This window comes from Pan paniscus, chromosome 2, assembly GCF_029289425.2.
Source record: "Pan paniscus chromosome 2, NHGRI_mPanPan1-v2.0_pri, whole genome shotgun sequence".
Taxonomy (NCBI): Eukaryota; Metazoa; Chordata; class Mammalia; order Primates; family Hominidae; genus Pan; species Pan paniscus.
The window spans coordinates 176,270,515-176,387,127 of record NC_085926.1 but is presented as its reverse complement, the minus strand read 5'-3'; the positions used below and the strand labels follow the sequence as shown (position 1 = coordinate 176,387,127).

At 37.8% G+C, this 116,613-nt stretch overlaps 1 long non-coding RNA gene across 1 annotated transcript; it reads right to left on the bottom strand.

Annotated features, from left to right (window-relative positions):
• Positions 1–45,503: 45,503 nt before the first annotated feature.
• LOC130541387 (uncharacterized) lies at positions 45,504–83,609 on the bottom strand. Its single transcript, XR_008955433.1, has 3 exons — positions 83,289–83,609; positions 46,037–46,197; positions 45,504–45,715 (listed from the first exon to the last, which is right to left on the bottom strand). It is a non-coding gene; the product is annotated as an uncharacterized LOC130541387 (long non-coding RNA).
• Positions 83,610–116,613: the final 33,004 nt, after the last annotated feature.

Genomic DNA, 116,613 nt, shown 5'->3' with positions numbered 1-116,613 from the left:
TGCTTTTACTTTAAAAAATCATTGTTTTTCACACCTGTAATCCCAGCACTTTGGGAGGGTGAGGTGGGCAGATCACAAGATCAGGACTTCAAGACCAGCCTGACCAACATGGTGAAATGCTGTCTCTACTATAAATACAAAAATTAGCTGGGCATGGTGGCACGCACCTGTAATCCCAGCTACTCAGGAGGCTGAGGCAGGAGAATTGCTTGAACCTGGGAGGCGGAGGTTGTAGTGAGCCAACATTGCACCAGTGCACTCCAGCCTGGGCGACAGAGCGAGGATCCATCAAAAAAAAAAAAAAAAAATCATTCTTTTGATTCTTTACAACAAACATGTTGACGTCAGTTAGTATTTGTTGGAATGGTCCCCTTACTCATGATGCTAAGCACTGAAGAAAGAGACTGCTTGGATATAGGCTCTGCCTTCATGTTGTTTACTGTCTAGTAGGAAAGGTAAACATAAATAAATCAGAGGAATGAATGTTATAGATACACTGATGACACTGATTAGGAAACAGGGAGAGTATAAAGGCAAGAGTAGTTCATCCCAAACTCTGCAGTATGAGAGTTAAGGATTTTTGTGATCTTGCACCAGCCTAATTTTTCAGCCTCATCCTTTACCACTTTTCCTAATCTTATATCCACTCCCCACAAATACACGTATGTATTCTATATTGTATTAAATTGTATTAATTGCCACTCTGTATTAAATTATATTTTTCTGTATGTCCATGCACAGTCGTATTACTTTAATATTCGGATGGCTTGGTAGGAAGCCTAAACCTTGGCTAAGATTTAAATTTAATCATCAGAGGGGTGAAAAATAAACATCTCCTAGGCAATAGATTACTTCCTCACTGAGAATTTTGGAAGTCACATTTCTAAAGTGACTGCCTGATCAATACATGGTTTCTTGAGCATGGCACCTGAGGGAGGAACCTAATGAACACCATTTTGTTTCCCAATCCACAGAGCTGGCAAATGTTTTCCCAGAGAGCTTTCTAAAAGTGAGGATCGAAAGTCTCCGTCGTGATGAGCATGAGCACGCTCATTCTTTTCTTTTTCTTTTCTTTTGAGACGGAATCTTGCTCTGTTCCATACTCATTCCTAAGATAACATTTTCTCATACAGGACAATGGTGTGGATTGGCCTAAAAACAATATAGAAGTAGTTATCACCACACTTTTGACTCTTGCATCTGATGTGAACATGGCTGAGAAGTTAATGGCAACAATTTTACATCCTGGTCTCAAGGGACATGTTTTGCAGAAATATAGTCCCAGAGTAACGCGTTTATAACACTAGGCTTAAACGTACCGTCTGTGACAGAAGAATTCAAGCCTGTCAAGTCTCCTTTCTACTCTTATTTCATTCATTTCTACAAGCGATTTGTGATCACTTGTGTTAGGTAGCATGGAGAAATAACCCAAGAAATCTTCCATCACCTATGTTTTAGGTAATGTGTAAAGAAGTAACCCAAGCTGCTTGCATTGACGTGGATAGCTATTAAGCTGATTTCAGCCTTTACTTACTGGGATAAGGTGGTGAAAGCCATGGTCAGGTTCTTTTTTTTTGAGACGGAGTCTGGCTCTGTCGCCCAGACTGGAGTGCAGGGGCACGATCTCGGCTCACTGCAAGCTCCACCTCCCGGGCTCACGGCATTCTCCTACCTCAGCCTTCTGAGTAGCTGAGACTACAGGCGCCCGCCACCACGCCCAGCTAATTTTTTTTGTGTGTGTGTATTTTTAGTAGAGACGGGGTTTCACCAAGTTAGGCAGGATGATCTGGATCTCCTGACCTCGTGATCCGCTCGCCTCGGCCTCCCAAAGTGCTGGGATTACAGGCCCGTGAGCCACTGCACCCAGCCAAGCCGTGGTCAGGTTTTGGTAGTCAAGACCACAGCTGCTGTATTAGGAGTGATGCATACACTACAGTTCTGGCCATTTTTCTTGAGTGAGACAAACACTTTCGCATCATTCCAGGAGGGTTTCTTTTAGACTATTATTGAATATGGTTCTGATATGAGATTTGTCAAAGGAAGCCAGCCTGGCTAAAATTTTCCATTATCTAAATCACTTCCTCTGAACATAGTTTACAAGAAACCAAAAAGTATTTTGACTCACTTTTAATGATGACCATGATAGAGTACCAAACTTTACAAGGGTTAGTAAAGATATCTCTTAAGTTGTGAAATAAAGAAAAATAGGTCAATAAATATTTGCATTTTAGTTTGACTACATCCCGAGTTTGGAAGAAGTGGGGGACAAAGAGAAGGGTAAGATTGATGGCTGATGCCAGAAATGGCTAGGAGGTTTTCTGAGGTCTGTTAGTCCCATATTTATAGGGAATATTTAAGTCAGGGACAATTACTTAAATATTAATTTTTTTAAATAAAAGCAAAATGATTTAACGAGAACTAAAGCAATATAGCCATACCACCCCCAACAGCTTGGAAGACTGCATCTTTGAGCCACACCTGGGCAGGCTAGAATATATTTCTATGTTCTTCACATACAAAAGGGGTCTGATGAGGTGGGTATAGAGGAGGAAGAAGAAGTTTCATGGCCTTCAAAGTGGGCACAACCCTAGAATGTAGGGAACATGCCAGGAAAGAGCAGTATCTAGATGAAAGCTTGTACATTGAGACAATGGAAAAGGTTAGCTTTCTGAAAAGTGAAGTATGTTAAGGTTGGACTGGTTCGTAAATTTCTCTGATATATTCAAAGGATTTAAAAAGCAAGAAAAGTGGGCTCTAGGCTCTTTGTTATTCACACGACCTTCAGCAAGTCATTTAACCTTTGTAGAGCTCAATTTCCTCATCTATAAAATAACAGGATTGAATTAAATAATCTTTAAGGTCCCTTGAAGTGCTGACATCTATGAGATTAGAAGCATTAATACTTAAAAGGATTAAAAATATTATCTATCCATTCCCCTTCTCTCCACCAAAAACAAAGCAAATGAACAAAAGTGGACTATATCTCAATAGAAACTCCTCATTTGGGTAGTGAGATTGATAAATACTTTATTCTCCTTGTCATTAGAACAAAAAGAAATCTCAATAGGGTTAAATCCCTTGAGGTATGTCTTGGATTGGATTATCGAACCAACTCAGCACTGCCTCTTTCCTGCCTCATGCCTCTGATCCCCTACCCTAATGAAAGACCTGAGGTTCTCCCACAGCATGACCTTCTCCCTTACCTGCATGCCTCGGTGAACCAACCTTCTGCCTGCCCACTCCTTGTACACACTTCAGGACTCAGCATAACAAAAGATTCACCAGAAAGTCTGACCTTCCAGACATCTTATCCCTCCCACAAAAAAAGCAAAGTCTTATTCAGCGGGCCATTTCTGACTACATCATTGTAATTTTAACTGTTTATCACCCTTCTCCCCTACTAGTCTGGAAAGCAAGGATCTTCTTATCTATCTTGGAATTTCAGAGATGAGCACTTTGCCTAGTACTAGGAGGTGCTCAATCAATGATGTTAATTAAATTAATGAACACACAATTAAACACTATTCAGGGGAAAAAATGCAGAGACAAAACAATGTCTTTAAAAGACAAGCCAGAGTCATGTCTGCTTTTTCTAATAGTCTATTTCAAAACTGCTCTGTCACCTTCCCATTGGGAAGAGTCTAATGGCAGAGATAATACTAATCACTTCCCATTTGCATGCAATTGCCAATTTTCCCGGGCTGCATTTGGCTGGTAGCAACGGAGTCTAATCTGGTCCCATCCATTGGAGAGCATTCCATTGTAATAGCTGTCTTAACAAGTTGGGAATGTGTCACACACAAGCTACTTATTTCTGCATCATAAACTTCTAATGTTTCTTTGGGCTGATAGGGTTTTGTGTTTCCTGAATTTGGGAGATTAGCCAAATATTCTTTTCTTCTTGTCAATGTTTTAGATTGCCCCCTCACCTTGTGTCACCCTCCTGTCCCAGTGCTCACTGGAAGTCTGGGATTGTTGGAGTTAGCAGACTTTTTTCCAAGATACTGTTCCCTCCTTAAAACCAACTATAAGTTACTAGATGTTGACTGAAGATAAGAGGTCAGCCATCCATGGAGTTTATGCCACAGGTCTCAATTTTGGGGCATGCTTAGATCGATCCATACTATCACTCCCCACTTCAAAACCTGCCAATACTTCTCCCTCTAATTCTCTAGGGGCAGAGGGTGTAAGCACATGATGTGGCAGGAGGTGGAGAGTAGCCCTCAGCACTGAGCTGCAGATGGCTATGTATTGAAATGGGCCTGGGAACACAGAAATGAATACGACATGATGCTGAACCCCATGGAATCCAGCATCTAATAAGGATACAGATAATTAAATTACAATACAGTGTGATAACTGCTAACATAGGGGCAAGCATATACTCTTTCATGCCATTTCTTATTCCCCTGGCACCTAAGTAGAGTGGACTGCAGTGTGTAAAATGTATTCCCCTGCTCCCTTCGAATATCTACTAATTATTTGTTCCTTCAGAAGGCTGGGACCACACTGTTCTTTCATATTCATTGGTTATAGTTATCAATAAAGGTCAGACAGAGAGGAGAAAAGAGCTATGACCCGGCTCTGGATTCATCACTAAGGAATTCACTCTCTACCTATGTAAAGGAAGACACTCTCATGTCCTTGCCCTCAAAGGGCTCTTGGTCTGCTGGGGGAGAGAGAAATGTGACATGTTTGCCCTCAAAGCTTTCTAGATCCAGTAGGGCATAGTGAGGACAAGGTGAGGTCTGCATTAAAGTGCAATGTGTGTGTGTGCATGCACGTGCATGCGTGTGTGCATGTATGTGTTGGAGGGGTAGGAGGAGGGCAGAGGTTTCTTGAGCTATGAGTTGGGCAGTGTATTAGTCCATTCTTACACTGCTATAATGAACTACCTGAGACTGGGTAGTTTATGAAGAAAAGAGATTTGACTCACAGTTCTGAAGGCTTTACAGGAAGCATGGCTGGGGAGGCCTCAGGAAACTTACAATCATTGTGGAAGGTGAAAAAGAAGTAGGCATGTCTTCACATGGCAGAGCAGGAGAGACAAAGAGTGAAGTGGGAGTTGCAACACACTTTTAGGCGACCAGATCTCATGAGAACTCATTCACCATCATGAAAACAGCAAGGGAGATGTCTGCCCCCATGATCCAGTCACCTGCCATCAGATCCCTCCTCCAACACTGAGGATTACAATTCAACTTGAGATTTGGGTAGGGATACAGAGCCAAACCATATCATTTGTCCCTGCCAAAAACTTATGTCCTTCTCACATTTCAAAACACAATCATGTATTTCCAACAGTCCTCCAAAGTCTTAACTTATTCCAGCATTAACTCAGAAGTCCAAGTTCAAAGTCTCATCTGAGACAAGACAATTTCCTTTTGCCTATGAGCCTGTACAATAAACAACAAATTAGTTACTTCCAAGATACAATAGGGGAATAGGCATTGGATAAATGCTCTCATTTCAAAAGGGAGAAATTGGCTAAATCAAAGGGGCTACAGCATCCATGCAAGTCCAAAACCCAGCAGGGCAGTCATTAAATCTTAAGGCTCCAAAATAGTCTCCTTTGACTCCATGTCTCACATCTAGACCACACTGATGCAAGGAGTATGCTACCAAGGCCTTGGGCAGATTCATCTCTGTGGTGCTGCAGGGTACAGCCCTTGTGGCTATTTTCACAGGCTGGCATTGAATGCCTGTGGCTTTTCCATGCACACAGTGAAAGCTTCAAGCTGTCGGTGGATCTACCATTCTGGAATCTGGAGGATGATGGCCCTCTTCTCACAGCTCCACTAGGCAGTGCCCCAGTGAGGACTCTGTGTTGGGGTTCCAACCCCACATTTCCCTTCTGTACTCCCTTAGTAGAGGTTCTACATGAGGGCTCTGCCCCTGCAGCAGACCTCTGCCTGGACATTCAGGCATTTCCATACATCCTCTGAAATCTAGGCAGAGGCTCCCAAGTCTCAACTCTTACCCTCTGTGTATGCACAGGCTTAACACCATGTGGAAGCTGCCAAGATTTATGGTTTGCACCCTCTGGAGCAGTGGCCTGAGATGTATCTGGGGCCATGGCTGGAGCTGGAGTGGCTGGGGCACATGTAGCAGTGTCCCAAGGTTGTGCACGGCAGTGGGGCCCTGGCCCCAGCACACAAAACCATTTTTCCCTCCTAGGCCTCTGGGCCTGTGATGGGAATGGCTACTGTGAAGTTCTCTGAAATGCCTTCCTGGCATTTTCCCCATCATTTTGTCTATTAACCTTTGGCTCCTCTTTACTTTTGTAAATTTCTGCAGCCGGCTTTAATTTCTCCCCTGAAAATTGATTTTTCTTTTCTACTGCATGGTCAGGTTGCAATTTTTCCAAACTTTTATATTCTGCTTCACTTTTAAATATAAGTTCCAGTTTCAGATAATCTCTTTGTTCATGAATATAAGCATATGCTGTTAGAAGAAGCAAAGCTACATCTTGAATGCTTTGTTGGTTATAGATTTCTTCAACCTAAATCAACTGAGACTGGGTAGTTTATGAAGAAAAGAGATTTGACTCACAGTTAAAAATTCCACAGATCTTTAGGGCAGGGGCACAGTGCCTCCATCCTTTTTGCTAATGCACAACAAAAGTGACTGTTGCTCCAGTTCCCAAAGTTCTTCATCCCTATCTGAGACTACCTCAGCCTCGATTTCATTGTCCATATCACTATCATCATTTTGATCACAACAATTTAACAATACTCTAGGAAGTTCCAAGCTTTCCCTCAACTTGCCTTCTTCTTCTGAGCCCTCCAAACTGTTGCAACCTCTGCCTGCTACCCAGTTCCAAAGCTGCTTCCACATTTTCACATATCTTTATATCAAGGCCCCACTTCCTGGTACCAATTTTCTGTATTAATCTGTTCTTGCATTGCTCTAAAGAACTACCTGGATGGGGTAATTTATAAAGAAAAGAGGTTTAGTTGACTCAGAGTTCTGCAGACTGTAAGGAAGCATGGCTGAGGAGGCCTCAGGAAACTTACAATTATGGCAGAAGGTGAAGTGGAAGCAAGCACGTCTTCACATGGTGGATCAGGAGAGAGAGAGAGTAAAGAAGGAGGTGCCACAAACTTTTAAACAACCAAATCTCATGAGAACTCACTCGCTATCATGAGAACAGCAAGGGGGAAGTCTGCCCCCATGATCCAATCACTTCTCATCAAGCCCCTCCTCTAACATTGAGGATTACATTTCGACAAGATTTGGGTAGGGACAAAGAGCCAAACCATATTAGGAGGTGAATAAATGTTTACCAGGTTAACCAATAGGCAAAAAAAAAAAAAAAGATATTCTAGGAAGGATGGATCTGGAGGTCTAGGCCTGATGGCTCTAGCTGTTTATAGTAGTGGAGATGAAGCCAAGTGGGCTAGTATTTCTTCAGAAAACACAAAATACGTAATCACAGCAAATATATATGATAGGCATTAACACTCCAAAGGTCAGGGTCCTGAGGTGGTCAAAGCACAGAGGTGGTGAATCCAGGCAGTCTTCACCTAAGAGATGGCTTCACCTAAGAGAAGCGCAAGGCCTTAGACACCAAAAAAGCCTGTAGAGTAAACATCTTACCTCTGCAGGGGTGGATGGTGACAAGGCAATGTAGAGGCTTTAGGAAGCATAGCTCCTGGGCACCTGGAGGATGGAGGGCCACACAGGAGCCTAGGGGTTATCAGCAGATATTCACGCCTTTTGGCAGGTTAGGGAAAGATTTGAAGAGTCAGTGTTGGAATACTGAGAATGTGAAGGAAAATATTGCTGAGATCCATCAATAGGGCTAAAGGGACAGTTGCTCAAAATGCTGAAGCTCCCTGTGGCCTGCTTTGGCCAGGACTGGCTCAGGAACTGCAGGAAAGCACTGGGGGACACACATGTGGAGACATGGGGTGGCTGAGGGAGAATGGACCTCTCTTCTTGAGTCACCACCTCCATTGTGTTATTCTTTTTCAAAGACTTAGAATGAGTTCCTGATGCCTCGCCCTTTAAGCTCAAACTCCCCTGAGCGGCCAGCTGGGACCTTCAAATTAGACCCATGTTTCCTTTACAGTCTTATTTCTCACTTTTAAAATAACATTTGAGAAATGTTCCCAGACCACAGCAGGCTCATTTCTATCTAGGATTTTGGTTTTCCCTTCGTTTTCACTTTAAATGGCTGGAATGACTTGCTCACTACTTATGTAAATGATATTCATCATTAAACAGCCAGTCAAGCCCTACGTGTTTTCCACTCTTACCTTCAGTTATTTTCTCTCAATGATTTCCAAACCAATTTAGCCCATGTGTACACATACTTCTCTTATACGATGACACACTATTTAACATCTAATTATTCCCAGATTGTTTAGAAGATGTTAGCTTTATCTCCTTAGATAGATAATAAGCTACTATAATAACAAGGAAACAAAATAATAGTAAGGAAACAAAAGTTTCCTTTTCTCCCCATATTCTCAGTCATTACTTAGTACTTAGCACAACACTGCAGAACCATATGGGGCTAGATACAGGCATATAAATTGGCTAGATAACTGAAGTAATTTAGAGACATAGATCTGAGTTCCACTGGACACTTAATAACTTATATATGGCTGAAAAATGTGTAGATCCTTCTTTTCATTCTAACCACTCATATGAGTTCTCATGGTTTATCATGAAGTGTTTTTTTTTTTTAAATCCACCATGATCATTTTTCACATTTCCTATTATATTTCATGTGAGTTTTGGGCTGTCTACCACTACCATCCACAAATTTGGAGTAGAGTAAGGCCAGAAACAGTGATGGGTAATAAACATAAAGTTTTTTTCGTCTTTGTAGTTCAAAGCATTTGCTCTATTGTGTTATGCAACTTGGACCTCAAAAGCCATTTGGGAGGCTGAGCATTCTGAAATCATTCTCGGCTGTTTTGCAGACACCACCAACACTGGTAGCCCCATACTGTCAGCCATGATCTACCCCACCGTGTTCTTCCACATCACCATCAATAGCAAGCACGTGGGCCGTGTCTCCTTAGAACTGTTTGCAGACAAGTTTCTGAAACAGCAGAAAACTTTTATGCTTTGAGCACTGGATAAAAAGGATTTGGTTATAAGGGTTCCTGCTTTCACATAATTATTCCAGGGTTTATGTGTCAGGGTGGTGACTTCAAACACCATAATGGCACTGGTGGCAAGTCCATCTATGGGGAGAAATTTGATGATGAGAAATTCATCCTGAAGAATACAGGTCCTGGCATCTTGTCCATGGCAATGCTAGACCCAACACAAATGGTTCTCAGTTTTTCATCTGCACTGCCAAGACTGAGTGGTTGGATGGCAAGCATGTGGTCTTGGCAAGGTGAAAGAAGGCATGAATATTGTGGACGCCATGGAGTGCTTTGGGTCCAGGAATGTCAAGACCAGCAAGAAGATCACCATTGCTGACTGTGGACAATTCCAGTAAGTTTGACTTGTGTTTTACCTTAACCACCAGATCATTCCTTCTGTAGTTCAGGAGAGCACCCCTCCACCCCATTTGCTTGCAGTATTCTATAATCTTTGTGCTCTCATTCCCTTTGGGTTCCATGTTTTCCTTACTCCCTTCCAGTTCCATGTTTTCCTTATTCTCTTCCAGTTCCATGTTTTCCTTATTCCCTTCCATGCCTAACTGTATTGAAGACTTAAGTTTATGATTATGAAAAAAAACTACATAATAACAACAACAACAACAAAAATCATTCTCATTTTTGGTCTGAGTGCTGAGGCTGTCTGTAAATGAGTGAGAGAAAAAATTTGCTTTATGCTAATTCCAAGTAGAAATGAAAAGTCTATCAATAACCATAATGGTTTTTGGAAGGCTTAGGTCATGATGTTCGGGTGATCATAGTCACTCTGCTCAGCTCTTTAATTTCACCAAAGCCTTGATACATATGTTACTACTACTTCTGTTTTATAGAAGAAGTCTAAAGTGCCTCAGAATTGCCTGTGACATGGGGAACAAAAAACAAAAGGTGGCACTTTGGCAGAGGTTACAGCTGCGGCATATCAGTCACATTCACCAAATGTCATCATGGGTTGGAGCTGTCGGTTCACAGTCCTTTTGAGGTAGTGTGAGAAGTAGAGGTCTGGGATGGGCAGGCCTCCTGTAGATTCCACCCACAGTTTCCTGGGCTTTGTAACTGAGAGCAAATCACTTAACCTTTCTGTCAGTTTATTCATCAGTACAATGCAAGGTGCTAATAACACCCACTTTGCAAGATAATTTATATTTGTATATGGCCTAACACAACATCAGGCGCTGGTAGACACCCAGTAGCTGTGGCTATAATTATTAATTCAAAGAATGTAGTTCATAGAGCTAAGATGAAAGAAACATAATATTGAGGAAAGAACAAAGACTTTGGAGCAAAATCTGGTTTTCAATTCTAGTTCTGCTTATTATCAGCAAAGGTTGGTAAATTACACATCAACTCTAGGCTTCAGTTTCCTCATATGTGAAATGAGGGTAGTTAAGAGTACCTACCTTAAAGGATTATCATGCAGATTTAAGGAGCAAAACATGTAAAATCCCGTAAATAGTTCCTGGCATATTGGTAAAGCATATAATGAATAGTAACTGTTGTTAATTCACATTCAGATCTTAAAGAAAAAATAGTATTTCTAAGCCCATCTCTCTATGATGGATCCAGGGAATCAAAGGTGAATGTTGTTCTTACAGAGGAGGGTGAGAATTTTATCAGCGATATACTAACAAATGTTTAAAAATTAGCTAACTATACCCACCTCCTCACTAGTTAAGTCCTAATCTGTAGTGTTTGCTGATTTCCATGGTATAAACACTACCAATGTGATGTCAGTGAACACAGAGCTGGCAGGAGATGCTAACAAGCTGCCACTGGATTTTTTTCATCTTCCTGAACCCACATAATACACAAGAGCTACAAAATCACATTATCTAGGTTGCCCCATGTGATATACTGATAATATATATTTATATAAACTCTATGACTGAGAATTCTGACTGTGGTGAAGCAGTCACAGGACTGGGAATCAACGACTTGGGTTCTAGTCCTAAATTTTTAGGGATGCTATGACCTTGGCAAAGTCACTTAACCCCTTTAAGACTCAACGAAGTCTGAAGCCCAGAGAGTTTCTAAGACCCTTTCCAACTCTAAAAGCCAATAATCAATAATTCTAGAGATACAGCTTTCCATTGCTTATTCCTAGGTCACACATCTTTTTTATCTAGAGACAAAATGGACAGAATGGATTTTAACAAGCTCTGTAGGAAAAAATAAGTCTTTTATCTTTATAGATCCTGGTGAATATTTGTTCTCTGTGAAAGGGATTTTATTGACCATTACAAAAGTACATTCTGAAAAGAGCCTCACCAGTGATTAGAAATTTGAATTAAGTGGGTCTTACCTTCTTTTCATGCTTGTCATATGATTTAATGAAATAATACAACTCAGGGAAAGAGTTTAAAGAGCATAAAGTGCTACCCACTGTTAAGGTGTTAACTTAAACAGGTCTTTTCTACATTGCAAAAATGTCACTATGCTAAAATAAAAGTAAGTTTAATTATCTTTTAAACGTGTACTTCAAGCTGCACTGTGAGCTGTTCGCAGTATCTGGCCACAAAATAAATAAATTCATGCAATATCTGGCCACAAAATAAATGATTTCAAAAGAAATGATGCCATATTTTAAATAATTAATGATCGACACTTTAAGTAATATACAAATCTGATGCTTTGCAAGAAATGTTTGTTAAAAAAAAACTTACTATAAGTCAATTTTATTTTGTTTTGCATAAGAATCATGCTATCAGACATTTCAGTGCCCTTGGCACTGAGGTATTTAGAATACAACAGAACAGACAGAAAATGTTAATTGAAACATATAAAAAATTGTCTTTGATGTAAACATTATTATTAAGTAGTTTATCTAGCTTAGACATTTAATTATACCAGAAATCCATCAATGATTTTTCTTTCCTTTTTGCAACAGATATGCTCAAAAGCATTATTTTGGAAACACCAAAATAATCCACTGATTTTGTTATTTCGAGTAACAGTTTGTTCATTCAGTGAACTATCTATCAACAGTTAGGATTGAACTAACTAGATTATTTTACTTGCTATCCATCCATTCCACAAATATCTGTTGAGCACCCACCTATGTAAAACACTTTTAGACACTGGGGATATAGAAATGGATCAGATTGCATCCTGTAATGAGTTCAATGGTGGCCTCTGCAAAAGATATGTGCAGGTCCTAATTCCCAAAGCCTTATTTGGAAAAAGTTCCTTACACATATAATTAAGAATCTTAAGATGAAGAAATACTTCTGGATTATCAAGATAAGACTAATTCCAAGAACAAATGAGGCAACATAGCTACAGAGGCAGAGATTGGAGTGATGCGGCCATAAATCAAGAAATACCTGCAGCTACCAGAAACTAGAAGAGAAAGGGAATTAATTTTACCCTAGAATTTCTACAGGGAATGCAGCTCTACCAACATCTTGATTTTGGACTTCTGTCCTCCAGAACTATGACAATAAATTTCTGTTTCTTAAGCCACCAAATGTGTGGTAATATGTTATGGCAGCCTCAGGAAACTAATGGAGATCCAGTCTCCAAGGAAGATAACATATTTCTTTCTATATTATATTGTTTTTAAATGCAATAAGATTGGTTACAATAGGAATTTGGAGAAAGAAGAGATTTCTTTCTACTGGGGGGTATCAGGACATAGTTACTAAAGGAGGAAGGATTTGAGAATCCTCTTAAAATGAACAGAATTGTGATTTAGAAAGATTGAGCTTATGATGATGGTGCTGGAGGTTGGTGAGCCTGGGATTGTTGAGTAGATGTATTTTGGGTATGGGTGGATGTGGGCAGTGAATTCCAGGCAGAAGGAAACTTACAATTAAAGGTCCATAGGCTGTCAGGTGGGAGACCTATCCAGAGAGGAGGGCAGAGTTCAATTAATTTGCAAATGGAAGAGCCACAAATAAGACACATAAGAAATGGCCTTATGTGTCCAGTTAGAGTGTGGATTGCATTTTATAATCTAGAAAATAGGGTGGTTTTTAGGCAGGAGAATGACAAGGTAAGATCTGTGTTCAGGAAGAATCTCTGGCTGTGGTATAATTTAGAGAAGAAAAGTACTGAAGGTAGGGAGAGACTGGTTAGGAGGAGATAACACTATATTGCAAGAAACTAGGATGTTATGGGCTAAACTGTGTCTCCTCAAAATTCATATGTTGAAGTCCTAACCCCAGTATGTATGTGAGAATGTGACTATTGAGAGACAGCATCTTTTAAGAGATAATTAAGGTAAAATGATGTCATATGAATGGGCTGTAATTCAATATGACTGATATCTTTTATAAAAAAGAAGAGATTAGGAAACAGACAACACACAGACCAAGGGGTGACCATGTGAGGACATGGAGAGTAGGCTGGCATCTGCAAGCCAAGAAGAGAGGCCTCAAAGAAACCAAATCCACTTACAACTTGATCTTGAACTTCTAGCCTCCAGAGCTGTGGGAAAATAAAGGTATGTTGTTTAAACCACCCAGACTGTGATATTTTGTTATGGCATCCCTGGCAAACTAATACAAAGGATTTCCCATGGGTGTTTTGCAACAAAGCACACCATTCAACATGGAGATTTTTGGTGTGTGTTATTATTTGCTCTCTTAGATAGAGTTGTGTCTGACCTTAATATAAGGACACTCAGTTTAGTTTCATTACCTCCCAAAAGGAAGTATACCATTGCCATGTTCCAACTCCAAAAGTGTGGTGCATCAAAAGGCACAACAATAATACCAATTTTATAGTTGCTATAATATCGCTTCTTTTCAGAATATGTAACAGAATCTCTTTTGCTTCACAAACTCCATGCATTTTGTTCCTACCTTTCTCATAAATAATGATACTGAACAGATGCTACCTTCAGATATTTGTTGACTGAGTTATGAAATATTCCCATTGCCTCAGCTTCTGGGCATCCAGATACAGTAATCTATCTTAATTTTCCCTTTCCTAATCTGTCCAAAATGTACTCATTAGTGAGGTCTGATTAAATGTGTGGGCTTTGCCCTGAAGATGTACAGCAGATGGGAAGTGAATGAGAAAGATATGGACTACCCCTGTAGTTCATATTGCAGGTTTCTAACTGAGAAGACAATATTGTCCATGCATCAGGATGAGCAGTATAAAATGATTCAGTCAAAAAAGTGGCTTATCTGTTAGAATTGAAGGCAAGAGCCCTTATGGATGCCCATTCAGATTTCCCAACAGAAGTTAGTGTGATGTTCTTTAGCGTTCTGCAATGGGGAAGCTACAACTTGTGGAAAGCAAAGGAGATCAGAAAACTCAGGCCAGTCTTGACTTTTTTCCCATTTACACTTTTTTTTTTTTTTTTTTTTAAGTCTCATGGAAAACATAGCTTCTGACTGTTTAACCCTGTTCTTTTTGTTATGGTCAGCCATAAGGCTGATTGTGAATCCATTGAGCGTCCAGAACCATGCTAGATGTTCTAGAAAAGAAGGAAGAATCCGGGCTCTTAGGAAGCTGGTGATCAATCTGGAAGGCAGGCCAAATACTTACCACCTTATCAATTATTGTAAATTAGTATGGAACAGAATGAGCTAAATATGACTGGCTGGCTGTGGGGTACTTGACAGCAGATTTGGGTTGATTTGGTTACATTCAACACGTGCATCTCATTATTTCCTAATGCACACTCAACTATAAGCCAAGTGATATGGGAGTTACACAAAGGTTGTAAGACCTTTCTCTGTCCCAAAGGACGCTTAGGTCACCTGAGTGACTAAGACTTAGGTGACGCAAGCAGGCAAAAAGTAACATTGTCCAAATGAATGATGTCACTGTGTGCTAGAGAATTTAGAATTCAAAAAATTAAGAGGACAGTATAAGCCAGTTTAGCTCTAGGAGGCATAGAAAATAAGGCTTGGTATACACATTAATTTATTATATGTTACGTTAATTATAGATAATTTTTATATATTTATTATAATTTATTTATTATGCATTTATTATTCATATATTTTTCATTCACACAGCAAACATTATATGTCATGTACAATATTCCATGTTCTGATAAAATGGTGAAGAAAACTGAAATGGTCTCTATCCTTATGGTGTTTATAGTTTAAGGGGAGAGACAAACATTAGTCAACTAAATGAACAGATATTAAATTATACAGTGTGTTAAGTGCCTTGAAAGAAAATTATTAGGGGAAATGGTCTGGAGCAGAGTGGTCAGACCAATGTTTAATCAAACATCCAAAGGATGAGTAAGAGATAGTTAGGCAGTGGAGGTGGGGAGTATTCTAGGTATACGACATGGCACGTACAGAGAGAGACATAAGGTGGAGAAGGAAGGCAACTGCCCATCTGCAGGAAGGCAATAAGCCAGTGCAATTAGAGGACTGAGATGGGGAGAATTTTCATTCCTGATGTTTCTGGACTCACAGGTATATTTAAGATCTGTTGAAAGCTATGCATCCTCTCTCCAAAGTGTGCTCTACATTCAAAATTCAGGAGCTTCACAGATTTGCAGAAGCTTGTCTTCAAACTCCAGAATAAGAGCTCCTGCTTTAAGGACAGGATGCAACTGGGCCTGGCTCTCAGGAGAAGAAAGTGTTTTCTCAGCAAGAGGAGTGTTTGGAATGAGCAGTGTTTGCATGATTGTCAGGGTCAAGGGTTCCTGCTAGGCAGGATTTTTATCAGTCTTACTCCAGTTCCACTGGATGCTCTCAATTCACAAAAAAACAAGGTGAATAATAAGGGAAGAGCTATCTCTATGCTTGTATGCATCTTTGAATTTGCTAGCAATGCTAATGGTGGCATTTGGCCTTTAAATAATGATTTCCCTCCTCCCCTTGGCTTGGCTCTTTCCTCCCAGTGCATTACCCATCAGCACCAGGGAGCTGGTACAGTGTGCAGGATATGGCAGAGAAATAGACTCTATGGCATTGATTTTCTGCCTCAGTGGGCTTCAAAAACATCAGCAAGAATATTAGCAAAGCTGTTGAATACAAACCATTTCCTAATGCATTTTTAATTAGTATTTGGTCAGTTAAGTTAATCAATTTGTAAAATATGTGGAAGGAAAGGCCTATTAAAATAGAATTCATGTTTGTTGTGGTAAATCTTTCCATAAACTTACAACTACAAACTAGATATTTCTTCTGAATGGGAAATGTGGGCAGGCAGATACACAGATCCCCTGCGGAGACTATTTTCAGTATTAATTACCTTACTGTGCCTTAAAAGGTTATCGTTTAGGTGTTAAGAGGTTTTTGGAGATTAGATTATTTAAATGGCAAAAATCAATTTTCCTGAACTTGGACAGTCTTTTGCAGTGTAAAAAGCCAAAGGGAGTAGAGAAAGAGGGGAATTTTGTGCATCTCATTTGTTCTTTTCCAAATGTGAAAACAAACTGAATTGTTAAAACGAAGAAAAGGAGGGTCTACATTGGAGAAAAAGAAGTGGATTTCAAATGCTTTTGTCTTTCTTAGACTGCGTGGTAAGAGGAAGCCAGCACCCATGGCCATGGTTAGAAATCAATTCATGGACTGTGCTCCGTTAGCTTAGAAGTTTCTTAGTTCAGGAGCCAGGAGGGCTCAGGCAGAAAAAATGAGGTAAACATGTGCATGGGATGCTCAGAAGAGGAGCTGAAATGTGCCCTGAGGAAAGGCAGTATTGTCTATCATACTGCAAATGTCTTCCTCTTCTCCAGGGCCAACATGTAGTTTAAGCAAAATTTGGTTTTAACTCAGCAGATGAGTAAGCCTGTAGTCTGCAGAAGGCATGTGCTTGGCTCTGAGCCTTACCGCTCCACAAGGAGCTTCCCGTTGGGCAGTTACACTGATGCACAGCTGGCAATGTTACACAGGGGGCATGATCAAGAGGTCTAATATATATTAGTTTCCTGACACAAGTTTGCTAAATGTATTAGCCTGCTCCAGCTGCCCTAACAAAATATCAAACATTGAGTGGGTTAAACAACAGGAATTTATTTTCTCACAGTTCCTGGGGCTGGAAGTCTAAGATCAAGGTGCCAGCAGGTTTGGTTTCTCTGAAAGCCTCTCTCCTTGGCTTGCAAACAGCCACTTTCTTCCTGTATCCTTACATGGTTCTTTATCTGTGTGCTTGGAGTTGGGGGAAGAAAAGAGAGAGAGAGGTCTCTAGTATCTTTTCTCCTTATTATAAGGACATCAGTTCTATTGTATTAGGGCCACATCCTTATGATCTAGTTTAGCCTTAATCACCTCCTGAAATATAGTCATGTTGGGAGTAAGCACTTTCATGTAGGAATTGTGGGGGGAATGGAATTCAGTATGCATCAGTGAGTGAATGAAAGAGGAAATACAAATATAGTCCATAGTGCTATAAACATCAATGGAATAAAAGATTAATTTTGATTTGAAGTGGGGACATATCTTAGAGGATTTGTGATTTGAGCTAGATCACAAATAATAGCAAGAACATTGTTAGAACTGTATGTGAGAGAAAGGAAGCTCAATTGTGCAGACAACAGTTTGAGGAAAGTTCGGAGGGCTGAAAGATCAGGGGAACCATGTGGGGAACAGTGACTGGATCATGGGTCTTTTGGAGGGGGTAGACTATGCAGGTAAAGCTAGAGAAGGTTGTGGGGTAATTCATGGGGACGCTTTATTATACTGAGGGCATTGAAGAGACAGTGGGCTCTAAGTGAGAAGGTGCCATGATTCATGGAGATTTGTGGAAGATGGGTGGGATGGCTTGACATGGGGAAAGAATAAAAGGCAGGGGGCTCAGGCAATCAGTATGGGTATCCCTACTCCCTTTCTTCACAAGGCAAGTTAACATCATTTTCCTATTGCCCTCTGGCTATCCAGATAAACTTCTATCGTTCCATGCCTCCTCTGGGCTGAACATCCGACTTTAGTTTAAGACTGGGGATCTTGATTTATACTAAAATTCTACAACAATAATTCACAACCAGGTGTAGTAAGCAGTAGGGGTTATTTTGGAGCACTGGGATTCCCTAGCAAGCAGATTCAAACTCCAACAGCCACATGATTGTGCCCCTGCTCTCCTGCCACACCCCTCAGCCTCCATCCCAGGAATCCTGAGGCCTCCATCTTGAGGAGTCTGTACCCCCACCATACTTTCTCAAGGGGGATGCCTGCCATAACCAGCTGCATGAATGATGGGAGTGTGACATTCTTATGTGATTGGATGAGGGAGAAAGTTGAGAATCAGTCTGCTAGAAAGTGGGGTGATGTTCTGCTCCCTGTTTTTGAGGCCAAGAGAATAATTTATTCCAGATGGGCTGCTGTTCCTCTATAATTCAGAACAGAGCCTTTTAAGATCTAGGGAAGACAATTGAAGAACTGTTATCACAGGTTAACCAACAATACTATTAAGAGAGGTATTAATCCTCATTGCCTTGCCATTCAATAGCTCATGCAAACAATACAGGAGCTACAAGAATAATTCACAAAACTAATTTCCTGCTTTGATGAACACTCCATTTGTAATCTATTCAATTCTTCTTCTGCTTCTTCTCCGTCACCCTCTGTTTCTTCATTTTAGTCTTTGGGTATTGATCTCTTCATCACATCTTCTTTTCCCCATCATTACTTTTCACAGTTACTTCTCTATGCCTCTTCATCCAATTTACTAATAATTGTTTTAAGATTAAAATGATATATGGAATTTTTCTTTATATGAAACTGTCATGTAAAAATATAACTCAAACTGAAAGACTCTGGGACACTCTGTTTGTCTGGATAGAGACAAATTGGATGTGTTTTCATACTCTCAAAAGGAATGAAAGGAATGAATGGTTGAGTAAGAAATGAGCTTAATGTTTGCCTCCCTTCACGATTCCACAGCTGGCAGAATGCGAGGGAATAGAAGGATCTAATCTCTTTTCTTCCTAAATACATTTCCTCCTTCTTTCCTCGCTGTGTGCCTGTCTGTATGTTTCACTATCTTTTAAAATTTCCCATTTTTTTCAATTTCCATGATACGGGACTAAAAATGTTATTTCAGCAATTCTGATACATGATGGAGTTTTATGTTTAATTTGCCATCTTTCTCCTAAATAAATGGAGAACATTATACTAAGAGTTATAGGTGATAATTTTAAAAAGTTTAGAAATAATCCTGGCCTTCAAGGAGCCTAACATCTAGTGAAATGTATCATGTAAGAACTCTTTGAACAGAGAAAGTGGTCAAAGTGGAGGTCCTCTAATAATTTCTATGGCTAGGGGCAAAACCTGAAGTTGGTCCCTTTACCATTTTTCTCTTAAAATGAGGTAAAAACCGGACCAAAGCAAAAACAGAACAAAGAACTAAAAGGCAATGGGAAACCTATCTCTTCCGATTGGCTGTACAGGAATAGGGAGGGTCTCTGACTGATTTGGTTTTGGCTATGGTCGCAGGCTCAGGGGCTGGCTGTATACTTACAAGCCTCAGGAAATATTCAGCTCCAACTAGTGCCATCTCTTTTCCTGGCAGCCTCCTTGTACATTGCTTAACCACCGATCTCTCATATCATGGGGATGTTGATCACAGTTGCCATATCCAGGAATGCACTTCCGAATGGCACTGACACAGCTGGCTGGTTCGCTCACTGGAGGGAAACCTAGAAGATTGGAGTCTGGGTAGAGGAAGCATTAGAAGCAGGCACTTGCAAGAGAAATTTCCCAAGTGATTTTTAAAAGCATTATTCTTTGAAACAATAGATATTTAGGTGGATTAAAAAGTTTTCTCTCTTTCTCTCCATTTTCTTAAGATACAGATGCTGGCTTTTTCCTAGTGGGGCTATTTCCATTAGGGCTGCATTTTAGTGAGGTCACCGCTTTCACCAGTGGGTTAGAGCCATTAGTGCTCTGAGTTTTAGCTATCGTGACCTCTCGTTACCCATGCTGTTTGGCCTCACAGTCACATAAAACACACAATAATAGGACCACTGGCATTTTAGATTTCATTACAATTCATATTTTGTTTAGCGCTTTCCCCCTGTACACTTTAATTTCTGTGCATAGCTGAACTGCCTCATTTCCACAGAAACGAAGTTAGACCCAAAGCCTACACTCATGGTTCTAGAGGTGGTGATTCACTTCTGAGCTTTTGTGTCTTTTACCCCATGTGGGAGAAGCATACACACATACGCACACAGAGTAATTTATCTTTTCCCGACTTTGCTGTTTTCATGATCTCTTCTAAGAGTAGATATGGAAACAGATCTTTGCTCTGCTTAATTATTTTTAATACCAAGGGCCATTAGAAGTCACAAAACAACATATCTGAGTGCTTTCTGAGTGGCTGTAATAATCGAAAGATTATTTTATCAATATTTCCTACTTTTGTTTGAGTACATACACACATACACAATCTCAACCATTTTAGACTGAATTGGCTGTTTCTTAACGGACCACTTAATTGATTGGTATATGCTTGCTGAATGAAGTGACCAGTTCCCCCCACACCCCTTGACTCCAATTGATCTATCAATAAAATCCATCACAAAGGTTTGGCAGTATGGACAAAACTTTAGCTGCATGTTGAAGCTATCTTTGCCTTTCTCATTATCTGTATGATTGAGTCAAAAGCCCTGACAAAATCCGAACATAATCTTTCTGAGTGAAGTCAAGTAATAACATCATATGCTGCTTCTATGAGAAATAGTTTTTTCATTTGAGTAGCTTGAGGATTACAGAACTTCCTGCTGCTACCACATTTGGAGTCACATCACAGGTAAAGGCTCTAACTTTTTTTCTTTTTTGAGATAGCCTCTTGCTCTCTTGCCCAGGCTAGAGTGCAGTTGCATGATCTCGGCTCACTGCAACCTCCCCCTCCGGATTCAAGCAATTCGCCTGCCTCAGCCTCCTGAGTAGCTGGGATTACAGGAGCACACCACCACACCCGGCTGATTTTTGTATTTTTAGTAGAGACAAGGTTTCACCATGTTGACCAGGCTGGTCTCAAATTCTTGACTTTGCAATCCGCCCACCTTGGCCTCCCAAAGGGCAAGGCTCTAACTTTTAACATCAATTAGCAAGGATCACTCATCCTTAGAAGAACCATAAAAAGGACTGAAGCTGAGCTGCCTCTATTTTAACACTAGGCTCAGATTTTTGTTTTTCCTACTTCATGCTGCTGTCTCAGCTAACTCCTGGATTTGAGGCCTTTTGACTACTTTGTCTTCAATTTTGTCTACTTCTTCAGATTTGATCTATTTCCTCTTAGATTTTCATTTGATTTCCTTCCCAACTCTGTTTATCTTGCAAATTTCCTTAGCTCTTGGTCTTTTTGGACCTCAAATATCTTCCCTAACCCCAAATAATGCCTAAGTTCTACTAAAAATACAAATTCCACTAAAATACAAATTGAGTAAACTATGAGGACATTTTAAAATCTGCTGGAGCAGACTGCAAAATACTTGATGAGGAGGAGGTTGGAAGGATGGGTTAAGGCGTCTATTCAGTGGCCCATCTAAGAAGCTTGCATTTTATTCTGGAGACAATGGAAAAACTTGGACACTTAAACACCAACATCTGGAAATAAATGCTTCACATATGTATACATAGTTGAGGAAGGTTGAGCTTTCAGTGCAATGTGGGATGCATCGGAATAGAGATGCTGGAGGTGAGCAGTTCAGGCTGGGGTCTAGCAAGGTTCCAAGCAAGAGCACCCAGTCAAGATGATAGAAGTCAGAAAGTGAAATGCAGGGTGGTGTGAGAGGTAGAACTCATGGAACTCGATGGAGTGTGGTGGGTGGAGGTCAGAATAGAAGCAGAAGTGAAAGCTGCCCCCAAGGTTCTGAATCAGTGACTGGTGGTATAGATGATGCTATTAGCAGGGACAGGAAAGGCAACCGAAAAGGAGAAGAACAGCTTTGAGAAGGGGATGCTTTGCTTAGGGAATTTAAGGTGCTGACTCCTGAGTTCAAATTAGTTAGGGATTATAGGGGCAGCTAAAAAGACATTGACAGGCTGAGAGATTTGTTTGAAAGAGGACGCTAATCCCCAAAAAAAGGAAGAAAGCAGACATACACTTTTACTTGCCTTAAAGAAAGAGTGCTGTGCTATTTAATAAGGTGATCTAGTAGGGAAAAGCCTCCTCTATAAACTTATTCACAATCCCAATTCCAACCCACATGGCTTTCTCCAGGTGCTAGCCCTTCCCAAGAAGCACCCCTGCATGACCCTCCCTTTCAGCCCAGCAAATGCTACTGTGCTGGTTGTGTGGGTGATAAAGAGCACTGCCCCCAGGCACCCAGGCTGGGCTTGGTGCATAGTGGGGTGGGGAAGAGGGTGTGAAGTGGATGTGAGGGAACTGATGCCTCTCTCTGTATCGAAAGGCCGAGTATAATAGATGGGGGCGTACCCCTTCCCTGACACCTCACAGACCCTGCCTCTCAGAAACGGTTCTTTAAATGGTATGACCTGCCACCTTTCTGAAAACTGTCTTAAAACACTTGAGATTGAAAGTTAAAATTCACAAACAAAAGCTTTCTTGTTCCCATAGCAAGTGATCATCATTAGTCAAGCTATTCGGAGGAAATTGAATACCCTTTCTTGCTTGCAGGTGCCTTGGCTGGACTCCCACCCATCTTCCAGGTCCCTCATCCTCGCCTGGTTTCTTTCCCTGGTGACCAGGACTCCTAGAGCAGGGAGCAAATGCTTTTATGGATGCCGATCAGGCCAGGCTGTCTCACTGCGGGCCACCTCCCATGCCACCATCGTGGCTGTTGAGGGCCCAGTACTCACAGGCCCAAGGCTGCTCCAGGGCACAGTAGGCAGGGATTGCTGGGGAGGCAAGCCTGGCAACCCTGCTTCTGACAAAGGAGGCAGTTGGGGTGGGGGTAGGTGGCACACCTGGGCCTTTTGTTTTCTGCTATAACTGACATGGACTGTGCTGCATTTCTTTGGCTTCATTTGCAAAGGGCTTTGGGATTAAAGATCCTATATAAATGGAAATTATTTCATCATTGAAAGGAAAAAGTACAAGTATGCATGAGATGATGAGAAACTAAGCTTCATATTATTGCATATGACCTTTTTCACTGGATGTGTATGACACGTGACAAATACCAGCATTGGCAGGAGCTGGCTTCCAAATACTGACACTGTCCTGGATCCATGCCTTCACTCCTGGATTATTGCCATAGTTCCCTAACTGGCCGTTCAACCTCTAATCTCTCTTCACTGTCACTGTCTTCAAAATAAACTGCAGGATACTACCATATGCCCTGATAAAGGCAAAAATGGAAAAGATAATAGTACCAAGGTTGGTGAGGATGTGGAGGAACTGGTACTTCATAGACTGCTGGGGGGAGTGTGAATTGCATGTTTTAGAGAAATGTTTAGCAGTATCTACTAAAGTTGAATATCAGCATACCCTTTGATCCAGCAAATCTACTCCTACTACATATACTCAGCAGGAGTAAGCACACATATTTATCAAAAGTCTTGTATGAAGTGTTCATGGTAACAGTGTTTGTTAATCGTCCAAATCTGAAAATAAGCCAGATGCCTACCTCAACATTAGAACTGATAAATTATGGTATATTCGTATAATGGGATACTATACATCAATGGGAATGAATGAATTCAATCTACATCACAATGTAGATAAAATCTTACAAACATTAATATTGAGCCAAAAAAGCCAAACACTAAAGTACATATACCATATTGTTCCATTCATATGAAGTTCAAAATCAGCAAATCTAAGCAACAGTATTAGAAATCAGGGTAATTGTTCCCTTGTTGGGGTGGGAGGTTATGACAGGAGAGGAGCATGCGGTGGGGAGTGGTCTTTTGGGAAGTTGGCAATGTTATGTTTCTTGACCCAATTACTGGTTATCTGGCTGACCAGAGGCCTGAGATGGACATATGTTCACTTTGTAAAATTCAATAAGTTGAACACTTATTTTGTGTCCCTATTATACTTTGACAAAATTTATTAAACAAACAAAATAGAACTACCACAGCTTTCATGTTGCTTTCCTGCATAGAAACCTGAAATGGTTCTCCGCAGCTTTCAGGCTAAAGCCTAAACTCCTTAGCTTCAGATATGAGCTTTTACAATCTGTCCCCATCTATTTCTCCAGCCCCATCACCTACCCATTCCTACTAAGTACACTATGCTCTAGCTCTGTGGGATTTTTCAAATCATTACTTCAGTCTTCCATGCATTTGTATGTCTTCAGCACTTTGCTCATGTTGTTCTTTCTGCCTGGAATACTCTTCCACATGTGTTAACTTGATGACCCAACTCAAATGAAAGGTCGTCTCCTTTACAAAACCTTCCCTGACTTACCTGGCCAGATGTATTTGTGTCTCATGTGCTCATATTGCTATTAAAACACAACTTACCTAGTTCAGAATAAACTCTCATATGTATTTGTTAAATTAATGATTTCTTTGAGAGCCGAGCTACCTGAGATAATAGGATTCATATTTCAAAGAACCTTCTGATGCAGATAGATGCAGAGACTGTCACCAGGAATTATTGGCTTGACTGTTTCTCATTCTGTTTACTTAGCATTGCTGCCCCTACCTTGAGAAAGAAGAACTTGTTTGTTGGCTTCAAAGCTTTTTATGTAGCTACATTATTTACTGGTGTTATCTCTTGATGGTTTTGGTAGTAGCTGGAGACTAAAGATAATTTTATTTTGCTGTTATCTTTTGCGGGGAAAGGGGAAAATAAAAAAGATGTGTGTATTTGTTTATTTCAAGTTAAAATAAAATTTTAATCTACAGAGTGAAGCAAAAAATAAAATAGGGTCAAATTCTGCCATATGCTTCTTGGGCCATGTTTTATTCTTCTAGCTGCATCTAGAGAGAAGTTTCTAGATAACATGATTTCCTTTTTGCAGGATTTAGGTCTCTGCATATTAAACTGATCACAGTGTGTGACTAAGAACTAATCTCCTAATGTTCTAGCTAGTTATTGGGTTAGCAGTATATACATACTAGGAGATGAATGTTGTTTGTGAGACTTCACCATTATATCAAAATGCATTAACACATGTATGGAGAAAAAGAGAAAAGCAGTAGACTAAAAGAAAACTTGTTTATAAGCCTGTATGATTGTAATAGTGAATCAGAAGCAAGTGCATAAAAACTCACACTAAATTAACTGGGTACATTTTGGGTTGTTTTTTCCCCTTTTCATTTTATATACGCCAATTTAAAGCCTCACGTTTCTCCAGCCTCTGCAATTATAGCCGCCTAATTCTGTGTCTACCGTGGAGATACAAATGAGCTAAAAAGAGACTTTCTAATCAACTCTTATAATTATGCAGTCAGATGGAAAATACTGATAACTAAGTCTTATTCCTAGTTAAGAGCTTTGCATATTTCAAGAAGACGGGTGGGCTGCAACACAGAGCATAGCCTATGCCTAGATTACACAAGTGACCCTTTGGAACAGTATTTTAACAAGCCTTGGTTTTCACAGTCTTAAAATATGAAAAGAAAAAAAATAATACATTAGGGTTTATATAGTGCATTTTGTATTGTTCATATTTATTTTAAGGTGTCATCAGATCATTCCCATGTGGCTAAGACTGGTGTGTAACCTGAGGCATAACGTAGAGAAACTGCTTCTTAAGTGGCAACACAGGGATAAAGAGCCAGCTCAGAGCTGGTTGGCATCAGAGCAGAGTCTGACTTAAACCCAGGTCATTGACTGCTGGATTAGGCTGCTCTCATTGACTCACTCTTACTCTTTTCACTAAATCCTACTGTCCCATGAAACTCAAAAACATTAAATAAAATGCCCTCCCTGTGAACCTAGACTACTGATGAAGCTGTTGGAAGCCTCAGTCTCCCAGGTACCAATACGAAGTAAACACCCTTCCACTCTCCTTCTCCTCTAGCCCTTGGTAAAATCTGGCTGCTATGATGATGGCACAGATGCTCCCTCCCTAGAGTGACTCCAAGTCTCTAAGCACACTCTCTATGGGGCTCCAGAATTAACCCATTAATTGCTACAATCAAATCATGAGAGGTTCCTCTCCCTCCCCAAACTACCAATTGTCGTTCACCTATTTCAAGGGGAGTAGCTTGGGGAAGTGAAGAAAGCGTGGACTCTGAAGCCTCAGAGCTCTGTGTACCAGTTTTCCTTCTGCTATTTTGTAGTTTTGAACCTATGCAAGCAACTGAATTATCTGAAGCTCAGGCATCCCTTGATGCCTTTTAATTGGGTTATTTGGAAATTTAATGATAGTGCATACAATTACCTGGTACATAGTAAAAATTCAAAACTACTTTGAACTGAAAAGTGGCTGCTAAACCTGAAGATTTCAGATCCCACATAGTTTAAAGACCTTCACATTGTTAGAAATATAAAATTTTCAGTGAAACTAAACTCGTCTTCTATCTTCATCTCACTTGGCATCATCACAATGCCTGGCAGTTCCAGTTAGACATTTTGTCAGATGTATCTAGTTATGTGTCAGATTTTTCCCTACCTAGAAAAACTTTTTTTTTAAACTTACTTTCAAATCTATGATCGTATTCATTTAAAAATGTATTGGGAAAGGTTTGTGGGCTCCAGGAAGGTTGGGCCAAGCCTGTTTTTGCCCTTTGTATTTTTATTATGTAATGCTGAGCTAGTGGCTAAATGAATGAATAAACGGCTGGGTTGGAGTGCTGATGATTCTATAGAGCTTCCTTAGCTCAAGAAAATGTACCATGTCCTGTGTCAGCAGGCCCACAGCATCATCCTTACATTTAAAGGGCAAGGGCAACACAGAGATAAAGAGCCGTTTTGGACTGTCAGAGTTCTGAGTTCATGTTTTGCGTCTGCTGCTGACTCACAGTATGACTCTGGTCAATTAAACTTATTTGCTTTGAAATTGAGGGGAGGGTTACTTGATATTTCTCATGGAGGCATCAAGTAATGCCTATGACATACTGTTTCATAGAAGCAAGGGGGTAATGCATAGTCATTAAACACACTGTGTTGACCAGCTGGCTCCAACCCTTGGCATAGCTCCTATCCCACTGCTGTGGCTCCAGGAGCCCACCCAACCCTATAGGGGCCTTGAAACAGTTCTGATCTTGGTTAACAGAATATTAGGAGCCTTTATTTGATAACTCTTGTGAATCAGTATCAAGTTATCTTGGCTGCCACGCCTATTCTGAGCTTTTGTGGCCCAAATATGGTAAGTGGGTTTCCATCAAATTCATGTAATTAAGTTCATTTGTTATATCTATTCATCCTCTACACAATTTACAATCTATGTTAGGGTCTGGGTATTTAAAGATGGATCTGCCTTTAAAGAGTTCCCAGTCTAGTGGGAGAGATGTATAGACACATCATTGTATAAGAACAGAGCTTGGTAAAGTGTTTTAAGAGTGCCTTACGATCAGCATGAAACTCATTTAGCCCTTGTTGGGTGTTGTTCTGCTCCTCTAGGCCCAAGTTCTTCTTATCTTGGGATCCTGTCAGCTCATAGCAGGCCCTCTGGCACTGACTGCTGGCCGGGTCTTTACCTACTAGCTGCACTGACCAGGCAGGATTCCCTCCATTAGCTTGACTTTGTAATGCTGTCATCTCACCACATATTGGGGTCCTCCTGTTCCTGGGAATCTGCATCCTGTTCCTCTTTGTGGTTCTATCTGATGCCCAGGTATTGACCTACATTAGTTTTTATGGGTGTTTTTGATGTATGTTTTCATCTGGTTTTAGCTGTATAGATGTGGAGTGGCCCACATAATGTGTATTACTCCACGCTGCCTCCCAACAATGTTAATGATAAATTGTAAACAAAGTGTGTGTCTTCAACCCTACTCGCATATCATGCCAAAGAAACACATAAAAATCAACTATGAGCGCCAGTTACTGATCCCACTGTTTATCCAGGCTGTCCTCCCTCTTTTCTGTTCAAGTGTCCTTTCCTGCTCTTGTATTTGTTACTCCTTCTGCACTCTCCTGGTTTTGTTCCCCAGCTTGCAACAAGACGTATCAGAATTCCACTTCCTCGCGGTGTACAGATCAAATCTGAGATAAGAACTCCTTAGATAGAAGGCAGTGCTGTGTACTGGAAAGAACACAGTCTTGGAATCTGATAAACGAGTTTAAACCAGGCTATGTCTCTAGCTGTGTGAGCTTTGTTAATTTAAAATAACTCAGCTAATCTGATCTAGAGATGTCTTCTGTTAAGTGTAGATAATAACATCTCATAGAGTTATGAGGTCAGAATGAGATAACATATGCAGAGCTCTTAGGACTTAGCAGAACCTCAATAAATGCTTATCCCTTCTCTTTTCTGCATATTGACACAAAAACCCCCTCTATAACTTAAATTTGTGATTGCTTATCTGACCCTAAACCTGGGAACAAAAACAGTGTATTCGTGTAGTAGTTCTGACTTGACCAATAACTGCTGTTATGAGCCCTGGAAAGTCTTTTGTTATGTTGTCTTAAAAATATTATTGAAAACATATTTACCATTGGTCTAGGACAGGCTGTGGAATACTAAGAGTGGATAGTCACTTGGAAGAGGTTAAGGTCAAGAGGAAATCAATGAAGAACATTTTCCCCTTCTTTATCAGTCCTCAGCTCACAATGTGCAACGTTTTCTCTGAATCAGCAGAGAATGAATGCATCCATATACTTGCATCAATAACATAATGATTGGAAGTCACAGTTGCAGAACTAGACAGCTTGGGTTCAAATATCAGATCCATCTCCAACTAGGTGTATAATTTTGGACCATAGTTTCTTTATTAGTAAAATATTTGAATGGCTCTAAAAATAGTAATACCTAATTTAAGGGATTTTTCTGATAATTTCATGAATTAATTCGTATAAAGCACTTAGAAAAGACTATGGCTCCTAGTAAACACTGCATCAGGCTTTGCTATGATTATTCTACCCTTATCAACATTATTATCATTGAGGAAAAATCTGTGCTATTTTACAAGTAAATATATCTTACGTCAATTGAATCAATATAATCATGAAAAGAGATTTTTTCATTTGTTTATCATTTGCATTATTTCTTGATTTGTTTACCACTTGTGTTACTTTCTTAAAGTTATTATTTATATTCCCTATCCATTTTTCATTCTTTACCGTTAATAATTTCAAAGAACTCTTTTTGTGTTGGTGATTATATTCCACCATCCACCTTTGCTTTGTTTTTTTCTTAAGCATATATATTTTCAATCCAGATTAAATTTGCTTCAAGGTAAAAGTAGACAAAGTTTGCTTAAAAGCCTGTAAGCAAAATTTTGAAATTAAATATTTTTAGCCTTTTAACCACTTGTCTTATATTTTATAATATATAAGGTAATACAATGAGCTGATACAATTGGTAATAAGTATTTAAATTGAAGCTGGTATTTCAGCCTCACGATCAATATCTAATTATGTATTATATGAAGGACATAATTCCAGGGGCCTTAATCCTATCTTTAAGCTATATGGCCAATGTGCCAATCCAATTGTTTTTACGTAAGTATATTTTCAGTCTTGAATTAATAGGCTTCAAAATTATACTAAGATTTTTGGTTGAGAACATTGCAGGGTGATGGAGTGAATAATACATATGCACTATTTTTTTCCCTATGCCTTTTTTTTGCTGACCTTACATAACACAATATATTTATATTTATTTTGTATTTTCAATTATTTTCTCACTAAAGACTTTTTCTTACTGTTTTCCACACTAGCGTAACCATTTAACTTTTAATAAGATGAAATATAATAATAATGACACTTATTGAATGTTTACTGCACACCAGGGACTGTTTTGTGCTTGTTATACAAATTTATTTAGTTCTCCCCAATAACATGCATTTGGTAGTATAACCCTCAGATGAGAAAACTGAGGCAGAGGAAGGCTAAGTTGCCCAAGAATACCCAGCTAATAAGTGAATTACAGAAGGATGTGAATTTAAGTAGAATAATTTTAGGGCATTGTCTGGCAAACTTTTTTTATGGTCAAGGGTCAGATATTAAGTATTTTTGGCTTTGAGGGCCATCTGATCTCTATTGCAACTACTCAGCTCTGTGGTTATAGCACAAAAACAGCCATAGATAATATGTAAACGAATGGGTGTGGCTGTGTTCCAATAATACTTTATGGTCACTGAAATTTGAATTTTATAGAATTGTCACCTGTCACAAAATATTTTATTTTGATTTTTAAAAAATGGTTTACAAACTATGATAAACATTTTGGCTCATTGGCTGTAGATTGCCAACTTCTGTTCTAGAGGGTAAGATCTTAGCCACTGTGTTCCTACTTAACTTGCACATATCAAAAAGTGAAAAATCCAAAGTGTGTCTAATACTAATGGTGTTACCTAGTAACGATAACTCCTTCTTCAAAGATACTACTTATTAGAACTATATTATTTTGGTTTGGAAGTTAAAAGTTTATCAGTTGAATTCTTAAAGTTCTCCTGAGTGTTTGCATTTTTTTCACCCTTAATTGTGAGTACAACCCTCTTCAGGCTGAGCCCATATAGTAGTAAAAGCAAGGCCAATTTGTAATTACTGGATTGGCTTCACTAAAGTGCAAACAATGGAGTAAATCAGAGTGAGAAAACATAATGTCACGTTCTGAGTTATGCTGTTTTACTGTCTACATTTATAAATTAACCTGGTTCGTCTTCAGAACAGCATTTTGCTCTGTTTTGTGTGGATAGATTCTAATTCGCAGCACCAGCATCCAGCATGGTTTCTTTATTATGGAAAATAAATTCCCAATAAGCCACCCAGCAGCATGATTAAATTTTGAAATAACATTGGCTTTGTGGCCACATCATTTTAATTGTCCTCCCTGCCAGCCTAGTTTATCTTCATGACAACCACCTCATTCATTATCACCTATTACCAATCCAGAAGGCTCTCAGTACACCATCTCCAAGGCAGTTCCAAACAATAAAGCCAGTCATACATCTAGACATGTCATATTGACACATAATTTGACCAGGGCTCCCAAGCCGTTGCATAGGCACCAACAACTTTGATTCGTCAGTGACTGACTCCAAGATTCTGCTTGACAAGGGGAAGGCTAGGGCCTGGAGAGCTTGTGGAGCAAGAAGGGAAGTAGTCAACATTGCTGTGGAGACAAGTTTCTCAACCTCATAAAACTCTACACTATCTCCACACCAGATGATATTAGAATGGCATTGACTAACCTTACCAAGAAGGATAGAGAGATTATGCTGAGAAAATGAAGAAATATAAGAGATTTCAAGTAAAAACGTTTTAGATTATTGCATGGTGATAGGTTAGCCAGAAAACTTGAACAGATCTTTGCCATAATAAGCATTGTGGTTGTAAATTCTAGATTCACTTGTATTACAGCCTTTAATCACTGTCATAATCATGCATGTTTTTTCACATACGATCATTTTTGGACTTTAATGTGTAACTCACTCATGCAGAATAGATATTACTCTCCTCCTTCATAGCTGGGGGAAGCAAGGCACAGACAGGATTCACTGATCACCTCAAGTGATTAGGAGAGCAGGTTAGCGCTGTGACTGGAGTGTTGCTCCAAACTCCTGGCCATTACTCTTTCTGCCGTGGTATACTACATATAATTCCTAGGAATGGTGAAATACTGCTGAAGCAACCAGCCATTTATACAGGGGAAGGAAACAAAACACAAATTTTTTAATGCATTAATAAAACCAAATTCTTAAAAGTCTGCAGAGGGCCTTGATTTAGGAGACATGGATTCAAATCACCAAGTTCATAGATTACTAGGAACATAAACCTGAGCTTGTCAGTTATAATCTTGAAGTCTTACTTTCCTCTTCTGTAAAATGTGAATAATAATATGCTACACAAGTTCTCGTGAGAATAGAATGAGACAAAGCCATCAGGAAGCATCTAGCAACTGGCTTAGCACTTGATTAACACCAGTTCTTTTCCTCCTTGAAATTGTGCATTATCTGAAGCCAGATACACATGGGTAAAAACATTAGAGGTATTTTCAATTATCTGTGCAATCTCTAAAGAACTTTAACTTGAAAAAACTTTTGCAGGTGCCACTATAATTTAAACTTTCTCTTTTATTTACTTATTTAGTGAGACCTGTTGTCCAGGCTGAAGTGCAGTGCTCTGATCATAGCTCACTACAACTCTTTTTTATTTTTAATATTTCCTCTTACCCCTAGTGAATTGAAATTAGCAAATGAACAATAACAACAACAGCAAAACCCCCCCAACCCCAGGATTATTTAGAAGTGGGAGATCATTAAAAGCTGATTGGTCCATGCCTATGTCCTGAATGGTATTGCCTAGGTTTTCTCTCGGGTTTTTATGGTTTTAGGTTTTACATGTAAGTCTTTAATCCATCTTGAGTTAATTTTTGTATAAGGTGTAAGGAAGGGATCCAGTTTCCATCTTCTGCATATGGCTAGACAGTTTTCCCAGCATGGGCAAAGTCTTCATGACTAAAACCCTAAAAGCAATTGCAACAAAAGCCAAAATTGACAAATGGTATCTAATTAAACTAAGGAGCTTCTGCACAGCAAAACAAACTATCATCAGAGTGAACAGGCAACCTAGAGAATGAGAGAAAATTTTTGCAATCTATCCATCTGACCAAGGTCTAATATCCAGAATCTACAAGGAAATTAAACAAATTTACAAGAGAAGAAAAAAAAACATCAAAAATTGGGCAAGGGATATGAACAGACATTTCTCAAAGGAAGACATATATGTGGCCAAACAAACACATGCAAAAAAGCTTATCATCACTGATCATTAGAGAAATGTAAATAAATACCACAATGAGATACCATCTCATGTCAGTTAGACTGGCAAGCATTAAAAAGTCAGGAAACAACAGATGCTGGTGAGGATGTCGAGAAATAGGAGCAGTTTTACACTTTTGGGAGTGTAAATTAGTTCAACCATTGTGGAAGAGTGTGGCTATTCCTCAAGGATCTAGAACCAGAAATACCATTTGACCCAGAAATCCTATTATTGAGTATATACCCAAAAGATTATAAGTCATTCTACTATAAAGATAGATGCACATGTATATTTATTGCAGCACTATTTAAAATAGCAAAGATGGAACAAACCCAAATGCCCATCAGTAATAGGCTGGATAAAGAAAATGTGGCACATGTACACCATGGGATACTATGCAGTCATAAAAAAGAATGAGTTCATGTCCTTTGCAGGGACATGGATGAAGCTGGAAACCATCATTCTCAGCAAAGTAACACAGGAACAGAAGACCAAACACCGCATGTTCTCACTGATAAGTGGGAGTTGAACAATGAGAACACATGGACACAGGGAGGGGGACATTACACACCAGGGCCTGTCAGGGAGTCGGGGGAAAGGGGAGGGAGAGCATTAGGACAAATACCTAATGCATGTGGGGTTTAAAATCTGCATGATGGGTTGATAGGTGCAGCAAACCACCATGGCATATGTACACTTATGTAACAAACCTGCATGTTCTGCACATGTATCCCAGGACTTAAGGTAAAAAATTAATAATAATAATATAATAAAAGAAATCTAGGTGGGGGGATCGTGAGGTCAAGAGATCGAGACCATCCTGGTCAACATGGTGAAACCCTGTTTCTACTAAAAATACAAAAAGTAGGCGATGGTGGCACGTGCCTGTAGTTCCAGCTGCTCAGGAGGCTGAGGCAGAAGAATTGCTTGAACCCGGGAGGCGGAGGTTGCAGTGAGCCAAGGTCACGCCACTGCACTCTAGCCTGGCGACAGAGCGAGACTCCGTCTCAAAAAAAAAAAAGGTTGATTTGCAAATTTTTAAGTTACAGTTTTTAACTATGGTACTATATGCATAACATAAAATTTACCATCTTGTTTCTAAGTTTACAGTTCCATGACATTAAGTACATTCATATTGATGTGCCACAATCACCACTATTTGTCTCCATTTCATCATTCAAACTGAAATTATGTGCCCATTAAACAATTATTCCTCATTCCCCCTCCCCCAACCCCTGACAATCACCATTCTAGTTTTTGTTTCTAAGAATTTGACTGTTCTAGGTACTTCATATGAATTGCTTTGCATATTTAACTCTCCATTCTCGAAGGGATCTGGAAACTTATATTTTTGTTGCAGTTATTTTATAAATTCAGTCTAATGTTATTCGATTAACTTTAATCTCAGTGGAGGCTCCAACACTTAAAGTTACATGTTTATTTAATCAAAAACTAATCTTTCAATATAAAGTGACATTTGAACTGAAAAGATTTACAAAGTTGTTAAAAATTATCCATGAGCAAACACCTCATCAATAATAATTATTCCCAGGATGGAATATGTACATACATGAACACATTAGGTGGGGGTGTAAAAGAAAGAAGTTAATGCTGCATTAATCATCCAAATGAAGTAATACTATTACTTTTATGTCATCCAATATCTTGTATTTGAATATATTAAAACCAGACCATAAAGTATAAATTATTAAACAGAATTACATTGCCATTTTACACTTAAATCTCTTTCTTTACATTTTACTGTAAACAAACACATTTTAAATGTTTGTTTATTTAGCATGCATCAATATTTCCAGAGACCTTTTAAAACTGCTTTCAAAATTAAACCAGTAATAATTACTAAATGATGCTTTAAATGGCCAATAAATTCCACCTTGGAAACTCATCTCCCTGCACTTCAAGTAATACTGGGTTGACATACATTATCTAAATTTTCAGCAACCCTGTGAAGAGAGATTACTTCCACTTTACAGAGGAGACAGGAAGATCCAGACATGTTGAGTGACTTGCCCAAGTCATGCATGTCCAGTTTGGGACTCAAACTCAAGTCTTCTAGCTCAAAGTCCTGGACCTGCTACTCTCAAGGCCCCTGCACTGCACAATTCCAGGGACATCACATTCTCTACACACCTGCCCCCTTTCTCTTTTCCATGTCGTCATTTCTTTATGGCACCACTTCCTTCCGGTTATAGTATAGTGGCTTACCAATGTGTCTACTATATTCTACCAGACTTTCATCTCTCTGGAGTCTGAAGTATTCTCAGTTATCTCAGTGTTTTCCATCACTCACAAAGTGCTTTTGGAATTGAGGCAGGGATGTTGCAGTTGCAGAGTGTGTCATGTGAGGCTATCTTCCTGGTGCCAAAATGTTAGAGCAAAAAATGTGAAAATTTTAGTCAATTATCTGGATGCTTTTCTCATAAACTTCTATTTGGCAGTAGACACATGGATGCATCTTTCATCTTTGAACAGTAAGATTAATGATGCGTGGTAGCATCTTTACTGTTATCAAAGTTGTCTTCATTGCTATGTAGACTAGGATGTCTTCATGATGTCCAATTAATTGTTTAAGAATGCCTATTGAACAATTTCAGGGAGATGACTTGAAGTTGACTTGGGATAAATTCCATTTTCTCCTTAGTAATGGAGTTGATCCCCCTTCATGGACCCATCCTGATATAATTGCTGATTTCTGTAATTTAGCAATAAAAGATAGTCTATGAAACAGGTTATCAATAGTGTGCCCAAATGGCAAAGTCATTATGAATTTAAGTTATAAATTAAATCCTGGACATTTCAAGGTACTTAGGTCTAAAAATTGTTTTATATTTAGGACTCTCTTGAATATATATATTGATATATATATCTCATATATATATATGAAACTCTGAGAGTCTACATACTCTTAGAAGCCAAGAGCAAACTAAACCTACTCAAGAGTTCCTCCTCATATATATATATATATATATATATATATATTCAAGAGAGTCCTAAATATAAATATATAAATATATATTTATTTATATATCTCAGATATATGTATCTCATATATATGAGACATATATATCATATGTAATATGATAAAACTGAATAGTATATATACATATCATATATAACTGAATACTATATATATAGTATATATATACTATATATATACTAACTGAATATTATATATATAGTATTCAGTTATATTATACAACTGAAATTTCAGATTCATCTTTCCTGCAGAATGCAAAGCAATGTGAGGGCATCAGCATAATGTGTTGCATAGATGGCCCATCTGCCAAGTATTTCTCTTTTTGGCACCTCAAGAACAGAAAATTCACTGGAGATTAATTGAAAATCTGTGTGTCTTGTGTCTGCTATATATTATTTGAGCCTATATGTTCATTTAATTAAAATTTCATAAAGCCTAAGATTATTCTCTCTCCCTAGACTATGAAAAACATACTATCTGCTGAATTCAATGTCACTACAATTGTATCTCCTCTGCCAATAATAATGCTTTATATTCTTTGGGTTTTAGACAAGCATTACTGTGAACTTTCTCCCCAGATATTTTTACAGTACCATATAACACAATTAACAAGATAAATTTTACAGCAGACTTAAAAGAATGTAGGAACTGCTAGACACAAGGGAAAGTGATGTTTCTGGATGAGATCAGATGGAAGACCAGGAGTCAATGCAATGTCTGTGACTCCAATATCTGCAGATCTCAGTACCAGCTCCAACTGGTATTGACCTGGTAAAGGTACAACCTCCTAAAATCCTAAATGGCCTTTGGAGAAGAGAAAGTTGTTAGCAACTCTCTAATCTGCAGAAATGGAATTCTAATTGCTTGAAACTAATTGGGACTGAGGAACTGAGCATTTCTCTGGAGTTCTTTGGTTGAAACTGGATAGCTAAGAAGCTACATTTGTTTGGGTTCTTTGTATATAACCCTACAAGATGGATGCCTCAGATGAGCATTGCCCATTAAACTGTCCTGGTTATGGTGTGCTGAACATGATGGCTGCAGGTGAGGAGGAGCTCTTGAGTAGGTTCAGTTCACTCTTGGCTTCTAAGAATATGTAGACTCTCAGAGTTTCATCATACATCTTATTCCTGGTTTCATTCACTTTTCTTCTCTTCTCCTCTTCCTACCTTTGTCAAACTTTCATTCTATATGGTCCCTTGAGGTACAGAGTAACATATAGGAAGGAAATATGCTTAGCATGACAAAGGTCAGGTTGAGTATAGATGGGTAAAAGGGAACTATTTTGTTTTTGTTTTGTATTCCACCCTGAGTCATGCAAATGTCTAAGAGAGCCTTCTGAACACAGGCTTCTGAACACATTTCCTTCAGGCAGAAAACTCTCCCAGATAATAGAGGCAGAGCATGGGAGTCTGAAAGGAATAAGCCATATGAAGAAATGTACACTTGACAATCTTGGGTCTATCTCAAGAAGGAGAACATATATCAATGCTTACTAAGTGTTAGGTGCTACACTAAGCCCCTCATGGGCATTATATCATGCATCTCTCACAGCAACGTTCTCAAAGGAAGTGTTATTTTTATCCTCATTATACAGATGAGGAAACATAATTAGAAAGGTTAAGCTATGCAGCCATGTTGCTCTGAACTTGCTGCCTAAGTTCTTAACCTCTCTGCTATACTGGCTGGTTGTAGGTCCCTTTGACTTTGTTTTTAGTGACCTGGCACTCATCCCCAGGTTCTCCCATTTAGTGGTTTCCCAACACTACTGAAATTCTGGCACAGTGTTTTATTTACCATGCTATCTCTACTGCTCAGATCTAGCTTCATGGCAACCAGCTCCTTCAGGGCTGCAGTGGATATCTGGGGGCTTGCAGACCAAGCAGCTATTCCCCTTCACTTTCCAATGCAAGTGAAGGGAATCACTTCTTCTCCAACGAGTATAGGCTAGTGGGATGATTAATAAAGCAACTCTTTTTTTCCTTTAGCTGAAACGTGGGAAAAAGACCCAACTAGGCACACAAGCCCTCTCTCCTTGGAATTAGCACACAAAGCAGAAAACATAACACCCAAAAATGATGGAGTCCCAATGACAGCGATTTATCCCTACCATGTAGATTTCAGGAGATCTTTGGGTTTTGCCTGTTTCAAAGACTGGTTCTTCAGTTTTCCACTCTGTACTGTGAGTTACCCCATATCATACCTTTATACTTTTTTTAAGGTAGTTGACTCAATATTCACTGTTTAAAGGAAAAGAACCTCAAGTGAAACAGGTTCAGCAGTAAAAGCCCTGGAAAATTCAGTCATACTATATGAGTAGTTTTAAAATTTCAACAAGGTAAGCCAAGCCATTCATGTGTGTCTTCTTCTCCTGCAGGGTTCATATTGAGGCTGAGCAAGGTAAGCTAGGAAAAAAGCTTTTTCACTAATCAGTTCTCTCTGGGGAATGGGCAAACTGAAGGTAAAACACACAGGAAAGGCATTCAAGATGCCAAGATAGAAGATACGAGAAAAATCACAACTGAGAGAAAATGAAGTTCTAGAGAAAGAATCAAAGGTGAGAAATCCATATTTAGGTGCATATGTCTTCCATTAAACAGTTTCTCTGGTACAGTCATCACTGATATGTATGCCCTGTTCAGTGACATTACTAATGCTGTGCTGTGTGACACTTATAATCTTCTGCAAGTTGACTGGCCTAAGCCATCAGAAATGACACATCAAAAATGGACCCATCAGCTTGAGTAATTGAAACAGAAGCAGTTCTTTGAAATTTCATTTTTAAATGAGCTTTGAGAATGTTAATAAACTTGATTACCAACATTTAAATAAAATTTCTTCTTAAAATATTGCTCTTTTCTGTCTCTATTGAAAGCCTGGTACTCAGCAAACCAAACATTCAGAGTCAGTGATAAAGTCCCAGACAGACTGGTTGCTTCTTTGTTCAGTCTCATGGAATTCACATGCCTTAGATCACACTCTTCCAAGAAATTATCTTAATTTCATATTTTGAAATTTTGATATTTAACACATTCATCTAGCTCTTTTCTTCTCCCAGCCACTCCCCTTTTGGAGAAGAGAATTACCAGGATAGGCATGAAGCTGTTCTCCCTGAACAATTTTTCCTTCTTTTAAGTCCATTGTGCAACACCTGTAACAGTTACACTCCTTTCAGTGTCCTCCCTGACTTTTTGCTACAATGCAGTTAACTGTTGTCTGTGCTCTGTTTGAGCTGCAAAGTCAACGTGGGTATAATGGTTATGCCTGCATTTTGTCTCCTCAAGCCTAGCTCAACTGAGATCGTTGCAGGTATAGCTTTGTATAACTCTGGGACCATTCTAGGGTAAGGCAGACAGTACATGGAAGTAGAAGGAAGCTGGGTTTAATTTTGGCTGCATGGCCACTGATGGGAGCTCTGGACATGTGCAAGCATATCGTGCCATGGTGTTTTCTTGACCCAGCCATGTGAGTGCATCCTGACTAGCTGCTCCTCTGCCTCAGTACTGTATATATTTTTAAGTTGGATATCTAAGTTCCTGCTGTAACCACAAAGCTGTCCTCACAGCCTCAGCCCACTTGGCTGAGACTTGGCCTTCTGTCTTGTCTCTCTTTTCAGAGATGACTTTTTTAAATCCCTAGTCACCAGATTTGGAGCAGGACTGGTTCTGCTCTGAATAGCTCAGTCTACGCACAGTCTTTGCACCCTCTGCTGCCTGATTTTAAGGCTCATGCATTGTCTGCACCTCTGCGGTTGTGCCCTGCCAACTGAATTGGACTTTTTAATGCTGATAGCAGAACCCTCAGATTGACCAAAACTGGATGCCGACCCTCAGAGGGCAGCTCCACGTTCCAATGCAATATATTAGCTCCAGACTCATCAATATGCAGTCTCTCCCCACATTTTCCCACAGCACAAACATTTTAAACAATTTTAACATACCTGTATTAGTCCGTTTGCATATTGCTGATAAAGACATTCCCAAGACTGGGAAGAAAAGAGGTTTAATTGAACTTACAGTTCCACATGGTTGGGGAGGCCTCAGAATCATGGTTGGAGGCAAAAGACACTGCTTACATGGCAGTGGCAAGAGAAAATGTGAGAGAAACAAAAACAGAAGCCCCTTATGAACCCATCAGATCTCGTGAGACTTATTCACTATCACAAGAATAGCACAGGAAAGACTGGCCCCCATGATTCAGTTACCTCCCCCTGGGTCCCTCCCACAACATGTGGGAATTCTGGGGATACAATTCAAGTTGAGATTTGGGTGGGGACACAGCCAAACCATATCATTCCACCTCTGGCCCCTCCAAATCTCATGTCGTCACATTTCAAAACCAAGCAGGCCTTCCCAACAGTCCCCCAAGTCGTAACTCATTTCAACATTAATCCCAAAAGTCCATAGTCCAAAGTCTCATCTGAGAAAAGGCAAGTCCCTTTCACCTATGAGCCTGTAAAATCAAAAACAAGCTCGTTATTTCCTAGACATAATGGGGGTGCAGGTATTGGGTAAATACAGCTGTTTCAAATGGGAGAAATTGGCCGAAACAAAGGAGTTACAGGGCCCATGCAAGTCCAAAATCCAGTGGGGCAGTCAAATTTAAAAGCTTCAAAATGATATCTTTTGACTCCAGGTCTCACATCCAGGTCACACTGACGCATGAGGTGGGTTCCCATGGTTTTGGGCAGCTCCGCCCCTGTGGCTTTGCAAGGTACAGCCTCCCTCCTGGCTGCTTTCACAGGCTGGCATTGAGTGTCTGTGGCTTTTCCAGGTACATGGTGTAAGCTGTCAGTGGATCTACCATTCTGGGGTCTGAAGGATGGTGGCCCTCTTCTCACAGCTCCACAAGGCAGTGCCCCAGTAGGTGTTCTGTGTGGGGGCTCTGACCCCACATTTCCCTTCTGCATTGCCCTAGCAGATGTTCTCCATGAGGGCCCCACTCCTGCAGCAAAGTTTTACCTGGGCATCCAGGCATTTCCATACATCTTCTGAAATCTAGGTGGAGGTTCCCAAACCTCAATTCTTGACTTCTGTGCACTCTCAGGCTCAACACCACATGGAAGCTGCCAAGGTTTGGGGCTTCCACCCTCTAAAGCCACAGCCTGAGCTGTACATTGGCCCCTTTCAGCCATGGTTAGAGCTGTTGGGACACAGGGCACCAAGTCCCTAGGCTGCACACAGCATGGGGACCCAGGGCCCAGTCCATGAAACCACTTTTTCCTCCTGTGACTCTGGGTCTGTGATGGGAGGGGCTACTGTGAAGGTCTCTGACATGACCTGGAGACAATCCCCATGGTCTTGGAGATTAACATCAGGCTCCTTGCTACTTATGCAAATTTCTGCAGCTGGCTTGAATTTCTCCCCGGAAAATGGGTTTTCCTTTTCTATCGCATAGTCAGGCTGCAAATTTTCCAAACATGTATCCTTTGCTTCCCTTATAAAACTGAATGTCTTTAACAGCACCCAAGTCACCTCTTGAACGCTTTGCTGCTTAGAAACTTTTTTCCACCAGATACCCTAAATAATCTCTTTCAAGTTCAAAGTTCCACAAATCTCTAGGGCAGGGGCAAAATGCTGCCAGTCTCTTTGCTAAACATAACAAGAGTCACCTTTGTTCCAGTTCCCAACAAGTTCCTCATCTGTGACCACCTCAGCATGGACCTTATTGTTCCTATCACTATCAGCATTTTTGTCAAAGCCATTCAACAAGTCTCTAGGAAGTTCCAAACTTTCCCACATTTTCCTGTCTTCTTCTGAGACCTCCAAACTGTTCCAACCACTGCCTGTTACCCAAAGTCACTTCCATATTTTTGGGTATTTTTTCAGCAATGCCCCACTCTACTGGTACCAATTTACTGTATTAGTCCTTTTTCATGCTACTGATAGAGACATACCAGAGACTGGTAAGAAAAAGAGGTTTAGTTGGATTTACAGTTCCACATGGTTGGGGAGGCCTCAGAATCAAGGTTAGCAGGTGAAAGGCACTTCTTATATGTCAGTGGCAAGAGAAAATGAGAGAGAAACAAAAGCAAGAACCCCTTATAAACCCATCAGATCTCGTGAGACTTATTCACTAACACAAGGATAGCATGGGAAAGACCGGCCCCTATGATTCAATTACATCCTCCTGGGTCCGTCCCACAACACGTGGAAATTTTGGGAGATACATTTCAAGTTGAGATTTGGGTGGGGACACAGTCAAACCATATCAATACCTTATAGCCAAGCCCCACCCTGAGTTATGTTGGGTTCTTGTGCATCAGATCATGCATCAGAGAGAATCATGCATTTCATGAGTGTTCCAGAAAAGTTGTTCAGAGTATCTGTACAGAAAATTCCAGATTACAATGATCAAAAGCACCCTAAAAACAGAAAAGCACAAATCTTGTAAAATAAGTGTTATAAATTACATTTTACAGGTGAGAAAAATGAGGCTCTCTGGAGTTACACAGCTGTTACTCAAATATATTTATGTGTTGTGGATTTGAACACAGGGTCTCTGATTCCAAATCTCCAAATTCTTCTGCACTATGTTGCCTCTTCGTGAAGTGGCATTGGTATAGGAGTTAAGAAGCAATCACTTAGGCAGATAGTAAGAGTATGGGAGTCCTCGGTAAGGCTTTTCTTTTTAATGAAAAGCAGCCCCAGATAATTTTCTAACAAAGAACAGCCTGTAAAGTCGACCTGCAGATGTATACAAGCAAGCCAGGGGCTTGCACGAATGAATGCCACCAGCAACTAGGGACTAGACATCCTCAAGATGGCGGCTCCATCTTCCCTTCTCTGTCAGCCACTTGCACAGTAAGGAGCGGACAAGATGGTGCAGGTCAAACAGAGAGTTCATTTGCATAATAAGATTAGGGTGGGTTGACCAACCTTCCTCACACACTATGTAAATGTCACACCTGATCAAACCAATCTGTGGACTCTATGTAAATCAGACACCATCATCTCAAGCTGGACTATAAAATCCGGCACATCTACTGCCAGCCAGTCTTTGCACTCGGGCGACCCCTCTATAGATAGAGAGCTGTTTTTCTTTCTCTTTTCTTCTGCCTATTAAACCTCTGCTCCTAAATTCCTTGTGTGCGTCTGTGTCCTAAATTTTCCTGGTGCCAGACTACCAACCCCTGGTATATACCCCAGACAGCATAGCCACTTCAGCATCTTAGGCTGCAGCATTCTGTGAGTTACTTCCATCTTTCAGACATGCCCCATGATCCAGAATTATCCTGCTACAAGTCTCAACATCTTCATTCAAAGAACCATCACTTTATAAATTAAGGAACAAACATTAGTGCTCCTGCAGTTAAACCCTCTCATTTTATTGATGAAAACACCACCACCACCACCAACAAGCTGAACCTCTAAGAGGTGCAGTGATTTCTCTATGAAAATGAGCTAATTCATAGCAGGATCAGGACTGAAGCCTATTTCCTGATTTCTAGTTCAGAGCTTTTTCTATTGATCCCAACATTTTTCTGTCCAATTATAAGGATCACTTAGGAAAATTTGTCACATGTTAATGTGATATATAAACCAAAAGAGAACTGCTGATGATTTCTGTTTGACAGACACTCACAGGAATATCTGCAGTTGAGACAAGTCTTAGGAAAGACTGACAGGAGCCACTGGACTCAGAACTTTATCTTTTTCCTATCCTTCATTCCACTAAAGCAATAGTAAAAAAAAAATTGAAAGCATAAACCCATGAGGACAAATAAAACAAAAGAGGAAACAATAGTGGACATGAGATTTTAATAAGTTTAGAAGATGGAAAGCAGACAGCTGGAAGAATTGCAAAAACGGAGTACTTTCGGAATTGGATATCCATGACAAGCACAGTCATTCATCGAAAAGCATCATAATGATTCAGGAATAGAGGCACTAGTGACCATAGAGCACTAGAGTAAGGGATGAGACATTTGATTAAAAGGCTCTAGGGGTAGTTAGACCCCCCGCTCCCCACCTCTACACTATGAAACCAGGTGAATGCCATCTTCCCAGCAGGGGATGATGGGCTTACTTATACTCTGGGGATATTTGACCAGAGATCTTTTTAACTTAGAGAACAGGCGGGCATAATGACCCAGTCTGAAAACAGAGGAATTAGTTAAAAGTCTGAATGTTGAAAAGTGAAATCCCAAGCTCACTTCCCTTGACAGCCTTCCAGAATATCTGTGAAAAGCTTCCACCTCACCAATTCTCTCAGGCAGAGGCAGATTGTTTTCTGCAAAAACTGGGGACTTTCAGGGAAAAGACTTATAGATAATAATATGTTGTGGTCCCTCAAGGAAGAATCAGTTTTCCATCAGACCTCTCAATGAAGTCCGCTGTTTGGCAAGTCCCATCTCTGCACCCAGTTTTAAATCTGTATTTAAATGCTTCACTTTTAAATAAGACCAGTCAAGTGGGAACAGGTCTTACTGGAAATATGCAACATGGAAGACAGAAGAAAACAAATAGGAAAAAAAAAAAACCTGACCTGCAAAAGATATACGGAAGACTAAGTACAGATATCTCTATGAAAAGCTTCTACAAACAAATATGAAAAGATAAAGCATTGTGTTTTGGAGCTCAGCCTCGTGGAGGAGCCAAGAACATGATATGGATTGGCAATTTGTAGAACACACATGTGAAAATGGCCAGCAAATGAAAGAATGTTCAATTTTAGTAGTGATTGGGAAATGTTATTGAAGACACTAAAAATGCTTCTTAAAGCTGAGATGGGAGGATTGTTTGAGTCCAGGAGTTCAAGATTGCAGTGAACACTTGCACACCTGCCACTGCACTCCATCCAGAGCAACAGAATGAGACCCCATCTCTTACATCAAAAACAAAATAAACTTCTTAACTGATGCATTTAAAAAAGATTTAGACTGGCAAAAATTTAATAGGATTGGTCATCTCCAATACTGACAGGGGTATGAGGAATTGCGATCCCAAATACACAAGGATATAAATACAAGGGTGCTCATGGATAACTAACTTGCTGTAATGGGGAACAGTTGGAAAAAAACTTAATATTCATTGATAGGGGAAATAAGGTAGGTTAATTTTGTATAACATTATATAGCTGTTAAAAGAATAAAAAAAGATATGTATGATTCATGGAGGAATGTCCACAATACATTACTGAATTAAAAAGTTATGTCAAAGAACTGTATTTATCGCATTATGACATTTTTTCAAAAGCAAAAACACTATTAAACAGTTTATATTTAAACACACACACACACACACACACACACACATTGTACACAGAGAGAAAAATGACTGGAGAATTAACAGATTACTAATAGTAGGATGGGAATGGTGGTCATGGGAAAGGCATTTGCTTTTCATTTTGTCCTCGAGTATTTTTTAACTTATTTTTTACAAGCATGTATTAATCATTTACTTTTAAACAATTCTTTTAAGTTTAATCCATGTGCACAACTATCAAATAGTGTTAGTGTATAGGTTAGAACAGTGCCTAGCTCAAAGTAGCAATCAATAGTTACTATCTGAACAAATGATTTCTGAAAATCATTACTGTCTGTAAATAATTCAAACTTCTGCTCAAAAAGCCATTGTTTTTGAACCTTTTACTAAGACATTTTCTTATAAAAATTGCTAGCTTAATCTGGTTTTCTTGTGGCTTGTAAAAGCACTTTAATTCAGAGTTTGGTAATACACACTTAACTGTGTTAGCAGCATCTTTAAAACCAAGAGACTAATAGGAGTGCGATAGCAAAAAAGCTTTAATTACTGCAGAACCAGTGGCAGGAGAAGGAAACTGTCAGTTTTCACACCTCAGTGAAGGCTGTGCAAGGGTCTTGCAGGTTCAGATGTACGTGGTCAAGTGATAAATGGCAGGCTCTGGATTCGGTTGTGGTCTGAGCTCAGCATGGGGGCAGGAAACAAACAGTGCCTTCAGCACTTGTCTGACACCATCCCTGGCAGGAAACAAGTCCAGAAAGAGCTATGCACAGTCAATGATTTTCCTTTTCAGCCCTGTCTATCCTACAGCAGCTGGAGTAGCTGCTCTAGGAGGCTGTAATTGATAGCTTTGATTTACCGAAGAAAAATAACTGTGGGCAGTTATCTAGTCCAGGGACAAGCCCTTCTGAATGTGAAAACGGTGCCCTCTCAGTAACAAGGGACTGTTATTGATCTTTACACTGTCATTTCTGCTGTGAACCAACCTCGACCAAGTATGGGCTTCCCTCTGTGTATTCCTGTCCCTGATTTAGTCCCAGAACACTTTGGAAACTTACCAGGTCTGCATATCAGCTTAATATGTCCACCACATGCACTCTCTCTTTCATGGCCTCCCTTATGGACTGTGATTCCATTTGTGTTGTATGATTTTGTAATTGTGATTTGTTGTTTTGTATTGTTTTCAAGTTGTGTTAAGCATGCACATGTAGTTTCCCACCTTAGGAACAACTTGACAGAGGAAAGAAAGAAACTGTATTAAAGCCAAGCAAAACGTTTCCTTTCTAAAACTCTTTTCACTGAATAACTCTGCCACTTCTCAGGAGTGTGAGTTTTGTTTTCATTTGTGTTTGTGAAGTAGAGAAAATATATTTGAAGGCACAGGCAAAGGAACTTGCCACGACCTTCAATTTTTTGAAAATCGTATAATTTACATTAAATTTCTTAAAATTTTGCATTCTTTTCTGTTATCTGTGTTTTTATTTGAATACAAAATTAATAATTAAAATTATTTAATGCAGAACTAAATAGATCCTCCAGGAAGAGGGAGATTTCTCTTCTGTGGCTTCTGATTTTATGCCCAGGCAGTATTGAGACAGCCAGGTGGGAGGGGGTCCTCAGAGAAACTCCAGCCAGCTTGCCCACTGAGGTGGAGCCTTATGAAGTTTACGATGTTTGTAGCAGGGAGGAGTCTGGCTCCTCCTCTTCCTGTGTGGAGCCTGGGATTCGAACAGTGGGCGTGAAGTGCTCTAGAAGGGACTCTGACCTAGCAAGAGTCCCTGTTTCCCCCTTTTCTTCCTCTTCACCCAATAAAACCCTGTCTCACTCATCATTCAAATTGTCTGTGAGCCTGAATTTTCATGGCCGTGGGACAAAGCACCCCATCTTTAGCTGAATTAAGGAAAAGTCCTGCAACAGTGTGACCTAGAATGTGCACAATCCTGGAGATCTGGAGAAGCCAACAACATCCCTAATATGAAAGCATTAACATGTTCATTTTAGTAACAAACAGAACCCCAGGAGTATTTTTCCGAGTTCATGGACTAACACCTAACTCCAGATACAGCCATTGCCACAAGACCATGCTATGGAAATTCTCTTCTATTAATTTTGTTTCTTCTCTTTCATCCCTCTTAGCTTTACACTAAATAGAGTGTTTTCTTATATTAAGTATAACATGTGTTTAAAAATTATTAAATGGTAAGTTCTCTGGTAACTTATTTATTTTTTAAGAGCAGAGAAAGGGGTAGGATAAAGCAAAGGCTTTATCAAAAACCCTATACAAAATTTTGGGAAGTGTGTAGTTACAGACCCCATACTGGGGCTGCATTCTTTCTCGCTGACATTTTTGGCAGAGTGACTGAGTGGCAAATCACCAGATCCAAGTTCTAACTTGTAATGCTACCAAATAATTTCCTGTGCATGGGGGAGTCATAAACTCTCTTATACCCTTCTATCACGCATATTATTGAGGAAGTGAGGGCTGAAATCAGTGATCTTTGAGGTCTCCACACTGTTGTTTTACTCCAGTGGAAGATTCAATTGAGGACGGAGAAAATCCACACCCCCTAGCCTGGCCTTTTCATAATATTGCTTGGGCTGATTCAAGGGACAGTGCACTTTTTTTCAGCTAATGTTTTTACTTCACAGTAACACTATGATATGTATTCCATATTTTATTTTCTTCTTTCAGTTTGTCTTGATGTCTACTGTTCTACTATAACTGTTTAAATGGAGAACAAGATTAGTTCATCTTTCATGAAGCTTCCAAATGCTGGCGGGCCCATGTCTACTCTTTGGCTCCAGCTTCCCTCGACTGTCAGCTGCTCTGGCCATGCAGCAATCTTCATTCCCAGCTGCAGCAAGAGACCCAGTGGAGTGCTGGCCTGGCTCAGATGCAACCTACAGTGTTATTTTTATAATCTGGAAGTCCTAGGCAAAGAAAGCAACTCTTCTTCCATCAGCTATTAGCTATCCCCTACTGTCCAAGATCCTGTGGTTCTTCAATGACTCAGAAGGCAGCAAAGTCTAATCTCTTGACCTTGCTATTCAGCTTCCTTCACTGTAGGGAAGGTGATTACAAAGGACCAACCATTTAATTAGCTTCTGGGGCCTACAGCTTGCAGTTTTACATTTCTCTTTCTCGTGATTGAATATTTTATTTAGTACTCTTTGGTAGAGCAAACACTGAGCCACTGCTAGCATTTCCTGGTGAATGATATGGGATTGGCTTTCAAGACTTATTTATTTTAGAAGAAGGAGGTAAAAACTAATTGAAGTTTATCTGTTTTTACAAATGCAGAAAATTTCTAGGAAGCATTATTAAGCTATCCAGTTCTATGCATTTTAGGTTTGGGTGCAAACTATTGAATTGTAATAATTAGTTAGGCTCAGGAACAGCCATCTTTGGTTATGCTTTCTAAATCCTTTGGCTAAACTCTCTTAATCAATATTCACTTAAAAGTGTGGTGTGCTCCTCGACTCCATCCTTTCCCTTTCCCTAGCAATGTCCAATTATTTCAGGTGGAGGTAACTTTGTTTAAGTTTGCTTATGAATTCATCAGATATTTATTTAACAGTTACGGCAAGATATTTGAACATCTTATCAAAAAAGATCAATCAAATATAAATAAGAATATGAAAAGATGTTTAACATGACTAGTCTTCAGGGAAATGCAGACTAAAACCATAATGAGGTACTGCTGGATACCTATTATGCAAACTAAAACCATAATGAGGTACTACTGGATACCTATTGGAATAACTTTAAAAAATGACAATCTCAAGTACATGAAAGGATGCAGAGTAACTTAAACTCTAATACATTGCTTTTGGAAAACAGTTTCCAGTAACTTATTAACTTATTAAGTTAATCATATGCTGATAATTGACTTATTAAGTTAATCATATGCTGATAATATGACCCAGTGCTTCTATTCTTAGGTATTTGCCCAAATGAAATAAAAATTATTTTGGAACAAACACATGGATGATTTATTTTCCATCAAACTAGAAACAACTCTAATATCTTTCCACTGGGGCCTGGATAAATGCTGGTATATTTGTACCATGGAATATTACTAAGGAAAAAACAGAAATGTACCACAGTACTGATACAACCACAATAAGGATGAACTTCAAACACACTATGATAAATGAAAGAAGCCAGACTCGAAAGGTTACATACTGTGTGTATGTGGTTGCCAGGGGCTGGAGTTGTGAGATTGACTATGAAAGGGCAACATGAAGAAATTTAGGGGGTGATGGAACTGTTCTATATCTTGATGGTGGTAGTGGTTACATTATGATACACAATTTTCAAAATTCACAAGCAAGGTGAATGTTATTGTATGTAAATTACTCTTTAACAATAAAAGCAAAAATTATTGAACACCTGCTATGTGCTGTTGTTCCAGAAGTGAAAAGACAGACCAGGTTCTTGCTTCCTAGATCTTATATCCTTGTTCTGTGTTCACTCTTCTGTGTCCACAGTCAGCACTAAAGTCTATGTTCTTTTCGTCTTTTGCCTGCTCTAACCTTCTAAATTGATCCCCTTGTCTCCCAACTCTCCTCTTCTCCAATCCATTTTCAATAATGCTACCAAATGAATCTTTTTATGATGTCAATTTGATTATGCATCTTCCATGTGGCAGTGGATAGTTTCTATGATTTGTAGCCTTTTAGCTTCTTTGAAATACCTTTTCTGTGCTTGGAATTTCTCACATCATGGTTTCCTAGCTAGAAGCCAGAAATTCACTTTCCAGTCTCCCTTGCAGCTACGGTGCTGGCATAAGACCTGGGCCAATCAGAAGAATATAAGCATGACTTTGATTAGAAAAAAAGCAATGGGAGGAAGGAGGTGCTGTGTGGAATTCATTTCTGTTGCGGGTGACAGGAATGGCTTTCTTAGAGCACTGGTGGAGGTTGTGCTGACTAGTGCCCAGGGTCTTGATGTGACCGCTAGAGTATGTGCTCAGTGGTCTTTGCTGGAGTCTCTAAGTCTGGACTCACAGTCTCGGCCAGAGTGTCTCTGAACTACTTAATATTCTTTAATAAATTCTTCTTTTTCTCCTTAAGCTAGAGTGGTTACTGTTTTTCACTTACTTTGCCTCTGAATCTCAATGGATACACCTATGTATAAGCCTTCAAAGACTTCCCATCACCTTAGGAAAAAAATCAGTACTTTTAACTATGGCATCTAAGGCCTTCAACATAGAGTTCATACATACTTCCCAGTTTAAACTGTTCTCAATGTGCTCTATGTTTTAGTCACCCTAAACTTGCTGTTTGCCCAACACTTCATTCTCATTTATACCTTCATGCCTTTGCAGATGATGTTCCCTTTGTTTAGTATAAGTTTTCTTCTTTTCTCACCACTTTGTAACCCTCTCTTCATGTTGCCCTTATTTACCCTTCAATTCCATTCAAAATCTATCTCAAATACCACGAGCTCAAATGCGCTTTGTGAAGCCTTCCTTGATATCCTTACCATGGTCCCAGCGCCCAAGAGCTGTTTGCTTCCTCCTGTATCTGAGAACTTCTTGTATTGTATTATGATGTTTTGTTCATTTAGTCATTCATTCAATAATAATTATTGAGCAAATACCATGTGCCAGGCACAGAGCTAAAATCTGAATGATAAGTAGGAGTTAATTAGGTAAAAATGGAGTAGAGTGTGTTCCCACAGAGATCAGCATGGAAAGTGGGCAGGCAGCTCGTGGAGAGTGTGAGCCTCCAAGTGAGGGCAAGTGTAGTGGCCAGGGCTGAGGAGCAGGTGTGCCCCCTTCAGTCTTCTTCAAGTCCTTTGAGGCAGGAGCCCAGTTTTACTCACCTTTGTGCCTCTAGTGAAGCCAATCAGGCATGGAGTTGACATTCAATGAAGGGTTATTGAATTAATAAATAAATCACCAGATCATGTCTCTCCCTAAAACATTTATCTGATGCTTGAACCAGAGGAGATAATTTAGGCTTAATTTCCTGTGCATCAAATCATTGTCAGGACATAAGTATTACCTTTAATTAGCAAGCAAAGTCTCCCACTTCCTCACACTAATAATCCAGTGTTGCATTGATGTAATAGTGGCAGATCAACTTCAAAAGTGTTTTCTTGGATAACTGTTTGGGTGTCATCGGTTTACTTATCTTTAAAAGCCTATTAACACAGCAGATACCTCCAATCTGCTTTTTCATGTGATTCTGTCATCATAGCAACCTCACAAATCAACTCTCTGATGTGTCTTAACATTATAGCTTGGGCAAAAAGAAGGAAAATAATTTTCTGATCATTACACAGAAAATCAGTGTCACAATAAGAGCCATTTCTTCCCAGACCTTTCTTTCATGGCCAAGGGTCATCTTTTAATAAAAGAGGTATTAAGTGAGGCAAGAGCTGCATGTTTAAATCAATCTGTGTGCAGTAAGTGTCGATACCTCCTTTAGCCCTATATCCATAGGATACAGAACAGCCGCTTCCTGGCGAGGATGAAACTGGAGGCACCAAGCTTCAATGTCATCCACAGGGTTTGGAATGTAAATGCATGTCATTGCTGCTTTGGATAGTTTTGAAACCCTCCCCTACCATCAGATAGCAATGTCTTTCCTTTGATTTGGTACCAAAATTAAGCTGAATTTTAATCACCTCCTTAATGCTTAACTTCACAGAGAAACAGACTGAGTATTAGGGATATCTTTCTGATGTTTTCAATGAACCAGAGGCACAGACTTTGCTGTCATCTTCAGCCAAGGACAAATTGTAATTGGCAAGGCTGGCAAATTGCTTCTTCTTATTGGAAACTGCCATTGGCACATTAGATTGAAAATAAGATCCTTCCTGTATGGATGTGATGTGGTTCTTTACCATGCAGCTGTAAGTGAAAAGTTGTTTTTCTAAACTAATGTTTATAGAGGTAATTCAGTTTGTGATACTAAGGGATATAAATTTGGGATATTACTGTGAATGATTCAGCTTTCATTTTTTACCTGAACTCCTGCAGTTGCCCTTTTTTCTTCCTCCTTAAACGTGTGATGGTACATCCGTCTTGTTAGGAACATGCTCAGAGGATAAAAATGAGCAGTCTTCCTTAAGAGGAAAGTGAGAATTGAAAGGCAGAATATGCCATCATCACAAACATTGCCCCCAGATGACAGACATGGGACTTCATACTGACACCATGAATCATGGTGGGGCCCTGTGGCTGTCTGCTACACAGCTCTCAGCTAGACTTACTTTGATATGCCTAAGAGGCTCATTTTTGGATGTTAAAGGTGGTTGGCTCTGTGCTCTGTTTTAGTGGAGACTCGGGGCAATGGGAGTCTCTTTCCCAGCCCGAATACAAGGCACCCACACTATTTTCTAATTAATAAGCAAGGTATTAACAAGTTTCTGAAACAGAATATAAAATGTTCTTCAGGTGCAATCAGCATTGTACTCACTCATAGCTAAATAAATAAATAAATAAAGGGCTAACTTCATAAGACAGAGATGGTAAAACTTGAAAATCTATTTTTTATAGTCCTATTGATCCTTTCAGAACTCCTTACTGTCTTTTACATCTGTACCAGAGAAAAGCTTTATAAACAGCCATTGTGATACAGCAGAAACAGTAAAATTTGGAAGCAGTGGCTGTGCAAATCAGGCTCTACTAAGATGAGACAAAATTGTGTGGTTAATGGACTTTTGCCATGGCACTTGGTGTTCATCAAAATCTAAGGAAAATTTTGTCCTCAAAGGACATATGAAAAGTTAAAGTCAGCATTCAGATGTCCTAATAGTGCCACCCTAAGATCTTGGGTTCCAGTTTCTTTAACTATGTCCTCCTAATCAGTGGGCTTTGAGGTCAGCATGCTGGGCTTTCCATCAGGGCCTCACTACTTACTGTTATGTAGCTTTCAGCAAGTTATTTGACCTCAATTGCTTTATCTCTAAAATGGGGATAATAGCAGTATGGTATGGTTTGGCTCTGTGTCCCCACCCAAATGTCATCTTGTAGCTCCCATAATTCCCATGTGTTGTGGGAGGGACCCTGTGAGGGATGACTGAATTATGTGGGTGGGTCTTTCCTATCCTGTTCTTGTGCTAGTGAATGGGTCTCATGAGATCTGATAGTTTTAAAAAACGGGAGTTGCTCTGCACAAACTCTCTCTTTGCCTGCAGCTATCCATATAAGATGTGACTTGCTCCTCCTTGCCCTCCAGCATGATTGTGAGGCCTCTCCAGCCATGTGAAACTGTAAGTCCAATTAAACCTCTTTCTTTTGTAAATTGCCCAGTTTCGAGTATGTCTTTATTGGTAGCGTGAAAATGGGCTAATACACAGTATCTACCTCATTTTTGTGAGGATGAAATAATACCTGCTAAATACTTAACACACAATGCCTGGCTTATGATGAGGACTCAATAGTAGTGACTATTTTCTTGATCTTGTAATATCTGTACAAGTAGAAAATTCATGCCTCTAAACTCCAGTCCTATAGCTAGGATTTGGTTTAACGGTCAGTCTTCCTGATGTCAAGAGTTACCTACCTGATGTTCCTGAAGCGTTTTGGGGTATCAGGTGGTAAGTGGACTCACTGCCTGTCACTGTAATTGAATGGTATCTATAGGCCAAGGGAGCCTGAAAAAGCACTCGGGAATTAACTCACTGTGAGACAAATGCTTTGTGTGTGTATGTGTATGAGGAGGAAGCAAGTGTGGGATTAAATTCCTGAAAGATGTGAAATTGCATGGTTAATAACTTTGGGCATCTTTGTGGTCAGGTATTGATTATTTTAGTCAAAGGCAAAGCATTATTGAAAGAATCATCCAAAGTATGAAATTGTTAGTCTTTGAGGGGATATGTGGAGATACTAATACCAATTCAATAAGTACAGAAAGCGTTGAAGGTTGATCTGTGTGATCTGCTCATGAATTACATAAGCACTTACTGTAGATATCAGCCTGAATGGAGCACTGTAATTATTTGCTAACATGGCTGATTAATGATGAGCTCCTTGAGAGAAGGAACATAGCTTATTTGCTTTTGAATTCCTGATGTTGTCCTAGTACCTGGCATATAGTAGGTGCTCAATAAATGTTGGCCAAATGAACGAAAGAGTGAATAAATGAGGCCTGAGAGAAAAAGTTCTTTACAAGTCAGATGGGGGCTGCATGGTGTAAAGTTTTGTTTTATTCTTGGGTGAACTCATCCTCCCTTCCCTACCCTTGAGGAATCCAGATCAAAGTAAGGCTTTCTGTCTTTGATGTTTCTATTCTCTTGGGAAGCTATTAACTTTTATTTTCTGAGCAGAGATAATCTTCTGATTTGGAAGTAAGTCATATAAGAAACCTGGAAATGGAATAAATTTATACAAAAGTCTGGAATACCATTATATCATTGTTAGTTATACCTTATCCAGTATTGTGGGTGAGATCGTGTTTCATTCTGGTAGTGATTAATCCACTGAGTCAAAGATTGGAATACTTACCACTAACGGTATGGCTGGATCCCTCTGTCATTCTTTAGAGCCATCAACTCATTTTTAAGTGAATAATTATTCTTAGCATGGATGTGTAAGATTAAGTGAGTATATGGAAGTGCCTGAATTTCAGAATTAATGGAACAGAATTTCTTCAAGAAAGAAATTATAGGCAGGATGCCAATACTTGTGAGCAACAGTTAAAGAAGTGGAAGCTCTTTTTGCTATTGATGAGGTGATTCTGGACAGTGAATCAGTGGTTCTTCCATGTTACGTTGTCGAGGAGACAGTTATAGACATATTTTTCTACATAAACATCTTAAATTGCCTGAATCTTTCTTTTCAATGTTGAAACAATTATGCTAATGAACCAATCTGAAATTGCACAGAACTTTCTGACTCTCAGAAAGTTTCCATGTCTTCTAGGAATGTAGGTACTTCAGGAATTCTGTGCTAGGTCTGAGATCATAATGACAGCCACTTCCAATAGAGTGTGCTGATACAGATCGCAGAGGTACAATTAGGATTTACAAATGCATAATTGTATAAAAAGTCAGGGGCAATGAGCTGGAAAATTTTCCATGTATTTCTCCTTGTGAGATCATGTAGCTTTCTTTGTTCTTTTCGAGATTAAGTTAAAACTTAATGACAACCTTAACTTATTGGAACTGGTATAATAATTCAGAGATCAAGAGCAAGGGGTATTTTTAAAGGATTATGATTACATTCAAATCCTGTAATTTTCTACCTCTCTTCTTTGTGGTAATGAAAAATTATAATCCTGAAACATGTTGGAGAGGTAAGGCCTGTCTGGATACACCTGTGCTTCACAATTTGAACTGTTCTCTCACCTGCAAAAGGAGATTAGCTAGATGATTAGCTAATATCCTTAGGTCTAACATCCTAAGGTTGCAGGATTTTATGTCCCTTGAAGTTTCATTTCTGGGAATATCCAAAGAACAGATGCTCACAACAAGAAAAACGTGCATTGGCGTGATGGTGATATATTCACCTGCATAGGACCAAGAAGTCTTTAATTAAAGGATTGATTGATTGATTTAGAATAAGACAATATTCTTTCATTAGGTGAGTCCTTTTTGTTGTCTCTGGTGTTCCTGATAGTATATTGGCAATTGTACTGGGCAAGTAATGCTGACACAGTCAATGTTTCCTTCAAACATGTCAAAGGAAAGTGCCTTGAAGTTCTTCTCTCTTTTTCCACACTCAAGCTCCTGCCATCTCTATCCCTACTATGTCGTTTCCTGATTGACTTTTCCAGAAACCAGAGCCTCCCATTCCAGCATTATAGACCTATTCTTCACCATGAGTATATTGTAACTTTTATAGCTCAAGTCCATTCATTTTCAATCACAAAGTCGTAAAACCCAAAGGTTGGAGGTTAATAGAGAGATCATCTGTAGCAATACCTTAATTCTTTGAGGGTTCCTGTTTAATCATAGCATGTGGATCAGGGATCCAGATGCAGATGCCTCCCCAGCTGAACTAGCAAATACTCCAACCCCAGCTCTCTCTTCAGACTGGGCCTATGCAGCCAACCAGAGAATTGGCCTAGATATTGTGTAGATAGGTGAATCTCTCCCACAGAGTCAGAGGGGACTGCAGCTCTTGGGGATCCATCTTGTATCCCCTTCTCAGAGAAGAATACAAAATTAGGCTGGAACAGGAAGAAGGAAGTCTACTGAGTAATAACCTGAGAACTTTAGTCAAGCCTTGGGAAGAAGGTAGACTTGAGCTACACAGAAATCTGCATTAAAAATTATCCAAAATGGTTCTCCTGTGCAAATCAGCCATTCAGTTGTTTAATAAGACATTTTAGACAAGAAGATAATGGATAAAATATAGATATTACTGCCCCAAGGTATTGATTGTACTTAAAACGACAAAGCCTAAAAATTTAGTGACAGTATCCTATGAAGAGGAAATATAAACCCTGAGTATCTTTTTAGAAGATAGAAATAAAGCACGCTATTTTCAGTTGTAGACTCTTGGTTATGATTTCCTGAGTAGTAGATAACATATAGCCAGAATGTGTTGGCAAGCTTTCCTAAGTGAGGCAATATGTACATATAGTTTTAATGTGTTTGAACATAAACACAAGTGTACAGAAGATGGAAAAAGAAAATAGAGCAGGCACCACTTCTAGCCATCTTTTCCTCTTCTTGCTGCAAAGAAAAATAACGTTATTTTATAAAATAAAACAGAATCTAATTATGCATATAATTTTTTTATAAAGTAGTAAAATGCAATATTTATAATGATGATGAAGATATACATGTCAAAGTGTAGTCAAACATGACAGCCATTAAATGCCTGGCTGGAGAAAGATCATTAATTACACAGGACATTAGATGCAGTTGAATTGAGAAGGATTATTGGCCAAGTCAACAAAATTATTTTCGAGGCTAGATTCATGTTATTATACCCATGAATAGAATCAGGGTGTACATTTTCAGCCACATTCAGATTTTAGGCACCACCAGGCTCAGACCTTCCCTCCTGGGCCCATGATCACTGGCTTTGCCTTTTTAGAGGGACATTCTCATGGTCACTGAGGCTTTTGGGAGTGTGAACTGTCAAAATGGTTACTGATGCTTAAAAACAAAGAGCTCCCAGAGGCTTGTTAAGTAGGAGAGCTGATAGCGTAGGAACAAGAAAAATGAAAAAGCAAGGGTAGATAGAGGGCAGGAAGGGCCCCAATTTTTTTATCTTGGGCTCTAGGGCAGGACTTCCCTTTCTTGGAAATGATTGGCAAGAACAAAGCAATCTTCCAGTCCTAGGAGCTCTAGAAGAATGATAGGCTGAGTGAGTACTAGCGGGCCAAGAGTAATAATATTATTAACTAAAATGTATTGCATGCTTATTCTATGCTAAGCACTGTATACACAACTCATCTAATCTTCAAAATGATGTGATAAAGTAAATATTAATATTTTACCTATTTTACATATCAGGCCCTGAGAGGTTAGGTGACTTGCTCAAGGTTGCACAGTTAGGAAGTAAACTTCGGGTGACTCACCATCTCCGTTTGCCTGTGACTAAGGAATTTCATGGGATCCTGGACTTTTTGGTGCTGAAACCGGGACAATCCTAGGCAAACAAGGATGGTTGGTCACCCTAAAAGTGATGGTACTGGGACTCAAACTCAGAGCCAGAGATATTAATCCTCATGCTAGTTGTTGCCTTCCCAAGGCATGGATTCAAGTTCAGCACAACAAAGCAATGGGTCCAAATGACAAGAGCCTGGGACGGACAGGGGCTTGTCTAAGGTTCAACTACAATGTTGCACAGAACAATCAGCCGTAAGCTTAATATTGAATCACCTTCTAAATAAGGGAAGAATGGCCCCAGAGCTTCAGAAGGCAAAGGGCTAAGTTTGTAGGTCTGGGTCAAGAAACTACGGCTATAGAGGAGGCTCCTGAGAGCAGAAATTCCTGCCGGTGTGATTGGGAAATCAGGAACTTCTGGAAGCAACAGTAATATTAATGCTTATGATTTACACCAAACATTACTTTGAAACTTATACAATACTAGATAACAATAATAATAGATGATGATGAAAACCAGTGGATATTGAAACGCCCTTTTGCAGGGTTCTATAGCCTGGGAGTTGCCCTGGTGGGCAGCCCTATTGTTCTCAAAAACCCAGGAGACAGGAGCTGCTGGGTTGATGTTTATTAGGTCCAGTGTGACGGTCCAGCACCCTTAGCTGCTGTAGAATAGAGCCTGGACAGGAGACAGTCCCAGAGTTTGTTTTATATCCATTCTTGAACTCTTTTTACTGCTTTGTTTGTTTGAGGCCTGGAGGCAGTATGGCAGAAATTGCACAGGATTTGGGTTCAGATAGTTTTGTCTTTGAATATTGATTCTGGCTGTATGCCTTGGGAAATTGACTTAACACTCATTAACCTTATTTTTTCATTTGTAAAATGGGGATTAAAATCAATAGAGATATCTCAGTCCATTCGGGCACCTGTAACAGAATATTATAGACTGGGTGATTTATAAACAAGAAAAATTTATTTCTCACAGTTCTGGAGTCTGGGAAGTCCAAGATCAAGGTGCATGAAGATTCGTTGTCTGGCGAGGGCCTGCTCCCTCATAGATGGTGCCTTCTAGCTGCATCCCCACAAGGTGGAAGGGGCAAATAAGCTCCCCTGTGCCTTTTTTGTTAGGGATGCTAATTCTATTCATAAGGGCTCTGCCCCATGACTTAATCTCCTCCCAAAGGCCCCACCTCCTGAAAACATCACAATGGGCTTAGGATTTCAATATATGAATTTGGGGGGGAACATAAACATTCACACCATAGCACAGGGTTATTTTAAAGATTAGAAATAATGTATGTTAAGTGCCTAGCATGTACAAGGCACCCAACAAATAGGGGCTGCTACATTACTATAGGCCCCAGACACAGAATTCAAAATGGAGACTTCAAATCTTCATTTCTTAAAATTAAAACTATTTCCCAGCGTTGGATTTATCCTTTTAGCTTGAGGCTGACACCTTGTGGAATTCTCTGATAATTATGAACTTATTTCATGGTCTGTGTACAATAATAAATCCTTTCTGGAAGCTGAAGCAACAATGCAGATTTAAGTAAATATACTAGCTATTTAAGTCAGAGAAAACAGGCAAAGCCTAAACAGAGTAACTTATTTTTTGAAACCATTTTGGGAGATTAATTTTAGGCTTTAATTTTAATTTATTATTATTACTTTTTTTGCTGTTTTCCCAGGAAGAGTATTAATTCAGAATTTTAAGTCTCCCCCCTCCCCTTGCCTAAATTATTTACCTCTTAAATTTTATTTAAAGCCTGGATTAAGTCTTTCTTTTCTATTTGCTTTCCTTGACCAGTTGTACATGCAATGCCTGCCCATCTGAGGACTCCCATATCACAGGCAAGAGCAGAGACATACTTTGTGGAGCCCAATACAAGGAAACATGGGACCCTTTGTTTAAAAGTCATTAAGAATTTCAAGATGGCAGCAGCACAGCATTAAACCAAAGGGTCTTGTCTAACTGTCTCTTATTAATTGCTTTTTAAAATAATTATCTACTTAGTTATAATATAAATTGTTTGCTAGCAGAAACATAGTATCTTTTTATTCATTCCTACCTTTTTTTCCTCTTTTTTAAAATTATACTTTAAGTCCTAGTTTCTGAGATAACTTTTCTCTTTCTCAAAACTCCTCCCTTAAAAATATTATGCAGAAATTCTACTTAGGTCACATTTCTATATAGAGAAGTCTAGAGAAGACACTGGATTTTGGGGAGGTGCTAAGGGATGGGCAACCTGCCTGGAGGTTGTATCAAAGTAACAAGCATTCTATTTTTACTTATATTTGTATGGCTACTTAGGTGAGGCTTTAGGAGTTACTGATGTAGATTGCGGAAATGGTAATTATCCACTAACAACTCCTTGTGCAAACTCACATTCATCCATGTAGAGCCCAGCCTTTATCTTGAACTGCATTGATCTAGATGCTTTTTGGATTTAGACTTCATGGGAGAGAATAAAAAAACAACTCTTCGGAGAGACACTGGTGATGGAAACTGCTCGATAGATGCATTGACCTTGGTTCATAATGACCACTTAATTTGAATCAACTTACTTAGGATTTTGATAGAATCACTTGTCGTGGTGCTTAGACACGCAGCAAGTGCTAAAGAACTATTAATGGAAATAGGGCTCTCAAATAGTTAATCATGATTGTTTGGTCAATTGAGAACCTGAGTGTTTTTGGTCTTGGTTATTCTCCAGCCCAGTGCTGGCAGGCATTTATAGTGAGAAAACCTGGCTGTGTGGCTAGAAACAGATAATTTTAAATGGTAGCATTCACCTTTCTCTCCTCTGTTTTCCCTCAATTCTAGCTTATGCTTCTATAATTCTGACCTGCTTTTAGCTCCCTGGATACATCAATTTCTTTCTCCCTTCCAGGCCTTTGCCTAGGCTGCCTGCTCTGTTAGAGCTGCCATTGTACAGTCTCATCCTCCTGGTCCACACCTGCTCATCCTTTGAGACCTAGCATGAGCATCATAGCCTCATCGTCGTAATTACTGTCAACAAAAGGAAACAAAGCACTTAGTAATTTTCTCTTCGTATGTACTACTGGGATAATATACTTTTCTATTAGTTTGGAATTTTAGAACTGTTCTTGTAATTTCTTCTGGTGCATTGTAGAAATAATATTTAAAAAAGGGAAAATGTGATGATTATGACAGGGACTAAAATGAATTCATGCAATTTTCGTTTTCCAAGAATCAAATGAACTATACAATGAGAGAGTTTTATTAAACATCTTTGGAGATCTCTTCCAACTACCAACTGTGGTTCTGAGTTCACTTGAAGTTTCCTCAAATGATCTAAGTTTATGTAGAAAGTTTTTATGCTGTGGTCCTTTTTAAATTTTCTTTACATTTATTTAACTATACCAAGACTTAAAGTGTATTATTTGCACACTGAGAACCATAACTATCTGCGAGAAGAGGTGCAGTGAGATCATGCTGACAAAGAGGGCATCTTTAACATGGCCACTAACATGGCCACCCACAGGACTTCTATAGGCATCAAAACAAATGGCCAGGAGCAGGTGAAAATGCATTTGTAACACAGTCCAGTCAAAGCCTTCCCAAGAGTACCATAAATTAAGGCAAGTATCTTTGCCTTATGGAGGTCCAAGGTGGCTGCAAAGACTCAGTACGATGAGGACGAGAGGTAGTTTACAGTTTTAAAAGCAGTATTTTATGTATATGTGTATAACCTGTTTCATACACGTAAGAGACTGCCTTAACTTATTTTTAAAAACAAGGTGGCACATCCAAAATAGTTTACTGCAGATAGCTTTGTGAAAGCTCTTTATAGAGATTTTGGCAGGGTGAAAGGTTTTTTTTTTTTTGAGATGGAGTCTTGCTCTGTCGCCCAGGCTGGAGTGCAGTGCCATGATCTTGGCTGACTGCAAGCTCTGCCTCCCGGGTTCATGGCGTTCTTCTGCCTCAGCCTCCCGAGTAGCTGGGACTACAGGCGCCCGCCCCCGCGCCCAGCTAATTTTTTTATTTTTAGTAGAGACGGGGTTTCACCGTGTTAGCCAGGATGGTCTCGATCTCCTGACCTCCTGATGCACCCACCTCAGCCTCCCCGAGTGCTGGGATTACAGGTGTGAGCCACTGTGCCCAGCTGGTGAAAGCTTTTAATAGTGATATACCCAAGGTCTAGCAAGAGTGACATAATATTTTTCCAAGAGCACTGTTTTTACCAGAGTCTGACTATGAAAGAGAGACTACAAGCAGGAGCTGTAGCCACAGAGGCAGAGAAGGAGCAAGAAGAATAAATACCCTGACCTCTCACTCTTCCCATTTTCCCATCTCCCCTAGTACATCCCATTATGCCAATCCTAACCAGGAAGCCAGAGGCAAGGAAGCCCAGGCTCAGAACAAGACAAAGAAGTGTGGAGAAGGGATGGGGATGGAGGAGCTGATTATGCTGTCAAGCAGTCCCTAAGCAGCATCAGGAAGGTTTTAGGTCAGCTCTGCAGAATTCTATAGGTTTGACTGGTAAGGAGACAATGAACACACATCGATTTACTCAGTTGATTGCTCCTGGGACAACAGGCAGCATGAGCTTCTTGTTGGCTTCAGCTCCCCTTACTCTCCAGTTTTCCTGGGGCCCAGGCGAAGCCAGGTCCTGGTGGATTCTGTACACACTGTGAGTTGTGTCACAGCTGGGGAACACTGAACTTAGGAAGCCACTCAAGAGGGATGCTAGAAAACATGCCGAATCTTTGTCCCTTGGGGAAGAAGTTATCTATATTGTCCTGGTCAGGAAACAAATCTTCCCTCTCTCTATCCTAGAGAGGTACACTAGACACCATATCTGCTTTCCAAGGCTGTTTGCTATAAAGATCATCGTAAACAAAAGCTGTCACAAGACTCACAGAAATGCCATGGAGAATTACCTCCCATCAGGTGCAAAGGGAGATTAATGAACACTGGTATAAACACAATTAATATTTACATAATCAGTAGGCCTGGCTGGCTGACTTTGCTCTGAGCTCCACCCCGCTCCACACTCGAACCTAATATTGCCCATTTGCCACAGTCATCGCCTTTTCCTTCCAAGTCTGCTTTTTTTTCATTTGTTTTTTATTACATTTTATATGGAGTAAGGAAATAGTACATCTTAGTGAACACAAAACTGACTTTGGCTTTTGACAGATCTGTTAGATTCCCCTTGCCATTGGTTAGCTGATTGACCTTGTGTTTTCTTTTCCTCTGTCAAACTGAGATAATCACACATATTATTATGTAAATTTGTAAGGATGAAAACCCAAAATGTTAAGTATCAGCCCAGAACAGGGTACATGCTACTGTGGTTAATAGCCTGTGTTGGAAGGATAGGCAGATGGGTGTTTGTTCTCAGGTTTCTTAGGACAGTCGTGGATTTTTCCATACAGTGGGTGAAACACAAAAGGTTCCACTGATGTTGAAAAACCTGGACAGTGCAGCACAAAATGACTGCAAAATTCCCCTATGGCTTAGCATAAACCAGGGCTACTGCCTATTCCTGCTAGCTGGACACACGTGCTGACTCATCCCTGCCTTGTAGTTGCTGTCCACAAAGCAAATGAAAGAGGAAAGCCTTGAGGTATTCTTATTCAAGTGCTTGAGCTTGGATTATTTGGGGAATAAGTATACATTTTAATAACCCTATGGATTCAGTGAGAAAATGCAACATACATTTACTTGTTCAGTGTCCAAAATGTGGACTGTTTATAGGGATTTAAGAAAAACAGAACCTTGCGGTTCAAGACCAAATAAATCACTAAAACTCTTTTCATAACGTGAACCTCTGTGGGCCAAATATGAAGAGAGGTGGATTTATATATTTTTAATATGATTAATGATTTGTAAGTCCCCAACTTCTTAAGTACCATGGTTAATAGTTAGTGAAGTACCTTTTTCTAAGCCCCGTGCAAATTAATGTCAGAGAGAAAAAAATATGGAAAATGCATACGAATTAAAGCAGAAAGACTTTCCAGTTACTTAAAACCAGGCAGATGGAAATGAATTACTTTTCTTTAATTGTGGCTAGAGGCAAGGCAATGATAGTAAGTCCAAGATTGGAGACTGCAGAAGTTTTCTAATCAGATCCCCCAGCCTGGCTTCCTGATGTTGTATCCAACCTCTCTTCACCAACCCCATACACACACATGCGCACACGCACACACACATGCACACACATGTCTCTCTCCATTTCAAGGTTCTGTCCTGGATAGTACCATCATTCCTAGTCCACTGGATCATGGCACATGATGATATTTCCTTGCCCCTTTTTTCTCACATATAAGCCCATTCTTTAAAGCCTGGCACATAGTAGGAAATTAATACATGTCTGCTAAATGAGCTGACCCATATGTTTATTTGAGCTGTAATGATTTTTGTAGGCATGGCAGGAGGAACTGTTGGATGTCATTCTTTTTTTGGGGGGGCGGGGCAGAGTCTCACTCTGTCACCCAGGCTGGAGTGCGGTGGCGCGATCTCAGCTCACTGCAACCTCCGCCTCCCAGGTTTAAGTGATTCTTCTGCCTCAACCTCCTGAGTAGCTGGGACGACAAGCGTGCGCCACCATGCCCGGCTAATTTCTGTATTTTTAGTAGAGACGGGGTTTCGCCATATTGGCCAGACTGGTCTCAAACTCCTGACATCATAGTCTGCCTGCCTCAGCCTCTCAAAGTGCTGGGATTACAGGCCTGAGCCACCACGCCCAGCCTGGATGTCATTCTTGTCTCAGCAACTTGAAGCAGGTTCCTGGAACAGACCATTTATTTAAAGTTTTGCATAAAGGGGTGCCATAACATCCCACATGAATTGCAGATGTTTATCGTAACACACCTTCACCCTTCACCTCCCCCAGGTGTTCAATAAACATGGAATGAATAAGTACTTGTATCATTTGGGAAACTATGTTACTCTCTCTGCATCTCATACTTGATGTTATGGATTTAAACAAAAGTATTCTTACTTATAAAATGAGTAGCATTATTTCTGCTGTAAATATTCTGTTTGTGACTTGATTTGAAGACAGTTCAAATCCAATATTAAAGATATTTCTTGTAATGCTTTGCAAAAGAATCATAAAATTCTGCTTAATTTTATTCCTATCCTCAAAAACCTAATCAAGTATTGTAATTCCATAAAGAAAATATTTATTGATTTTTAAATATTTTTGTTGCCTCATATAAAGTTGTATCAGAATTTTAAGTAAGTGCAAAAAATAGTAAACTGCTATTCGATCTCACATTCACTTCCCTCATAGATTCATAGACTCTCAGGTCTGGAGGGGTCTTTAAATTTGGTCCCTAGCTCTAGACCACAGTCATTTTGGATTGTAAACATTCTAAGGCCCCTGCTCCTTGAACAGTAATGTGCGTACAAATCACCTGGGACTGACGTTAAACTGCAGCTTCTGGAGTGAGGCCCACGCTCAGATTTATTCCTAATAACCCTTAAGAAAGATTATTTTCTAGTTCCTTTTTCTGCAACTGATTGGAATGCACACAGATAGAGACAACAGGATAGGGTTTCCAAATAAAATTATTCTTAATCAAATCACATTTCAGATAAATAACAAATAACATTTTCAGTGTAAGTATGTCTCAAATACTGCATGGGATGTATACTAAAAAAATTGTTGTTTATCTGAAATTAAAATTTAACCGTATGTTCTGTAGTTTTATTTGCTAAATCTGACAACCCTACATGGGCATAAAGAAGAAAAGCAAGGGCTTTGGTGTCAAGACCTCGCCGATATTGAGTACTGTCTTCTCATTTACTTGCTGCGTAATAAGAGGCAGTCTTGTGACATCGAAGCCTCTACTTCCTCACCTATAAAAAGAGAGAGAAGAGCACTGGCCGTGCTGGGTTGTTATAAAGAGTAATGAGTTGGTACTGGTGAAATACTAGGCCCATAGTAAGTAATTAATAAGGCCAACAGAAATGATATTGGTGATTGAGGTTTGTCCATGCTGTTGACTCTGAAAAGAGAATATTGCATTCATTAGGAAATAACATTTGTAATGTATATTATCATGTTGCCTCAATGTGAAAAACTATTGTCTGATTTTCATGCAAACTTGATTTTCTATCTCAGTGATTCTCACCTTTTAGCATGCAACATAATCACTTATTAAAACACGATTGTTGGGGCCCACCCCTAGAGATTATGATTCAATAGGTCTGGGGTAGGGCCCAAGAATCTGCATTTTGAGCAAGTTCCAAGGTGATGGTGATACTGCTAGTCTGAAGCCAACATTTGAGAGCTTCTGATCTGTATCAGAATTATTCTGGCTTTTTCATGGTTTTCTTGCTTTGTGTGGTTAAAGTAATGCCACCTACTGGACATAATTGAGAAGAACTCTCAGTAGAAACAAAACATTTTTTTTTTAAAAGGATTAAATTCTAAGGGTCCTGTCGAGAGCTTGAAAATTCTTGTCCTTTTGACAAATTGGGAACAGACAGAGGATTTTTATTGTGACACAAGAATATCAACTTGTTTGTAGGATTTCTTTTTTAAGTAAAGAAAACATTAAAAATATTCTCCCTTCTGTTTATAGTTAAATGCATAAGAGCAATACTGACACTGAGTGCTGCCAATTACTTGTTGTACTCTCAATTTCATGAAAGAAAGGAACATATCTTGGTACAATAAGTGCAAAAATTCTTTCTCTTTGGTCCTATGTATTCATCTAGACAATGAGAAAAGGTGAGATAATCTCAACAAGTAGTCTCTAATGTTCTGTGATTCTGCCCAAAAGACATTTTACTTAGCTTAACCTCAGAAGGAGAAAGAATCTCATTTAGAATGAAAGCCTGTTCTCTGACATTATACAACCCTTTCATTTTATAAAAACTAACCTAAATGTGACTCTTACCCCAAATGCAGTCATATTCTGAGGTACTAGGGAATAGAGGTTCAATATATGAATTTTGGAGAGGCATAATTCAGCCCATAACAGTACTGTACAAATATTGTTTTAAAATAGAATCTTATCCCCTTGGGGTTTATTTTCCGCATTTGTAAAACAAGGAAGTTTTCCTGAGGGAGTTCTGAGTAACTTGAAACTCAATATTCTGTTGTGCTCTCATTTCTTTAGCCCCTAAGAGTCTATAGTTAAGGAGAAGCTTATCCAGGAGCCAGTGCATGCCAGGTTTCAGGAGAGGGGACCGTTTGCATTTATGTAGTGTTGTGAAAAGAGCATGGCATCAGATAACTGAGTTTCATTTCAACTCAGTAATTTTCTTATTAAGAAAGCTTGGATATAATAATCAATCTCTCTGGGTCTCAGTTTCCTCCTGGGCAAAGTGGGGCTTGTAAAACCTGTCTAGAGTTGCTCTGAAGGTAAGGCATATAACATGCGTAAAGCACCTGACACAAAGATTGCTTAACAATGGAGGCTCAGCGAATGGTAGTTACACATTGCACATTCAGCCTTGTCTTGCCTCCCCTAAGGCAGAATCAATCTTGCAGCGGCGATGCCTCAGTGGTGTTTGGAGACTGTGCCTCATACTTCCCTGGGGTGACTGTGGCTATGGTGCTTCCTTCTGAGCCATACTGCTGACATGAGAAGCAAACAGCAACCTGTCTTTCTCCCCATTGCAGAGCCACAGATCCCTTTCTAGGGACCAGTGAGAACAATGGTTATTCCAACAATTATCCATCATTACAACCTCATGTACTTTTTGGATGCAAGCTCTGGAATTGAAACACCAGAGCTTCACTTTCGAGTAGCCAGTTCTTTCTTAACAGCATCCTCGAGGAAGGTAAGAAATGCTGCATCAGGTCCAACAGCAACTCTAGAGAAAGCTAGCTCTAGACACTGTGCTAGGTCAATTTTCCCAGTGCCTGACCACCTGGTAGAGCTTTGGTGAGTCTTTGACTACTTTAACTTTCTTTCCCTATTTCAAAATTACCTAAAGCACAGATTACCCTGGGGCTTCCTGGGTAAGTCTCTCTTAGGAGGGGAAGCTATGCTGTCATATTTAGGCAGTTACTTAGATACTACTTGAAATGTGAAAAACAAGGGCATTAATAATTCCAGCGCCCTTAAACAACTATGTTCATTTCTGTATCAAAAATTTCAGTCTAATATTCATGTCTGTATATATATGTACATGTATAATACATACACTTTTTGTATATTTACAGATCAAAGATTGTTTCATATAAATACCATTTTTACTGTATCTAGCCAAGAAGCATTTTTCAACTGCTGTCATTTTTATGGTTTAATTATATTATATTATATTGTATTGTATCATATTAACTACATGGACAAAAATTTCCCCATATCCTATCTATGAGTATTTATATTGCTTTTAATTTTATAAATGGTGCTGCAATGCCCATTATTATGCATATGTTTTCCATGCCCTCCTTCTCTCAAATCATTTCCTTAGAATAAATAAATTTCTAGAACTTGGCATGAACATTTCTATGTAGATTAGACTTCAGAACCAAGCATCCCTCACTTTCCTGAAAAGTGCTGCAGTCTTTTAAATTTTTGATTCTCTATAGAAGACAGAGCTTCTTTCATTGAAACTTTTAGTACTGAAGCATAGAAAAGAGTGCCATCTGCTGCCTTGAAAACATCACTTCCTTCAATTTTCTGCTTGTTCCTGGAGAGCATGACCAGTTATCTGCCAGGATAAGATCTATTCCCAAGTTGGGTATTAAATGATAGGAAGAGTGTTCATTAAGTAAAGTCACATTGCCGTTACAAGGCCCAGTGTAACCTGCAGTTACAGTGTCTAGAGTGCAGCCAGGCACTATTTCCTGCTTCCGTTGGGAAATACAAAGTCCTAATAATTGGATGATGAGAACTTGTGATGCAAGCCACTGTAAAATGATATGTGCTATGCTCTGGGCTGTGATCACTCCGTCCAACTAATCTTCCTCTTCTCATTATGCAGATCTACCCACCTAAGTGGTGATTACCTTTGGAGTCTTGCCTCAATCCTCTCCTTTTTGCCTTCCTAGGAGTTTTGCAAGATTTTCCTACCCCTGCAATGTCCCTATCACACTACCTCCCATGACTGCTCTTTGATTATTATATGAGATTTTTCTGGAGAGCAAGTTGAGACTATCTTTCATGTCACATAAAGCTCTTCATAATAGGCCCCTGCCTGTTAATCCACCTTTATCTCTCATAATTAGTTCTTTGTTTTCTATACTCTATGATAGCACTGTCCAATAAAAATATAATTCAAGTTACATATGAAATTTAAAATATTCTAGTAGCCATATTAAGAGAGGAAAAACCAACTAACCAAATAAAAGAAATACCTCCAAACAACAATAGGTTACCCAGAATATTATCATGTTAATTAACTTTTGATACTACACACATTTCAAGTGTTCAATAGACACGTGTATTCCCAGCTCTAGGAAACCCAAGCTAAATGTAAGTTCCCCAAATACACTAGTTTTTTTCAAACCATGGGCCTTTGCACACAGTCTTCTTTCTGCCTGGAATGAGTTTTCCGTCGTCTGGTAAACTCCTACTCATCTTTACATGCTTAGAAGAAATATTACCTTTTCTGATGATTCTTTCTTGAGTCTCTGCAAATGTTATTAATCTCTTTCTTCTCTGTTCTGTGACTCTACATTTGTACAGGCTTCTACTTTATCACTTTCTTTGTTGATATATTGATTCCAATTTATAAATAATTGATTCATAGCTTTATACCTGATTTTGAGCTTCTTTAGGGCAGAGATGTCTCTGTATCTCAAGCATTAAGAACAGACCACATTCTCACTATCAATGTGCAATAAATAGGTGAATGAATGAATGTCTATTAATTGAGCTACCACCCACTGTCACTGTTGATATGGAGAGAGTATCCAGACAAGCCATGATTTCCGTTGTTGCTCCATTTCTTGGTCAGAGTCAGAAACAAAAAAGAAATAACTGGCAAGAATAGGGAAATATTGGTAGCTTAATTTTGATGCCTGTCTTCACACTGATTTCCTGGGTGTTTTCTGGGATAATTGGCTTTTCAGGTTAAACTTAGAACACTATTTTAAAGTATTCAAACAGGAATGTCTTCATACTTTGAATAAGATGTTTCCCCCACAAAAACTCTTTCTTCACAAAATCTGCTTAGATGTGTGCATGAGCTGGGACTTAATCTCATTTATAGTTAAATTACATTCCCTTCTTGTTAAAATCTCCTACCATATGCTTCTGATAGAAAGCTTTTGGGGAAGGCCGGATGGCAAGATTATTGACATAGTGTATTAGGTTGTTCTTGAGTTGCTATGAAGAAATACCTGAGACTGGGTAATTTATAAATAAAACAGGTTTAATTGGCTCAAGACTCTGCAAGCTGTACAAGCATGGCTCCAGCATCTTGCTTCTGGTGAGGGCCTCAGGAAGCTTACAATCATGGCAAAAGGCAAAAGGGGAGCAGGTAAGTCACATGGCAGGAGAGGGAGCAAGAAAAAGAGAGAAGGGGGAAGTCCCAGACTCTTTTTTTTTTTCTTTTTCTTTTTGAGATGGAGTCTCGCTCTGTCACCCAGGCTGGAGTGCAGTGGCACTGTCTCTGCTCACTGCAACATCTGCCTCCCGGGTTCAAGTGATTCTCCTGCCTCAGCCTCCTGAGTAGCTGGGATTACAGGTGCCTGCCACCACACCCGGCTAATTTTTGTATTTTTAATAGAGGTGGGGTTTCACCATGTTGGCCAGGCTGGTCTTGAACTCCTGACTTTAGGTCATCTGTCTGCTTTGGCCTCCCAAGTTGCTGGGATTACAGGCATGAGCCACTGCACCTGGCCCCAGACTCTTAAATAACTACATCCCCTGTGAACTGAGTCAGAACTCACTTGTCACCAAGGGGATGGTGTTAAACCACTCATGAAGGAACCCCACCCCCCGGCCCCACCCCATGATCCAAACCTCCAACCAGGCCCACCTCCAACACTGGGAATCACATTTCAACATGGCTTTTGGAGGGGCAGACATCCAAACCACATCACACAGTTTTTGGGGAAAAAAAATGGTTGCCTTTCTTGTTTTGTTTTATTTCACTTAGTTGCAACTCACTGAGTATTTTTCAAGTGTGCACTTTTAACACTGTTTAATTCCCGACAGCTTGTGCAGGAAAGCAACTCTATGGCAGGTCTCATTGTATGAATCCTACTATCTCTAAGTGGAGTTGTATGTAAATGACAAAAGGTCAGCTCTGCATTGGAAAATGTTGGAAGCCATAGGGAAAGAAACTGCAATAGTATACCTGGATGCTATGCTTCTTAACATTAGAAATCTGTTACTAAAATCAGGTAAAATATTAAAATAAAATATAAATATTTTGAAAATAGAAGAGTACACCTGACCCTGTAACTTAGATTCATTACTTTAAATCTGCACACATCATATGTACATATATAAATTTTTAAGTGGGTCCTTTATTATATACTGGCCAATGTGGACATACAGATATAATGCCAGGGATGTATGGCTTTTTTAGCAGATGTGAAAGATACAATTTACCGGCCCCTAAATATGAAAAATCATGGCAATATTAATTCAAAAATATCTAGTAGCTTTAAAATGTAATATTATATAAGCTTGATTAATAGTTAATATTTACAAACATTTTATAATATTTGAAAACAATTTTTAGGTTAAGTTTCCTCACTTACAGGAATTCTGAAGCATGTACCATGATTGCTGGATACTTGATGATCATAAATTAAATAAACTAGTCAGATCCAAATAACTTAAAAAGGAAAATTATAAAAATATTTTCACATTTTTATAGCAAAAACATTGTTTACTGTGGGATGTGAGGACATTTTAATAGGTTTTATATAATGATTTTTAAAAATAGTTATTAACTTAGTGTGGTTTTTAAAAAATAAAATATTTTCATATTAGTGGAATCCTACTTGGTCTGTTTTCATGATGACTTATTTAATCTTCTCCTGGGGTGTATTCCAAAGTTGGATACTTACAGTGACTTGTTTTCTGGATTACTATTGTTATTATGTTTATTCAGGGCATCTATTAGGTGTTTGACTTCCTTCAGTTGGTTGCCTCTGATGTTGGGTCCTTATTTCCTGTTGTCACCTAGATTTATTTTCACAGATTATTACCTATCTTTGAATTTTCTTCTTTATGGATTTTACTGTAGTTACCCAACAAGTTATTTCTGAGGAAGCCTGTAGCTGTTTTTCAGTTCCTATCTTTCAGGTGTACCAACTGATTGGCTAATACTAAATGAACTAGAAGTATAATAAAATGTAGTGAAATAATGCAGGACTTAAAAATCAGAAGTAGATTCAAGTCCTACCTATCACTCACTAACTGGGCATTAAGCCTTCAATAAATGGGAATAATGATGCCTGATCTGCCTTTGAACATGCTCGTCCTTCTGTCTGGAATGTCTATCCTGCTCAGGCCTACCTAAAAGCAATCTATTTTGCCTTCAAAACTCAATTTGTAGGTCAACATTTGCAGGATGCCTTCCCAGATAGAGTCCATCATTCCTTCCTCTGTGTCTTATACATACTACCACTCACTACGATGTAATGTGTTTACTTTCATGTCAGTCACAAGGCTATCATAAGAATGAAATGAAATGCTGTTCATAAAAATACATTGTGAATCATAAAGGTTCCTATAGAAATTTTTCTGTACACATTGCACTGCTTTACGAAGTTGTTGCTCTTGTCTTCAGAGAGGCTAGCGTTTAAGAAGTTTTTGACAGCACAAGTATAATTACTCATTTATTCCTTCATTCAAAAATGTTCATGGAAGCACCAACTATATCCCAAGAACTATGTATGAAAGCATCGCCAAGAGCATCAAATGTTTTGGAAATGTGATAAAATATAATACTTCAAACACAAAAAGCAAGCAAACAAGACCAATAATTAGTAAGGAGGGCTCTGAAATCAGGCATGAGCATCTCAGTTGCTGACAACTGAAACAAACAATAGCATGGGAGCTATCAGAGGATAATAGCTACTCCCCTGCTCCACTCGTTATGGGTTATTATGTGTGCAAAAGAATCTGGAGTTTGATAGCATAACCCACTGAATATCCTTAAGTTATCTCTTAGAGCTTATCATAGACATGTAAATGTGATATATTCTCATTTAAAAAGTGTGGCTTTGATTATTCTTAATAAATTCATTTGTCATAAAACCCCTGGTCAAAAATTCTTTTAAGTTATATTTGGTTAGTTATGCAAAACTGAGTTGGATCGTTCCTACATGACTATTAGGATCAGGATTCTGGGACTACAGGTGTGTGCCACAATGCCTGGTACACTTTTAATTTTTTTGTAGAGATGTAGTCTTTTTTTACTGCCCAGGATGGTCTCAAAATCATCCCACCTCAGTCTTCAAAAATGCTGAGATTACAGGTGTGAGCCATCATGCCTAACCCCATCCAGTTTTTACTGAGTGTCACCCCTATGCTAAACTCTGGGAATACAGATGAGTGGGTCCCAGCACTGCCCTTTTGGAGTTCACAGTCTTGTATAAATCAGGTAAACACCTGTGATTCTATCTGGAGATTTTTAACTTAGTGTAAATAACTGGGATGAATGTGTTCCCCTTCCCTTTCCCTTTCATTGTTGGTTTGTCTCATGGCCTTTTGTGGTCCCTTGCCTAACATGTCTAAGGGATCTGAAGTATATAGTAGGCTGAGTGGTGATATCTGAGGTGACACCAGCTCCTTCTGATTGTATTCATGTGTGTAGTCTTAGAGAGGACTGGAGGTTGGGGACAGCATTAGAGAGACTGAGCGTAGTTGATGCTTTGTGAAAATATTTCGTTGGCAACTTATAGTGTAATTTCTCATTTGTGGTATACGGTTCACAAGTGGCTTCAGTATTACCTTTATTGATTGTTTTGTAGACATAATCTCAAAGTGTCTCTGGCCCTACCACCCTGAGCATGCCCAATCTCATCTGATCTCAGAAGCTGAGCAGGGTCTGCCATGGTTAGTACTTGGAGGGGAGATATAATTTCAAAGTGACAATATGTGAGTTAAATAATAGAAATAATTTTCAATACACTTTGTAAAGCCAAACAAATATACTTTGTGTTGTGTGGGTTCTCAGTGTTTACTTTTTGGGATCGTGATGAAAAAAGAAAACCCTCATTTAGTAATGCAACAAAATATATCTTGAATCCTCATTGATGATAAGACTTTTAATGAAGCCAACTAGACATCTGTTTGACAACTTATTTGGGTATAATGGTCTCTCTTCTTTGTGACAGAGTTTTCAGTCATTTCTAAATCTCTCTTGGACACTTGATTCTTTCTTATCACAGAAGAGCCATTCTGGCTATATTTCAAAAAAATTCAGTAATATCGGTAGTGGTCTAAAGTTTAGAATAGCTTTTGAGTCTCAGATCCTGCCATGATTCTTCTTAACGGGAAATACCATGAAATAAAATGGGGTATAGCTGGTGAAACAATATATGCCTCCTTGCTTGTTTGGCTTAAAGCTCATTGGACCATAATCCAAATCTAGCTGACTGTGGTACCAAGTATTAGAGAAACAATGACAACCCTGAAACAGGGATTTATAAATCATTTTTCTTTTGGGGAGTGGTATTGTGTATTGATTGAAAACAAAAAAGGATTTCATAGCTATCAATTATAATATTTCATCAATTAACAAGATACCTTTTTTCCTGTACATGTAATATTTATGAAATTGAGGCACAATGTTGTAATTGATGGCATGTTGTAGTCTAATTCGCCATATTTTTGCCCCCATGAGTGGTAAATAAAACAATAATGTTACTGTCATCCTAGATTAGATGATGATATGGCATTAATTATGTGAACCATAGAAAAGTTACCTAAATGCTTACATATCACATTGACATAACAGGATAATTTCTACTTTATAGAGTTGCTATGAAGATTAAATTAAATAATGCATATAACTCTCATTGCACAATACTTAGCACTTACTAAACTACAGAAACCAGATTGCTTTTCTATGTTTTATCTCATGTTATTTTAGATTTCTTCATCTCTGTGATACACAGTAGAACATAAATTAGATTTATTTGCATATTAACAAGTATGTGTTTTTGTGATTACTTGTTAATGTTATTACTCTAATTATCATATGATGATTTATTTATTTTTATTATGAAATATGATCGTGGGTGGGGCAGGGAAGTAAGTATGGAGAAGAATAACAATATATATTTGCAAAATGTCTTATGTTTCCTACCCTAACTGCCGCTGCCAGCGCCTGTGTGCACCATCCAGAAGCCTAAAGATAGGCCTGGCCCATATGCTGCTGGCTTTGCTGGCACCTGGACACATCTTCTGGAGACTTGGAGATTCATCTGTGACACCTGCCACCACCAGTGCCTGCATGCACCATCCAGGAGCCTGAGGACAGGTCTGCCCTGCCTCCCAGTGCCTCTGTACATCTTCCAAGGAGCTGCCATGCCCGCCATTGCAGGCACTCATGCACACTGTCTGGGGCCAGAGGGCGGTCTATCCCACCTACTGGCACTGCCCATGCATACTATGCAGGGGGCCTACAAACTGACCAGCTCTGCCTGCCACTGCTGGTATACATGCAAGCCATCTGGGGCCTAAAGATGGGCCTACCCCAACTGTCACTCATGCTTGCACATACCCCTTGAGAGACCAAAGAGCAGCCTGCTAAGCTTACTGCCAACACCACTGGCACCCACTCATGCATGCCACCCAGGGACCTGGGGACTGACTTACCCAGCTGGCCACTACCACTGCTGGCCCCCATGTATGCCACTCAGAACCCAAAGGTTAGCCTGCCTCCCCACTATTGCCACTCCAATGTCATGCACACCACCTGAAGATCTGAGGACCTACCCACCTGACCCACTGCTGCCACTGCTGGCACCTGAGCATGCTTCTTGGAGGCTTGAGGACCCACTCACCTGGATCCTCCACTGCTGGTGCTTACATATGTCACCTAGTGGCCCAAATTCTCAATTCTTGCAAGAGACATAGGCAGTCTGAGACAGGAAGCTCAAAATCCCCAAATAGATTCAACTCAAAAAGGTCTTCTTCAAAGCGCGTTATAGGCAAACTGTCAAAATTCAAAGACAGAGACAACTCTAAAAACAACAAGAGGAAAGAGTCCAGTCACATATATGGAGATTCCCATCAGACTAACAGCTGGTTTCTCAATGGAAAACTTACAGGTCAGGAGAGAATAGGATGATATATTCAAATTGCTGACAAAAAAAAATGCTGCCAGCCAAGAAAACTTTTACCCAGAAAAGTTATCCTTAAAAACTGCAATGAAATCTTTTCCACGTAAACAAAGACAGAGAATTCATCATCACTAGACTGGCCCTGCATGAAATGCTTACAGAGGTATTATATCTGGAAGTGAAAGGATGATATTTGCCATAATGAAAACACACAAAGTATGAAACTCACTGATACAGGAGTCAAACATTATCAAGCGGGGTTTATCCCAGGGATGCCAGGATGGTTTAAAACACACAAACCAATAAAAGTAATACATCACATCAACAAAATGAAGGACAAAAATATGATTATTTTAACAGATACAGTAAAAGAATTTGATAAAATTCAACATCCTTTCATGATAAAAGTTCTCAACGAATTATGCATAGAAGGAACACATTTCAATATAATAAAGGCCGTTTTTGATAAATCCACACCTAACATCATACTGAATGGAGAAAAGCTGAAAGCCTTTCATCTAAGAATTGGAACGAGACAAAGATGCCCACTTTCATCACTCTAAAAACTTAATACTGGAAGCCCTCACCAGAGCAATCAGGCAACAGAAAAAAAAAAATGAAAGACATACACATTGAAAAAGAGGAAGCCAAACTGTCTTTCTTTGTAGAGAACACAATTTTATATGTAGAAAAAACTAAAAACCCCAGCAAAAACTCTTAGAACTGACAAATTTGGTAACGTTGCAGGATGCAAAACCAACATACACAATTCAGTAGCAGTTCTATACACCAATAACAAATTAGCTGGAAGAAAAATCAAGAAAGTTGAACCTGGGAGGCGGAGCTTGCAGTGAGCTGAGATGGCACCACTGCACTCCAGCCTGGCCACAGAGTGAGACTCCGTCTGGAAAAAAAAAAAAAAATCAAGAAAGTAATTTCACCTAAAATAGCTACAAAAAAAGCCTAGGAACAAATTGAACCAAGGAGGTGAAAGAATTCTACTATGAAAACTACAAAAAACTGATGAAAGAAATTGAAGAGGCCACACACAAAGAATATAAAGACATCCCATGCTCATGAACTGGAAGAATTAATTTAACGAAAATGGCTAAACTACCCAAATCAATCTACAGATTCAATGCAATCCCTATCAAAATACCAATGCCACTGTTTACAGAAATAGAAAATACAATACTAAAACTTGTATGAAACCACAGAAAACCACTAACAGTCAAAGCAATCCTGAGCAAAAAGAATAAACGTGGAAGTGTCACATTATCTGGCTTCAACATGTAATACAAAGCTATCGTAATCAAAAGTATGGTATTGTTATAAAACAGACACATTGACCAGTGAAAAAGAATAGAAAATCCAGAAATAAATTTACACATTTATAGCCAACTGATTTTTAACAAAGGTACCAAGAACATACATTGTGGAAAGGACACTCTTTTCAATAAATGGTGCTGGGAAAAGTGGATATCCATATGCAGAAGAATAAAACTAGATCTCTGTCTCTCATCATATACAAAAATCAATTCAAAATGAATTAGAGACTAAAATGTAATACCAAAACCTGTAAAACTACTAGAAGAAATCATAAAACACTTCAGGACATTGGTCTAGGCAAAGATTTTATGGCTAAGACTTCAAAAGCACAAGCAACAAAAACAAAGCTGGACACATGAAATTACATTACAGTAAAAAGCTTCTCCATAGCAGAGGAAACAATCAAGAGTGAAGAGACAACCTGTAGAATGGAAGATAATATTTGCTAACTATGTATCCAACAAGCTACTAATATTCAGAATATACAAGAAGTCCAACAACTCAACAGTAAAAAAACAAACAAAGGATCTGAATAGACTTTTCTCTAAAGAAGGCATACAAATGACTAACAAGTATATATAAACATGCTCCATATCACATTATCAGGGAAATGCAAATAGAAACTACAATGAGATATCACCTTACCTCAGTTAGAATGGCTATTATCAAAAAAATGACAAAAGCCAGTGAGGATACAGAGAAAAAAGAATGCTTGTCAGCTTTATCAAAGATGACAAGATGTCAGATGGTTGTAGATATGCAGCCTTATTTCTGAGCTCACTATCAGAATGGAGTGTCTTCTCCTTAATTTTTTAGAATACTTTCTATAGGAATAGCATCAGCTCTTCTTTGTACACCTGCTACCTGTTTTTGTACCAATACCATGCTGTTTGGTTACTGCAGCCTTGTAGTATAGCTTGAAGTTGAGTAACATGGGGCCTTCAACTTTGTTCTTTTTGCTTATGATTGGCCAAAACTGGCCATAAACAAAATCTCTGCAGCACTGTGACATGTTCATGATGGCCATAATGCCCACACTGGAAGGTTGTGGGTTTACCAGAATGAAGGCAAGGAACACCTGGCCCACCCAGGGCGGAAAACCACTTAAAGGCATTCGGAAGCCACAGATAATAGCATGAGCAATTGGTGCCTTAAGGACATGCTCCTGCTGCAGTTAACTAGCCCAATCTATTCCTTTAATCAGGCTCATCCCTTCGTTTCCCATAAGGGATACTTTTAGTTAATTTAATATCCATAGAAACAATGCTAATGACTGGCTTGCTGTTAATAAATACATGGGCAAATCTCTGTTCAGGGCTCTCAGCTCTGAAGGCTGTGAGACCCCTGATTTCCCACTTCACACCTCTGTATTTCTGTGTGTGTGTCTTTAATTCCTCTAGCACCGCTGGGTTAGGGTCTCCCCGACTGAGCTGGTCTCAGCAGTTGGGGATGAAGAAGAGTTGGTTAATGAATACAAACAGAATCAGATAGAAGAAATAAGTTCTAGTGTTCAATAGCACAGTTGGGTTACTATAGTTAATAATGATATTTAATAATAATTCATAATAGCTAAAAGAAGAGATTTGAAGTATTTCTAATACAAAGAAAAGATAAACGTCTGAGGTACTGGATATCCTAGTAACCCTGATTTAATTGTTACACCTTGTATGCATTTATCAAAATATCACATATACCCCCCATTAAATGTATAATTATTATGTATCAATAAAAAGGTTTTTAAAAATCAGCTTAGAGTTTCTACTACATAACATTAAAATGTATCATCTAAAAAGAGTTCATATTTCTACTAATTTTATGTGTATTAAAATTTTATGCATTGTTAACATTTAGCTACTTACTCAAATATTTAAATTTTTTGAAGAAATGCAAAAATTGCCTAAGTGTTAAGATCCCTGAGAAATTGTAGGAAAAATGCTAATGAGACATCAGAGATGAGCTCACAAAGGTTGGGAGATTGAAATAGAGCTCCAGGACAAAAGAAGTCAGGGAAGGAAGAAGAAAGGGAACTTCTGGAAATGAGAAGAGTAAAATGTCAAAGGGCTCATCAAAGAGAAGTTCCAGATATAAATACTTAACTAGCTGTAAACAATGAGGGTATGTGTAACGTATAAGATGAGAGCACTATTCTGTGGACTACATTTCATGACACTGGGAACAAAAGTTCAGTGCATCGGAGAAATATATTAAATGTGGCCATGGTAGGATATTTCACTAAAACATCTACTCAGTTATGAGCACTGTTTTCACTGCATATGTGAGAAGCAAAAATGAATCTAGACAATTTATATACAAGAGAGCAAATGAATTACTGTCTACACTTACTAAGAAACCACGTGACTTTCTTGAGTTTAGCAATTGTTCCAATTAAGTTTTGTTGCTATGATTATTGTGTTTCCCACAAAATATTAAATAAACATAAAATAATACAAAATGCCTTATGTTATTAAATAGTCTTATCCCCATTTCATTTTTAAATCTTCCCCATGAGGTAAAGAGAAGAGGTATTATCCTCGATCTACAGAGAAGAGATTGAGCGACTTAAAAACGCTCATATCATTCAGATACTTTTAAAATTCCTGGTCCAGAGCTCTCTTCCGTGTTTAAAATCTTACCCATAGTCGCAGTGTCAACTTTCACTATATTTAGATTGTCATTTCTACTTCCACGTGTACCTCCTCATATTTCTAAGATATTTCCACTGTGTGTCAATGCATCATCCCCAGCTCCACATGCCTTACACAAACTTGCCATCTTTTCCTTGTAGCATACCCATTAGAGTTTTCTTCCTACATTTACATCTGTCAGCAGCACAGTTACTCTCTCATAGAAATTTGGAGTTTATTTAACTGCTCCCCTTTCTTTTATATCCTATATTACAGTTTATCAATACCAATTTTTTAAATTATTCCTCTATAGTGGCTTTCCTTAAAACTTTCTCCAGTACTGTCTTCTAGACAGGTCTTTTGCAATAGCTCTTAGTTCTCTAACTCATTCTGTACTTGGCCAGATTAATCTTTATAAAATTCACCTTGTGTATGTCACAGATAGGGGGCAGAATGAAGTCTAAGGATTGATACCAAAGGAGGATCTCAGATCTCATTAGTGTTACCTTTTGGTCACAGAAGGTTGGGAGATAATGGGACTGGGTTGACCAAGAGAAATTAGAGTCATGAATCCAGCAAAGAGAAGATAATGCTCATCTAGACAAGCAAGGTCCTCAAAGATCTGACTTCTCCTGAACTATTTTGACGTATCTTCTATTATCTGCAACATAAAATGCTTTCTTCTGCACAGCTAGTACTTTCAGTGAAATCGGAACATGCTGTGTTTATTTCTGCCCTGTGCTTTTGCTTGTATTGCTTTGTAATCACTCAAAAATGCACTCAACACATGTTTATTGAGCACCTTCAGACTCTGGAAATACAAAAATGATCTTGCTCTGCCTTTTAGTAGTTCATAAGGATGTAAGCAGAGTGTGTTGGGAGGGGGAGGGAAGGGGAGAGGGAGTAAGCAATTAACTACAATATATTGCAACAAGTGCCATTGCTTGGAAAGCATTAGATAGAAACCTGAAGAAGCTAGTAGCTCTGGAGGTGACATTTGAACTGATCCTCTTTTTCCCCTCAATTTGTTCAGATCCTATTTGGGTGTCCACATAATGCTACAATTCCTCTCAAATACCCACGGCCTTCATTGAGGTGTTAACCTACATTTTTCACCTTCTGAAACTCCTTTGGAAATTATTGTTATTATCTCTGGTTTTGCCATTAATAATTTATTTCCCATGTACTTTCCTGGGTTTCTCCAACCAGATCATCAACTACTAAGTGCCAGGGATCATGTTTTACACTTTTTAGTATCCACCTCCAGACATAGAAACCAAATTCATGTTTTAAAAGATTTCTTTCAATCCTTTGTGTACATACAAATTTTCATGTTTGAGAACTCTTATATTTGCAGTCACATATTAGTGTCTACAAGCTCTAGTGATCAAAATAAATTTTTCAGAGAGAAGAATGGACTTTAGTACAGTTACAATTTCTAAAGAAATGTGTCATTAAATAATTTTAGTTACATATCTACTGATCCTAAGCTGATTATTATGTTGTTAATGATTCTGTTATTTAGTGCTCAGGGAAAAATGCGCAAATGTTTGAATGAAGCACTGCAGGCAAGAGAAAGTGATGATGTATGGTCAGCAATATATGCCGTGTTATTACAACAAACATGTTGGGTAGAATGTTTATTGATTTTTTTAATCCTTAAGTAGGACTTCTGTTCTATAAAATATTTAATATTGTTTCCCAGGATCAGCTTTCCTTGAACAAACATAGATGACTGCTCTTCCCTGACACTTTTTCATCAATGATTACCAGACTGGCACCGCAGTGTACCCTCTTTCCATCTTCCCTGTGTAGGTAAGGAAAGCTTGAACTGTGATTATTTTTATTTCAGTCACTTAAAACAAACAAGAAAGACAGATGGAACTGGACCAAATTGAGGGATTTTATAGCAGAGGAAGTGTGTATGCCTGAAAATAAATGAACCATTCAAAATAGACTCCATTTGCTGCTTAGGGACAATTCAATCCATGTATCTAGATTTGAATTTTCCAGATTAAATGCCCAATTTAATAATCATCCTTTAAATAAAAAAAAGTAAAGCCAATGCTATTTTAAATTTTTAGCATTGAGGAATTCCCTGTTTCTTCAGGTTAAAAGAAATCATACAATAAAATTTAAGCAGAACACTATTGTTGCATTCTACATAATACTTTTAAGGCATTGGAGAATACAGAATACATGAATTTTCTCTCTACAAACAGTTATATCTCAAGATCATTATGTGTGAACACTAGCCAAACTTGAAATCATAAAAGTAGAATGAGTTTATACTTTACTGGTTACCAATTAAGGGATTTAAATTTATAAATGATTTTGTTAATAAGACTTTCTATTTGACTTAAGGAACAGATTAAAAAACAATGAAATAGTTCATGTAGCACTTTCAAAACATCATGATTTATAGGAAACATTTATAAGCTATAAAAAAGCTCATAGAGGAAAAAATAAAAATATTTGTAAAAACTCAATAGATGATATTCCAGTTTTATTGTGTATCATATTATTTTAAGATTACTCAAATAATTTGTAGGTCAGAGAAGTTGCTTTGCATATGGGTTATAAAAGGTGTAATTTCAAACACTTTCTTCTGGTAATATGCATTAAACAAAGAAGGACTCAAAATGTAACATTACAAATATTGAAGTCTAGTGTTATGACTCACTTGGCATTGCTCATTTCATAAGAAAACTCATACAAATATAATCAGTGGTATATTAGATATGACTTAGGAGATTGGAGACTACTTCTAAATATACATTTTCATTTTCAATATGTATATACGTTTCATAAATATACATATTCATCTAGCATTTGCTCTTCCACAACAATCATTGTATTTGTTCACCTGCTGCCTTTTCATGGTGAGGTGAATAACAACTGCTCCTCTCTGTTTCCTTGGATTACTTGAATAAAAGCCTTTCATACAGTCAGGGCCAGGCCCTCAGTTTAAGCTAATATTGTTGTACGATTTGAGAGAGATAATTTTGGTTTGGGGGCTTATTTAACTGAATTTTTATGGTGATTTTTAACAAAATACATTCATTTCTTTAACTTTTTAATATGGATTCGAATATTAGCTAAATATTCAAGATAAATCAGAGGGCAATAATTTTAAAGAATGGGAAAACAAGATTGCTCAAATAAACCTATTCTGAAATGTATTTGTCATGTGTTGACATTTCTGCTAGAATAGGTGACCAATTCCTTAATAACATGGGTTTATTATTGGTTCCAGCCCCTGATTGTTCCAGATAGTAAACAATGGGACGCTCAAACAACATCTTGGAATAAAAATGTAACTTTCATTGTCAAATGCATTTTTACCTGATACAACAGCAAGTAAAAGATTAAAGGACTAACACAAGTTTGAGGGTCTCAGTAATTAACAAATTTGATTGCCATTAGCTTCTCTTTTGCTTTTTACTATATATATGTATATATGGCAAAAACACTTCTGGATACTTTATCAATTGCTCATATGACATTTCTTGTTTTGATACTACAGCTAAGTCATATTTCCCTATTGAGAAGTGGGAAAAGTTAGGCCAATATGCCAATAGAAATATCTATGATAACACTACTCCTTTAAAAATCATTCTACTGATTTTTTTTTAAAATGACTTACCTCATTATGTCTGTGTGATATTCAAAGTTAAAGCTCATTTCTTTTTCCAGGTTGTAGGGAGGCTTCTGTGCTGACCATCTTCTGGCTTATTCATGAAAATGTCGTAAGCAGAGGAATGAGAGGCAGTGAGTAAAACAAACGTAGAAACCCAGGAGAAAAGACGTGCCCTGGAGACCTGTGCTAATGGCAACGAAGGGAAGGAAGGGCTCCTCCTCTGAAACCTTCCCCATGTTAGCATGGATAGCTCGCAGATCCCCTTTTCAGATGCTGAAATTGTACTTTAACCCAGAAATGTTTAGTCCAGAAATGTACTGAAACTAGTTTTTCCCCTGCTTAAACAAGGCATGTCATACGCTTGCATATCAATATAGCATATAGTGTGTAAAGATAATGTAGCTTCTTGACATCTCTGATATATAGAGTTATACCAGGGCATAGAAATTTAATCTCCTGTTTATTTTAGTAACTGTTTAAAATGGTTTAGTTTGGTTTTCAAATCAAGTAATAGAACAGAGTTGTTTTAAAAGCCCATTTTTATAGCAATTTCTGGCTAAAAGTCCTGAAAAAATAATCATGCTAGCAATGTATAGCTGGTTCTGAGGGGAGATTAACCAGTCAGGAGAACATGAGCAGTTTCGCTGCTTTGAAATGATTGGCATTTTTTATGTCTCTATCCATGTGCAATAAGATGAAAAAGTAATATTTTCAGAATAGAGTGCCCAGAAATAAACTCACATAAATATACTCAACTGATCTTTGGCAAAGGAGCAAAGGCAATACAATGGAGAAGACAGTCTTTTCAACAAATAGTGCTGGAACAACTGCATATCCACGTGCAAAAAAAAAAAAAAAAAAAAAAAAAGGATCTAGATACAGACCTTACATCTTCTAAAAAAATTAACTCAAAATCAATCACAGACCTAAATATATAACGTATAACTCCAAAACTTCTAGAAGATAACATAGAAAACAATCTAGTGACCTAAGGTTTAGCAACGACTCTTTAGAGACAACACCAAAGACACAATCCATGAAAGAAAGAATTGATAATCTGGACTTCATTAAAATTAAGTATTTCTGCCCTATGAAAGACACTGACAAGAGAATGGAAAGAGAAGCCACCTATTGGAAAAAATATTTGTAAAAGAAATATCTGTTATAGAATTGTTATTCAAAATGTACAAAGAATTATTTAAATGAACAATAAAAATAATACTATTAACAAGAGACCAAAGACCTTAATGGACACCTCACCAAAGAAGATATACATATGACAAGCATATGAAAATATGCTCCACATCATATATCATCAGGGAAACACAATTAAAACATCAGTGAGCTACCACTACAAACCTATTAGAATGGCCAAAATCCAGAACGCTGACAACAACAAATGTGGGTGGGAATGTGGAGCAACAGGAACTCTCACTTATTGCTGACGGTAATGCAAAATAGTACAGCCATGTGGGAAAATAGTTGGGCAGTTTCTCACAAAATGAAACATACTCTTACCATGTGATTCAGCAATTGTGCTTCTTGATATTTACCTCAAGGAGTTGAACCTTATGTCTACACAAAAACCTGCACATGGATGATTATAGCAGCTTCATTTATAATTGCCAAAACTTTTAGCAACCAAGATGTCCTTTACTAGGCGAATTAATAAATTGTGGTACATCCAAACAATAGAGTATTATTCAGCATTAAAAAGAAATCATCTGTCAAGCCATGAAAATATGTGGAGGAACCTGACATGCATATTACCAAGTTAAAAAACCCAATCGACAAAGACCACATACTGTTTGATTCCAACTATATGACATTCTGGAAAAGGCAAAACTATGCAGTCAGCCAAAATATCAGTGGTTGCCAGAGGTAACCGGGGAGAGTGGGATGAATAGGCAGATCCCAGAGGAATTTAAGGCAGTGAAACTACTCTGCATGATACTTTGATTGTGAATGTATGTCATTATTAATGTGCCCAAGCCCATAGAATATAAACACCAAGAGTGAACCTTAATGTAAACTATGGATTTGGGATAATAATGACTTCTCATTTAGGCCTTTTTTTTTTTTTTCTTTGTGGCTCACTAAAATGTCTTGGGTTTACCTTGTGTCTTACCTGTTCAAGATTTGGAGTCAGTCATTATTTTTAGACACTGTTCCTTCTAGAGAGCAGTGGCAGTTTGAAATAAAGTTCTGAGTGCTAGGTATTTTCACTCCTATGAGGATGTTATTGCTTCTAGGCCACTTCAGAAGACAGAGCCAGGAAATAAATTGTTAAAAATTATAAATTTGGGTTGATATTTTGGGGTTAAATTTAATATATGGAGCTTTTTATAACTTTTTATTCTATATTTGTAACTCTTTTTAACACGGAAAAATCATTTTATAGTAACACTATATTTATTTTAAATTACTTATTCTACAATATTCGTAAGTGGTTTCAAATTATAATACCAGTATATTACTATTATAAATTTAAGTATAGATTTTGAAGTTTTCTCTGTAGTTTAAAATTTTTTACATTTTTTGGTCTGTAGAAAGTATTCTATAAAGGATGGATATTTAGAACACTGTACTCAAAACTTATTTGAAATAATACTTCTCTCTGTGTAGCTATATTATAAATTTGATGTATTGACTTATCTATATCTCTATGATTAATTGTTATTGTTTTTTCTGCTTTAGTTTTACATTAGAATATATAATCTTGATTAAAATCAAAAATAAGTAAAAATTATACTCAAAGTAATATGGTTTTTATTCCTATTGCTCCACCTCATTTCTACATCCATACATAGGTAACGAATTTCATTACTTTCTGGCTTATGTTTCCTTTGTTTATTTTAGAAACAGTAGGCAAATATGTGTGTAGGTAGATTAATTCATATTTTATTTTCATGCAACATTTCACATATTATATAAAATCCAGAGTCACTAAATTTTGTGTAAGAATAAATCAATGTCTTGATTTTTTCTACATAGTATTTCCTATAAATCATTTTATCTTAATACATAGAAATTTTCCTCATTCTTTTTCATGACTCTATATCATAGACCTTTTATTGCACCACTGTTTATTCAATATATCCCTTATAAACTAAAATTAAATGAAAATTTGCACCTACAAGTGAGGTCTAATGCGTATGTTGTTTGTATTTGAGGAGTTATATTCTAGCATCCATTTATAAGAAGCTCTGTCTGTAAAATTACCAACAAAGTGTTTTTTCAAACTTTTGAATTTCTGCCCATCTTAGAAATACCAATGACATAGTAGTATTAATTTGAATTTCTCTCATTATCGGTAATATTGATACTTTCTTATTTAGCGGCCATTTTCCTTTTTCTTTTATTTTCTGTGATTGGCTTATTAATATCTTTTTTTTTTTTTTTTTTTTTTTTTTGAGATGGAGTCTCGCTTTGTCACCCAGGCTGGAGTGCAGTGGTGTGATCTTGGTTCACTGCAACTTCTGCCTGCCAGGTTTAAGAGATTCTTCTGCCTCAGCCTCCCAAGTAGCTGGGACTACAGATACCTGCCACCACGCATGGCTAATTTTTGTTTTTTAATAGAGACGGGGTTTCACCATGTTGGCCAGGCTTGTCTTCAGCTCCTGACCTCAAGTGATCGCCTGCCTTGGCATCCAAAGTGTTGGAATTACAGGCTCGAGCCACCGCACCCGGCCTATTAATGTCTTTTGACTTAGATACTCAAACTTTTTTTCAATTTTGAAAATATTTAGATGTCCAAGAGTAGTGAAGATGGTACAGAGTTCCCGTATACACTTCACCCTGTTTCCCAATGTCAGCATTTTACAATATCATTGTACATTTACTGAAACCAAGAACTTAGCATTGTTACAATACTGTGAACCGAACTGCAGACTTTATTCAGATTTTACTAGTTTTCCACTAATATTATTTTTCTGTTCCAGTATACTGCATTGCATTTAGTTATCTCGTTGGTCTCTTCCAATCTGTAATTGTTTCTCAGTCTTTATTTTCTATGACTTGGATACTTTTGAAGAGTATTGGTCAGGCATTTTGGAAAATATCTCTTTGTGTTTGTCTGATGTTTTCTCATGACTAGACTGGGCTACTGGGTTTTTAAGAAAAATACCATGAAGCCGAAGTGCGCTTCTCATCACACCACGTCAGAGGAATATGGTATAAACATGATTCATAACTTGTGATATTAACTTTGATTACTGGTTAGGATGGTTTTGATTTGGTTTCTAAACTATAAAATTACACTCCCCCAATTTTCATTTTCTATATGTTAAAAGTGAGTAACTAGGTTTAGTTTACACTCAAGAAAAGGAAAATTACACTCTACTTCTTGAAGGGAGGGCATCAAGGAATTGGTGGATATATGTTAAAACCATCATATATTTTTTTTTAATTTCATGAATACACTTTTCAGACATGAAAATATCCTCTTCCTCTTTAAAGTTTTACCCACTTATTTTAGCATTTGCCTGTGGATCTTGCCTGTACCAATTATCATGTGATGTTCTAAGATATTTTTTCTTTTTCCCATTCCTTCTACATTTATTCTTGGGGATTCTTCTGTAAAAACATATTTGTTCCTTAAAACTCATTTAGTTATTTATTGGGACATTTACTTTTATAAACATAGACTTACAAGTTTCTATTTTATTATTTCACTTATAATCTAACATTATTTTTATTTATTTTGTTGCTCAAATAGTTTCGGATTATTGGGAGTTCTTTCACACTGGCTCGTGTATTTTGTCTTTTACTATCTATTTTCTAGCATTACAGAATCCATTATGCTGTACTTGTATTTTGCCTGCCATGTTTCATGAGCACATAGACATGCAAAAAACTTTTTTATTTTGAAATATTTGTATGCTTACAGAATATTTACAAAAGTAGTGTGAAGTTTTGTTTTGTTTTTGTTTTGTTTTGTTTTGTTTGAGGCAGGGTCTCACACTGCCTTGTACAGTGTCAGGGTCTCACACTGTGGTCATACAGTGGCACGACCACAGATCACTGCAGCCTCGGCCTCTGGGCTCAAGTGACCCTCTCACCTCGACCTCTCAAAGAGTTAGGATTACAAGCATGAGCCACCGTGCCCAGCCTCGAGTTTTAATACATCTGTCATTCAGCTTTTCCTAATGGTAACATCTTATGTAACCATAGTACAATTGTCAAAGGAAAGCAAACAATTCCTCCATCTTTTCTTATCATTTATGAACTTGACACTTTTGAAGAGTACTGGCAAGGTAGTTAGTTCACAGAATCACTACCCTCAATTGGGTTTATATGATGTTTTCTCTTTTTCAACTGAGTTTAAGTGTTTTGAGGAAAAATACTATAGGAGTACTGAGTTGCATATTTTAAAACCTGTTTAAGTTCCAGTTTTCTTATCTATAAAATGAAATAAGTGCCCTCCTCATAGGTGTGCTGTGATAATTAAATGAGGCAGTAAATAAAGTGCTTAGCACAGGACTTGATGCAAAGTAAGGCTTTGATAAAATGTTAGGCGTACAGTTTCCATCATCATCATCATAGTTATCATTGTCATTATTATTATCACTATTATCTTCATTTCCACCATTATTGTGTCAAGAGATGGGTATTGAACACCCAATAGTTTGGTCTTCTGGACTCAAGTGTCACACCTTGCCCTCCTCATATTCTTCCTACACATATCGACTATGTTAATCCATAAACAAACCAAATATATATTTGATCCACTTGATCAAGTTATCTCACTTCTTAAAATCTTTCTCTTATATCACGTAACTATCCATCACCTACAGAATTAAGTTTAAACTTCCTCATGTAACACCAAAGTCCTTTATGACCTAGATTCTGCTTCTTTAGGCTTATCTCCAACTAGTGCTTTGAAAATCTGCTTGCAGGTCCTCACATTAAAGACACTCTGTCTCCTCTTTGTGTCTTAACTCATAGTTTTCTCTGCCTGGCTGTTTTTCCACAGCATTCCACTTCTACCACCAACAAACTTCCATTATCATGTGAGATTCAACTCCAATTTAATCTCTCTCCAAAAGCTTTTTTTTCCTTTTATAACTTGTGATAATACCTGTTTCCTTTTCTTCCCATAACACCCATTCATGCATTCATTTATAGATTAAATAGATATTTCTTGAACACTTACTATATTCCAGGCTGGGTGTTAACTAGCAGCCTCGATAAGAGCAATCCTATAAGAAATAGGATTGCAGGTGTCCAACCAGAGAGCTATGGCAAGAATGATGACCAACTGTATACATTCTGGTTTGTTCTATATTCAGATTGCTGGCAGAGGTAGCAAAAAATAAATCTGTTTTGAGTCACCGAAGTTTTTAAAGGCAAACCCATTTAGAACTTTCTGAACACTTATACTCACTATTAATACTTATTTGAAGAGAGTCAGAAACTTAAGGGGTAAGCTTCCTTTAGAAAACTTACCCTCCAAAGATTAAAAAAGGGGAAGTCTTAAATTTATGTCTCAGCATTAACCAGGCTCTTCCCTACAAAGATGGATACTTGAGAACAAGGGCAAAAATACAACTTCAGGAGTAAAATTACTTGGAACACGTTATAGAAAGGAGAAATAAAATTTAAGGCTAAGAAAATAGGTTATGATTTATTAACCTGACCACGTATTCTTGCTTTTCAGAAGTTGCTCAGAGTGACTTTTGGCTATTTCAAAATATGCACCTCAAAAGATCATATTTGGAAAGAATAAGATTAAAACTAGATGGTGAAGTTTTAATAGATTCTTTCAGTCATTCAATTTCCTTTCTTTTTTATAAAGTACAGTAAATTATTGTTCAATGATTCTGTTTTTGTCCTGTCTAAGCAAAAATATTCTAATTTTTCTTGACAATATCTGAACATTTTAATGGACCAGTTCACTTAGATGTTAGCCACTGTTTTTGAGAAAAATGAGAAGAGCTTGAAACTCTCTATGGATACCTATAGTGCCCTTAAATTCAGCTATAATTTAATCAATTATTAAAGAAATGTGGTCAATATGTGTAGAGTCGAGTAGCAATGATAAATTGACAATAATTGCTTTTTAAAAATTAAACTCCTATGTGCCAATGGCTATGCTAGGTGCTTTACATACATGATCTAATTTAACTTTTACAATAGTCCTTTAGATGAACTATTAATATATCCCTGTTGAGCAGCATCTCAAAGAGATTTTCACTTGCCTAGGGTCAGTTAGTTAACAGGGGGTCTGGGATTTAAATCTGTATATGCAGGATTTGAAATTCTGTGCTTTTTCCCTATATTTATTTGTTGTCATGCAGATGCTGGGATGAGGGCAAAAGTATGGAATAAGATGATAGCAGAGAGACACCCTCACTTGGCCAAGCATCATGATAATTATAAGTAGCTTTTTCAGAGTATAGAACTCCAGGATCCATTGAGATATAGTGAATCCTCAATGATTTTTAAAGGCATTGGGTGATTTAGATACATCCTGTTCATGGAAAAGGGTTGAGCAACCACTGAAATTGCATATTAACAAAACATCTGAGTTATATTGTATAAAAAGACAAGGACATTTGTCCTTGCAGAGAGAAAAAACACAGCTTAGTGGGAGAATTACTTGGGAATCTTTATAGAAAGAAGGAAAAATTTATGGCTAAGAAACTAGGTTATGATTTATTAACCTGATCTCCTAATCTTACTTTTCAGAAGTTGCTTTGAATGACTTTTGACTATTTCAAAATGTGCACCTCAGAAGATTGTAATTTACTACCTCTGAAGTTATTCAAAAGAATTTGTTACAGGCTCTCAAAGGCAATTCCAAAATAGGAGTTTCAGAAATTATATGAGTAATGGAAGTTTTGTGTAGTTTCTCAAAGGAAGAGGCCAGGGCTTACTTGTATAGGTCTGACACAAGTTTCAAGAGCTTTTTCTATTCTTCAAACAACATATTTAAAATAATCACATAATTTTGTGTTAAAAAGTGAGTTTCCATATTGCTCAATTCACAGTTTAAAATGTGCCCCTATAGTGTAAAATAACAATATAAGATTGGACAGTCAATTGAAAGAAAATAAAAGAAATTTGGCATTATAATTAAGGGATAATAAACATGTTTAAAAATGAGAGTCTGGGTTTTTGTATTTTATTGATATATATATCATATAGTTTAATATATAGGGAACAATTTGTAGAATCCCAGGTCTGGGAGGATCTTTACCCTCTAGCCCCACTTCCCATTCTTTAGTTGAAACCCTTTTTCAATATTGTTGCAGAGATGAGATAATATGTGATCAGACACATCTAGTGATAAAAATTTAATTTCTTGAGTATCCCTTTTAATCTTAATACACTCTTGATATAAAGAAATTTCTTCTTTTGAGATGAAATCTGCTTTCTTCTTGCATCTACCTATTGTTTTCTGCTCAACTCCCTAACACCCTACCAACTAGATTACCTTCCTTTGCCACACTCTAACCTTAAGGGTTCTGGTGATTGCTAAAATGGCTATCCTTCTTCTTTAAACCAGTCATTTCCATTCCTTTAATGTCTTTATACAGCATGGTTTCAAGCCACTTCATTCAGGATGTGCTCCCTTAAAACAATCTTAGTTTCTCTGTATCCCTCTCAAATGTGTGTATCCACAAGCATTTTGAAATAAAAAAAAAATGTTCACTAGATACTTTGTATTTATGATTGCATAATAATGGAATATGATGTAGTAGAAGGACATCTCCTCTGTCTAGGTTAGGATTTTTTTGGTTATTTCTCCTTTCATGTTTGTCTTTCTCCATTGGACGATTAGCTCTCTGAAGGGAACAGAATTTATTTTTTGGTCATTACTCTAGTATTCCCCATGCCTACCATAGTGCCTGTGCTGTGCACAGTTAGCATTATATTTATATCCACTAGTTGAACAGATGAACGGATGGATGTTAAGGTCTGTGGCATAATTATGATTTTAACTCAATAATAAATTACTTTTACTTTCAGTTGGGCTCTGATACAAACTGGTTCGTGATAGTCAATCTCATAATCTATTTTTTCCAAGAGCTATAAAATCTTTCTAGTATGACTTTTTTTACAAAGAAGAAAACATCACATATCAAGAGGATATATCTTGGAGGATGAGGTGAGTTTTGACTTGTGTAGTAACCAAGTTATTGATGTCTTTTTTCCTTTGCAATTTTTTTTTTTACTGGTCTGTCACTTTGGACTGACATAAGTATTAGGTGATTATTTAGCTGATTTGAAATAGCCTTGATGTCATGGTCTCAATATTTTAATCAATATTATGGATGAGTAGAATTATGAGAGGCTGATCAATGTACAAATAGCATAGATATGGAATATGCTGCAAATACGCTGGAATGTTAATCACAATTGATCTCAGCAGGTTGGAATAATGCTGTAATTTCCTCCTTTTTAATCTAATGCCTAGAAAAGATACAAGAATAAGTCATAATTTTATAGCCAGACTTGAAAACTCATGGCGGGCCAGAAGCTATGAAGACATCGAAGAGATGGGAAGCAGATAGGAAGTGGCATCAATCAGCTGAGTTTTCACAGTAAGCTTTGAAGACCATTTTAGAAATCATGCAGGGCACCTGTGGGAGAACCTTGTCCCATAAAATGGCACATAATGAAACAAGTGAAAGAGATTCGGGGCCTAGAAAGGTTTTGCTAATGCTGAAAAGGGAACCAAATACTATCTTAGGCTGCATTAATTGAATAAGGGAGGTGGTAGCCCTGTTTCCTATGGATGTATGGAGTTTTATATTCTTTATCAGGGTAATTATTAATAAAACATGATTAAAACTAATACTTCTCAAGCAGCTGAGATGGAGAGAAATTTTAGATTTTCTCATTTGAGAAAGAACTAAGGAGATTGAAATAATTGTTCTGAACTTGGTGTATACTTTGGAATCATTGGAGATTTGTGTTTATTTTTAATACACATATGGATACTCCTCCTCTGAAGGATTCTTACTTCTTAGATCTGGAATGAGCAGAGTATATGCATTTTAAAAACATTTTTACAGATGGTTCACATTTATACCTCTGGTTGAGAATCATCAAACTAGAAGTAGCTTAGAAAAGAACATGAAGTAGGATATAATGATTGTCTACAAACACAAAAATGACAAAGTTACTACTCACCGAATCCCCTGGGAAAGCCTGTTGCTCGATTTCCACCTGGGATCTTTTACAAATTCTAAAATTAATAGCTAACTAGATGTGGGCCAAGGGAAATGGCTTTTGGGTAACTAGTGGGCTGGGGTAAATATTGCTGGCATAGAAGCATTGTGCTTCCTTTTCTCTATATTCTATATTCTCTTTTCAATCCCCACTTCAACACTCTTCTGTGCCAGGGTAGCCCAGGCCCTTGGGGGTGATATGGGTCTGAACTAGGACTAGGACTAGGATGGGTCTAGACCTTAGATGATTATGCATGGTTTACAATTTAGCAAAGATATCAAATTCATTAGCTCTTTATTTAGAACCTTTCTCTCATTATTGCCACAGCAATATCAGATTTGTAAACAGACTTAACTCATTGAGAAGTTAAGTCACTCATCTGTCCTGCAATCTCGGCCAACTTGGTGTTTGAAAGGTGAGATAATTTTCTGCTTTGAAAAGGTCTGCAATATTTCCTTTTTATTACAAAGTAGTTAAAGGCAGTCATGCATGCCCACAGTTCCTTCACTCTTCCATCTCTGTCCACTATACTTTACTCTCCACATTTAGAGAGACATGGACAAATGGGGGATTTTTCTGGTTGTGTTTGTAATGATCTGACCTTGAAGATGAGGAAAGGTAAGGTAGGGAGTTTAGGAATTTTCCTCTCAAATATTCTTATGATTTTCTCACCTAGGAAAAGGGCGGCAGAGATCATATGATGTCTAGCTTAGAACGTGAGCATACTTTGGCTTTAAACTTACAGTGGTTCAAACATAATTTTACTCTAGTATCTGAGACTTGCCTAGAAGGTTGTTTCACTTGCTTGAATGTTACCACAGATTGTCTTCCTAAATAAGCTAAAGCAGTCAGGCTCATAGTGGTCTCACAGCCCTGAAAGAAAAGAACCAGTAAGATCAGACAGGTCTGCTTCTCATAGGTAGAGTGGGGGCAATGTTGGGAGAGAATGGAACTGTGATGAGGAGGTGGAATGGACACCTCACATTTGTGTCTTCAGAAGGGAATCCGGGACCCAAATATACCCTGCCTAGAAGAAAACCACATAGTTAAAAATAAAGGCTCAGTGCAGACAACTAGTTAGCCAAAGCATCTTTTATGTTCCCTCTGTCAACAGTCCTATCTATCCTAAAGAAGAAAGAATACTTTCTTAGGTATTCTTTAGGACCAAGAAGATGAGAACAGAGAATTAAGTATCTGGTTACTTTTATCTTTTCCATTTTTGTCTGCAGCAGACAAACAAATAGGCTCTTCACCACTGCTCCCCTCATTTATCTTGGTATTGGTATAAAATATTTTTATAATGCGTTACTTAATTCCTCAGTCTGTAAAACTAACCTCCTACTATTACTTTTAAGAAAAGTACCAATAGAAGTTTTTCCCTCAGCTCAGGATGAATTTAATGGGACTCTTGAAGCCATGTTCATATTTTAAGCCTCTCATTTAAAAAATAAACCTCTTAGGCTTTATTAAAGAAATTTCAGACATGGTGGATGTCGATGAAGTTAGTGTGAGTGTGGAGTATATTTTGGAACATACAGCGGTCTCAGGGCTCCTACATTTTATACCAAGAGATGAAAACACTACCAAGTCCTGATGATGGCACTAAGAGCAGACTCCTGTATTAAAATCTCCATCACTCCTGAGGTTTTCCCAGCTATAACTCCTATATGCACAAAGGGCCCTTTAAAATGAGTTAATGACTTTGATTTTGTATCACCAGCTCCATTTATTTATCGATATTCTTACCCTCAAAAATCTATTTCAGGCCGGGTGCTGTGGCTGACGCCTGTAATCCCAAAATTTTGGGAGGCCAAGGCGGGCGGATCACAAGGTCAGCAGATCGAGACAATCCTGGCTATCACAGTGAAACCCCGTCTCTACTAAAAACACAAAAAATTAGCCGGGCGTGGTGGCGGGTGCCTGAAGTCCCAGCTACTCGGGAGACTGAGGCAGGAGAATGGTGTGAACCCGGGAGGCAGAGCTTGCAGTGAGCAGAGATCCCGCCACTGCACTCCAGCCTGGGCGACAGAGCCAGACTCCATCTCAAAAAAAATAAATAAATAAAAGTCAATTTCATCACTTCTAAATGATTGACAGAGAACGTTCCTATCAGTAAGGTCATAATGCATGGTTATTTTATGTTCGGGCCTTGGAGTAATCGGAACCTAGGCTTGAATTCCAACCCCTACATTAATTAGGATGACCTAGAGCAAGCTACTTAACCATCCTGATTCTCAGGTTCCTCATTGTAGAAAGGAAATGATGTTCAACCTCAAAGGGAAAAGACAGAGTATCTATTAAGTGCTTGCCGTAGAGTAAGCAGCAAATAAATATTGGCTCATATTTTGATGGTCACTTAACTTACAGAACAATCTTCTTGTTTTCTTTTTTTCATCAGTTAAGCTGAGGCATTAAAAGTCATAGCAATGATGATTTTAAAAGTTATTGATAACGTCAACTAAGAAGAGGTGAAAAGTCAGACTGCAAAGCAGTAAGACAAGGTGTTTATTGGGGTCTTAGGAATTGCAATTTGGGAGACACAGATTTAGCTAGAAGCCAAATTGTGTTCTGAAGAGAGGGAGGAGTGTAGGGGTTTTTGTGTGTGTGTGTGTGTGTGTGTTTTGTTGTTGTTGTTTTTTTTTAGAAAGCTCAGGGAAATTACACAAGTTGTTTTGAAAGAATTATCATTCGTGGAGGTAGCTGTCATAGCACATGGGTCCATAATTCATTGGTTGTTGCCATTGAGGAGCTGCGGTGCTAGAGAAATTCAGCTGTTTCCAGGATGTTATGGTCTGGTGGTTTGGCCCAGTTTAAAAATTCCAGGCAAGTTTCTATAGTAAGTTTCTGGGTTTTGATTTTTGTTTTTTTGATTTTTTTTGCATGGTTGCAGGTCTTGCAGGCAGTCGTTAGAATGGCTTCTTGACTGTTTTAAAGCTCTGAACTTGAGTGATGACATTTTGTATATCACATTTCACAATAATAATTGTAATTTAATTTTACTTTTACTATAGTGGTAAATTTATGGGTATCATCTGGCATATAATAAATATTCTTATCCTCATGTTTCTGAGGAGGAGAGCAAAACTGGAAATTAAAGCTAAATATTCTAAGTAAAATGTATACTAACCCCCACTGCCTTATCCAAAAGAAATCCTCTATGCTGTTTTAGAATTTCACTTTTTCCATTATCTTTTTTTGATTAAACTTGGCCTTTTTCACAATGAGTGCTATAAAAATCCAACTCTGAGACAGTAGTGGAAAAGATAACTTTAGGGGATGATATAAGCTGGAAACACATTTTGTTTATAGCACTCACTTTATCCCAGGGCATTCTAGATAGAATGAGGGCTGCCTTGGGCCACTGGCTTTTCAGGTATTCATTAATCCTGAAGAAAGCTTCAGGTTGGGGTCATTACTGCTTAATTACAGTTTGTGATTACTGGCACATTCTTCAGTGACCTTATTCTGTGTGTTGGCCTGTTTGTTCACAAGAGAATCCATGCAGCTGGAAATTTTGGCTGACTAGAAAGTTTAAATGAGGATTTTTTTGGCTTGAATTGAAGGCTGTTCTTGCTGAAATGTCAACACATTTTTCTCCCATCTGGATATAGTTAATCACAGTGCTTGCTTTTATATACTTTTTTTTTAATAAGCTTGGCTTTTGAGGTGTGCTTGAACTTATCGAAATGCTGTTTTAAAGCAGAGCTTCGAGCAGAAGTGCTCCTCTATCATTATTTACTCTTTGTGGGCATAACGGGAGGTTTTCTCATGAACACTTCAGCATCTTCAAACCTGTAATCTAAGTGACATCCAAGACTATGAAAAAATTGGAGGAAATTTAAATTTTATGAAGAATCTAAGAATAATATTGTTCTACAGTCATAGAAAAGGAGAGCTGATGTAGTAGCAAAGATAACTTGGCTAGGAAATGGTAAATCTGGCTGGATTTTATGCTGAATTGCAGCTGATTACTGGGCAAAATAGTTTTACTTCCTTATTCACACGTTATTCATGCCACAGATGCTTATTGAGTGCATCCTTTGAGTTACACACTGGGGAAGATATTGTGGATACCAAACTCTGGGAAAACTGGGATAGTGCTTTCTCTTTCGTGATTGTATCTATGATACCTTCACAGTGTGTGACAATACATAAACAAATGAGTATGGCTGGGCTCCAGTAAAATTGTATTTGTGGACAATGGAATTTGAATATCATATAATTTTTTGTATGTCATGAAATTTTTATTTTGAGTTTTTTCAACTATATAAAAATGTGAAAACTATTCTTAGCTTGTGGACTGTACACAGATAGCATGTGTACATGGCCTATGGGCTGTAGTTTAGCAACCCCTGATGTATACCACAAACAAAATAAAACATTAGCATGATCACTGCTAGTAATAGATCTTCTGGGTTTTATGGGAGCATATGGAACTCTTGAGTGTCTGGGTATTGCTTAAGGAAATGATAGCTTCTATGCTGGAACCACAAAAAGAGAAAGGATAATCCTGTTAAAGCCAAAGAGAAGAGTATGTACAAGAGCCCAGAGGCAGGAGAATAAAGTATGACCAGAGTGTAAGATGGGAAATAGTGAGAAACTTGCAGTCTATAGAGGTAAGCAGGGGCCATATTATGAATAGCGTTGTATGTCGTATAAAGGATTTTGGAGCCGTAGGAAGCCTTTGGAAGGTTTTAAGTATAAGATTAAATTTGCAGTTTAAAATATCCCTATGGATGCACATGGAAAGTGGAATAGACATAGCTGTGTCCAGTATAATTTTACTTACAAAAACAAGTGGCAGGTCAGATTTGGCCTGTGGTTTATATTTTGCTAAACCCTACTCAAGAGTCTGACAGCCTGATTACAGTCTGATTTCCTAACTGACTGTTGTTTGTTTGTTTTGTTTTGTTTTTGTTTTTTCTGTTTGTTTATTTTGGAAAATTACTAAAATTCTTTAGGATCCTGTTCTTGTGAACTCTTCTTTTCAAGGAAAGGTCCATCAGAAGTCCATAAATCTAAAGGAAGATTGGGAAAACTTAAAACTTTCATTTACTATTTTTAAAGAAAGCAGTAACTCTGGGTAAATGTCAGACTAAAGCTACTTTATTTCATTTCATTCAATGCTATTACCACCTTTCCCCAGGGAATCTGTCCTTGTATAGGGTAATTTGCCCCATTACTAGTTTTGATATTTCCTTTTCCTCATGTCTGGGTCCTGTTTCCCAGCTCATGCTATTGAGGTTCCTGCATGACATTGGCCACACTGACTTGAGTTGTAAGATGATCAGCTAGTTAACTTGAAATCTAGGCTTAGTTTTCGAATTTCAGTAACTTCAAATCAAGTAGAGGGGAGGGAGGGATGAAGAGAGGCTGGTTAATGGATACAACTATACACTTAAATAGAAGAAATAAGACCTGGTGTTCAATAGATGAACAGAGTGACTTAATTAATGTTAATCAATTGTACATTTGAAAATAGCTAGATGAGAATAATTTGAATGTTCCTGGTGTAAAGAAAAGATAAATAAGGTGGTGAACATCCCAGTTACCTTAACTTGATTATATGAATGTATCCAATTAGCACATGTATCCCCAAAAATGCACATCTGATATGTATCAGTGAAAAAAATTCAAGTAGAGAATGGCAAGGACTATTTGCCAGATTATTTAATTTTAAAGACATTTTGCCAATTTTGATACAAAAAATAACAATTTTTCAAGTGGTGAGATCCCAAAGATTACCTAGAATTCAAATGTATATGAGAAGCAAAGTGACATAAAATGACAGACTCACATGAAAGCACTAATAAAGATGAACATGAGAAGACTCTATAGAAGTAAAGGCTTCTTTTTTATCAGAGGATTTAGCACAAAAATCCAAGGTTGAAAGTTTTGGCTATAAGAATAGATATTAGAAGTTTGAAAAGTCATGAACTTATTGATGTTCTGAAAAATTTGTGTAATTATTATTTTTTATTTTAAAAAAAGAAAAAACCAAGAGATCTTTACAAAGTACATTAGCATATGTAATGTATAGAAGAAAGATTCCTGAACTGGAGGGCTGATAAGACCAGGGTTACAGTCTGTTACTCACTAGTTGCTGTTTATCTTTGAGAGGTGATATGATGCCCTATGAAATGAGAAGGAAGGGGGTATTACTGTATTACTGTCTTGCCTTCAAATTTGCTCCCTACCTCTGCCACCTCATCATTCCAGAGCAGATGTAGAATGTCAGTAAGGGTAATTTTCCCAAACATGAGTCAATGTGCATGCTTAAAACATTAGTACTATTTATAATACTAATATAACAATTAATACAATATTATATTAGTACAATTATGCTAACAACAATTATTCATAAGTTAACCACTCAAAAAATTTTTAAAGTAAATCATACATTGATTGAAAGGCTTATATTGTATAGATGAAATTCTTCCAAAATGTATCTGTAGATTTTAATCTCAATCAAGGTCCTAGCAAGTAAATTATTTTTCCACTTGGGATACCAAGAACTCAAAAGACTGTTACCCCTAGCCTAACAATGAGAAAAAGCCAGATAATCTACAAAATCACAGCTTTTATTATAGCCATCAGAGAGTCCTGAGGTCACAAGACAATGAAGGAAACTGAATTCTGAGTAGTAACAGATCCCTTGATATAGGGAGGGCTGACACAAACCTTTTCAACTTTTACAGAGGATGGGAAGAATAAACAGCTTTCATAGAAGCATGTCAGAATAAAAGTTAGCTAAGAATGTAAATGCTTTTTAAAGGCCAAGAGTGGGTTAAGATTTCAGTTTAGATAAACGGACAGCCCCATACACAAGGAGCATTTGCCCTAACTCACAAATTGTTCTCCATGGGCCTCTACTAGGTGCTCACAGAGAGACTGGGTGCAAGGCAAGAGGCTGGAAAGCCCCGACCCTTGGCCTATAGTGGGGTAGATGTGCAGGAGCTAACTAAATGCCACTGAGTGACAGGCAAAAACACTGTCCACTTCTGCAGATCCTTCTTCCATAGGGAACAAAAGGCTTCAGAGACTGGGAGAGGACAGAAAACACTCTTACCATAAGGAATGCTGAAGAAAGAGCAGAAAAACCTCTTGGGTCAAGAATCATGCACCAGTACAAAGCAGAGATATGTTATCACTTGTGGAGGACCAGAAAACCATCTCTTGCCTGACAATTGACACAGATTTTAAAAAGAGTTTGGGTGCTATGGGAAGGAGAAGGAGAAGGGGAAGGAATGCTAAAAATACCTCATTCACAAGACCCATATGAAGAAGTCTTGCCTTACTTAGCCTGAGGTTGAACCAGGGGAACAAGAGTCCTCCTCACCCCCACCATGCAGCTAACACTAAGTAACCAGCAGAAGCAAACCGCTGATGGAAAAGGGTTTAAAGAGACTCCTTCTGTGATTCAGACATTCAGGAACTGCTGAAATGGAGGGATAGAAAAAGAATAATAGAGCCCCTCCAGCAGCCCCATCCTCTGTACAGAAGATGGCAGCCCAATGCTGAAGGTGTTTGACGACTGGGTCACTGAGGATAATGACAGCAACAAAAAAAGCCAAACCCAACTCAATTATTGACTAGATTGAGTCAAACTCTCCCTGTAATAACAACCTGAGGGAACTCATTTCTAGGAATAAATACCTCAGACTCTACCGCTATTTGATATGTTATGTTTAGCATCTGATCAAAAGTTATGTGACTCACAAAAAGAAAATGAAAAGACCCTTTGTAAAAAAGATAAAGTAATTTGCAGAACTAGACACAGAGAGAATCTAGCTATTAGAACAATTAGATAGGAGTTTAAGATTACCATAATTAACAGGTTAAAATATCTAATAAAAAGGGTGGACAATATATATGAGTGAATGGAGACTTTCAACAGAGAGATAAAAATTAGTTTAAATGGCAAAATATTAGAAGTTAAGAAAAATGGGCTATCAGAGGTGAAGATTTCCTTTAACAGGTTGATCAGAAGATTAGACACATTTGAGGAAAGAGTGAACTTGGAAGTAGGCTAATAGAAATTACCCAAAATAAAACACAAAGAGAAAAACAATGCTAAAACAAAACAAAACAAACAAACAAAGAAGCCAACATAACACCCCAGGGATGTGGGTCAATATCAATTGGTCTAAAATATTAACTAATTGGAATCTCAGAAGGAGAAAAGATATAGAAATAAGCAGAATAAATATTTGTATAAATAATGGCTGAGGATTTTTCAAAATTAATGAAAAACAGATCTATGTTGTTCAAAACAGATCATTCAACAAATAACAGATCCATGAAGTTCAGAGTACCCCACAAAGAATGTTTACGGTATAAACATATCTGTATATGTCATAGACAAACTGCTGAAAATCAAAGATAAGAAGAGATCAGTGTAGGCAGCTGAAGAAACGTGAACATTTTAAACATGCTGTCTCTACATATGAACACGCAGTGTCTCAGTCCATTCAGGCTCCTATAATAAAATATTAGAACCTAGGTAGTTTAAAATCATAATAAATTTATATCTCACAGTAGTGGGTAGTGGAGTAGTGGAGATTGGGACATTCAAGATCAAGCCATCAGCAGATTCAGCATCTGGTGAAGGCCCACTCTCTGGTTTATAGATAGCACACTCTAGGTGTGTTCTCACATGGCAGAAGGTGCTAGCTAGCTCTCTGGGGTCTCTGTTATAAGACCCACAGTGTTAGTCTGTTTTTCACTGTTATAAAGGAATACCTGAGACTTGCTAATTTGTAAAGAAAAGAGGTTTATTTGGCTCACGATTCTGCAGATGGTACAAGCATGGTACTCGCATCTGCTTGGCTTCTGGTAAGGCCTCAGCAAGTTTTTACTCATGGAGGAAGGTGAAGGGGAGCAGGTGTGTCACATGGTGAAAGAGAGAGAGAAGAAGAGAGAGGGGCGGAGGTGCCAGCTCCTTTGAACAACCATCTCTTGTGTGTGAATTAATAGAGCAAAAACTCACTCTTTACCAAGGGAAGGGCACCAAGCCATTCATGAGAGATCTACCCCCATGACCCAAACACTTCCCACTAGCCCCACCTCTTACATTGCGGATCATGTTTCAGCATGAGATTTGGAGAGGACAAACATCCAAATGATATCAGGCACTAATTCTAATTATGTGGGTTCTACCCTTATGACTTGATCACCTCCCAAAGGCCCTTCTACTAATTCCATCAACTTGGAGATTAGGATTTCAATGTATGAATTTGGGAGGGAAAAGTATTAAGTCTATTGGAGCATAGGTCAGTAAGAAGTAAAAAGATAGATTATATTCTATCTTTATAGATTATAAAGTGTTCAACAGATCAACAGAGTGACTTAGTTAACGTTACTAAAATTCTTCAGTTAACTTACAGTTTTGTTTTTGTTTTTGTTTTTACTAAATCTCTTCTTATCTTTATAGATTAGAATATAGATTATATTTTAATCACTAATTACAAGAATACTGGAGTGGCTGTATTAATGGAAGACATAATAGACTTCAAAATTAAGGATATTACCACGGATGAAAAGGGATATTACATAATAAGTAAATTAATTCATCAAGAAGACATAACAATCTTAAATGTTTATGTACCCAATTACAAATCTTCATATATGTATGTATATATCTATTCCAATGTACAATATGCATATATGTGTGAGTATATATATATAAAAATATATATGTATCCCAATGAAATGCTCAAAAGAAAAATTGGTAAATCTACAAAGATAGTTAAAGATCAACATTGCTCTGTCTAATTAATAGAAAAAGTAGACAAAAATCAGTAAGGCTGTATAATACCTGAATGACACGATTAACCACTTGACTAAAATGACATTCAGAGAACAATTATTTTAATAACAGCAAAATACACATCTTGAAAGTACACATAAAATATCTACTGAGATATTTTATATTCTCGGCTGTCAGATAAAGCACACCAAATTTCTTGAATGGACTTATGCTAGAAAAATATACGGTGAATCTTCATATATTTGGAAATTAAACCACATATTTCTAAACAACTATTGTATCAAAAAGGAATTTAAAAGGGTCATTAGAAAACAATTTTAATTTAATGAAAATCAGAATATATTATACTTTATGTTATGCAGCTAAAGCAGTGCTTGAAGGAAAATTTATAGCATAAAATGCTTACACTTGAAAAGAAGAAAGATTTAATGTGATTTATCTTAGTGTGCTAAGGTTCCACTTTAAGACAATAGCAAAATAAAGGCAAAGTAAATCCAAAGCAAGCAAAAAAAGAGGATATAATGAAGTTAGGAGTTAAACTAAAAGTAATTTTAAAAATAGGGAAAATCAATAAAGTCAAATGCTCTTTCTTGGGAAAGATCAAATTGATAGACTTCTAGACACAGATGATAAATAGCAAAGAAATGTTATGACTAGATCATACAGACCTTGAAGATATTAATAAGGAAATATTATGAGTATCTTTATTGTAATAAATTTGATGGCATGGATTAAATGGATCAATTTATAGAAAGACACAATCTACCAAAGCTAATTCAAGAGAAGGCAGATAACTTAAATAGCCTTCTATCTGGCAAAGATAATCTTTGCACAAGAGCACTCCAAAGAAAGATGGCTTCTCTGATTAATTTTACTAGAAATTTACATGCTACAACAATTCTTCCAGATAATATAAGAAGGAGGAATAGAATACTTCCAATTCAATTTAGGAGGCAAATATTATCCAAATACCAAAATATAGACAAAGACATTACAAGAAAAGAAAACTATAGGTCAAGATTTGTTACAAACATAGATGCAAAAATCCTTAAAAATAACATGACAAAATGGAATCCAGGAATAAATAATGATAATGCATCATAACCAAGTAGGATTTATCTGAGAAATGCAAGGTTGGTTCAACATTGAAAAATCAATATATAAATTCATTCAAACAGACATAAAATCTACCAGGTTAGTCTTTAGAAATTGATAAACTGATTCTAAAATTTATTTTGAAATTGGAAATGTCAAGAATAGTCCAATCGTGAACCCAATTCTCGAAGAAAAAGAAAACCAAAGACTAACAATGCCAGATGGCAAAATTACAGTAAATAAGACAATGTAATATTGGCACCAGGACAAACCAATAGAACTGAAGTGCAGTTCCAGGAACAGGCCAAGACACATGTAGTCACTTAATTTATTACACATTTTGCAATGTAGCACTGTGGGAGGAAGGTTGGTCTTTTCAACAAGTACTTGGTTAACTGAATATACAGATGAGAAAAATAAGTCTTGATCTCTACCATAAAATATAAACAAAAATAAATTCAGTTAGTAGTCTGAAATTTGAAAGTTAAAATAGTAAGTTTTTTTAAAAAAACTGAAAATTACATGTGCTTAAAATGGGCATTTACTTTAAAATATACAAAACTTACTGACTTTAAAGAAGAAAAACCAAATTGAGCTAGTAGATTAAGAACTCCTGTTCATGAGAATACTTCATTAAGAGAATAAAAATATATGTTACAGAGTGGGAGAAGATTTTTTGTAACACAGATGTCTAACAAAGGATTTTTACCCAGAATATATTAAGAACATCTTCCAATTAATAAAAGAGGTCATGGGCGGGAGGTCAGCAACACAATAGGGAAATGATTTAAATGGGCACTTTATAACATAGGATACCAATCGGCCTGTAAACATATGAAGAGATCCTCAACTTCATTAAGAATCAGCAAAATTCAAATTCAAAACTGCAATATGATCTCACTACCCTCTGGGGAAAATGTAAAAGACAGAAAATACCAACTGTTAGTGAGAATGTGAAGCAACTGAAAATGTAAATTGGTATAACCACTTTGAAAAAATAGTTGGCAGTATCTAACAAACGTGAATATATATATTTATACATTATATGACCCAGCAATTGGACTCCTGCCATATTCCTAACAGAAGTGCATACATTTGCTCATCAAAAGACATATACAAAATAAGCTTTGTAGAAGTCTTATTCATAATAGTGAAAAGTACCCAAATATCCAACCATAATAGAAGGATAATTAAATATTGGTATGTAGCAATACAATAGAGCAGTGAGAATTTTAAAAACTCTAACTATATGCAATTACATCGATGGTTCTTAAAATATAATGCTGAACCAAAAAAGCAGAGATAGAAGAATACATAGTTTATGATTCCATTTATATAAATTTTAAAATGGGATAAAATATGTTTTGCAACACTAAGATTCTAGATGGTCACTGCTTTTGAGGGCAGATGGTAGGAGGTGGTCACAGATGAGCTTCTGGAGTGTTGGTGATTTTTAAATTTCTTGATCTGGATGCTGGTCAAATGCGTATGTTTACTTCATGACAACACATTAAGCTGTATACTTGGAATTTTTGTACTTACTATATTTATGTTTTATTCCAATATTTTAAAAATTTACATACAATATGCGCTATTAAATTTGGAGACCACAGACAATATTCATGAAAAATGAGATTAAAAAGAAACACATCTCTATGTGGGCAGATAATAGTAAAACTTCTCAAACAAGGTGAAAAAAATATTCTGCCATCAGCCAAGATGAGGAAACTGTGACTGGATTTACCCTTCTGCCTAAAACAGCTAAAATCCCAGAAAAAATCTCTGAAACAGAAATTTTTTAGACATTGGACCTTAGGCCGCATGGGACAGTTATACCTGGGAGAGGAAAAGCAAACAAAGTGACCATTATGATTGCACCAGGTAACTGTCTAGAGAGTTTCCACGCTGCAGCATGAAGAGAAGATACCAGGCAAAGCCTGGCAGTCCCTGAGTTGAGGAGACAGAGTTGGGTGTCCTCAGAAACCACGATATAAAGTATATAAAGAATATCCAAAATAAATGTCCAAAGATAAAAATTACAATGTTTAATATAAAAAATACATTGGATGAGATTAATAGCATATTAGACAATGCAGAAGAAAGATTAATGATTCGTGTGTAAATAGAAACTATAATAAACAGTATTAAAAGATTGAAAAAATATGAGTATTACATTAGTGAGATAGGGGACAACTTTAATTGGCCAAATATCCATCTAACTGGAGTTCCCAAAAGAGAAGAGAGAAAAAATAGTGTAAAAATACTGATAGCCCAGTCCATGCTCTAGAATAATTGAATCAGAATACCTGTGGGTGGCATCTGGAGATCAAGAGTTGGACAGGAATGGTATATGCGTGCTGAGAACAGGATAAATCAATGGCCTAGCCTGGTGAAAGTGGCTTTGCAAACCAGGATATATGTTATTGACCAAAATGGAAGTGGAATCTGACATTAGTGGGTTTTTGGAAGGAGCAGAACCTGTGACATGAAGGAGAAAGCCAAAGCTACGGGAATTTACATAAGGGCGGTCTTTTGTGAGACTTGGCAAGGAGACAGCAAAACATTGATCTGATTGGTGGTTAAGAAGGTGATTATTTCAGAGAACCTGTAATAAGATCATAGGATCCTATTATAAGATAATTTCTGCTCCTCACTGCTCTGAGTTGATAGATTTTCAGGACCCAGTCTTGCCATTTCCAAGTAATGTAATTATATTTTGTGAGCAAGAGATATGATCCTCAAAAGATATCTTGGTGGCTGGAGCAACATCCCAAATGGAATCAGCTGAAAATTTCCAAGATTCAAGATTGCACAAAATTAATATTAACCCACTCTTAAAAGAATGTGTATTTCAAGAGGGGAAGTGAGGGAGAAAAGACACACACAGTGAGGGAGAAAAGACATATACAGATTAGCTTTTAGTTTCAGACTCTGCTATTATTTTATCTCTAATCTTGTCTCCCAAAAATGGATTGTAAATATTTTGTAAATACCATGAAATTAGGAATATATCTTATCCTTAAGTTTTTACCACTAGCATAGCATTAGGTGTTTAATTAATATTTGTTTAGTAATTTGATAGGCAAAAATGTATTCGTTGTGTATGTCAAACCGATGAATTGAATGCTCCCTGAGATTTTGTTACAGCTCTTAATCTATGGGAGTTGTTATCTTGGGCTAGCTAATGGCAACTCTGCTTTATAAACACATACACGTTTTGATGTAAACTTTTAATTGAAATATATCTACAAAAAGCACAGAGATCAATAGTGTATGGCAGAATAAACTTTTACAAAGTGAACAAACTTATGTGATCAGCACCAGGATTAAAAACAGAACATCACCTGGATCCCAGAAGGTCTCTTCTGTCTCCTTACATTTGGTAACTTTCTAAGAGTAACCACTATCTTGAATTGTGACACCATAGATTAATTTTGCAATCTTTTGAGCCTGGCTTCTTTTGCTGTATATTTGTGACTTATATCTGTATTTTTGTGTATAGTTACAGTTCATTCTCACTGCTAAATAGTACTTATTGTCTAAATATGCCACTATTTATTTATTCAGTCTACTGTTGTTAGATATTTGAGTAGCTTCCTATATGGGGATATTATAAATAGTGCTGCTATGAAAATTCTTGGACATGTCTTTTGGGGAATATGCTTATGCATTTTGTTAAGTTTGTATCTAAAAGTAGAATAGCTGGGTCAAAGATATGCACAGCTTAGCTTTAGTAGATACTGCCAAGCATTTCTTCAATTTATACTCCCACCAGCAATATATAAGAGTTCCAGCTGCTCTAGATTGTTACCAACATTTGGAATTGTTAATTTTTTTAATTTAAGCTTTTTTTGGTGTGTAGTAGTACTGCTTTGTGATTTAAATTCTCATATTTCTGATTCTTAATGAAACTGAGCTCCTTTCCTTATGACTATTGGCAAATGCAAATTGATATGTGCTTTTGTGAAACACTTGGTAATATCTTTTGCCCATTGGTTTTCTTTCAATTAAATATATCATGTGTTATTTATTTGTAGAAGTTCTTTGCATATTATAGCTATAAATCTTTGTCGGATATATGTGTTGCAAATCATTTCTCCAGCTTTGTGGGTTGCCTTTTTACTTGTTTAATGCTATCTCCATATGAGACTGTATAAGCTTTATTTAGTCTTTTAGAAGCTTTCTGTTTAGATTTTAATTTCCTGCCTGCTACTGTTCCAGAATTTGTTAACTGTCATGAGAGGAAAGCTAGCAATATGATTTAGACTCCCCATGTCTCTGCCAAAAGCTTAGTTCTGTTTTCTCTGTCCTTTTGTAGCATTCTTGTCTGAGTACATAATTCAGATTCTCATTGTATTAGTCAGGGCTCTCCAGAGAAACAGTATTCATGGTATAAATAAACAAGTTATATGTATATATGCAATATATATGTATTACATATATAGATAATTCAGTTAAATATGTATATTTCAGTGTTGCAATTTAGTCTGAGTCTGAAGATTTGAGAACCAATGAAGCTGATTCCAAAGGCTGGAGAAGAGGGCTAGGAAAGTCTCTGGTATAAGTCCTGGAGTTTGAAAACCCGTGAACCAAAAGCTTCAGTGTTGTGGAGCAGAAGATGGATGTACCAGCTCAAGAAGAGAGAGAAATAATTTACCCTTCTTTCATGTTTTTCTTCTATTCAGGCCATCAATGGATTGAATGATGCTGCCCACATTGGTGAGGATGGATATTCTTTGCTCAGTCTACTGATTCAAATGTGAATCTCTTCCAGAAACACCCTCACAGACACACCAAGAAATAATGTTTTACCAGGTATCTGGACATCATTTAATCTACACATATAACATTCATCCTTTGGCCCATGCACAAAATTGCCAAATGCCACAAGGGTAAATATAACTACAGAATTCTGTGTATTTCTGCTATGCTCTTCCCTCTCTGGAATTATGGTTTTTCCATTTCTCTTTTCTGTTGTAGCAGTGTGAAGACTTCAAACAGATGATTACCATATGTTATGTGGCTTTTTTTCTTTTTATTCTCAGGGGCAGCATTGGCCTGCCGAAATCTACTTCTTCCCATTTTTAAGCAAAAATCTACCACAGCATATTTTGGATTGATGTACACTGATATCAGCTATCATATATCAATCAATGAAGAAATACCAGTGGAGAAGTATTTTATGTAAAATAAACCACAAGTATTGCTAATCTGAGTACTGACACATTTTTTACTAACCCTGGGCATCAGCAGATCTGAAGAGTAGGATCTCTTGATAATTAAGGGACATCTCAGTTTTACTTGCTTTGGGGGATTGAACCCTGATTAGCAGTATTGGAAAATTAAAGTGGAGTTGATTATCCAAATAAAGTGAAAGAAGTGAAACAGAACGTATTTAAGGATGTTTAAACACATTAGTAATAATTATCTTGTGCATGACTAGTTTTTTTTGCCAATTTGAGTAATGTTAACTGAATCATTGGTTTGATCTTTCTCAGAAAACCATGAAAAGAAACTGAAAAATTAGTTGGCAAATCACACACACACACACAACGTGATTTGTTTTGAAATGAATTCCTAACCTAGATTACCAGCCTAATTCCTGTTTTTGTGCCAAGGGTGGAACTTGAGCATGTGACATCTTAGCTATGTATGGCTGGCTAAGGCAAAAACACTGACTTAGGTTGGCAAATCCCATGGCTGTTGCTTACAGTAACAACATGAACAATCTGAGTTCTTTCATGTACATTGTCTCTCTTACTGGTATTTTAACTGAGGCCACTTAATTGAGCCTTAGCAGTGTTTGTATACACAGCAATTACTTTTTAAAAATCTAAATAGCTGTTTCAAAGTGAAGCAGAAGCATTAATAATTCTTGGACCCCTCCAGGGGATGCTTCTGGACTTTAAATTTAGAGCTTAGAGAGTTCCTGAGAATGATTCAAAATATGTTTGTTTCCTTTTAAAAAAAATTCCATATCCAAGCAACATTCAGTAAGGGTTGGCACAAATAATGTGACACTTGAATAACAGCAGTTAAATATCTAAGTCAAAGATGTTTGCTATAATTCTAATTTTAAAGATAACATTTATTGACTTTTTCTAGTTATAAAGATAACACTTTTCTGTACATAACTTAAAAGAAAATTCTTATCATTTCATCCTAAAAAGAGTTAACAGTTTGTGTAAAACTTTATTTTTTATAGAAAATATATATGTTTAAGTTGGATTCATATAACATATGATCATATATTTGTTTATATATGTTTAAATTATATATGCTTAGACTTATGTGATATACAATTTTATAATCTGATTGTTAAATTTAACTATGACAAACTTATCTTGTCATCATATTTTCTGTAAAATGTTATTTTAACAGGTGCATAATGTAGCAAAATATGTATACACTGACATATTAATAGACATGTAAGTTCTTTGGAACTTTTCACTGTGTTATGTGGACATCGTTGTATATAAAATTTTAATACACATCTGATTATTTTATTAGAATAACTGTTTAAAATGAAAATATGGGCAAATATTTTACAACTTTAAAGCCCTTGTATCATAATATCAAATTACCCTTCAGAATGATGGTAAAGGTATGAGAGCATCCATTTCACTGAATATTTGCCAGTACTGAGAATTGTGCATTTAATTATCTTTCCCAACTTTATAGGTGAAAGAAATGCTATTTTATGTTCTTTTTAGTATTACTTACCATTTTGCATTACTGGCAAGTTGGACATTAAAAAATGTTTATTGGTCATTCATGTATGTTTTTCTTTAGTATATTTATTGCCACCTCATGTACTTTACTTTCCGTTATATTGGGTGGTTTATGTTTTTCTAACTATTAGTGAGACCTCTTTCAACACAAAGGTTGTTAGCCCTTTGTCTGCCATACGTGTTTCAAAAATTTTCTATTTATAATTTGTCTATTAATTTTCTGACACAACAAAAATTTTACTATGTACATAGTCAAATCCATCATACTTTTTCTCCCTGGTTTTTAATTTTGATTTTATGCCTAAAAAGGTCTTACAGCTTCAAGTTCAGTTAGATGTTTACCTATATCTATCTATACATCTATGTCTTAAATTAGCATTTTTATTCATACACTGTACAGACTGATGGAGTACATGTGATATTTTGATACAAGAATACAACATATAATGATCAAATCAGGGTAATTGAGATATCCATCACCTTAAACATTTATCATTTATTTGTGTTGGGAACATTCCAAATCTTCTAGCTATTTTGAAATGTATAATAAATTGTTGTTAAGTATAGTCATCCTACTGTGCTAATGAACACCAGAACTTATTTCTTCTATCTAACTGTATTTTTATACCCATTAACTAACCTGTCTTCACTCCCTACCCCCCACACATACACACTTTCAAGCCTCTGGTAACCACCATTCTACTTTCTACCTCCATGAGATCAGCTCTTTTTAGCTCCCGCATATGAGTAAGAACAAGTGATACTTGTCTTACTGTGCCTGGCTTATTTCACTTAACATACTGTCCTCCAGTGTCATGCATGTTGCTGCAAATGACAGGATTTCAGGCTTTTTTCAATAGCTGATATTCCATTGTGCATATGTACCATATTTTCTTCATCCACTCGTCCATTGATAGACACATCGATTCCATATCTTGGCTATTGTGAATAAGACTGCAATAAACATGGGGTATTTACTTTTGCTTCTTTTATGGTTTCATTTTCTTACACTTAACCCTTCAATTCATTTAGAATATATTTGGAATGTGATACTAATCTAATTTAACCTTTTCCAAATATCTCATTTACTATATAGATTTTATTATATACCAGATAGTTATATGTGTTAGGTCCTTTTGCTGTGCGTTCTGTTTGTGGTCTGTCATGTAGAAATATTGAAGTCTTTTACTATTTTAGAGTATACTTGGACATTTAGACAGTGGAATAGACAAACTTTCCCTTTATGATTATTCTCTTTTTAAAAATGTCTTGAATATTTTCACCTGTTTGTTCTTCCATGTTAAATCTAAAAATAATTTTATAAGGTACAGAAGTTATATAGCTTGTCAAAAGGATGAGTAAGCTTTTGGTGCACTCTTACATATTTAACGGACTTTGAGAAATATTGATAAGTAAATAACAAATGTGAAAACTATGTATAGTAAACTACCTTTGGTGTTAAAAATGAATAAAATTGCTTGACTATGCAAAGGATTTCATTGGAAGGATACATAAGAAACAGTGGTTTTGAGTTAGAGGATAGCAGTGGTGGAAGATTTACATGTAACCAAATATTCTTTGGCATTTTTGAATTTTGTAATGTTCATGTTAAATATGACAAATTAAACATTTTCAAAGATAAAATAAAAACCCTGAATGCAGATATAAAATTACCTCGATGTTTACAGATTGAAAGTCGTGAGGATAAAGCACTTGCTCCAAATCATACACGGCTAGTAAATGGTCAGCCAGGACCCCCTCAACTACCCAGGATTTCTTCTTCCAGGCTTCATTGAAGGAGGGAAGAAAACAAAGGATTCACAAGCAAATTTAGCCCAGGAAGCACATTCTTTACTGCTTGTTAGTGTTTGGCTTAAGTCATCTTGAGCATAAGATTTTTAGTCTGAATATCATTCAGTTTCTGAATGTAGCTTGTAACTTTCAAAAATAGTTGAGGATAGGAAACTAGTTTGGGGAGATAAGTTGTGAAAAGTCCAGTGTAAAGAAGGTAAATAGCTGAGAAACTAGAGAGACTCAATAAAACCTATATAATATTTGGTAAAAATAAAAAAGTATATATGTAATGACCAGAGCTATTGTTATGAGATAATGTTTATGTACTAGTTAATGCTGACACATAAGAATGTCACATTCCTGCACAAACAGGTGACCACATTCCAGCTGGGCACCATGTAGGTAGAGTGACAACAAAGGACTTTAAAACGTTTTCTGTATTAATTGCAGAGGAGAGAATGGAGTCCACTGTGCAGAACACTGAGAAGCCAAGTGTCTCACTCAGAGCAGAGACATAGGGCTAATAATTTACCAATAACATCTGGAAGGAAAGCAATGCTTTTCATGGCAATAGACTTCATTACTTTGAAATATATTTGTTGGCTTTTGAAGTTAGATAGAACCGAGTTATACCTCAGCCCAAAACTTACTAGCTGTGTGCAAAGGGACTTGTTCTTTGATAATGTAGAGGCAAAGCAACATTGATTAGCTTTAATTTTTTTCATCTGTCAAATATATATTGTAATACCATGAACATTCATTTATTAATTCAACGAGCTACACAGTAGACAGTGTTCCAGGCATGGGTGGTTCCATAGTGTATAAGAAAAAAATGTCTCTGCATTCATGAAACTTATCTTTTACTAGGGGATAACTAAGTGAAATAAACACAATGCTGTGTTTACTAGAACACTTAGCACGGTAAACCCTGAATGAATGATATTACTTATATTATAGTCATAAGAGTATATATATATATATATGCTAACATTATTTATTATTTTCATTATTTCAATGAGTAGCTAAACAAAGTTCTAGTCTGAGTTTTAAAGGTCTTGGCACAAACTCTAACGGAGCAATAGCAACATAGCACCCACCAAAGGGGAACCAGACAAAAGCGGAACTCAGTCCTTTAACTCCATTGGCAAAGGAGTTCCCTCAGTCCTTAGCAAAGAGGTATTCAGTCTCAGAAGCAACCTAACAGTCTTTCTTAGTTGTTTCCTATATGTTGTAAGCCACATCTGGTTCTCATTATAGTGCAGGTTTCAGTTCTTTACAGTAAAACCTTCTACCATTTTTACAAAATATTGAGTCCCAGTCCCTTTTAATATGGTTCTATATGGATACCTAGATCAGGAGAACACAAGTCTGTGTCCTGAGTGGAAAATGAAAGGACCATTCTTTGTTAATGAGGGTACATATTTCCCCTGTAGTTAGAAAATTTCAATTTGATGGGCTTAAGAAAATGTGCCTCTTTCTAAAGAAATTATGACCTTCCTCTGACCTTTATTATTCATTTAACATTTATTGAGCAAGTCTTTCATATAGCTCAGAAAAGAATAAGGAAACGGTGAGGCAGTAGATGGAGTCTATTCTGAATCTCAAAAGCCTTTTGATTTCATCCCTCAAGGGTTTGTGAGGAGACATTGATAGTCCAGCGGTGAAGTACAAAGCACAGGACTTTATCACAGAAGATTAAATCACTGAAAACTATGCTGGGGATCTACTGAGTTCTCTTTTTGAATGAGAAAAATGGTATTTTTAAAGGCAAAGTAGAGAAGGGTAAATTTGCTTGTATTAATTATAGAATTAGGACATCAATATTAAATAGTCCAAGTGCACTTAAGATAATAGTGGCGTTCACAGAAATGAAGTGACGAGATTTCAGAAGTTTGGATTACCAGGCCACAAAAGCAATAGCAACCCCCTTTCTTTTCTTTTTTAGCAAAAAGCTTCTGACCATTCATTTCCATTTAAGAGACTCAAACATATGGCATTACCCATTGCTCGGCAGGCATTTTCTTAATTGGAAAACACGTGTGCCTTTCTTTCGGATTCGTCAGGATACTCTGGAGAAAATGTTTTACCATCCGTGGACGTTCACTTCTCTTTCTCTTCATCTGCATCAGAAATTCTGTGTTAACAAACCCAGTTTCATTTGTGAAAGAGCAATTATGATTCCTAGCTTGGTTAAATATTTGTGCCAAAGGTGAGAAAGGGAAAACTTCCTAGAATTCAAAAAGAATGCTTTTAAAGTTTTCACCATATCCATTTCAAAGGAAAATTGTATGAAAAAGGTAATTGAGAGACTCTCATATTTATAAATGGTTCCTTGGAAATAAACAGGTCTTTTCAAAGAGGCGGAAATGGCCTTCCACTCCCTCTCTTGCCATCTAGAAATGGATTCAAAAGGAGATTCTTTATCGCAGCCAAGTGTTTAGGGGTTTAAGGGAGAGACACTACTCAGAAAGGTTTCTGGCTGTCCAACAGCCCTTTTCTTTAGTCTCCCAGCAGACTCTGGGGGAGGATGTGAGTAGGATGATCCAGCTGGGACATCTTGGATGGCAGTAACCTAGTATGTACTTGAACACTTCTCCCTAACCTCATTACCATTGCACTCCAGGAGGATTGCATACCAGGGAGCAGATGCTGTAACTCTTCTCTTCTAATGTGACCACAGGAAAGTTTGCTTTGAAGGGACTTTTTGAAGTACAAAGTATGAAGGTGAAAGATTAAAGGTCTTATAACACAAAGAAGATCTATCACATCTCCTGCCACCGCAGAACTGACAATATTTGCTCAAGTTCAGTGTTTTCGTGATCGATGTGTGGGTCATTTTTATTTCCAGTGGCTGTCAGCCTAAGACTACAGGACTTGCCAGTCCTAGTAATGCAAATTTGCATTGTATCTCCATTTTAAGGGGCCCAAAACACATTGCCATATTTCTCTGCCTGTTTTCTTATCCTCTCATTAGATAATGCATGTCTATTTGTTGCAATACAATTCTAGGCAATGGTGGATAGAAAGTAATTACAGTAGTCTGAAGAGATTGCTTAAAGAGACTGGCCATAGTGAAACCAGTGTCTAAGGTTTCCATCTGCCTGTCTAGCCATCTCTGAAGGCTTTGGGCAGTGTGACAGAACATAGAATTTGGGGCCAGCCTACCTAGGTTTGAGTCTTAACTCTACCTGCTAGGGACTGTGTGGCTTTAAGCCAATATTTTTATGTCTCTGTGTTTCTGTTTCTTTTTCTGTGGAAACGGTGAAGAATAATAGCTACTTCTTAGAAGAGTTGGGAGGGTTAAATGAGCTCATACATGAACAGCACTTAAAACAGTACCTGACACGTAGTAAGTGGTATGACAGAGTTTGCTATCGGCCGGGCACAGTGGCTCACGCCTGTAATCTCAGCTTTTTGGGGGGCCGAGGCAGGCGGGGATCACAAGGTCAAGAGATGGAGACCATCCTGGCAAACATGGGGAAACCCCGTCTCTACTAAAAATACAAAAATTAAACGGGCATGGTGGGGGCGCCTGTAGTCTCAGCTACTCCGGAGGCTGAGGCAGGAGAATCACTTGAACAAGGGAGGCGGAGCTTGCAGTGAGCCAAGATCGCGCCACTGCACTCCAGCCTGGGCAGCAGAGCGAGACTCCATCTCAAAAATAAATAAATAAATAAATAAATAAATAAATAAATAAATAAAAGAGTTTCCTATCACTATTACGAGATCAGGTTTTGTTTGTTTTTTACAGCCTGACCTTCAA